The sequence below is a fragment of the Gadus macrocephalus genome, chromosome 19, assembly GCF_031168955.1.
Source record: "Gadus macrocephalus chromosome 19, ASM3116895v1".
NCBI lineage: Eukaryota > Metazoa > Chordata > Actinopteri > Gadiformes > Gadidae > Gadus > Gadus macrocephalus.
The window spans coordinates 2,008,539-2,122,616 of NC_082400.1; the positions used below are offsets into that span (position 1 = coordinate 2,008,539).

A 114,078-nucleotide genomic window follows, 5' to 3' on the forward strand; every position below is an offset into this window, starting at 1 on the left:
GGAGGACAGCAGCTGTCCCGTGATTTAAATCAATAACATAAATGATGAGACAGTTGGTGTGAAAAACAACAGGTTTGTAGAAGAGGATTTGAAAAGCTTCCAAGAAGATAGGAAGACACAATGTTAACCATATTCTATGTAAACGGTTCTCCAGAAAACACTTCATCCTGGGTGACGGATTGAGGTGCCCTTAGGCACTACTAGCTAACAGCTGTCCAAAAGCTAGTTCTGGGTGGACTGAGTGGAGCATGGTTAGTATCCTCTCGAACCCAACAGGCTGTTAACTGTTAGAATGAGTTGGGGCTCAGCCTGCTCGTCTTGTTAGAATGCGTTCCTCTGCTACATGTCATTCCCCCTCTCCAATACTATCCTATCGCTCTCACTGATACACGTTTCAAAAACCATGTCTGTCTGTGCTTTAGTCTGAGTAAATCCAAAATAAGAGACCATATGGTCAACTCAATATTCGTCCCATACGTGTTTCAATCACAGCTAACGGTGCAAAGATGTGAATATCCGAATTTACATCTAAATCATCAAAGCCATCTGTCTGTCTTGAAGTCTTCGGCCACGCCCTCTCACATGGGGGAGACACTCAGAGTTGAGCCTAGTCATGTCAACATCACAAGGATGTTGACATGCAGAGAGCAGCTCTATGTTGGTACGTCGTCTGGCAGGAGAGGGAAGCGTAGGTCAACCGAGTGTTGTTCTATGGAAAGAGGATCAGTCTCCTGGCGTATGTGTTCAATGTGTGTGTGCGCAATAGTGTGTGCTTTTTGTCTGTTTTTGGTCAGACAAATGAGAGCTAAACAGTGCCTCCTACATATTTGTGCGTTCTACATACGTATGCAATGGTGCACATAGATGCACACACACACACACACACACACACACACACACACACACACACACACACACACACACACACACACACACACACACACACACACACACACACACACACACACATTCAAACATGCATCATCATATCTGCGTGTGTCATGTGTTATTTGTGTGTGCATGCATGTGTGTGTGTGTGTGTGTGTGTGCAACCCAGTCGCCAAGAAAAAACGTCGACGGTGTACGTTTCCATGAACACTGGAGACGTAGCCTACTATTACAACGTAAAAACAGCGTGTTATACCTACAGTATCCACGCGTGCCGCTGTGGAGGCGGGTTTCGGGGTTTGGGTTTCACGGCTTTCGCGGCAAATTGTGGACACGATTGTTTAGGGGGGGGGGGGGGGGAGGTAGACTGTTGTTGACCGGGGAGGGGGGGGGGAGACACGTTTGTTGAGGGGACGACGACGACACGATTGTAGGGGGGGGGGGGGAACACGTTAGTTGAAGGGGGACGATGACGACGACACGTTTGTTGTGAGGGGGGAGGAGACACGTTTGTAGGGGGGGGGGGGGGGGCACGCTCGACAACGAGAGTTGGTTTTTATTGAACGCTCGACAACGAGAGTTGGTTTTTATTGAACGAGACTGCAACACGGAACAGCTGCACGAAACGATGGTCACGTCACTCTCGGTGACGGTGTCGACAACAATGAACACACGAACAATGTTAATAGAACAACACACAACCACATAACATCCCGAACCCATCAACCCCACTTAATCCTAACAACAAAACAAGTTAACAAAAGCCCCATTTGTCAACTGACAACCCCAATTCCCAGAATCCCCCGCGGCTCCGGAACACGGCGTAGTTTATATTAATCTTTATTATCCGAATGGGAAATGCAATATTTTAGGACAGATACACCATTAAACGCGTTTCTAATGACATTTCTAGCGAGAAATGTACATTTTCCTTACATAATCTTCAGTCAGTGAATGTGTATGATCTTTATTAATCTTTATTATCTGAATGGGAAATGCAATATTTTAGGACCGATTCACCGTTAAACGTGTTTCTAATAACATTTCTAGCGAGAAATATACTTTTTACTTGCATAATCTTCAGTCAGTGATTGTGTCTGATCTTTAGTTTTATAGTTATTAGGATTTGATCGGATCGCTCGCATGTTTCAACGTCAGGTTGTTAGGCTGCTTTCGCTAAACTAGCAGCTCACGTGCTTCCTGCGTTTGTGTTATTAAACTGTTACTTTATGTAACTTTTAATGATATCATCTTGTTAGAAACACGTATATCTGAGAGGCAACCCAGTCGCCAAAAGCATTCGTTGACAGTGTACGTTTCGTGAACACTGGATTACGTCGCATTTCAACATAAAATAGCGTGTTATACACACACACACACGCACACGCACGCACACACACACACACACACACACACACACACACACACGCACGCACAGACACACACACACACACACACACACACACACACACACACACACACACACACACACACACACACGCACACGGTGCATTTCGCTGCTAAAACAACAACAACAAAATATTCCCTCAAATATTATTACTAAAGAACCGTTTTCCAAAGAACGAAATGTAAACCAATGCATTCTGAATGGGAGTGTTTCTCAGATTTTTCCATGCTACACAGAACGAAATGTAAACCCATGCAAATAAAGACTTCATGGTCATAATAATTTAAATATCATTAATCTCCGTGTGTTGGGTGGTATTCTATTTTTTTCAACGGGGCTGCATCCAGTCACTTGACCGTCATGCTGCTATGGTGGTTGCTATCGACCGCCCCCTCTAATCCTTACATGGCTCTAAAAACCACGCGGCAAAGGAGCTGCCGTAAATTGTGTTGTTTTTGTCGTAAACTGGGGTCCGACGGTTAAAAAATAGACAGATATTCCGAGGTATCCTTAAAAGGCAGCTTGGATGTTTTTATTTTCTGCAGTTTAGACTTCTTCTATAACCTATTTTTGAAAGCAAAACACCAAGTTCATTGATTTAACGAGGCAGGGTTATTTGAAACAATTTATTCAATAAATATTTGTGAGAGGTCATTCCTTCTCCTGAGTTTGCTTCCTATTTATGTCTAGTGTACACCCCTACTGTCCAAAAGCATCCCCCCCCCCTCCCCATATGGATTTGGAGAGTTGTTGCCACGTCCCAGTGGTGGAAGTATCATATAATATGAAAGAGGGCATTCAATTATACTACAATGATCAATTAGGAGGCCGAAGCCCTAAAGGAAGTGATACAATAGGTGACTGAGGCGAGAACATTTCAGTAAACTGTACCTTGGGGTCTCTTATATATCAAAGGGGGTTTCAAAGGATGCATACACTTCAACCTGTGGCTCCAGCCCTACAGGAAATGACTCAGCAAGTGCTCCATCTCGTTGCACCTGCACCCAGCGGCTCGCTTGCAAGATTTTGGCCTGAAGTTCTTCCCAGACCTATACCCTAACAGTCCAACATGCATATCTGAGAATCAGGCCTCTCTTCAATAATGACAAAATGTTATGAGAGAAATACAGATTCACTTTTTGTTATCTCATAAGCGGCGTGGTGCCGGCTCCTTTTTACCTTTTGACCCCAGACTTCAAAGACGTGGCCACAGGCCAGCTGTGTCTACACACATTAAGCCACAAATGTACACCTCCATCTCGCAAAAAATGGGGCCTAGAAACTAACCTCTGTCTTATATACATTGACTGTACTGTTGGAGGTCACGCCCCTTTTCCGGCCTTTTCGAGATAGCTAGGGATGCTAAAATGTTTACACACATTTCCCGGGGCCCCGAGAACGACATATCCAAGATTTGTAGTTCTAGCCCATAGAGAAAAAAAGTTTTCCCAAATGGACTGTCATTTGGACAAAGCCCCTTCAGAAGTGTTGCCTGCGAGACCTAATGGTTCAGAATGTGGTGGAAAAACAGTTTTTGAGATAGGTAGGTCCTACTGCCCTGAAATTTGAAAACCATATTCTAGGGCCTAACTGGGACCCCCGCACCGAAACTTGGCCCGGTCGGACCCCGAGTGCAGGAAGGGGGGGCCTGGACTTTCATAATCTTCGCTCGGTGAATGTAAAGGATGTTTGGTCGGATGTTATGACGAAGAATCATAATGTGAATGGGAATATTCTATTAATGTCTTGATATCATCTTTCGTCTCAACACTTCTGCTGCAGCCGCTTAAAGTCTCACTCCGAGAACCTTAAAATATGAATCAATCCATTAGAAGTATGAAAATATCTTCCCGGTCGTGCAACAGGGCAAACAAGGTGTCCTTTGACATCTACGTTTCGAGACGATTGCAACAGTGCCACACATGATCCTATTTGAATATGTTTCGGGGTAGTAATTAGCTGTCGATTTTGGAGGCCTTTATCAATAATGACCAGCTATAGATTTGCTTCCCGATGGAGATTTTTGACAAATTACATGTTAATTAGCATCTACACATTAAGCTGAGTCCAATGAGATCAAGCTCGCCCTCTTGCTACACCGAGATCATGTCCTAGACCTAGGTGTACCATGTAAAATACATGTTACCATTAGCTAGAGTGTCATGCTTGGTGTCATTGGACTCAGCTCAACGTGTAGATGCTAAATAACATGTCATTTGTCACAATTTATTATCGGGAAGCAAATCAATAGCTGCTCATTATTGATTAAGGCCTCCAATTTCGACAGCTAATTACTACCATTAAACATGTTCGAATATGCTCATGTGTGGCACCGTTGCAATCGCCTGGAAGTGTAGATGTTGAAGGACACCTTGTTCGTTCTCCTACGCCACCGGGAAGATATTTACATGCTTCTGATTGACTAATGAATTGATTCAGCTATTCCCCCAGAAGTCTGGGGTCAAAAGGTCAAAAGGAGACGGCACCAGCCCCGTTGAAAAAAATAGAATACCACCCAACACACGGAGATTAATGATATTTAAATGATTATGACAATGAAGTCTTTATTTGCATGGGTTTACATTTCGTTCTGTGTAGCATGGAAAAATCGGAGAAACACTCCCATTCAGAATGCATTGGTTTACATTTCGTTCTTTGGAAAACGGTTCTTTAGTAGGGGAGAGCCGGGTCGATTGAAACACTTTTCAGTTAAACGTCTTTTTCAAAGATGACGTTACGTATACAAATAATTTCAACATGTGATCAACAACTCACATGTGTGTTATCTTAGTTTCAAGTGTAATTTAATACATATGTTGGATGATCGAGCTGTTTTTTAACTTTGAAAGTAAGTTGACATCTGTTTCAAACGCCCCGCCTAGTCGGGACGTTTGAAACACACATGCGGGACGAATGAAACAGCATATTTTAAAAAGAAACTATTGAACTTACTCTTGTTTTTATGCAATATACCGGACAACATAGTAGTGTATTCGTCATTGCTAAAATTTCACATAATTCCGCATAATATAAATAGGTTAAAATATATTTTTGGCCCGTGCGTAATTGTGCGTAATTGTCAATATGCACATTTCGATTAAAACTCACCTTTCTTCTTTTGGACGACTAAATTTGCATTAAATTTACTTATTACCCTGTCCTAAGTCATGTTTAAGGATACACAGTTGAACATCCTTTTATTTATTGAAACAAAAACTACCACGTCAACCGGATAACATGACTCCTGTTGCGTTTGAAACAAGTGTTTCAATCGTCCCGACAGCGACTACTGACACTTAAACCTTTTTTACCTCTAAACTTCAAAACTCTGACATCGCACACTTTAACACAGGTTTAAGTACTAATTCATCTGTTGTATAGTCATATTATTATGGCATGAGACAAAAAACACAACTATTTATTACAAAAAAACTACCGCAGGAAGGATTTTAGTTAGCGGTCTCTAAAACAGGTTTGGGGGATAACATTTGAACGGTGGGACGTCATTACATGAAATTGCGTGGGGTTGGTCAGTCTTGCGTGCTGAACGTAGTGACGAAATTTGACGTGAAAGCCTTGCGTGGTTCTCGAGGAAATCGCTGTGTTTCAATCGTCCCGTGTTTCAATCGACCCGGCTCTCCCCTAATAATATTTGAGGGAATATTTTGTTGTTGTTGTTTTAGCAGCGAAATGCACCGTGTGCGTGTGTGTGTGTGTGTGTGTGTGTGTGTGTGTGTGTGTGTGTGTGTGTGTGTGTGTGTGTGTGTGTGTGTGTGTGTCGGTGTGTGTCTGTGCGTGCGTGCGTGTGTGTGCGTGTGTGTGTGTGTGTGTGTGTGTGTGTGTGTGTGTGTGTGTGTGTGTGTGTGTGTGTGTGTGTGTGTGTGTGTGTGCGTGCGTGTGTGTGTGTATAACACGCTATTTTATGTTGAAATGCGACGTAATCCAGTGTTCACGAAACGTACACTGTCAACGAATGCTTTTGGCGACTGGGTTGCCTCTCAGATATACGTGTTTCTAACAAGATGATATCATTAAAAGTTACATAAAGTAACAGTTTAATAACACAAACGCAGGAAGCACGTGAGCTGCTAGTTTAGCGAAAGCAGCCTAACAACCTGACGTTGAAACATGCGAGCGATCCGATCAAATCCTAATAACTATAAAAGATCATACACATTCACTGACTGAAGATTATGTAAGGAAAATGTACATTTCTCGCTAGAAATGTCATTAGAAACGCGTTTAATGGTGTATCTGTCCTAAAATATTGCATTTCCCATTCGGATAATAAAGATTAATATAAGCTACGCCGTGTTCCGGAGCCGCGGGGGATTCTGGGAATTGGGGTTGTCAGTTGACAAATGGGGCTTTTGTTAACTTGTTTTGTTGTTAGGATTAAGTGGGGTTGATGGGTTCGGGATGTTATGTGGTTGTGTGTTGTTCTATTAACATTGTTCGTGCGTTCATTGTTGTCGACACCGTCACCGAGAGTGACGTGACCATCGTTTCGTGCAGCTGTTCCGTGTTGAAGTCTCGTTCAATAAAAACCAACTCTCGTTGTCGAGCGTTCAATAAAAACCAACTCTCGTTGTCGATCGTGCCCCCCCCCCCCCCCCCTACAAACGTGTCTCCCCCCCCTCAACAAACGTGTCGTCGTCGTCGTCCCCCTTCAACTAACGTGTCCCCCCCCCCCCCCCCCCCTACAATCGTGTCGTCGTCCCCCCCTCAACAAACGTGTCTCCCCCCCCCTCCCCGGTCAACAACAGTCTACCTCCCCCCCCCCTAAACAATCGTGTCCACAATTTGCCTCGAAAGCCGTGAAACCCAAACCCCGAAACCCGCCTCCACTGCGGCACGCGTGGATACTGTAGGTATAACACGCTGTTTTTGCGTTGTAATAGTACGTCTCCAGTGTTCATGGAAACGTACACCGTCGACGTTTTTTCTTGGCGACTGGGTTGGTGTGTGTGTGTGTGTGTGTGTGTGTGTGTGTGTGTGTGTGTGTGTGTGTGTGTGTGTGTGTGTGTGTGTGTGCGTTTGCATGCATGTGTCGGTGCGTGCGTATGTATGTGTGTGTGCGTGCGTGTGTGTGTGTGTGTGTGTGTGTGTGTGTGTGTGTGTGTGTGTGTGAGAGGGTGAACCACCCCTCCACAAAGAGGAAACCTGCATGTGTGACCTGGAAGTGATCGGGGGACATCCAGGATGTGACCTCTCCAGCTACTTCCTTCCGTCTGCTGCCCCTCATCCATCCATCATGGGACCGTGGGTCGATGTCAGGATAGAATCAGACTTTATCCCATATTTAGTGGACTGGTTTATTTGAATCTAAATCCTCTTACGATACCATATGGGCCTTTTTAACCTAGCGGCCATGTTAGTTATATCTGGGCTCCATCTTGGTTATCTTCTTCTAGCATTCAGACCAGAGATGGTAGAGAAGTGAATCTGGCCAGTTGTGGCAGGACAGCCTGGGGGTTATGGTGTTCGACTCCCAGCCTAAAGGTTCTGTGTTATACCTTAATGTTTGCAGTTCGACCTATAGGCCTGTATCAGAATTCCCTCTAGTTTGCTTTTGATGAAAGGATGTGCTAAATAATAAATATTAAGTTAAGGCCGAGTAAGTTAAGACCGAGTCATCCAATTGGAAAGAGGCATTCAATGAGCGCTGGTATTGAGCATAACCAGACTGGGCCTTTGAACTAACCAGTAACCTTCCACTTTACAGGTGTTTCTAAAAGACATTAGCCTGACATAACGATTGTAAGCTGTTTACTCGTGAAAGACCAACATGCCACCATAGCGACCGTCAACAGACTCTTATGGTTGCATGTTGAAGTAGCAAGCTAGTGCAGGAACATAATAAGCGCCACTTGTAGAACTGTTGATGAAACCATCCCTCCTTCGGATACAGTGCAGCAGCAGGACATGGAGGGTGATTCCACCTGAGGAGACCAAGTGCGATCATCTGTTCCTAACATGTGGGTCCGATGATCCGTGACAGTAGTTCAGTAGGGAGGAGGAGAGGCTCAAGGGCAAGGTCAGAGGTTAACGGTGAAGGTTGGAGTCAGTCCCAACAAACTGAGTAAAAACAATATGCTCCGTGTTTATCAGGTTCCTGTGAGTGTTTGTAGTCAGAATGGATGGAGCTGTCAAACTGGAGCGGGTTATCCAGTGGGACAAGCGGCTATCTAGGGTTAACTGAACATGGATTTGTGCAGTCGTAGATGATTTACTTTCTAAGCTCCTTAAAATATTACTGTTGTCCCTGCTAAACCATACACCCACATCTTTTACATAACCGTGCTCGCTCTATCATGTCCCTACAGTCTTCCTTTAAAATCACAGCTCATCTTTTGTTTGTTCATAAACGATTTACACTTTTGTTTGTTTGTTTTGTTCGTACGATTGTTCGTACAATTTTATTTTGGTTAGTTTAGTATAGTTAATTGTGTATTCCCCTGCCCCCACTTTTTTTAAAATCTTTATCTGTGATTGTTCAGCGTTTGTCATGGTTTGTTCTGTCACGCATGGATATATGATCTTGTTTGAAGAGGTGCTATTTTATCACTCCTTCCTTGTTCGTCTTGCGTCATATCTCGCTGCTTTGCATAGAGCCACTTGTCACTTTATATCACTGGTCGTTGGTTAATCCTTTCATCCAAATCACTTTTGGAAATGGCTGCTTATCTTGGACATTTGAATGTGAATGAGATGTGAAGTCACGCCGACACTTGACACACAACAACAGTAAAGACCAACAAACAGGCAGAAAGGTTTAACACCGTTAGCGAGGGGTCAATCACTGATAACCCGCCCCCAACGGTGACCACCCGTCCCGCCCATCCTTCTGTCACCATGGCTACGGGCGGAATCGTGTGAGGTCACAGGGTTGAGGGGAACGATATATGACTTCAAAGGGAGGAAAAGACGACGTGAGAAAGAGAGTTTGGGATGGACTGAATTGATGTTTAGATGAGGTGTGTGTGTGTGTGTGTGTGTGTGTGTGTGTGTGTGTGTGTGTGTGTGTGTGTGTGTGTGTGTGTGTGTGTGTGTGTGTGTGTGTGTGTGTGTGTGTGTGTGCACGCGTGCATGTGCGTGTGGGCTTGTGAGTGGTGCGTGCGTGCGTGTGTTTGTGTGTGTGTGTGTTTGTGGGGGGGTGTCACTGGGCCACTCTTGGCTTTTTTCTGGATAGCCTGAAACGTGATCTAGTCTGCATTCCTCCGTGAGAACCATCTGCCTCGTGGACGAGGGCTAACTCAAAGCATCGCTGTACTGTACTTATTGAGCTCCTTCTAATGCTTTCCCAGGTCATATATTATTATCTGCGGTGTACGGTTCAAGTCGTAGGACACAAGCCGCCCCACACCACAGTGTTCCCCCTGGTTCCACTTCTTGGTTCCTTCCAGGGTAGCAGGCCGCTGTTTTTTTTTGTGTTTGGTTTTGTGAGCCACCAGATTGTCCCTGTGTGTCCCAGCTGGAGGGGCGGGGGTCCGGGGGAGGGGCAGGGGGGCTTCCAGGAGCTGACTCACACCCTCCTTACTGGAAGCCTGTGACTCACTCGCCTCCCCCTCCCGCCCCGTTCCACACAGCCCTACCCCTCCCCAGCTGGCCGTGACCTGGACCCTTTCTCTCTTATGACGGGTTCCAGATGCCTCGGACACCAGCCTTCCGAGTTGCATTGTGACTTCATTTCCTTTCTCGTAGCACTTCCCATTCGTCTTTGTGATTGTGTCATGTCATTGGCTAGTCGTTGTTTTTTGTTAACTACATAGCCTCTTTAGCAAACAAAAACCCAACTTTACACTGTATTGCACGCACAGCAAGACCGTGCAATGCATAAATTGATGACTGGATTAAAGTAGCATTGTAATGAAGTGTGTAAGAGCATTTAAAATCGACATTAAATTAAAAACGTGGTACAAATACAAAGAAAATAAATCTCTTTACGTGGTGCAGCTATTTTTGTTATGTTTGCCTCACTGAACTCGGTATACTCTCAGATTTCCGAGAGGGGCCGACCAAAAGTGTGCGTGCCTCCGTGAAATGCCGCAAGAAAGCTATAGGAGAATTCCCCACTTGAAACTCGGAAGGCTGGTGACCAAGGCATCTGAAACACACCATTATTCCCACCTATATCAAGTATTACCCCTCTCCCCCTCCACTCTGATCCCCTTCCTCTAGTCAAAGGAATCCGGGACCCCCCCCCCCCCCCCCATCTTTAACCCTCTCCCCCCACTAACCAGCAGCTCGGACCCTCCCCCCAGACACCCTGCTGCCCATCCCACGGGCCACCATGGCTGATGACAAAACTCATTCACCAGAATATTCTCCAGTGGGCGGTAAAATGTGTTTCACTCTGAAACAGAAAGTAGAAAAATAAAAAGCCTACTGACACTGCTCCTCCCCTTTCAGCCTCTCCCTTCCAATCCACTCCCATCCTCCCCCTAATGCCCCTTAATCCCGCCTTCTGAAATGTTACCAAATACAGACCCACTGCTGCCGTTCTCGGATTGGCTGAGGCGGTGACGTCTTGACATCACTCCACAGAACAACAAACAAGATTCACATTTGGAATGTTGGCGCAGAACTGGAATTCAATGAACAAAAAGAAAACAACAAACGCGTTTTAAATAGAGCTGGAAGAGGGCTGGTTCATAGAATCCTACAAAACTTGTTTACTCCTTAACTAAGCATATGCTCTTAACAAAACTCTCCAAATTAACAAACCACTAGGTACTCTGGACCAAACCCTTAACCCTTAAACCAACCCTGAGGTACTCTGAACCAAACTATGTAACGCTTAAACTAACCCTGATGTACTCTGAACCAAACTCTGTAACCCTTAAACTAACCCTGAGCAAGGTAGAAGACATGCACCTCGGTTTCTTCATCTCTTCCTGGCTCTGGGAACCCCTAAGGACTATTTATAACCCCCTGACGTCTTAGCACTGCACTGTGTCTCCTCCAGACACTGAAGAGACAAAAGATGAGCACCTTGTGATTATCTCTACCTGTTCCACCTGAATCCTCCCCTAGGACCTATAAATAACACTGCTGTCGTCACTTCAAACAGCACCTCATATATCATCTAAATGACAGTCAATAGGGACTTGGGAATCCCTAAAGATGTTTTATCATTGTTTGCTTTCATCTATTTAAGAGTGACAGCTCACCTTTAATAGCAAAGAACAAAAAACACAAAGAACAAACAGAAATGTTGTGGATTTCATTCCAAAAAATTGGGATTCCCTTAATAAAACAGTATGACCTCCTTCCCAAAGTTGGACCTTGTCTTTATCCAGACGACCCAGTCGGGACAGGATGCGAACGACAGGAAGTGGTGCAGTGAGCACTCCAGCATCGTGGGTGATACGCTGCCAACCACAGCGCCCGTCCCACGAGAGCTCTCAGCGCACACTACGGTCAAGGAGCTTAAGAGGGAGGAGAGAGTAGGTGTGTGTTTGTGTGTGTGTGTGGCTGTGTGTTTGCCTTTACGTGAACTGGCCTCTGTTATCCACAACAACACAGATCCAGGCGGAAGTGCGTGCACCTGAGCGTGCGTGCAGCCGCCTAGCGTGGGATAGGGGAGGATAACGGTTAGCATCAGCATCAGCGGCCTGCGGCGGTGGGACTGATAGACCGAGCGGTCTATTTCGGCCTCGCCAGCGATGTGTCAGACGGGCAGAGGTGGCTGAGATCAGAACCCTCGCCCACACGCCTCCCGCCCCGCGTCGCCGAAGCCCTGCCGCTCTTGCATAACGCTGTTTATGTAACAGACAGTTCTGGAGCCAGGCTATAGTGGGATGACTCCCCCTCATTAGCATAGCACACTTGGGCAGTGTGTGAGATTAGAGATTTAAACAGAGAGCGTGCCCTGCTGTGTGCTCTACACATCTGTAAACCTATCAGGGGTCAGGTGGCCAAGGCTTTATGCATAATGCCAAAGGTTAAACGCTGCTGAGATTAAATGTTCAACGCATTTATTATTGTGTAATTCTTCTTAATAACTTTTATTTAGAATTTCTCATGAATTTTCAAATGTGAGCAATATATGTAAATCACAGATGGAGATAGATAGATAGATAGATAGATAGATAGATAGATAGATAGATAGATAGATAGATAGATAGATAGATAGATAGATAGATAGATAGATAGATAGATAGATAGATAGATAGATAGATAGATAGATAGATAGATAGATAGATAGATAGATAGAGAGTGTAATTGATCAATAGAGAGAGATTTGGTAATAGAATGATAGATAGATAGTCCACTGATCCCAAAGGAAATTCAAATTCTTAAATAGAGATGACAATAGAGCATAAATAGAGAGGTGATGAGTAATCATAGAGAAGAATCAAAGTAAAACTAGCATCTGGATGCTCTTTGTGTTTGAAGGTACTGCCTAAATACAGGGGTCTTGTGAGTCCAATACTAAGAGGGGATCTAGAAGGAGGAGGTTTGAGTTGTTAAACTCATGGGCATTGGACATTGAGTTGAACAAAACCCAATATCCCTATGCACAGATGAGCACTATATGTATGAGTGTGATTAAGAATAATGGTGCACACCTATAGCGATATATTTATATTGTGCATCTGTTAGTTGCTGCAACGGCTTGAACCTAACATGAGAAGAAGAAAACAGTAACAAATATGTATTACAATGCATTAGAGTTTTCAAACTGTATGGCGTTTGCAACAAAATACAATTTCAGTATTTAATGATTGCACGGATATATAGGTGTACAAGGTTATATAAAGGTTTTAGTTTTCAGACTTCTGGGCCAGATCAGAGCTGTAATAGCAGCACACACACACACACACACACACACACACACACACACACACACACACACACACACACACACACACACACACACACACACACACACACACACACACACACACACACACACACACACACACACACACACACACACACACACACACACACACACACACACACCCTGTTTTCAGAAACCATACTACTTGCATATTTCACATCTCCAACAAAACACCGCTCTGCCCGCTGCGCTCCGAAATAACCAGACTGACGTTCGGGCGACCAATCACACAGTTCGATTTTTCCACAACACGTTCCCCATTGGTCAACGGCCCCAGAGGGACGCCCGCCCACTGAACTCCTATTGGCTGGTTTTCCCGGCTCTCCGGAGGTCATTTGAATACGCCTCGTTTGAAGTAGAAAGGACTTAAATATCAGGACCGCTGAGCACAATGGACCAGGGGCACTGAGTGCGCTAATCTGACGCCGAACACCCCAGACTACTCTCACTTCTGATGTTTTCCTCTGAAGTATCGGATGATCTTGAAGGATATTGAAGAGGACTAGGGGGAAAGAAAGTTTGGATAGTTTCCCTTCCAGAGAAAGCTTTTATTGTGGATACTCTCCGGCTGCATTGAGGTAGGCTTTGCTGCACACATTGTTAACCCTCGGTGGGTCGATCTGAAACAGATAAACTGAGAATGATACAAGTCTGGTTTATGGACTCAACTGCGATCGCGTCTGTGTTACAATGTAATCCACTTAGGGAGAAAGTTGAAATTGTTGAAAGAGCAAATAGCCAATGTTCGACCGTGTTTGACAGCCATCGTTTATTTAGGTTTCCTGGTGCTTTTGTTGTTGTTTACCTCTCCCCTGGTTTATAGCCGGGCTGGCACACAGACCCACATTACTCACCACCGCCTGTGGTCGGATCTCTCCCAGCGTGGTTCGTGTTGTGCTGAGCGTGAGTCAGGAGCTGAGAACTGAGCCAAGACCAGATATCTGCTCTGTGTGCGTTCAGGGGGATAATGAGAGAGGGACGGGGGGCTTTCATGTGTGATTTCGAGAGCTGTGGGTCCGTGAATGAGGAGGGAGCGGAAAGTGAGAGCTGCCCACTGCCTGAAGATGATATAAGCCTGTGTTCTCCATTATCTCTGAGATAAGGGTCTTCATCCCTCACTTGTACACACAGCAAGTTGGTGTGTGTGTGTGTGTGTGTGTGTGTGTGTGTGTGTGTGTGTGTGTGTGTGTGTGTGTGTGTGTGTGTGTGTGTGTGTGTGTGTGTGTGTGTGTGTGTGTGTGTGTGTGTGTGTGTGTGTGTGTGTGTGTGTGTTCACGACTGGTTCAACAGCAGGTGACCTAGTCTAGATGTAATATTCCTCTTGGTCTCTTAGTTCCTCAAAAAGCCTTCTGGAACCTTGAACAATTGTGTTTACAAGGTTAGGGCAAATTTGTGTTATTTTAAAATATATATTATTGCCATCAATGTATAGCCTGATAAAACGGCAAACGACAGCTTAATTATGATAATTAAAATAATCTAAGATAATTTGACGAACAGGATCTGAGTTTCAGTGTGGGGTGTGTGTGTGTGCCAAATGTATTGATTAAAGTAATAGGCTACTATAAAATCATAGTCCAGAACAGACTCAAGTTAATACGTGAAGGAGCCTATAAGCCTGTGAGTGCATGAGAGGGAGTGGTCCTTTACGCTCATGTGATTGTGTTTGACCTCGCCGTATCTCTACGACTGTGATTGTTCCGGACAGTTTCAGGTTAGATTAGTTTTCCTCTGTGCAGTTTGCGTTCCAGTGCCCCCAGTGGTGTGTGGGGAGCAGTGACTGCTGCGCGTCCCAGGCCAGTTTATACCATAGGAGACTGTACAGGTTTATACCATTCTTGTATTCTGGGTTTATACCTGTCTATTAGAGCCAGGGTTCAAACCAATTGTTTCATTGACGATCTGTGATAGTTTCACATGGTTCTCTCTAAAATATACCTATTTCCATCTTATGTTCTAAGTAGAGACATGGATTCGTACTTCCTAAACCGTATTTAAATTTATTTTTCAGTATTGTATTAATCCAACGTTATTCTAGTCTTTCAGTGTTCTTGTGCATACGTCAATGCTTCTTTTCATTCAACTCCTTCCCTACTATCACACACACACACACACACACACACACACACACACACACACACACACACACACACACACACACACACACACACACACACACACACACACACACACACACACACACACACACACACACACACACACACACACACACACACGATACAAGATCGTTTATTGTAATATACACAATGGAAACATAGTTTGCACTGGGCAATGAAATTCTTAATTTGCAAGTTCCCTTCACACAAAATATGCTTAAAATAAAGTAGATAAATAAACTAAACTGCTAAAAAATATCTGTACAAAGAGCAGAATTTAGTTTACCAAAAACAGTTAAATATAAGGTGCAACACACACACACACACACACCTGATAGACGCTTACATCTTGTTCCAAAGTACAATGAAAGCGTTTCTTTATTGGTGTTATTAGGGGTGTAAGGTTAGGAAAGGCCTGACTCAGTGGCTTGCCTTATACCAATAAGTTCTCCCCTTATCTCTCTGTGCAAACAGCTGATCCCTGATTACATTGGAATGCACCCATGCTCCATTGGCTTCAGATGAGGTCAATAAAACCGTGTCCTTCTGCTTAGTGTAGGAAGTCTATTATCAGGTCTGCTCTCGTACTGATATATATACCGGTCTTAACTTTGTCTGATGTCCCTGCGTTGTGTTCCTCATGGACTGCTAAACACAGTTTGTGAATGAGGCTGTTTGCTTAGCGCTGTGTTTCCTCTGGTGTCTGACCGGTCTCCGTCGGGTGGCGGTATGTGGGACGTGTTGTCGTGAGCTGGGCTCCTCCACCCAGTTGTCTCCACCCTGTGGTGGAAGCCTTCCTATGTGTTTGTGTTCCTTGGCCCTGCAGAGTTTTTCAGGAGTGGAACTGTAATCACCAGCACCACAATATTTAGTCTGGGAACTCATGGTTTACCTCCGGTCTGAACGTGATATTCAATCAAGGGTGGTTTTACGGGAACATTTTCAGGATTCATAAGGTCTGGCATGAAGTAATCCATAAACCACAGGTCACGGCGTAGAATTATATTATCGACGTTATGCAACCAAAGAACTTCGACGAGCAAACACACACACTCACAGATTTAACCCTTTCGAGGTCAGAACCTCATCATATCCATCTCCATATTTCATGTCCTTCCCTGCCATGTGGGAGTTACAGCAGTCCAATGTAAACATGCTGTCCCAAGTGGTTTAACACATAACAGAATCAGGTACAGAATAAAGTTAAACTGGATACAAAATGATATGTCTGCTTGCACATGACACCATTGGGCCGATAAACTTTTATTAAACATATTGGCAACTTTAAATGAAATAAGCATTCTTCCTTCAAAAAGTAATACGATTACAATTTGATAATCAAACTCCACCAACTATCTACGTGTGTGTTTTGTGTTGTGTGTGTGTGTGTGTTGTGTGTTGTGTGTGTTTCCAGACAAAGTTGAAAATTACAAATGAAAACTAATCAAGCTGTTTTGGCACACCCACCATCGTCCAGAATGACGTTTATTTTCTCAGGTACATTGGGGATTTCATCAGAGTTGTCAGACTACAGACTTATGTTAGGGAGCCTGGTTTCTCCCTAGGCCACTTAAAGCCAAGCTGCTAAGCTTCAAATCATAGTGTGGACCTCCCAAAATACATCAACAGAGAATTATGAGATTCACTGCATTTAGTTCATAAGGAATATAACTGTTAGCAGCTGACACACAAAGTGTTTGACTGATGAAACAGTGTTAGTAAAGGGTGTACACAGACCCAAAATAGTGTTTACAGGCGCTTTGTTTAATTAAAGCTTTAACTGAATTGTTGACGTTGTTGTGTTGTTACTTTGACAGCCCGTTCTGGGAGTGGGGAAATGCCCATGTTTAGTATACTTTCAAAATTACAGACCATTCAGTTCAGTCAGTTCTTGTATAGGATTTGGTCGTTTGACGGTTATTTGTCCAACTTTAAATGATGATCAAGGTGTACAATCCTTTTAAATCCAAAAGTCAAAGACTTTGAAAAATTATACTTCCAAAAAAAGAAATCTACCCACTTGAGACGTTCCCCGCGCGCGCGCGTGTGTGTGTGTGTGTGTGTGTGTGTGTGTGTGTGTGTGTGTGTGTGTGTGTGTGTGTGTGTGTGTGTGTGTGTGTGTGTGTGTGTGTGTGTGTGTGTGTGTGTGTGTGTGTGTGTGTGTGTGTGTGTGTGTGTGTGGTGGTCTCTGCTGCCATATGGTTCCCAGAATAGCAGATAGGACGGATAACGATGGCTCGGGAGGTGAAGTGGTTCTTAGTGGTGGCTTAGGATCAACAGAGCCACCGCTGATCCTGTTATCTCCATCATCACCGCTGAAGGAGGCCCTGCTGGTGTGGTGTGTAGAGCAAGGCCAGGAGGGCCAGAGCAGACCATCCTGACCGCACAGTGGGTGATCTGAAGGGTTTTACTTGCTGAGCTCTCTGTAACGGGCCCTGGGGTCCAGCCCACAATGGTGCTGATCCACTGTCAGAAACAACCTGATTAGTTCAATGATAGAGTTCACATCAACCACCACAGTCAAGTTAGTTTTTTATACGGCTTTCTTTTCTTTTATATCCAACATACATAATCCAACATACATGTCTGTTATGTAAGGGCATATTAGCCTCCTCACACTCAATGGAAGAAAGTGTGTCCCTCTAAGGCCCATCTTTCAGACCACATGACGTTCACACCTCCTGTCTGCCTTATCCAGGTCAGGATGCCCCCCACCACACCTTACGCCGGTAAGTTCGGCCCCTGCAGCGCCTACAACAGCAACAACAACCACCCCCCTCCACCCCGCAGCCCCTACCGCCAGAACAACAACCACAACAACATCACCTCCAGCACCCGGCCCTGCAAGGACGGTCTCTATGACAACCAGGCCCCCGCCCGGCCCTGCAAGGACGGTCTCTATGACAACGCCCCCGCCAGGCCCTGCAAGGACAGTCTCTATGACAACGCCCCCGCCAGGCCCTGCAAGGACGGTCTCTATGACAACCAGGCCCCCACCAGGTCCTGCAAGGATGGTCTCTATGACAACGCTCCCCCCAGGCCCTGCAAGGACGGTCTCTATGACAACGCCTACACCGCCACCGAAAACCCCTACGACATCCCCCAGCCCTGCAGCCCCCACCGGACCACCGCCACCACCACCAAACACCACGTCTACAACCCCGCCCCCGCCAGCCCCGTCACGGAGAACCCCTACAGCACGCCGCACCCTGCGCCCGGTGCGCGATACCACCACCACCACAGCAGCAGCAGCACTTCCTGTAGCGGGCGGCTGTACCGCAACGCTAGCAGCAGTAGCAGTAGTGGCGCCGGCGAGCGTGACCGCTATCGGAACGCGTCAAACAGCAGCGCAGGCAGCGACCAGTCCTACAGGAGCAACAGCGGGGGGCCCGCCGACCCCAAGGAGGGCCGCTTCGGCAACGGCATCACCGCCAGCTACGGGGAGATGTGTTACCACGACAACAGCCTGGTGTCGGGTTCCCTTGAGGCTCTGATTCAGCACCTGGTGCCCACGGTCGACTACTACCCCGATGTGAGTACTACGGGCGATACTCGCTAGTATATGAGTTCTGTACTTCTATGTAACACTATGTGGTGGGTCCTGGGAACAAAGTACACCGAGTTCCCCAGGATAACGACCGGGCATTCCTGAGGGATGTGACCTGGTCACTGACGTTTCACTTGGCAGCTTACTCATGAAATTACTTTTTATTGAAGTTGTATATCATCCAATAAAAACACCACCTTTTGTAGTCCTTTGGGAAGTGCAAAAGAAAAAAGTACAGGAGTCAGTTTTTGGCTAGTTGGCTGAGCCCCTTCCTGAGCCACTTAGCCTGCTCCGTGAGGAAGCTAAACGCCATGCTAACGGCCGGTTCCTTCCTGTTCTTTCAGCGGTCATATGTGTTCACCTTCCTGCTCAGCTCCCGCCTCTTTCTCCACCCCTACGAGCTGATGAGCAGGGTGTGCCACCTGTGTGTGGAGCAGCAGAGGTCTGGGGACCCCCTGCTTGACAAGGTAGGCTCAACTCTCTGACCTGGAGCAACTGGCTCAGTCCCTCCACCACGGCCTCTCCTGGTGGTTCGGCCTTCGTATAGAGGTCTTAGGGTCAGCTGTGAAAATGAATGCTGGGATTTAATTGATAAATATGTTAGTTTTTTGAAGACGCTATGTAAAACTTGAGAGAAATGGAAGTTAGGCACTTCAATTTGAACAAATTTAGGCTTATGAAAGTTACATTTTCTGACTCTTACGATTTGAAGAATTGAAACTAGGCGCTGAAATATGATGACACACAGACACACAGACACACAGACACACAGACACAGCCCCTCCTCACCCCTGCTGTGGGTTCAGATCCGTGTCTGCGAGGTGGCCCCCAAGCTGGTCCAGCTGCTGACGGAGTGGACCGAGACCTTCCCCTACGACTTCAGGGACGAGAGGATGATGCGCTGCCTCAAGGACATGACGCACCACGTTGCTAGGGGCGACGAGGTTAGTAGGAGCTCTGACACATGTGTGTTGTAGTCCTCAATATAAATACACGTGTTGCAGTTCTCAGTATTCATAGATGTGAATTGTATTCCCTAATATTAATACATATACTGTGTGTATAGCGGCCCCCTGTATTATTAATTCAAGTGTGTGTATGACGGCCCCCAGTATTAACATATTGTTTGTGTCTATGGCGGTCCCCAGTATTAATGCAAAGTGTGTGTATGGCGGTCCCCAGTACTAACATAGTGTGTGTATGGTGGTCCTCTCCCCAGTATTAACATAGTCTGGGTGTATGGCGGTCCCCAGTATTAACAAAGTGTGTGTATGGCGGGCCCCAGTATTAACGCAAAATGTGTGTATGGCGGTTCACAGTACTAACGTAGTGTGTGTATGGTGGTCCCCAGTATTAACATAGTGTGTGTATGGTGGTCCCCAGTATTAACATAGTGTGTGTATGGTGGTCCCCAGTATTAACATAGTGTGTGTATGGTGGTCCCCAGTATTAACATAGTGTGTGCATGGCGGTCCCCAGTACTAACATAGTGTGTGTATGGTGGTCCCCAGTATTAACATAGTGTGTGTATGGCGTCCCCAGTATTCGTGGCGGGCCATGCAGCAGATGACTCAGCGGCTGATCAAGCGCCTGTCGGCCCTGGGTCAGTACGAGGAGGCAGTGGCCGCGCTGAGCGCAGTGGCATTGGAGCGCCCCGCCTCGCTAAAGAACAAGCTGACCTCCGCCCAGCGCGCGGATGCAATGAGCGTGTGTGACGACCCCTTCGTCCTCGCCCAGCAGCTCACCCACATCGAACTGGTGAGCGGACAGAGGTTCATACGTTGTTTGGTTTGGGGCTCTTTTCCCTTTATGGACGGTGCAGCGGGTTGAGGAAGAGGGTAAATGACATGTAGCATAGGACCAAAGGGGGAATCAAACCTGCGGTCGATTCAAGGCATGTCACCAAGCTACCGATCGGTCCGACTAAGAAATATATTTTACATCCAAGTCACACTCACTGTTGTGTCTCTGTCGTGTTCAGGAAGTATCTGGCACATAGGAGACATGGGCGTTTTAGTCATTAGGTAGTGAGTTGGTCCTACACTGATGGCCAAGTTTTTGTGGCCCATCATTTAATAATCTGAAAAGCCTGAAACAATCAATCGTAATAAGCAGTGCCTGGTTGTAGTATCAACACCATGAGCTTCATGTCATGAAGTATCTGTTGATATAGGGTTCACCGGGAATATTCCCTCTGCTTTTCTTTGTGTTGGATCCGCCGTTTCAAAGCGCTCGTTATTTCATTTGGAGATGATTTGAATCGATAAGAATCCATCTGCAGTCCCTCTGTATCCTCAAACTGGGACAGTTGAGCTTGTGGTTCTAAAGTAATCCTGTCTCCCCATCCCCCGTACCCTCCTGATTCTCCTCGCCCCCCCTCCAGGACAGACTGAGTTTCATCGGCCCAGAGGAGTTCATCCAGACGTTTGCGCTGAAGGACCCTCTGGAGAACCACAAGGTACATACCATTCTACTCACTGAGGTCGTACACTGGTTCATTAAATCACACCTGCCTGAGGCTCTTTTCACAGACAAAGGGAATAGATCACAGAAGTGGGAGAGTGCACTGTACTAGTGTCAGGTATAGGTCTCATTGTAAAGACCATCAAGGCAGAGACCGCACACTCTGAAGTAGTCTAGTTTTCCAATCCTTTAACTTAAGTATGTATCAATGGAGGGACTTTTACCAACAGTTGCACCCCGCCACACACGCATCAGTGGGGCCATCCATCTGTGTGCTAGCACTGAAGCAGCCATTGCATAACTGTTGAATGTGTTGAGTGAGTCATGCTCAAGGGGATGTGTGGGGATGTTTGTGTGTGTGTGTGTGTGTGTGTGTGTGTGTGTGTGTGTGTGTGTGTGTGTGTGTGTGTGTGTGTGTGTGTGTGTGTGTGTGTGTGTGTGTGTGTGTGTGTGTGTGTGTGTGTGTGTGTGTAGTGGGGCTGTACACGTTACATCACCTCAAGGGGTCAACTTTATTTATAAAGGGCTTTTAACAGACATGTACGTCACCGAGGTCTTCAGAAGGAACAAACAGCACTGGAAACATTATTTTAGAAGTGTGGTGGTGCTTTTTAATTAGCCAAGAGAAAAGGTGAACAATAATCAATCATCTATGAATATTCCTGATGTATTTACTGAGAAAGGCTTTTATTTGTATAGTAAGATATTACATGGATTTTAGTAAAAATAACACAGAACTCTGCGTTCTAATGCATCTACATAGAAACGGCAGATAGTTTATGTGTTGTGGTTCACAATGTTTGTCCCTCCTGTACTGGGGTTCAGTATAGTGAGTATGTATTAACTCTGTGTACTGTGTTTATAATGGGGTTGAGTATAGTGAGTATGTATTAACTCTGTGTACTGTGTTATAATGGGGTTGAGTATAGTGAGTATGTATTAACTCTGTGTACTGTGTTATAATGGGGTTGAGTATAGTGAGTATGTATTAACTCTGTGTACTGTGTTGTAATGGGGTTAGGTGAGTATTAACACTGTGTTTACAGTGTTATAATGGGGTTGAGTATAGTGAGTATGTATTAACTCTGTCTTATTAACTGTTCCTCCTGCTGCAGGGATTCTTCCGGAAGAGGAAGACCAGTAACCTGGAGGCGTACGTCAACTGGTTCAACAGACTGAGCTACCTGGTGGCCACAGAGATCTGTCTGGTGAGACTGGTGTCTGTCTGTTTGTCTCACCCCTCTATCCTTCTGTCTGGGATCTGCATGAAACTGATATATCTCTTTGTGAACCTCACTTTGCTTCCTACCATCTCTTCTTACTTTAAGTTTTGTACATAAATAAGCCCAGGCCCCTTTTTGTCTATCGGTTGTCCCTTGCCCTCTCTTCTCACCATTCCCTTAACCTTTTTCTGTTGTATTTATCTCTGTTGACCTCTGACCTCTGTGACCCTCAAGCCGGTGAAGAAGAAGCACAGAGCACGTGCGATCGAGTTCTTCATCGACGTGGCCCAGGAGTGCTTCAACATCGGGAACTTCAACTCCCTCATGGCCATCATCAGTACGTACTGTGATCCATGACATCATCATCACCCATTTCCCTCATGATGTTGTACTGTTGAACTCTCATGACATCGTCATGGAGAGCAGCATAGTGTAGAGGGGTTTTAAATCTCCAATGTTGTCAGTATAACCTGTAGGCCTCCTAGAGCAGCCTGCCCTAGCCTGCCCTAGCCTGCCCTAGCCTGCCCTAGCCTGCCCTAACCTGTTACCTAATGACGTATCTAAATTTGCTTCGGATAAACGGTTCACAAAAAAAAGAGAGACAACTCATTGATGCATGTCGACATTTTACTTTTGTTTAAAAACGATGCATCTATTTATTGATTATTATGTTGTTATTATTATTTACTACCTCTCTAGCTCTCATGCCGATGTTCTCATAAGGCCAGCCAATCATAAACCAGCTGAGCCTCTAGTCACGTTTGTCATCTCCTGTGATTATGTCCATCATGTGACCCAGCAGTAAACAGAGTGGGCAGCAGCTGTGATGGAGACCCAGCCCTCCTAAATGATGGATTCAATTCCACACAGCGCTAACTGAATCAGACGAGGCTGGCGCTTCTGGTGCTTCAGTCGTAGCTCAGCGCTAGGTGTAGCTCAATGCAGTAGTATTACTAGTTGTAGCTCACTGGTAGCTGTAGCTGGTTCTCATCAGCAGCCCACCACTCTAGTCTGTTCTTAACTAACGATATACAATATTTTTTCTCTTCTATCTTTCTATCAATCTTTCTTCTATTTTTTTTTATCCTCTATCTTTCTCTGCTCTGTCTGTCTCTCTCTTCTCTCTGTCTCTGGTCTCTCTCCTCTGTCTGTCTCTCTCTCCTCTGTCTGTCTCTCTCTTCTCTCTGTCTCTGTCTCTCGTCTCTCTCCTCTGTCTGTCTCTCTCTCCTCTGCCTGTCTCTCTCCTCTCTCTCTCTCACAGCTGGTATGAACATGAGTCCTGTGTCTCGTCTGAAGAAGACGTGGAGTAAAGTCAACACGGACAAGTTTGACATTCTGGAGGTCAGTGTGTGTGTGTTGGTGTGCAATCTGGCGGTTATCCATAAACCTACATAAACTAATTTGTGTGCGTGTGTGTGTGTATAGCATCAGATGGATCCCTCCAGCAACTTCAGTAACTACCGGACCGCTCTGCGCGGGGCCACCCAGAGGTCAGAGACCGCCCACAGCAGTCAGGAGAGGGTGAGACACACACGCCCGCACGCACGCACATAAGGAAACTTGCCAGGGTTTAAAGGTTATGGAGTTGAGTATTTTAACATAGAACATTCTTTGTTAAAACGATATTTGCAGTACTAAATAATTTGTGATAACAATTGAAATTATCTAACATAATAATAAAATACGTTTTATTGTTTATTATTCAGCTACATTTCCTTGTGTCGATCTTTCTGCTGGTTGATTATTCTAGAAACAGCGTGAAGGTTAACCAACCCTGTTGTGTTTCCAGATTGTGATCCCGTTCTTCAGTCTTCTCATTAAAGATATCTACTTCCTCAATGAGGGCTGCGCTAGCCGACTAACCACCGGACACATCAACTTTGAGGTCAGTCCAGGAGTTAAAGTTAAGACATTTCTATTTCAACAAATTGTGAGGCTGAATGTACAATCAACCGTTTTATATTCTACAATTCATTACAATGGTTCCATTTTTATCATAGAATGTCTTTTATAATTGCTCCCCCTTGTGGAAAAAAATATGCATTACTTTATTTACACTTTCACCCTAACTACACACCTCTTTTGTTTATCTAATTATCATGTTCTTCTTCGACAAGTGTTTACCAGAATATGGTCATAGGATAGTGATACATGATGGTTACATTTTTGGAATGCATGTAAGTCTAGGTTAAATTATGAATAAACTCCTTTCTAACTCCTGCTAAATTGAATGAATTCAACCGACAAAGATACTGGGTTAAATTCCCTAATGTCCACAATCTACCTGTAGTCATCCTTGAGATTGATAAGATAACCCCTACCTGCTCCTTAATGCCATGCTTCTCAAACTCACTGTCCCCGGTCCCTCTCGCGTGGGCAAATTCGTACATCTGAAAATAGTACAGATGGGTAAACTGCGCTGTGGTCTGTCTGCGTAGAAACTGTGGGAGCTGGCGAAGCAGGTCAGTGAGTTCCTGGTGTGGCGCCAGGTGGTCTGCCCCTTCCAGCGGGACCGCCGCATCCTCCAGTTCCTCGTCACCTCGCCGGTCTTCAACGAGGACGGTGAGTGTCGACTGCCATGACATCACGACCGCCATGACATCACAACCGCCATGACATCACGACCGTCATGACATCACGACCCCAATGAAATCACAACCGCCATGACATCATGACCGCAATGACATCACGACTGCTAGATTCACCCTCAATGCTGCCTTGTATGTTTGATGTTTCTTTATTATTTATTGTCTATTACCCATTTCTAATGGTTATAGTAATATTAGTTGCGTCATTGAAACATTTAGAGACCATAAAGTTATTCTTACAGCTAATGCTGAAAGAAAGGTTTTGTTTTATTAGTACATCAAGCACTTGATACAAATACGCATTTCATCCAGTGTTACCGAGGTGATATATATGTATACCATTGGTGTGGCTAATGTGAATGCTACATGGTTGCAGAGCTGTATGGGGTCAGAACAGTCGCATTAATAATGAATGCACAGAGAAGGATTCACAAATGTATTTTGTGATTTATAAATTACTCTCTTCTCACAAATACATTTCAATGCACACACAAATGGATATCGGTATGTATAAATGTAAAATAAATCCATAAACAAAAATAAGTTTCACAAACACATTTCTGATCCACACACAAATGTGTCTTGTTTTAAATAAATGTAATATAAATCCATAAATATATTAATTTAAAAAATATTTGCAATTTTCATAAAAAATGTATTTGGATGTTGTTACATTTATATACAAACTGTTAAACTTGAATTAACAAGACGCTTTTAATTTGTGAACTTGTTTTGTGTGTGACCTGGACTGTATTTATATTTTTGAGACTCCTGACGTGGATGGATTCACAAATTGATTTTTTTCAACAAGGAACTCTCTGTAGCCAATCAGATGCCTCCCTCGTTTTCAGCCAATCACATGACTGCCTCCGAGCCTCTCGGTTCCCTCGGTCAAAATGTCTATGGGAAATAACATGTTTTTTTTTAATGATCGTACATAACAATCTCTAGGTGACGAAGAAGTAATAGCTGCGTCACGTTTTGATCTACACCCCTTTTCTATCTAGTTTCGACTGGGTTTTGGGATTGTCGGTGCCGTTAATGTAGTAAACGGCACGAGATGTAAAAATCCAGTCACTGCAGTCATGTGATTGGCTGAAAACGAGGGAGGCATCTGATTGGCTACAGAGAGTTCCTTGTTGAAAAGACTGCATTTGTGAATCCAGCCACGTCAGGAGTCTCAAAAATCCACATATAAATACAGACCAGTTCATACACCAGCTTAACAGTTTGTATATAAATGTAACAACATCCAAATACATTTTGATGAAAAAAAAAATCATACATTTATGGATTTATATTACATTTATTTAAAACAAGACACATTTGTGAGTGGATCAGAAATGTGTTTGTGAAACTTATTTTTGTTTATGGATTTATTTTACATTTATGCATACCAATATTTTGTATTATTGGTATTTGTGAGAAGAGAGTAATTTAAATATAAATCACAAAATACATTTGTGAATCCTTCTCTGTGCATTCATTATTAATGAGACTGTTCTGATCCCATAGAGCTGCAGCTAGCTTAGCATGAAGCATAGCTTCATAGATAGTTTAATGTAATGTTTACTAGTTGTAGGGCTATCATGCTGACCTGGAATCTTCCTCTCTCTGCAGAGCTGCACCTGGCCTCCTATGAGAGCGAGGGGCCAGAAAACCACATGGAGAAGGACAGTCGCAGGTCCCTCAGGTAGAGGCACGCACGCACGCACGCACAGACGCACGCACAATCACACCGTCTCAGTGTTAATAAAGATCTGCTTGTTTTCTGCTGCAGGTCCTCTCTGCTTCATCGGGAGAATCGGTCCTAGAGTAAACGTAGATGTACACATCAAACACCCCTCTGAAGGGGGGAGGGGCCAATGAATCAACCCATCTTACAGTCAGATGAAAAGTGTTCAGTACTGCCATTGGTTAACATAAATGGGACAGTAGGCCTATGTGTGTAGTACGTATCATCACAGCTTGATAAAATATAATTTTTTTATATTTCATGTCAGTAAGGTGGCAAAATGTTTATCAGGAACCATTCAATTAGTTTTCCTTTTTAAATTCAAAATCCTTAAATGGTAATACTTATAGTAACCGGTGTTATGATACACACTACTTTACTAAAACTGCCTGCAGTACCTAATGATGTCTTTTTTAAGCTAAAGAAGTGTTACAACTCTAATCGGGAAGTCAAACTTGTGACAACGATGTGCTTTGAACAACCTTTCTGTGAGGTTTAGTAAAGTAGAACCAAAATGGCCGCCAGCTGCCTTGTCATGGAGTGCTTGATATTTTTTCTGCCTTATTCGGAGCAGTTTGTTGCGCTCAGGTCGCGTCACTGATTAATAGGACGCAAACGTATTATCACGTTCTGGTAATACTCTTGCGTCACCTGGAGGAAATGGTTTAGTATTCAGGATCTTGACACTATTTGTTAGTCAGGGTATCTTGTTTTGAGTGGGGCTGGCAGAGTAGAAGGAAACAATGTCACAAACGTTTTATAAATTGTTGTGGTGTTATTCATGATTTCCTTTATTTCTCTACAACCTGGATAGTTAGGGTTCGGTCGAGTCTTTGCGAATCAGTGGTTATTTGTGATTAGATGTCCTCTGTGGGAAATGAACCCAGTCGGCACCAGAGCACTTCAGTACAGACGTGGTGTGTGTGGTTATTTCAGGTTGTGAGGCCCCTCTCTGAAGGCGCCGTGCAGTATTAACATTGTATGGTGTAACCATGGCTTTGTTTTGTATATTAATATCTGGTGGTTAGGAGCTTGTTGCTGGTTAGCTTGCTCTGGTTCACCAACTCTAACGTCTGTGCTGCTTTATTACGAAACCTCAAACTTCTCATCATCTCATCTGCGACGGTCGCTGACCTCGCCGGCTCACCCCCTTCGGAATAAGCCTGTACAAAATGTTTTATTTTGTCATGTTGAAGTGATCTAAGTTTTCTTCTATCAGACTTTCAAATGTATGTGTTTTTTGTATGTTTTTTGTGTATCGTGGCCCGATCTGGGTTTTCTCACTAAAGCTCTCTGTGAAAATGAAATTCTATATATTTTTTCTTTCAAATAAACGGACTGAAAATGTAGTTGTTGTTTTTGTGCTTCGTTGAGATTCAGGTTCACCAATGTGTTGCATTTCTTGCATTTTCCAAAAGGTCTGAACTCTATCTTTAGATGGAGGACATTGACATGCAGGACTTTCCATTATTTCCACAGTACAGTGTATTAATAAAAAAAAACATTTGAGATAATCTGAATCCGAAACCTTTTTTCAAGTAATAAGTATACCTATTAAAGGCATTGCTAACAACTAAACAACTTTTTGAATACGAACACATAAAATGAATATGAGGACCGGGAAGAGAGCGGCCAGTTGTTCTTGTTGCTGAGCGATAGTGTCCACACTGAACAAACCCTTCAGACGAGCCTAGCCTCATATCGAACCCTTTGTTTTTTCCTTTAACAGGAATGGGATTCAGTGCATTGCAACATTCGTCTAAATTGCAACCGATTACAAGAGCAATGCAATCAAATGCTTTGGTTCGTCTTTTTACTTACTTAGTTATACTAAGCCTATGGCCTCTACTCCTTTAAATGTTGAAATTATTTTCAATGAAAAGGGAAGATCTCCCAGCCGCTCCTCTGCTGCTCTGGTTAAGCTCACTGAACACGTGCCTTCACTCCCCTCATCCAAATCCTCCTCTTCCTCGTTTCCAGCTCTAATCCTTCTTGTGCCTCATCTGTCCTACTCAGTTTCTCTTTCCTCCTCTCCTTTTTGTTTCTCTCTCCTCTCATCTCCTCCTTCTCATCTTCTCTCCTCCTATCCTCTCTTCAGCTGAGGATATATTATTAATACAATATCCACAGTTATGAACACAGACCAACAGATAGTCAGTTTGATGGTACTAAATGCAGATAATATCCATAACTACTTTACTCAGACAAGAAGGATGTGTCCCAAGAAAGTGTCACAAAAAATGGAATTTATTAGTCAATATCTTGGATCCAGTTTCAGAAGTATACTGTGAAAAGTTCAACAAATGTAACTTTTCTGCCATTCTTTGCTTTCTCCAACATCATAACCCCACCCGACTCCTATCCACACATACGACAGCGGGATCATCCAACTCCATGGCGTTGTTATTATAACAGTTCTTCACATCTACGTGATCCCTCAAATATTCAGAGTAGGTCACCTTCAGCCGAGAGAGAGAGAGAGAGAGAGAGAGAGAGAGAGAGAGAGAGAGAGAGAGAGAGAGAGAGAGAGAGAGAGAGAGAGAGAGAGAGAGAGAGAGAGAGAGAGAGAGAGGTGGGGAAGAGATAGAGAGAGAGTGAGAGAAGTGTGTGTGTGTGTGTGGGGGGGGGGGGGTCACACGTAGCTCTCTGCGCATGCCCACACCACTCCAAATCCACACCCTCATTGGCAGCTGACTCTCCAGCGCCCTGCCCATGGACTCCCTGCCCCGACCGCGGTGGATCTCCGTGGACCGAACAAGTGCTTCCCGCCGGACGTCCTGCAACACTCCGCGTCCCCCGTCCTGCCCTGTGATTGACGCTAAGCCTCTGGACCGAGGAGGAGGGGGTCAGGGTTCATAGCCCGGTCTGCCTTTAAAACCGTTATTTATTATCTCCGTTGGATATGATGAATCGCTGTCAGTATTCGCGGGTAGCTCTCTTGTGGGGTAGAACAGCATAGTTCATATATTATCTCCGTGTTATTCCTACGCTATGGACGGGATACTGTGCAAAGCGTTGTTTCTACTGTTGGTGATCCTGTTATGTGGAGCGCAGGAGAAGTCCTGCGACGAACCGCTGGATCTGTACTTTGTCCTCGACAGGTGAGTTAGAGGTCCTCACCACTGTTCAATCCTACTGCGTGCGTGTTGGACTGTGTGTGAGTGGGAGAGCGTGGGTGCGTGTGTGTTTGTTTGTGAGAGAGTGCGCGTGCGTTGCAGAATATCCTAATATCCAGCGTTCCAACCTCTGCACGTTTGAAGTTCTCCATAGAGAAAGCGAGTCCTTGTATGGCTGTGTTCAGCTCTGTTTAGATCTCCCCTTTTTCGTTCCCCGTACAGCTTTCACCCACCCTATGTTAATGTAGGCGTCCCTGTCCAGGGGGAGATTGAGGGATGTCTGTGTCTTGAAGGCTGTATCACCTATTTCGTCGTGGCTTTTAATCTGTTTCGTCATAAAGGACCAAGAATCAGTGACAACATTGATTTCTTGACGGTTTCCCCCCTCGGTTCTTATCTAGTGTGAAAGAATGTGTAAGAGTGAAAGATGTGTAATTGTGTCAGTGTGTGTAGTGTCACTAAGTGTGTAGTCTGAGTGTAATAGTGTAAGTGTGTGTAGTGTGTGTGGTTGACCCTGGTTGTAGTGATGTGTTGTGTTGTGTTCTGTCAGGTCTGGCAGTGTGTCTGGACACTGGGATGAGATTTATGGCTTCGTTAAGAACTTGACCGACCGATTCACCAGGTAGACCTCTCTCCTCTCCTCTCTCCTCTCACTTCCCCTCTCCTCTCCTCTCTCCTCCTCTCTTCTCTCCTCCTCTCCTCTCTTCTCTCCTCCTATCCTCTCTCCTCCCCTCTCCTCTCCTCTCCTCTCCACTCCTCCCCTCCCCTCTCCTCTCCTCTTCTCTCCTCTCCTCTCCTCTCCTATCCTCTCTCCTCCCCTCTCCTCTCCTCTCCTCTCCTCTTCTCTCCTCTTCTCTTCTCTTCTCTTCTCTTCTCTTCTCTTCTCTTCTCTTCTCTTCTCTTCTCTTCTCTTCTCCTCTCCTCTCCTCTCGGCTCCCCTATCCTTTCTCCTCTCCATTCTATCACTTTGTGTTCTGGTTCCTATAGCAACCCTCTCTCGGTCCAGGTGTTGTTTACAGACTTTTTTGTAGCTCCTTGATGTCAACTGTATACTGTGCTTGCTCTCAGAGGTTCCTTTTTCGTCAGAGCTTTACTTATTTATCCTTTATCAAACTATTTATTCACACAGTCCCGTTCCGGTTATCGTCGATAATTTCTTTATTCAGTAACTAACAGTCAAGGTCTGCATCGCTCACGAAATGCATTGCAAAGAATTCAACTGAAGGACAGACTCTTTGTTCAGCTGAAATAACCAGTGTCTGTGTGTGTGTGCGTGTGTGCTTATGTGTGTGTGTGCCTGCATGCGTGTTTGTGTGTGTGTGTGTGTGTGTGTGTATGTGTGTGTGTGTGTGTGTGTGTTAGTCCCAGGCTGAGGCTGTCCTTCATCGTGTTCTCATCCAGTGCGCGTGTAGTGCTTCCTCTGACTGAAGACAGGTATCCCCATCCTCCTCTTCATAACACTCAAAGTTCTCACCGTCTCTCCTTACACATGTTCCTGCTAAAATGGTGCTCCTCATCATCATCATCAATATCATCATCATCATCATCATGTTTAAACACCTCTCCATAAGGCGTTACGACCACCATTCAGTGTACTATGTACGTGTAGTTAATGCTAGTGATCACTGCTGGTTTACTGTCATATTCAGAGGTTGGGCCATAGCCGTGTTATTATGTTCTGCCTGGCAGGTCTCAGATCGAGGAGGGTCTGAAGGTTCTGAGTGAGATCAAACCAGCTGGAGAGACCTTCATGCATGTCGGGCTGGAACAAGTATGAGGACATGTACCTTGATACTGACCATTTAAGTTACTACTAATATAGTATTGGCTGTTTGGCACATGAATTATTCTATTCGTCTTTGTGTAGATTTGTTCCTTACCCTAAATGTCCTCATCTACATCTGGCATAAGCATGGCCAGTGTGTTGATGGCACTGATTGATTCATTGATTGATCGATCAGGTGCAAGAGCAGATAAAAGGAAAAACAGACGTCTCGTCCTCTGTGGTCATCGCCCTGACCGACGGGAAACTGGAACCTTACATCAACGAGCTCTCTATCAAAGAGGTACACACACACACACACACACACACACACACACACACACACACACACACACACACACACACACACACACACACACACAGTTGTATAAGCTCTATCAGAGAGATACACACACACATACAGACACACACACACAAACACACACACACACACACACACACACACTCCTCTCCTACAAGCTCTATAAGAGAGAGGTACACACACACACACACACACACAAACACCCCTACAAGGTCTATCAGAGAGGTACACACCTAAACACACACACACACACACACACACACACACACACACACACACACACACACACACACACACACACACACACACACACACACACACACACACACACATACACACTCCTACAAGCTCTATCAGAGAGGTACACACACACACACACACACACACACACACACACACACACACACACACGCGCGTACACACCTCTACAAGCTCACTATTACAGAGGTACCCTCACAGGCCCCCTCACTCCCACGTAGGTCATCATGGAGGGAGTATGACTTTGTGTATGTGGTTGTTGTAGGCTGACAAGGTCAGACGTCACGGGGCCATGGTCTACTGTGTGGGGGTCATGAACTTTGACCAAAGTCAGGTACTCAATTTCATTGTTTGGAATGTGTGTGACTGTGTTGCCCCCTGTTTGGGTGAATATCATTATATTCTTTTGTCCTCTACTTTTCTAGAAAGCAGTATAGTAAGGCTAATATTCGCGCCACTTAGCGGGAGGATGCTAAAGTATTAGCTGCAACTGATCTCTCCTCAATCTCAACTTTAATAGACCTTAACGCTGCTGGGAGTTCCCCATAATTGCCTCAAAATCCCATTAGTTGCTGTGGTTACGGCCTGCTGCTGCAGCAAGTACAGGAAGTACAGCCAGGGAAATACATTCGGGCAGGCACAGGATCGTCAGTGAATTCATTCGGAGCTGATGCTTTGGTGTCAAACGATGTCCTGGAGCCATTCTATCACCGACGGCGTTTGGATATACTGAGACTCCCCTCCTAGCTGACCAATAGGGTTCAGCGCTCCGTGGAGGAAATGATCCCATCGTGTTCTGATTAGACGTGCGCTCCTACTTCCTGCTTCCTGTCACCAGGCAGCAGATCAAGGTTCTGGGCGGGAGCCACGAGCCGGAGCAGATCTGCCCCAAACGATTAATTCTCTCTCTGGCTAAGCAAGGACGCCACGAAAAACAGCACCACAAACTAAACACCACCAAGCACTCATGTTATACTATGTCTTTCTAAATGGGATCTACATGCTATGCAGTTATCTATAGTGTAGAATCCTAGATGTTACAGAGACAGCAGGAAAATATACATTTTGTTAGTTAGTTTGTTTCATTCATTCTTTTGTAGGTTCTTTCATTTTTCGTTATTCCTCTCTCAATCCCTCCACTCGTGAGTTCAATCCCATTTACAACAAAAAATATTTATTTGAGAACGACAACATGCATTGGTTCATTGACTGTCTGAGGTCTAGCGTGTCGTTCATGTTGGTCCCAGCTGGTGGAGATCGCCGACGGACCCAATCACGTGTTTCCTGTTCTCAACGGCTTCCACGGCCTCGGAGACGTCGTTTCCACGGTGAGCAGCGATTACATCACAGGATATGTCTTCCAGCCAATATATACATATAAAACATATTTATAGTGTTGTGCGTTGCATGCGTGTGATGTCACATGGTAGTGGGATGTGATGTGTAGTGGGATGTGATAGTTGGATGTGATGTGGTAGTTGGATGTGATGTGGCAGTGGGATCTGATGGGGTAGTGGGATGTGATGTGTAGTGGGATGTGATGTGGTACTGGGATATATTGTGGTAGTGGGATGTGATGTGTAGTGGGATGTGATGTGATGTGGTAGTAGGATGTGATGTGTAGCGGGATGTGATGTGGTAGTGGGATGTGATGTGGTACTGGGATATATTGTGGTAGTGGGATGTGATGTGTAGTGGGATGTGATGTGATGTGGTAGTAGGATGTGATGTGTAGCGGGATGTGATGTGGTAGTGGGATGTGATGTGTAGCGGGATGTGATGTAGTGGGATGTGATGTTGTAGTGGGATGTGATGTAATGTAGTAGTGAGATGTGATGTGTAGTGGGATGTGATTTGGTACTGGGATGTTATATGGTAGTGGGATGTGATATGTCAGTGGGATGTGATGTGGTAGAGGAATGTTATATGGTAGTGGAATGTGATGTTGTAGTGGGATGTGAGGTGGTAGTGGGATGTGATGTATAGTGGGATCTGATGTGGTATTGGGATGTGATGTGGTAGTGGGATTTGATGTGGTAGTGGGATGTGATGTGTAGTGAGATGTGATTTGGTAGTGGGATGTGATGTGGCAGTGGGATGTGATTTGGAAGTGGGATGTGATGTGATGACTCTAGTATATGACCAGGTTCTGGACCAGTCGTGCAGACAGATCTTCCGGATAGAGCCAACCAGTGTGTGTATTAATGGTGAGACACTGTACACTGTTCCGATACCCATACTTCCATGAGTACACTTAAACGTAGTATACTATCCACACTCACTAAGTGCGCTGATTTTCAGATGTCAGTGTCGTTCCGAATCGAATACTCTGTGGTGCACGAACCGGAAATCATGATCGCGACTGCCGCCGCGGCTCCTCCCCCGCAATAAACATCCCGCTTTGAACGATGAACTCTTTATGCATAGTAGCTATAAAAAGCTATAAAAGCTATACAATTACAAAATTAATCCATTAATGCAGGCTATGTGGAAAATGCGCCGACGTTCGCTCAACCTGGCGCCGCCTCTTACGCTACGTAGCTAAGATGGCTGCCGTTGAGTACGAAAAGTGTGCATCGATCCGCACTCCGCGGTTTGACCGTTTAGAGTACACCATCCGGGTCTTTTCAGTACACTTCTTTTTGCCCCGATCTTAATTGGAACTCCCTATGTCCTCAAACTAAATATAGTGATTATGGATAATATGGATATTGGAACACAGCACATGTTAATAAGATGTTGTTAAGGACGCAGTCTAATCCACTTGTAGAAACAGGTGGATGAGAACAGGAAATTGCATTAACGTTGAGTAAACATAGTCTCTCTGTTTGGTTTTCTCTCTTTCTGTCTCTCTCCCTCCCCCTCCCTCTCTCCCTCCCTCTACCAGAGTCCTTCCACATTGTGCTCGGAGGGAGTGTTGTTAGTGGAGCCAAGAGAACTGAGGCAGCTGGTCGCTTCTGCCTTCTAACCATCAACAAGCTCCCCCCTCGTAAGTACCGACACCATGAGGTCATACATCACCAGTAAGTACAGACACTGTGATGTCATTCACCACCCGTAAGTACAGACACTATGATGTCATACACCACCAGTGAGTACAGACACTGATGTCATACACCATCCATAAGTACAGACACCATGAGGTCATACACCACCAGTAAGTACAGACACCGTGAGGTCATACACCAACAACGCCGTGATGTCATATACCACCAGTAAGTACAGACACTTTGAGGTCATTCACCACCAGTAAGTACAGACACAATGTCATACACCACCATTAAGTGCAGACACTACAATATCATACACAACCCTAGTATGATGTCATACACCACTTTGTGCAATGTATATGCTACCAGAACTGTGATGTCAAACAACAATAATATATGATACATACATTCCCCAAGTTTGATGTCGTACACCAACAGGACTGGAATGACACAACTCAATGACTGCACATCTTAAAGCCAGTAGCTGTTCTGGAGCCTTGCACTACTAATTATGTGTAGTAATGTTACGGTCATGTGTACAGTAGGTCTCTCTGATCCGACTGTAATCAAATGGTCATGTGTACAGTAGGTCTCTCTGGTCTAACTGTAATGTTACGTTCAAGTGTACAGTACATTTCTCTGGTCTCTACTGTAATGTTACGTTCAAGTGTGCAGTAGGTCTCTCTGGTCTCTAATCTAATGTTACGGTAATGTGTACAATAGGTCTCTCTGGTCTAACTGTTATGTTACGGTAATGTGTACAATAGGTCTCTCTGGTCTCTAGTCTAATGTTACGGTAATGTGTACAATAGGTCTCTCTGGTCTCTAATCTAATGTTACGGTAATGTGTACAATAGGTCTCTCTGGTCTAACTGTAGTGTTACGGTCATGTGTACAGTAAGTCTCTCTGGTCTAACTGTAATGTTACGGTCATGTGTACAGTACATTTCTCTTGTCTCTACTGTAATGTTACGGTCATGTGTACAGTACATTTCTCTTGTCTCTACTGTAATGTTACGGTCATGTGTACAATAGGTCTCTCTGGTCTCTACTGTAATGTTACGTCGTGTGTACAGTAGGTATCTCTGGTCCAGTGGAAAATTAGGCTCATTTTAGACCAAAATAAACTGCAGCCAGCCGCCAGACAGCAGCTTGTGTTCTGAGAGAGAACAAAGTAGTCATTATGAGGCGGGGTGCGGCTGCTGGAGGGCCGGCGATGTGATTGGTCTAATTTGGCGGGAGAGGACCGGAAGTCCCGGTCACTCAGTCGAATGTTTCTTGTTTACAAAATATGTTATTAATCTGCTTTCCTCAGATGCACCATCTGAATGTCAAACATTCAAGTCGAAACTATTCAGCAAACACAGAACCTACTAGAAGAATCAGTAGGAGAATCAGAATGTCAAAGTCAAAGTCAAAGTCAGCTTTATTGTCAACACTTCGAGAAAACGTTTCCCCCTATCCCGCGAATGTGTTCCTAATGCTCAATCTCATCCATGTTTAAGACATGTTGTTTTCTCTCTCTCTCTCTCTCTCTCTCTCTCCCTCTCTCTGTATCTCTCTCTCCGTCTATTTGTCTCTCTCTCCCTCTCTCTCTGTGTCCCTCTATGTCTCTCTCGCTGCCTCTGTCTCTCTCTCTGTATCGCCCTGTCTTTTCTCTCTCTCTCTCTCTCTCTCTCTCTCTCTCTCTCTCTCTCTCTCTCTCTCTCTCTCAAAGAGAGGGTAAATATGATTGCCAATGGTGACCATTTACTGTGTGAAGCTCCCGGACTGCAGGAGCTTAGCGAGTACGTACGCACACACACACACACACACACACACACACACACACACACACACACACACACACACACACACACACACACACACACACACACACACACACACACACATAATGGGGGGGAGTGTGATAAGGGCTGTGTATAAACAGCCTGGGTGGTCTGCGGGGGTCTATTAGCAGATCAGTTGTTGTTCTGGGCTGGCTTTGTACCCAGTACTTCAAAAAACCTTCATCTTGCATCATTTACTGATGTATTGATCAGCCTAATGTATTTACCTACTATAAACAGATCTTTAGATGTATTGATCAGCCTGATTTATAAATATTAACATATTTATAGATGTATTGATCAGCCTAATGTATTCATATTAACAGATCTATGGAAGTATTGATCAGCCTAAACAACGGAGAATCCTACATCACCAGTCCCTTCATCATCCACGCAACCGCATGTGTAAGTAACGCAAAACTAGTAACAACATATTCTAATTTATTTATATCAAAGTAAGAATACCAAGCAAGACACTTAATTATCGAACTGATTGCATTTCTGCATCAAACTTAGCTTTGTAGACCCAGACTTCAACGATAGGTCAATTCTCTATGTATATGCGTTTGTATTCTGTACTAGTGCTTTGCTGAAACTAACTACAAATTTTCTAACAACTGATCTTTCACCAAATTTTTTGATTAGTCGATTAATCAAGTGTTTGTTATTTCATTCTGTCCATTTCATTTTTATTTTTCACTAAACTGAAGGGCCGAAACATAAAATAACTTAAATGTGTCGATAATGAATCGCGCTGAAAGCAGGCAGGCACGCAGCTATGCTGCTTGCGTTTACACTTGCGTGCATGGCGGAACATTACTTCCAAAGTCTAAGTGGCCTGTTTTACATCCAAAGACAGTCATTGTACTTCTCAAGAGTTAATAGTACAGACTAGCTCACCGATAAGTAAACATAGTATATGAGTTCCAGAAAACACGTTTTTGAAGCTGTTTGCTGGAAATAGTTTTAGGAAAAAAAAAATTGCCTACTGCTATTCCCCTCTGTTTCAGTCCCTTTCAGAATGTGCTATTTCTGGTGTCTGTAGCTTTAAATGCAATTGAGCTACAGCCCATTGCCATCTGAACAAAAATAAATAGGCGGTCAATAGTAAAACAACTAGTTGGCTATAAAATTGCCGTTGACATATTTTCATGGTCGATTACGTAGACTAAAGGTGCGAACACACCAAGCGCGTACCTCGCGTACCATGTACGCGCGATACGCAGCTAAAATGTTGCTTGACCATTTTGTGTCAAAAATGGTCCTACATACGCAGCTACGCGCCTGTGGCTGTGCTGGATTTAGGAGTCCGAGGAAGGAAACCCAAACGCCGCCGTGTTTGGGTGCATGATAGAGCTTGGATCGGGTTAGATTAAATAAATCTCGGATATAAATAACAATAATCGGGTTAAATAACTTCACATGGTGTGTCTGGTGTGTTTCCAGCATTCGTAGTGTTGATCGGCAGAGAAATAGTCTGCCAAGACGTTGAGGTTGCTTAGCAACCAGAGACTCTGTCCATGCAAGTGAACGGAGCGTTCACTCTTCGTCATAACTATCAAACCAAACATCCTTCACCAGGGGCGGAGTGGGGCACTAATAGCCACCGGGAGAATCCTCCCCGGTCCGGCCCCACCCCCCTGCAACACCGTTTATTTATATATTTTTTCAGTAATACATTTTTTTTTTGGTAAAAATGAATGATATAATTATAATTAATAAATTAAAAATGGGTAAAATAGGCGCTCCGAGAATTGGCGCACTTCCTTACAAGACCAGTAACCATAGCAACGCCGGTAAACAAAAGCACTCCGGATGGCCGTAGTGCTCCCCGCACTACAGCCATCCGGAGGCGCAGAGCTTTTGGCCGTGATATTATCTATAAAATTATATTATACTATTATATAATATAGAACGTTATAAGACGCTGTCACCTAGTGTGAGAGGAGAGTTGACGGAGTGACCTAGTTTCAAAGTTTATACCATTTATGCTCGGTAATACCGGTGTAACGTGTTGACACGACTAGACGACTACTACTACATGTTCCAAATCTGTTAACGTATTCTCCATCCATTAAAAGAGAAAGATCAGTTAAGTCATTAATTCGTCTGAAATATACCAGCCTGCACATACACATTTGACTAGCAGCTTGTGCTAGCTCCCGCCTAGCAATAACGTCAATGGTGGAGCTCTGGCTAATTCACCTGCACAACTCTTTAATGCCTGATTTCAGCACTTAGATGCATCCCCCTCCAGCATCCGCTTCTTCTTTATTCTGGCCTTTTCAGCCCCTCCTTTCTCTTTTCTCTTCTTGCCTTCCATGAGTGCCACAACAAGCAAAAGCAAGCAACCACGAACTTGCTCGCCTTCTCTGTCTGACGCGTCTTTAGGGCTATCCCCCTACATTTCCGAAAATGGACTTGACCTGCAAGCTGTTTATTGGATAAACGCATTTCCCAATCCCAGGAGTCTTTGCTCCATTACGTCAATTCAAGAACAAACATATTAAAGTAAACTGTAGTTCGTATTATTTATTCATGGCCATGAAAGTTCTGTAACGCCTGAATAATGAAGAATTAAATGAAGTAAAAAAAAATAATATAAAAAAAAAACCATGAATGAGACATAGAGAGTAAGCAAGTGGTATAAATATTGGTTGGATGTTCTTGAGACATATATTGTTTATTTCGGGGATTTTCACTGTGTCTTGGCGGGGAATAAATTATGCTCAGGGCCGGCTTGCAGACGCCTCGCGGCCGCTCACAACTGTGGGCCGGTCCAACTGACTTCGCAGGCTGCTACACAATTGTGGGCCGGTCCACCTGAACTCGCTGGCCGGCCGGCCGACCGGGAAATCTCCCGATCGTCCCGACGGCCACTCCGCCTCTGTCCTTCACATTCACCGAGTGAACATTATGAAAGTAAAATGCACATTTCTCGCTAAAAATGTTTCCATAAACGCATTTAATGGCGTAACTATGTTACTATTTCCACCCAGAATAAAGAAAGATGTCGGCCGTATGCTTCTGTGCAAGGGTCACTACTCTCTGCCAGTGACGTCGGGTCAAGCTCCACGCTGATTGGCTATTGCGGCTAAGTATCACGCGTATGAGTGTAAAAAGTTAAATTTTTTGAACTCCTCGCGTACGCGCGTATATGTACGCGCCTCATACGCCCCTAACGCGAGTAAAATGTTGCTTGGTACGCATGATACGCGTGTACGCACCTCATACGCGTGTAAACCAATGGTTCCCTATGGAAAAATTGCCGATTTTATACGCGTCTATACGCGAGGTACGCGCTTGGTGTGTTCGCACCTTAAGTCGACTAATCGTGGCAGCACTATAAGGTACATTTATTATTTTTACATTACATTAACTTGACAAAACTGTTTTCCATTTACTGGAAAGCCTCTATTTTCACCTCCATTTTCTGTGAACCCCTCTTCTTCTATTTTGTCTTCCTCTAAACAACCACCAACCCCAAAGCACCACCACACACTCCTCCACCTCCTCCACCAGCATGTCGTTGCTGTTCAAGGCTGTGAAGTTCTTTATGTGTTCATAAACAGGTTATGTGGGCCAGCTCTATACACTGTATATATGCTGCCAGGCTTGACTGATTCATTTGTAGAATATTTGGATTCCTCTTGCATTGGGACCTGGGAGGTCATTTGAAAACATAGCAGACACCACACAAATTCCATGTCATATATACGTTTGGAATATACTTGTATGACTGACAGATTGAGGTCATTGAATGGATAATTTTGACTAGTGTACTTGCACTCATGCAAAAAAACATGTGCAATTTGCTGAAGTGAAAAAACAAGTAACTCCTTGTTCGGAGATTTAAAATTATTGTTTTGAAAAGAAACATTCTCATTGGAGAATCGAGCCAAAGTGATTCAAACTGTGATCCAACAAGGGGAATCAGGGACACATCTTCTTAGGGACATGCAGCTCTGTAGGGGTAAACTGTTTGTAATCGTACGTGTGAGAGAGGTGTCCCATTAAGCTATCATTTACGCATCACATATACAAATGAACACATATGAGAACAGAGGGATGAGGTAGCTCTACCCCGTGTAGTCTGAACCAGCCTTAAGGGGATAGTTGAGAATTCTTCTGGCTGATCTTTCTTGTTACTGTAAAGAAACACAAAGAACATTGACCACAATAGACAGTTAGCAGACAGGTTACAATAAGCATTAAGCCATTTAGACATGGATTCATGACACAACAGTTAGAATTAGATACGTTTGGTTACCAAGTTTCATATGATAGCATAAGCTAAGCGTTAGCTCAAATGGAGAACGCCAAAGCCTCTGAAAGAAAGTAATGTAAGCCAAAAAAGTTCGCTAGCAAACAGCTAGCTAGCTAGAACCAGCTACCGTTACCATAGCATCACATTCTTAAACTTACCAGAGAGTCATCCTCCAGTTCGGACCTCTTCCTCTTATCCATGTTTTCTTGGTCTGGGGTGCTCGTGCCCATAGATATGTGTTCTATATATATCTATGCTCGTGCCAACGATTCCGACATGTTCTCCAAACGTTCGTCAAACGATTCAAGCACCATATGTGTTGATAATTGTAGGATTTAATGTTATCTGAGATAAGGGTGGATTGCTCGATCCACAGCGGGACTCTTGTAAGGAGTAGCGTAGGAAGAGATTGGTTTCAGGGTCTTTATATAGATTCAGGTGCATACAGGATTAGGGATGTCAAATGTGTGTGGTATCTGCAATGTAACCAAAATGCAACCAAATATAAGTACATAAATGAACTGGCTACAACAATGAAATAATAAATGATTTACAATGCTCTGAATGAGCACATGTGTGATGACCGTGATCTGAATGCAAACGTGGCTGCGACGTGAAAGTTGCGCAACACTTGAACAGGTGTAACTTATTGACACAACATTAACATATAAGTGAACTGTACTGTTCTTACTTTTTGTATCTACAAAATATCAATATAAATATCAAAGAATGACTCACTTGGTCAAGAACGCACATGCACACTTGCTCCATGTTACGTGGTGGAACGAAGTAGCATAATGCGTGACTGCGCGTCAATGTTTACTAGGGCTGTAACGATACACCAACTCACGATTCGGTTTGTATCACAATTTTCGACCCACGGTTCGATACATCCCACGATTTTTTTTAAATTTCAAAAGCATTTTATTTAAACAACACTTGTATAACAATTAACTTAATGTAACATTTAATAAGAAATAATTTGGAACACTGAACAGATTTGAACAGAAAGAATACTATTAAAGTATAGCTAAATAAATAAATAAATAACCAAAGATTGCAGTTGGAGGATGCTTGCAGGTAGGCAAAAACCCTCAACTAGTTTGGTTGGTTTAGTCAAATATCCTATTAGCGCTTCTTATTAGGCTATGTAGCTTAAATAATGACATAATCAGGCCGTATAGAATGCAACATGTTTAATAGCCTAACATTCAATAGATGGAAAAATTTAACGCCTAACATGAACGTCGCAATAACGAGGCATGTGTTACGAGTAGCGTATGTGTGTGCGCGAGAATGGCAGTGTGCGTATGTGTGTGTGTGAGTGACGTCAGCGAGTGAGTGGACGAGCGAGGAGAGCGAGCGGTAGCGTGTATGTCTAGTGAAGAAGCGAACGAGTCCGGTAGAATAAAGTATCCATCCTGTCAATAATCGGTGGCCGCTTCATTCCGACCTATAGGCAGGTCAAATCACACAAAACTAAGGCTGGGGGTAAACGATTATTTATTAAACGATTAATCGGGCGATTATATTATCGATTAGTCGACTAATCGAATTACTAATTGGACGATTATTTATTTTTCTGTTGCTCGATTAATAAAAAACATAATGTATCTCAAATAAAAACCAAAACATTCTTAATAATATACTTTATTATAACAACAGTTTTGCACAGCAAAAAACCTTCTCCTTTACACAAATTAAAATAAATAAAATAGTTTGCTATTTTCCAAACATTAATCTCTCCTGAACAAAAGATCCAAAAAATGCAGTGCAAAAACCAACACAAAACCTGATGCACAATCAAACTGACTCTTAACTGCTATTCTACTAGCTTACATGCTAATGAAGTTTTTGCAATATAGCACTGTCCACTTTCCTCCACTTCTCTCCTCCCTCACCACTCTTTAGCTACCTACTCTGAATTACTGTGGAGGAATGTGAGCATGTCCACGTGCTCTTTGGTGAGGCTTGCTCTTTTTTTGCTCACGATGGACCCTGCTGCTGAGAACAGACGTTCCGAAGGTGTGGATGTTGCAGGGGCAGCCAGATAGGATTTCGCCACAACAGCCAGGGCAGGGAACTTTGTTTCATTTTCCTTCCACCACTGGAGTGGGTTTTTGTCCTTTGGAATCTGTTTCTCCCTAAAGTATGCAAGCAGCTCATTCCTGACACCATCATCCCTTCCGTCTTGGCCTGGGTCTTCATCTTCCAGCTCCTCATCATCATCTGTGCCAAGCAACATGTCCAGAACAGTCTTTGGCTTCTGTCTGGAATGATCTGGCTGGTCACTGTCATCTTCTTCAGGCTCTTCCCTCACTTGCACTCGTCTGGCTTCAAGTGCAAGGGTCTGAAGTTTGAGTTTCACCTTCAGGATGTCTTCTGTGGATAGGAACTTGAGTTTTCGGAATCTCGGATCAAGGGCCGCGGCGAAGATGCACACATTTTTCCCGTCTTCATTATATATAGCCTCAATCTTCCATCTGAAAAATATTGGATTTGATTTGCACACTTTCAAGAAATTCAAGGTGCTTAGAGAGAAAGATAACTGTAGAATCAATAGCTCTACATGATAGAATGCCAATGGGAAAACATTGAAAAATGCAAACTGGGAAAGCTTAATTAAAATATTAGTTAGTTCAGTTAGTTCACTACAAGAGATTTAAAGAGCTGGATAATCAAACTAACCTTGAAGCAATCTCTGCTGCGGCTGCTGTTTGGAAGGTGGTGACGGAAGCGGACTCAAAGACTGTCTGCGTGGACTTCTGTAGGGCTTTCACTAGCGGAGGCAGGACAGAGACTGTGACGTATGCTTCTCCACTCAGGAAGACGGTGGCTTGCTCAAAGGGCTCAAGTGCTTGCTGTAGCTCCTCCAGGAGGCTCCACTGGTCAGGTTTCATATCCAGGTAGTGCTTTGCTACCACCGCTGCTCAAGGAGGCGTTTGATCATATAGTAAGAACTATTCCATCTAACAGCTACATCCTGGGTCAACTTGTGAGGAGCTGTGCCCATTTGCTCTTGTTTGAGTTTCAACTTCAGGGTGGCAACATCGCTGCTATGGAAGTACCCGGCGAGGCTCCTTGCTGCCCCAAGTGCCTTGTTGATGCGGGGCTCTTTCAGAGCATGGTTGACGATCAACTGGGTGGTATGGCCAGCACATCGAAGTGAGGCAACGCCCTGCCTCTCTTCAAGGATTCTAAGGGCGTTGACCACATTAGCTGCATTATCGTGGACAATCGCCAGGACATCATCAAGGAGAGAGAAGTCAAACTTCTCGGCAACCTCTTCAATCCAGCGAGCAATGTTTTCTGCAGTGTGTCGGTCCTCAAGGGGCTTTGTGCACAAAACAAATGAGACCATCTCCCAGTTGTCGTTTATGTAGTGGCAGGTCACTCCGAGGTATGCCTCTGTGGCAATACTTGTCCAGGCATCTGTGGTGAGTGTGATTTTTGAGGACCTCTTCTTTAGGTCTTTCTTCAGATCTTCAAGAGTATGTTGATATGCCTTCTCCAACTGCTTTGTGAACCACCACCTAGAGGGACATTTGAAGCCTGGGCAGGCATATTCAATCATGTCTATGAAGGCTTCACCCTCAACAAGAGACAAAGGCCTCATGTCTTTGACGATCACCTGTAAGACAAAGAAAATGATTATTAATAACAACTTGAACATAGCACCTTTCATAGAGCCATATGTTGCTTACAATGTAAGAAGATTAATTATTAGACAATCTAAACAAGGACACAAAGAAAAGTTAACTGAAGAAACACCCATAACCTAGCTAATAAATATAGGACACAAAAAATGGACACAGCCTTTCCATCCTAAAAGATGCTCAAAGCAAACAACAGTGAGCTAATAATTACTTACTCTCAAGATCTTTTTGCTCAGTTCAGCTGCCTTCTGTGGAGTGCATTGTGTCTCTTTCCCAAGGTAGGACGGCAAGGTTCTTTGCTTTGTCCAAGAAAACACAAAAGTAATGCATATTAGAATAACAGCTATGACAGTGGGGCATTTTAAATCTACTCTTAACCTCATTGCAGTGCTTTGCTATGATTAGTTTATTTGAATGCTATCGTGGCTACTTTTAAAAGTAATGTTATGTCTAACAATGCATTTGATCATCATGGCTAGCCTAACGCAGCAGCTGTGTCTCTGTCTGTGTTGTTTTGTAACATGGAAATGGCCAGGGGTGCACATAACAATTTTGATCTGGTTACAATGCAAAATACAATGCAATACAATACAAATATAAAGTTAGGAACGCTAATAAATGTAATTTGTAAAATAAGTGTTATCTTTCTTGTCGTGCTCAATGAACGAGTTCGCGAATGTTGAAGAACCTTCCACGTCATTCGACGCGATCGCCCGACGCGATCGTCTGTTGCCAGGCAGGTTTGGAATGGATTACTATGGATGACGTAGGCCGGTACAATTTTCGCCCCCGGTACAATTTTAACGTGACACCACCAACCCAGCACGAACAAACCGCACCGCGCAGAGCCCAAGCCACACAACACACCACACAAACATGAAATTAATTTAACCAACGTTGGTACTTACTTGCAATCGTCTCTATCATGAGTGACAATGGGGTGCCTCCGTTTGAGATGCTCCAACATAGCCGTCGTGCTCTTGTGATATGCCATATCCATTTGGCAAAGAGTGCAAATCACAACACCTTTCCGTTTAGGACTCATCTTGAAGTATTTCCATACTTTTGAGGATTTCGCGCGCGGACATTTTCCTTTATTTTGACTTTCGTCCATTTTTCAAATTTTTTTTCTCGTATGGCGAAAATCGTTGACGGAGAAATTTGACGTTGACGAATTTTTGACGTCGACATCAATCGATGCGTCGCTACAGCGTCGCTACAGCTCTACACAAAACAATAGAGACAGGGATCACACAGGCAATTTTTTTCGCGCTTGGCCCACTCTAGATAAATGTCGTTCATATCACATATGAGGACTTCGACGGCTGTGGAGAAATGCAATCCTCCGTAGCCACGGAGAGCTGTCATCACAGAGAGGGCATCTCGTCGCATACTTACGGCATCGATAAGAGGGGGCGGTGTCAGCAGACTATTATTTAGACAAATATTAGCAAATTTCAATCGGACAATTTGACCGGAGAGTTAGAAAGGGCGTATCGCGCTTCTGCCTTCTCACACCGCGAGACAGGTTTGTGGCTTTGAGTGTCGCGATTTCGGTTTCGATACGCGTATCGTTACAGCCCTAATGTTTACCAAAGGAAAAGGACCCCACCTAGTGGTAAGGGCGCATTACCATCTGCCTGACAGGATTACCAAATCAGACAAATACATACGGGAATTCAGAACAGCCGCCCCCAGAATTGTGCAACTATTATGCAGAGAACCTGTTGAATTCCCGACGTCGTCACCGTTGCTTCTTGCACCTTGTCATCTGGAATACCTGGTCGTTGGACCAGACGGGCGAGAGGGCGTAGGTAGATCCCGTCCTTCACTTTGACCTCTGTCTATCTGATACAGCCATCTGCACTGGCTATCAGCTTGACCACCCTCCCGACTGGCCAATGAGCGTGCGGCAGTTGAGGGTCAGCTGTCATCACCAACGTGTCCTTGGCCAGGTTTTCGGTAGGTTTCTTGCACTTCTGGCACACTTGAAGGGCTGGCATGTAATGGCGAACGAACAGTGACAAGAAGTGGTCAGCCACCATTTGGTTGTGGCGCCAGCGTCGCTCGGTAAGGAGATTGGAATCATAGGTTTCTTGCGGCAGGGAGGCATCCCGTCGCCCCATGAGCAACGTGCTTGGTGTTACTGGGCCAGGGTCCGCTATGTCCAATGAAACGTACCCCAATGGTTTCACATTGAGAATACCCTCAACTTCAACTGGTCCAGGTAAGGTGGAATCACCTTACCTGGTGCCGCCCCCCCGTGCAAGGACTGCTTTGACCAAATCTCTCCAGGATGTAATCTGGGCAGTGTCAGGTGTGGTCGGTACTGGACTTGTTGTGGTGAGGCTACAGAAGATGCTGCTCCTCAACTCCCCTGGCTCCTCTGGGTTTAGCTTGACAATGCACCCTGCCTCAATGAGCTGCTGGATTTCAGCTTGTAGAGCTGAGCATTGACTGGGTCCTTCGCCAATATTTCCTTTCCGTACTACGGAGGTTTGCCATGACTGCTTCTTCGCTGGTTCTCAGCAATGGAGCTTCCTTGATGCCTAGCAGTGGTGAAGCATGTCGAAGAGTGTCCCCAACTTGGACCCTTTTGGTCCGGGATTCCAAGATGTTCACGGCTTCTTGGTTGTGCCGTGATCGTGTGATCGGCTTCTCACGTTTTAATGGGAGGACATCGAGCTGCCAGCGATGTTCCACATGTTGGTAGAGATCCTCTGTGATTGGCCCAAAGGATGTTAACAGACATTGTTGAGTCGGTACTGGACGGGGTGTGAGACCATCTGGTCCCTGGAGAGCCTGGCCGAGCTGTGTATGGACTGCTGCAGGTCCACCGCTGGGGCCCAACCTGACATGTTCCTTGCTTGCAATAAGGCGGGTATAATTAGGGAGTGGAATTCCCCTAAGATGGCGGTAGCACTTCTGCAGGGCGGTCACAGGGTACGAATGTTCAGCCAGGGCTAGGCGGCTAGCTGTAAAAGCACCTCTGATGAGGTGTCTCTCTCCCGGTTGGGCCAATGATGACATGTGGAAGTCAACAGATGAGCTAGTAAGGTGAGCGACGTCGTGGCAGATGGTCCTGAAGGCCTGAGATTTAGATGCTGAGCAGCAGCAGTTAAGATAATTGTACACTCTGCACCGTCATCAAGGATGGCGTACGTATTAAGTGATCTTCTTCCTTTCCTGACTAGGACAGGCACTACTTTCAGGTGGACTTGTCTCCCTTGGTGGGAGTGGTTGAGTGTCGCTCTGTTCAGAGGGCTGACCAGGAAAAGGCTTGGACCTGGTTTTGCGACGCGATGCAGAACCCCAAGATGTAGCTCGTTGCATTCCCCACAGGGCTTCTTCAAGGTGCATGCTTCTGGCCCATGGTTAGTGCGACCGCACCTCCTGCAACGTTTATCATCCGTCAGCCATTTCTCCACTTGATCAGGAGTGTGATTAATGATTTCAGGGCATTGTCAAAAGGTAATGGTCAGCGTTTTGACAGAAGATGCAGAGCCGCATAAACGTAATTTGAGCTGTCTTACCGGGCTGGCTGCTGGTTCTTGGCTTGTCAGAGCCATGATAAATGGATACCTGCTGGTTGTTCGGCCTCTGGGCAGGCAGTCTGTCATTTCGGGGGGGCTGATGGCTTCTCAGAGTGGATGACATTTTGGATGACAGCCGTTGGGCTTCGGCTTTTACCTTAAGCCACTCTGAAATGTCACATAGGTTGTAGGCGTTAAGGTTGTTGGTTTGGATCCTACCCCACACCTGCAGGTGTTCGATGAAGCTGTCCCTGGAGTACTTCGGGAGCTTAATCAGAAGCCGATCTGCATGAGCTGTGGACCGTTGGGGCCTACGAGAGACATCTGCATACCTACTAGGAGGTTCACGCTGAGGGCAAAGGTCTGAAACGGCTTTGAATCGCCAGCCCTGAAATCTGGGGTGTTCAGGATAGCCGCAATTTCGCTCTGCGCCAGCTGGTGTGGTTGCCCATATTACCGCTGCAGGGCCAGCATTGCTGCAATATAAGGCTGGGGGTAATGACAACATCACTATGCTATCAGTATAGCCTCGTCTAGCTTCAAGTGGTCCATTAGTACCCTATATTTATAGTGCTCGGACAATTCAGCATGGGAATTTAAGAGATAGTCCAGAGCCATTTTCAGATCTGGGAACTCTCTCTCGCTGTCGTTTACCAGGTTAGGGAGGGCTGGCACAGGCACTGGTTGCCATCGAGGGAGTTCATGATAGGCTGCAGGTGGCTGGGACATCCCAGGCATTAGCTGAAAAACTGATGGCATCGTGGGTAGTAGCTGATGGGCAGGCAGTATAGACGAGACTGGAGGGGGTAATGCCTGTGCTGGACAGGTTCCGCTGGTGGTGTAGTAGGTTGGCTGAGCCACTGACGTGGAAGCTGATACATATGCGGTGCGGTCACAGCAGCAAAATACGGATACCCTGGCTGTGGAAGCACCACTGGAGCGTGTTGGTATATATTCTGTGCCGGCACCGCAGGAGGAGGCTGTTGCAGGTGCTGATGTGAAGGCTGCTGCAGGTGCTGAGGGAGTGCAGTAGGGCCATACTGGTACACTTGCAGCGCCTGTTGCTGGATCACCGTCTGTGGAGTTAAATGTAAAGGGACTGCATTTATATAGCGCTTTTCTAACCATTGGCCACCCAAAGCGCTTTACAATATTGCCTCACATTCACCATTCACGCACACACTCACACACCAACGGCGGAGTCAACCATGCAAGGCGACAGCCAGCTCGTCGGGAGCTAACAGTCAGGGTTAGGTGCCTTGCTCAAGGACACCTCGACACTCAGCTAGGAGGAGCCGGGGATCGAACCAACAACCTTCAGGTTACCAGCCAACCCGCTCTACCTCCTGAGCTACTGCCGCCCCCAGAGATCTGGGCTGTTACACCGGCAGTGGAGTCTGGGGCTGGTACACCGGCTGTTGCGCCTGGGTCTGGTAGACCAGCAGTGGAGCCTGGGTCTGGTAGACCGGCTGTGGAGCCTGGGTCTGTTAGACCGGCTCTGGAGCCCGAGTCTGGTAGACCGGCTCTGGAGCCCGCGTCTGGAAGACCGGCTCTGAAGCCCGGGTCTGGTAGACTGGCTCTGGAGCCCGGTTGTGGTAGACCGGCTGTGGAGCCCGGGTCTGGTAGAACGGCTCTGGAGCCCGGGTCTGGTAGATCAGATGGAGTCTGATGGGCTAGTGGATGCTGCATTGCCTGAGCTGGGATCCGTATTTGCTGATGGACAAAACCAGATTGATGGGAGCTATTATAGAGTGGAAAGATGCGTGATGCAATGCGGCTGAGCAGCTGCCAATAACTACTGAGCTGCACTCTGAATGGTTGTAGTCATAATTCCCTGATTATTATCAGCTTACTGCTGATTTGGAGCAGTTGTCTAGCTGGTCTCTAGATGTGGCAGGTTCGACCTGACTGCTGTAAGACAGCAGCTGATATGTGTCGGTGCTCAGTATGTTCCCCTGCGCTCTATCGACAGTGCCGAGGGGAATTGTAAATGCTAGCAATGATTTAGGGAGAGTCACTTCATATGCTTGAAGGTGTAGTGTCTTCTCCTTTCTTGTCCTGCCTTGACCCCATCTGGGGCTGCTTCTCCCTCCGTTTCTGCCATTTTGTCGCTGTGGGTGAAGCTTTTCGGTTCGAAGGACCAATGTTGGTAATTGAAGGATTTAATGTTATCTGAGATAAGGGTGGAATGCTCGCTCCACAGCGGGACCCTTGCAGGGGTTGACACTAAGGTTTCAAAAGCACTTGCCCATCGGGCAAGTACAGGTCAGGTTCAACTTGCCCGAATGTAATGTTCACTTGCCCAAATTATAATCAGAATCGTGAACGGGCCACTTTTTGCCAGGCACCCGGCCTGGTTTTGGGGGGGCTCAGAAAAATCATCCTAGCTCAGACTGAAGCTGAATGTTAGCTTCCACACATGTTGTGTTTAAAAAATAACAAACTTCTCTTTGTTTACTTATTTATCGAGCGGTCACATCGTGCCATGAAGTGATTTCAGTCCACAGTTGCAACCTATTAAAGCTATCGCCAAGTTATATGTAGACCTGCATGATTTGATGCAAATGTACATAACTAAATGTCAGAGGTAGTAGCAAAGATATGTCTTTTTTAACTTTCAAGTTTCTTGTAGCTCTAACTGAATAATCACAATCGCGTTTCTAGTAGGGTTGTCAGTCACGATACTGGATTTTCTAACTTTAACACTATTCCTGGAAAAATATCGATATTCTATACCATTTTCGATATCAGGGGAAAAGTTTTTTTCAGGAAAGAACATACCCAAAGTAAATAGATTATATCCCCACAACTGCAAGGGCGATAATGTCATCTTTGGGCCAAAAGAAAGATTGTTGTGCAAGTGAAATATTCAATGGGGATAATACTTGGTTAAAGTGAATAAAGCCATGGAACACAGCATAAGTGGAAGATAACATTTTCACCTGAAATAATTATCAGTATCAGTTGGTCGTTATCAGTTGGGAGCGCTGTCTTACTATGAGACACAAATAAAGGTAGATATCTTACAATTTTGACACTTGACACCTCTATTTAAAGTTCAGGGCAATCGAATGCACCAAGCCAAACACTCGCAAACAAATATATGGCCACTAGATTGCGCTGAAGAATATGTTTTCTGATTAAAGGCAATTTACCTATTTCCTAAGAAACCTTCTCTTATTCATTGATTGAAAACACCATGTTAAGTTGCAAAATTTGGCCCAGATACTGGATAATCTGTTTATGGTGGTTTTATTTGATCAGAATCAACTTTGTGGACAAAAATCACAAAGGTAATACTTCATTTTTGGTTGTTAAAAGAAAAGGGGACGTTTCTTCTTAAGATGTTATTTGCGAGTTTTAGTCACAGAATGATATGGTTTGGACTGTTGGAATAAGTGGAGGCTCAGCTTTCATGTAATATATACAGTAGTTTGTGAGGGTCCAATTTCGTGAAAAAAAATCGCTATTGCTGTGTGCATGTGCACAGTTATGAAACCCAAAACCGTGTTCTTGACTTTCCTTGATAATTTGCCTCAATCCAAAGTACTTCCAAACTGCACTCCTCCATCACTACTCCATTTAACTTCTACCTAAACCGTTCGCGGAGGTGCTGCACTTGAGATTCTAGCTGTGTTGGCTAACCTTTAGCGAATCACTGCCAGAGACCGCACTGCGAGTGAGTGACAGAAGGCGGGGCTATATTCGCACTGAAGCGATGCGTGTCTGTTAACTCGCTTTCCGAAAGAAGAGAAGACAGCGCGCTGATCAATTGCAAATACTTATATTTTGTGTGGTTTTGCGGAACAAAAGGTTGTTCTGCAGTTTCTAAAAACATTTGAATAAATAGCTTTTATATTAACATCCACCCAAAATCCACTTGCGCGTTCGGGCACTCGACTCGACTCGACTCGACTCGACTCGACTCGACTCGACTCGACTCGACTCGACTCGACTCGACACGACACGACTCGACACGGTAGCAGCACGGATCGTTTTCCACCGCAAATAGTACCTCCTGGACGTGGGCGGGGTCGGCTGCACGAAAGGGCCGTGACATATTTTTGTACGCGACGCAAACAACACCTACGCAACCCACACATGGACAGAACCCACATCACAACAATGGAGGACATCGATGCGATGCACACACGGTAGCACAAATCACCAGACAGCTAAACACTTTTCCCAACAAAACTTGAAGACAGGATCAATGACGAAAGTCCGTAAAGGATGTTGTCGACATCCACTTGTATGTCCATTTATTGATAGTTGTTGAACAAGTTGTTGCAGGTTTAGAAGTGTGAAACTGAAAATGAACCAATATGCAAATTGGTTATAAAACCGTACTTATAAAGTAGTGAAATACAATGAAATACGAACGTAAATAATTACATAAGACATAGATGAATTAAGTTACTTACAAACAAAGCTTCTCCAAGGCTTACACGGATGAATGACGTGAGATAAAAAAGATGTTTCACCGTGTGGATCTCTGGCTCAAATGACAGATCAAAATGGCTGCCGAAATACTGACCGATCACGTGACTAACAGAACGTGACTCTTATCAGCCAATGAGAATGAACACAATATTAAGAAACTACGGCCGTTTCTCAATTCCTAGCACGCGTACTACGGACTCGATGACTTGCAAGCACGTACTTGGCAAGTCCGTACTTCAAGCACAGACTTGCGAGCACGCGAGTACGTACCTGCAATTGGAACAGCAGCGGACTCGATGACGTCACCACCTCTGCTCGTCCGTTAACTGTGCTACGGCCTCATTTAGGCATATACTACTGAACAATATAAACAAATGATATAAAACAAAATCCCAGCCTCTTTCATTGTCAAATAGTATGTAAATATTCTGAATGAATAAAAATTGAAAAGATATGCGTGTCCTGTCATGTGTATGAGCAATACACACACGACTTTATATATATATATTTATATATTATCTTATATTATTATTATTATTATTATTATATTATATAAATATATATATAAATTAAGAGTAATTAAGCTACAGCGTCTTCTCCATATTGTCCGCCATCGTACTGCTGCGAGTGCGAAATGCATCCTGGGATTTATAGCGATTGCAAGCACACACGAGCCACCTCCGATGCATGCTCGGTGAAACGGCGAGATCGAGCACGCATCAAGAACACTTCCGGGTTTTACGACAGTACTCGCTTGATGCGTGCTTCGAATTGGAACAGTGCTCGGGCAACGACTGATGACGTTTCACGAGTCCACGAGCACACGAGCACGCACAAGTACGCGAATTGAGAAACGGCCTACGAAAGGACTGAATACAAGTAATGGCCTGCAGGGGGCTCTAAAGTGCCTAATACAAACTCAAAACGTGTAACGTAACACTCCCCGCCTGGTATTGAAAACAATAACACCTTAAATGACCAAACATCTGGGGGTCAATCAAGAGTCTGTTTGACCCTAAGGGGTCATCAACACCACAACTTCAGTGATAGGGCGAAGAAAGGTCTTGGAAGTGCCTCCTCTAGTTACCTTGAGCTCCAACTTCCTGATCTTTCCGTCACTTCCAGGGAAGGTTTTAGTCACCAATGCCATGGGCCACTGGTTTCTCTTCAGCTGAGTATCGCGAAGAAGCACTTGGTCTCCCTCCTTGATGTTGGGCTGGCTCTTCTGCCACTTAGAACGACTCTGGAGGGTTGAGACATACTCACGCCGCCACCTTTCCCAAAATGTGTTGGCCAAGTGCTCTTCTCCATTGCTGACGGTGTAAGTCTGCGTCGACGAAGCAGCCTGGAGGAGGATATGGACAGCAAACCTTCTGGGTAAGAATCGTGTTGGGAGTCAGAAGTAACGGAGCGTCTGCATCGGTCGAGATGGTTGTCAGAGGTCTGGCGTTGATAATGGCGGACACCTCTGCCATCGTAGTAGACAGAACGTCGTGGGTGAGTAGGGAAGGTGGAGTCTGACTTAGCATGGAATCCAGAATCCTTCTTGAGATGCCAATCATCCTCTCCCACACACACCGCCCATGTGTGATGAATGAAGCGGGTTGAAGATCCATGTACAACCCTCTGCACTGAGGAACTTAGAGATGTTGGGCTCCTGGTCGTTTTGCAAGAGTACTTGCAGCTCTTTACAGGCTCCCTTGAAATTTGTGCCACAGTCTGAACGAATAAGCTTCACAGGACCCCGGATGGTAAGAAATCTACGCAGAGCGTTGATGAAGCTTGATGTGTCCATGGCTTCAATGAGCTCTATGTGAACAGCACGTACACTGAGACAGGTGAAGATAACTGCCCACCTTTTGCTGTTGGCAGCGCCTCCACGGGTGCGTCGAGTAGAGATACTCCAAGGACCAAATACATCGATGCCTACGTCAGTGAAAGGAGGCTCTGTACTTAGGCGATCTGGAGGGAGGTCGGCCATCTTTTGCTCTGCTGTTTTACCTCTGAGCTTGTTACACATGACACATTTGTGTAGAAGCTTTGCGATGCACGTCTTGGCTCCGACCATCCAAATGCCATCTGCACGTATAGCTCCCTCCGTGAAGATCCGGCCCTGGTGTTCGACTCTCCTGTGGTAGTAGCTGGTAAGTAGAGCGCCGACGTGGCTGTGACCAGGGACAATGAGAGGGTGTTTCTCCTCCGCGGTAAGACTTGAGCGTTGAAGCCGGCCACCGATTCTCAAGAGTCCGTCACAATCGAGAACAGGATCCAACTTCCTCAGTGGTCGTTAGGAATGCTTATCCCTTGCTGCAGACAGGACATCTCAGTGGGATAGGTTTCTTTTTGAACACATCGAATGATGACCTGTTTTGCCTTCAACAGATTGTCGGATGTGTGTGCTTTTGAACAATGATGCCAGCCTTTACATTCTTTGTTTCCAGTTGTAGTGCTGGATCTGATGACCTTTGTGATGTGGATGAGTGTGGCTATGGCTCTGATTAGAGACTGCCATGTTGAAAACCGTTCAAACCGCTGAGAGCCTAGGTTTGGACTGGTGCATGTGGTGAGGTGAGATCGCACTTCTGCGTCAGAGTCTGGGTCCACAAGGCTGAAAGGTGTTTCCAGTGGGATGTCTTCTTTAGACGGTAGCAGCAGAAAGTCAAGTCAGTTGCTACGTCTGCTGGGTTCTGGCCGGTGGGTACGTAGTGCCACTGGTTAGAGCTTGAGAACTTCCTGATGCGTTCTACCCTGTTACTGACATATACGTAGAACCGGCGGGTTGCGTTATAAATGTACCCAAGCACAACCTTGCTGTCTGTATAGAACCGTACATCATCAAACTTCAGATCCAACTCTCTAGAAGCCAATTCTGCTATCTCAACCGCCAAGACTGCTGCTCCCAGTTCAAGCCGCGGGACTGTATGGACTGACATCGGAGCTAACTTTGCCTTTCCAATGACGAATCCTACATGGACTTCGCCGCTGTAGTCTAGCACCTTGAGGTAAACTACTGCAGTAATGGCCTTCACAGAAGCATCTGAAAAGATGTGGGTAACCCTTCCTTTTACAGTCCCCTAATTACTAGGTATTTACCCGGTACATACATGGTAAATCATAGTGTATTACTGGGTAATTGCCACTGGTAATAAGAAGGTAAATACAGAGGTAGTTACCCGGTAAATACATGGTAAATCATAGTTTATTACTGGGTAATTACCACTGGTAATAAGAAGGTAAATACAGAGGAATTATCCCGTAAATTATAGTGTATTACTGTGTAATTACCACTGGTAATAAGAAGGTAAATACAGAGGAATTACAGCTGAAGTACTAAGTAAAACCTCCACTATTACCCATCAACTCAACTAAGTAGCGTGTAGTTGCAACTGTTTTAGGTTGGTAATAACTCCGATATTGTGTACTTCCTAGGAAATTAGGCAACCAATTCTTATAAACACCTATTATCCAAGGTTTATGTTGGTAACAGCCCAAATTTAATGATGTACTATCTAGAAATTAGCATAGTGCTTTCCAATAAAATACTTTTTCTTAGTTATTATTCATAGCCACACCCATTTAGAAAGGGTTTATTCGATTTACCACTATGGAATTACTTACCTGGTAACAACCTCTGCAGGAACGGTTTTCCTCTAGTGTCATGGTACATCTTCTTAAATACTGGGTACAAAGCCGTTTGTTTCCATGGTATTACCAGGTTCTTACCATGTAATTTATAATAGATTCCATTATCCATGCAGTCAACACAAACATGTACCATGTACGTTCTGCAACGTTACCAAGTAAAACACGACAACTTACCCAGTAATTAAGCTGAAACTCTACTGTAAAAGGAAGCCTTGTTTGTTTCCATGGTATTACCAGGTTCTTGCCATATAATTTATAATACATTTCATTGTCCATGCAGTCAACACAAACTTGTACCAAGTACGTTCTGCGACGTTACCAAGTAAAACACGACAATTTACCCAGTAAGTAAGCTGAAACTGTACTGTAAAAGGAAGCCTCGTTTGTTTCCATGGTATTACCAGGTTCTTACCATATAATTTGTAATACATTATTCCCTTTTCCATGCAGTCAACACAAATTTGTACCATATACGTTCTGTGACGTTACCAAGTAAAACACGACAATTTACCCAGTAATTAAGCTGAAACTGTACTGTAAAAGGAAGCCTCGTTTGTTTCCATGGTATTACCAGGTTCTTACCATATAATTTGTAATACATTATTCCCTTTTCCATGCAGTCAACACAAACTTGTACCATGTACGTTCTGCGACGTTACCAAGTAAAACACGACAATTTACCCAGTAATTAAGCTGAAACTGTACTGTAAAAGGAAGCCTCGTTTATTTCCATGGTATTACCAGGTTCTTACCATATAATTTGCAATACATTATTCCCTTTTCCATGCAGTCAACACAAACTTGTACCATGTACGTTCTGCAACGTTACCAAGTAAAACACGACAATTTACCCAGTAAGTAAGCTGAAACTGTACTGTAAAAGGAAGCCTAGTTTGTTTCCATGGTATTACCAGGCTCTTACCATATAAGTTGTAACTGGTTATTCCCTTTTCCATGCAATCAATACAAACCATATATGTTCTGCAACATCGTTCACCAGTAGTTAAGCACTTTAATTGTTGTTATAAAACCCCAAACCACTGTTGATGAAAGGCATATTAGAATTAAACAAAATCAAAGGCTTATCTTTCAAACAATGCATATCTCACAAACAGGCACTGAACACTGAAGAAATCGGACAAAAAAAAGAGCCGTCCACATCAACTCAATTTAAATGTTACTGATGGTGTTTTCATAAAACACATGACATTGTTATGGCAAGTGACCACAAGGAAGACTGCTTCAACCTCTTCAGTTTGAATAAGCGGTGAATGCCATGCAGCAATCTGCCTATGGGAGCATCTTTGTGGTCATTCGCAAACCAATGAGTCCACTCGATGAATGAGAGATGACTCTTTAGTGTCTTCTCTGTGAGGTATCCCTGCAGTCTCCACATCTGGGATTTGAAGGCTGACCAAGACCTGACCAGGTACCTCCAAATCTCCCCTTCCATACTGTAATAAAGAATCAGAAGACAAGAAAATAAACATTAGGACTATCAATTAATGAACATTTCTAGAACATGGAGAACTCAAAGATTATTTTGTTTATTAGTTAAAAAAGGATGCTGATCCTCTGGCCATTGTGTTTGGTCATATTGAAAAGAGAAAAAGGCATAGCCATAAATACAGTTAATAGGACGGGAGGGGACAGGCTGTTAGCTCCGGTTAGCACTTTAGCATCGAGCTAGCGGAGCTTCTGTCATTCAAATAACTCGGACATGTTGTTTGAAACCTATAACACCCAATTTATTAAAATATCCGGATTTAATCGGGCTCTCTCCCATAAGTACAGTTAATAGGACGGGAAGAGACAGGCTCTGTTAGCCCCGGTTAGCGCGATGCTAAAGAGCAGCTCTACCGGAGCATGCCACCTCAACAGGTGCAAGTTAGCCTCCGGTTTGATATTCGCCGGATATTCGGTTTACCACCCAATCGGATTCATCAACATAAGTGCAATACATTACGGGCTTAGTATGTTGAGGACGGTTTAGGACACCGTATCGCGAAAAATCACAAACACATGTTGGCGCCATCGATGTCTGTGCAACAACGTCATTTACGTTCTGGCTGCTACCTGTTTTAGGGACCGTCAGCAAATTACACTTACCATGGAATTGTTTCAGGAAATGAATCACACAAATATATTGCAATATAGTTAATCATAATGCAGTTAATAGTTTAATATTCGACTAAAATCGACTAAACTATATTTGAAATTATTAATTGCATCCCGTTTAACAATAATGCAATATATTAGCAAAGTTACCTGCAGTAAGTAGCAGCCCACCATTGGCAACTACTACTACAATCAGGTGACAAAATGTATTTTTTTAGTGATTTTTATGTTATTTTATATGATTTATTTCCAGAAACAATTCCATGGTAACGTCTCTGCCACCAGTCGGTGAGTGTAACTTGTTGACGGTCCCTAAAACAGGTAGCAACCAGAACGTAAATGACGTTGTTGCACAGACATCGATGGCGACAACATGTGTTTGTGATTTTCGCGATACGCCGTCCTAAACCGTCCTCAACATACTAAGCCCGTAATGTATTGCACTTATGTTGATGAATCCGATTGGGTGGTAAACCGAATATCCGGCGAATATCAAACCGGAGGCTAACTTGCACCTGTTGAGGTGGCATGCTCCGGTAGAGCTGCTCTTTAGCATCGCGCTAACCGGGGCTAACGGAGCCTGTCTCTTCCCGTCCTATTAACTGTACTTATGGGAGAGAGCCCGATTAAATCTGGATATTTTAATGAATTGGGTGTTATAGGTTTTAAACAACATGTCCGAGTTATTTGAATGACAGAAGCTCCGCTAGCTCGATGCTAAAGTGCTAACCGGAGCTAACAGCCTGTCCCCTCCCGTCCTATTAACTGTATTTATGGCTATGCCTTTTTCTCTTTTCAATATGACCAAACACAATGGCCAGAGGACCAGCATCCTTTTTTAAACTAATAAACAAAATAATCTTTGAGTTCTACATGTTCTAGAAATGTTAATTAATTGTTTATTAATGTTTATTTTCTTGTCCTCTGATTCTTTATTACAGTATGGAAGGGGAGATTTGGAGGTACCTGGTCAGGTCTTGGTCAGCCTTCGAATCCCAGATGTGGAGACTGCAGGGATACCTCACAGAGAAGACACTAAAGAGTCATCTCTCATTCATCGAGTGGACTCATTGGTTTGCGAATGACCACAAAGATGCTCCCATAGGCAGATTGCTGCATGGCATTCACCGCTTATTCAAATGGAAGAGGTTGAAGCAGTCTTCCTTGTGGTCACTTGCCATAACAATGTCATGTGTTTTATGAAAACACCACCAGTAACATTTAAATTGAGTTGATGTGGACGGCTCTTTTTTTTGTCAGATTTCTTCAGTGTTCAGTGCCTGTTTGTGAGATATGCATTTTTTGAAAGACAAGCCTTTGAATTTGTTTAATTTTAATATGCCTTTCATCAACAGTGGTTTGGGGTTTTATAACAACAATTAAAGTGCTTAACTACTGGTGAACGATGTTGCAGAACATATATGGTTTGTGTTGATTGCATGGAAAGGGAATAACCAGTTACAACTTATATGGTAAGAGCCTGGTAATACCATGGAAACAAACTAGGCTTCCTTTTACAGTACAGTTTCAGCTTACTTACTGGGTAAATTGTCGTGTTTTACTTGGTAACGTCGCAGAACGTACATGGTACAAGTTTGTGTTGACTGCATGGAAAAGGGAATAATGTATTACAAATTATATGGTAAGAACCTGGTAATACCATGGAAACAAACGAGGCTTCCTTTTACAGCACAGTTTCAGCTTAATTACTGGGTAAATTGTCGTGTTTTACTTGGTAACGTCGCAGAACGTACATGGTACAAGTTTGTGTTGACTGCATGGAAAAGGGAATAATGTATTACATATTATATGGTAAGAACCTGGTAATACCATGGAAACAAACGAGGCTCCCTTTTACAGTACAGTTTCAGCTTAATTACTGGGTAAATTGTCGTGTTTTACTTGGTAACGTTGCAGAACGTACATGGTACAAGTTTGTGTTGACTGCATGGAAAAGGGAATAATGTATTACAAATTATATGGTAAGAACCTGGTAATACCATGGAAACAAACGAGGCTTCCTTTTACAGTACAGTTTCAGCTTAATTACTGGGTAAATTGTCGTGTTTTACTTGGTAACGTCGCAGAACGTACATTGTACAAGTTTGTGTTGACTGCATGGAAAAGGGAATAATGTATTACAAATTATATGGTAAGAACCTGGTAATACCATGGAAATAAACGAGGCTTCCTTTTACAGTACAGTTTCAGCTTAATTACTGGGTAAATTGGTGTGTTTTACTTGGTAATGTCGCAGAACGTACATGGTACAAGTTTGTCTTGACTGCATGGATAATGGAATGTATCTATTATAAATTATATGGTAAGAACCTGGTAATACCATGGAAACAAACGGCTTTGTACCCAGTATTTAAGAAGATGTACCATAACACTAGAGGAAAACTGTTCCTGCAGAGGTTACCAGGTAAGTAATTCCATAGTGGTAATCGAATAAACCCTTTCTAAATGGGTGCAGCTACTGTCGAAGATAAATCGAGATTTAAAACACTTAGACTAATTTAAGAGAGAGAGTGTAAAAGAATTTGAGGGGTCCGGAGCAAGAATTGAAAAAAGACTTTATCGTGAAGAAAAACAACAACGACAACAGCCTGAGTGGGTCTATAGAGTCACTGCTCGTCAACAGATTCGAGCCTCTTCTTAAACACACAATAGCACAGTCCTCAGCAGTTTCTTGTTTTTTAGGTGTCCACACATAATCAAACACAAATACTTCTAAACAGATGGTCCCCGTGACAGTCTGGGGCCCAGGAAGTGGAGTCAGCATGCATTGTGTCAGTAGCTTCCTGCTCCTGGGGGTTTGCGCCCCAACCCCTGCTCTGACCCAAGACTCCCAGGCCTCGTGACCAGCCCTGGATCAAAATCCAAGACGCTTTACATGTTTTCTACCATTAGATATACAGGCCTAATAATAATCATAGTTTACCATAGAATATAATCATTAATTTCTACCACACATCGTCCCTTTTGTGACTGCTAAGATCACAACAAAAACATAACAGTCGTTTAGGTCAGATTTTGCACTACATTTGATCATCGTTAAAAACCTTTAAGCATGTTCAGGGATCTCAACCTGGATAATTCCCAGGAATTTCAACCTGTTTAAGGCAAAAAAGATCTATCAAATGTCTAATCATAACATAGTATTTTCAGAAATATGTAACATAAAAATATGAAACTCAAAAAAATATATTGCAAAAAATAGGTACAAATAATAAAAATTAAAGATTAAGATTGTCTGCAAGCTTGCATGGATTTGAATAACTCTTATTATCTTTATGTATCGGTTTGCTGTATAAATGTGGGGGGTTTGGGTTGTCCTATTTTATCAATTCTTATGTTCTCGTCTGGTCCGTATTCTCTCATATTTAATTTATACTTTCTGTTATAGTCCCATGTTTTTCCTGACGTTACTGTTAAACACCATTTCATTGGATTAAATTGGATATGTACTTCACACCGATTTTTCCTATGCGCATGTTCATAATTCTGGCGGAAGGTTAATGCACATAACGGTTGGTTATCCGACATAACAGCAAACACAAATTCATTAACTTGGTTCTGCGGTGGTATCTGAGCATATAAGACTATTTTCCCTTTCTTGTTAACTAGTCCTGAATGAGTTGGGGCCGGATTGTCCTGTGTTCCTCTCTGGCTTCCTTCAGTACCAGCCCCTGATTCTTGGCTCTTCCAGGTCTGTGTTGTCTCCGTGGTTTCATCCTTCCTCGGGGTCTGTCCTTGTGCCAGCAGAATCTGGCACAACCCGTAAAGGATCAGGAACAGGCTCCCCGTTTTCAGCATCATTATGTGGCTGTATCTCTTGGCTCGACTGGATCTGGTCCTGGGGCAGCTGGTCAGCCCCAGGTGTGTCTGCGTCTGGCTCCTCCTCCTCACGCTCATCCCTGGATTTGGTTTGAGCGGCTTTTGTGCAGTGGTTGAGATGATACCACGTGGCACTTCCTTCCACTTGGATGACTGTTGGTGTTGCGTTGGTGACTTTGTATGGTCCTTCTCTCCTGGGCTCGTTCCACTTTCTCCTGAACACTCTGAGATACACGTGGTCACCCGGCTCCACCCCCCTTGGTGGCTCCTCCTCCAACTCTGGAACTCTGTCTTTCTCCTGTTGAAAAATAAGCCTGTGTATGTTAGTTGTCCCATATAGCGTCTTAACTCAGTTTCCAATTGTTCCAATGGAGGTCCTTTGTGAGGCCCTCGAATGACAGGTGAAGGCATGGGTCGACCCGTAAGCATTTCATGCGGGGTTAGATGCGTCGTTCTGTTAGTTTTCATGCGATAACTCATTAGTGTCAGTCGTAGTGCATTAGTCCTTTAATTTAGTATTCTAATTTAATTTTGTTAATCTTTGTCTTAAGCGTCCGATTCCTCTCTCCACCATACCTTGTGGTTTGAGGAATGTAGACACAGCCTAATCTTTGTTTGACATGCAGATGTTAACTCACTTGTTTGAGTGTTTTCTGAATAAACGCTGCCCTATCGCCTGAGCTAATTAGTGACGGAATTTCAAACCTTGGCATGACTTCTCTAGTCAGAAACTTGATTACCGTAGCCGCACTTTGGTCTTCTGATGGGACTGCTTCTACCCATCTGTTGAACACTGTTTTTTCAAATATTTCACACTCATTTAGCTGGATGTCAATCATTGTTTGCAAGTATGGTGAAGAAAAACCTTGTTTTCAAAAAAAATTCTAATTCTCCTTAATACCTCCCCCCTTGCGCAATGGTCAAAACCATGTGCATTAAATGATAAGCAAATCTAAGAACGCCGTTGGTACAACCAACGTCGAAACGTCTAACCTTAAGCATCAGCAAACTGAAACCAATCTTTTGGGAAGGGAAATCGAAACCAGTATGTCCAAATCCAAAGCCCAATATGGGTGGGTTTACCATCAGCCGCCTGAAACCACACTGTTCCAAAGTCATGCACTAAACCGAAAAAACGTACATGCGTTAGTGGCCTTCTATACCACAAAGGTAAAATAAAAATAAAATAAAACGCGACATGCCCCGTTCCAAGACCACCTCTGCTGCCATAGCTGACATATCTGACTCCTGTTCCCCCTCCACCTTTCACCAGCCGGCTTTTCCTATGATGGTTGCAGTTCGTCACTTCATGATCAAGTGAGCCAGTGCTCACAGTGACTCTGTCAAGTAATCGTGACTTTTCCTGTTTTAGGTTGTCCCGGGCTTCAAGGTGGGATCTTACCCGTCGTTGGCTAACCAGCCTTCCATACTGGCTTATTGCAGGATGCCGTACCTGGGATACGATCAATCCCCACCTATATAGTGGTATAGATCGCAAAGTGGAGGGATGGAGACAGAGTCTTCAGCCGCATCTGCCTTATGCAGCCATATGTGTGCGTAATGAATACACATCAGGGCAACTATAAAACAAAAGATAATTTATCAGAGTTAAAATTATTAAAATGTTGCAGCAGCATTAGTGGCATTTGAAGGTAAACCCACTACTTCCAAATCCAATTTGACAACATAGCATGTATGACTCCTTCCCAGCAGATGTGGCGTCAATCCACCTATTGTCCTTAACTAGGGAGATGTGAAAGAAAACAAAAATCACAATATTAAAACTTGCATTTTCAATATTGGGCGACTCACTTTTGTCTTAACCGTTACTCAAAATCACAATTCTCTTCATAATCCTACCCGATTGCCCTTCACTATCTATTTAAATTGGACGACCTAATTAAACCTTTTATTCTACCTATTGCTTGCATTTAGTGTTTTCCATATTTTGATTCACTACTATACCAAACCCAAACCCTCTATGTTGTTCTTAACTAGTTTATTCAACACTGAATTGATACATTGTTTCTATTTACTAATTAACCATATTGTTTTATCTGAAGTGTGCTTGTGTATCCCCTTGTGTACTCCATCACTCGGAGTAGGAGAGGATTCTCCCCTACCTCGGCAGCCCTGACACACACACGAGAACAGGCTCACACACACATCCTTTCTTATTTTATTTTACTTATTTATTTTAAATGACATGTCATTGTGGATAACCTAAATTTGATATTTGGATAACGTTTTATCATACTTATTTGGTCTAATTTTTTAAGTATTGCCGATTGTTTTTTTCAAAATTATAAGATCACTTTTCATAAATTTGTCTATTACTAAACATAATTTCTAAAGGAAATATTTTATTTGTGTTGTTGTACTGGCACCTAGACCTCGTCAGGTCCAAGCACCAAAATAACATCCACCTATCCACGCAGAATCCATGGGTTGGGTCCGCTCCTCTTTTGATGAGTCACTTTACCCTGGCGCCATTGAACCCATTGACTCCTGTGGAGTGTGGTGTGCAGACAATTTTTTAACCCTAATTGCTCATGTTTTGGAGTCTAAATAATTATTCCTAAATCCTGTAATCACCATGTAACTTGCTCAGGGACACATCAACACTCAGCTAGGAGAGATGGGGATCGAACCAGCAACCCTTCGGTTACGAGAAAACTTCTCTACATCCTGAGCTAAACCGACCCCAGCCACCTCTCCGCAGATTTATTACCTCCGGGTCGGTCCGCATCCGCCCTTTTTGCTTTCTATACATTCCTCTCCCTTCTCCAAACACCTTCTCTCTCTGATCCAACCCGTTGTCTCACCAGTGCTCTGTGTACCAAGATGTAATGATATATACCACATGATGATCCGACGCGATGGAGAGTCTCCAAGAACCACAGAATCACCAATCCCAGTGGTGGTTCTAGGTTTTTTCTAAAACAGTGGACATGGGTTACATACAGGAACCAATTACAGAGTACATCCAAACGCACAAATAATCTATTCAGCACAATGCAAATTCAATCTCTTTCTCTCTGTTGTCTCTCTGTCCAGCCCCCACCTGCGGGTTTTTCCTTACTTACATTCCTTCTCTCTAACTCTCTTTACCTCTCTTTATCTACTTCCTTTGCTTTCACAAATCTCCATAACCATTTTCACTTTCAGTAATCCTTTCCTTTCCTTTCTGGTTTATTCGTTTTTGGACACACTCCAAAACTAGATTATTAATCTTAAAAGGCCATCGAAAGATATGAATGTCCCCAAAGAAAATTCTAACCGGAAAGCCTTCTCCAAATCTCATCGCCACTTCTCGTTGCCAATCCACACACTCTTCCTCTTCTCTGTCCCACTCTTCACAAATCACTTCATCTGTCCCCTCTAACTCAACTCAATGCTAACTCTTTCTCACTCACTCACTCACTCACTCACTCACTCACTCACTCACTCACTCACTCACTCACTCACTCACTCACTCACTCACTCACTCACTCACTCACTCACTCACTCACTCACTCACATATACAACTTAAAATAAGAATTCACCGATTGTCATCCTTGGAGCTGTCATAGGTATCAACTGCGTGTGTTCCGAGAATCCTAAAGTTTTGGTGAATTTTCCTGCCATGGGGAGGTGAGAGGCATAATTTGGACCTACGCAAGTGTAAGTGGCTCCAGTGTGGGCCATCATTGGCGTGCCTCTATAATTTATCAGAACCTGCAGTATTGGTTCCTCATCAGCTTGTTTTGTGATTGCTACAAGCTGACCCTCCCCCTGTGGATTCTCTGGGCACCCCTAGTATCCCTGACCCATGAAGGGACCCTGCTGTCCCTGGTTGTAGTTCCCTTGATCTTGCCTCCCCTGATAACCGTTGCCCTGTCCTTGCTGGGATGAAAAAGGGTTAGTAAAACAATTTCTCTTAGTATGTCCTTCCTGGTTGCACCCAAAACATATTAAAGGACCTCTGCGTTGTCCTTGGGATCCTGGTTGTTGATTGTTTCTAAACTGTCCTTGGGGCCCTTTGTACTGATTCTGTCTATTTTTATTTGTGGGGTTCCCATAATTATGGATGTGTACATGTGTAACAGTTGGAGTATGTGACTGTTGGCTCTGAGGCTGTTGTACTGGGGGAGAGAATGCCTGCTGTCCATCAACTAGAGTAGGATAACTTCCTGATGACGTGTGGGGTACTCTTTGTAATGCTTTACTGCAGACAGGCCCCTCTGTCTCTGGGTTGTATTTCTTATCTTCTTCATTTAGTGTGACTTCCCCTTTAATTTTTACCGTGCCTATTAGCAATGGGTACAATGATGCTGGTTTGTACAGCGGTGGCTCAACCTTCAGAGGCAATGGTTGAGCCTTGTTGTTATTAGCTATTATTTCTCCCGCCACTCTCTGTAATGTTCGCCATCTCTCTCCTTCCTCTAGGAACAAAGCTAGTACTAACTTTTCCCTGTCCCTCTTTGCTGAGGCCGTTTTTCCACTTCTGTTATCTATGTAATTCCTTATTACTACCTCCATGTCCCTATACATTATTGGATCAAAAGTCCCTCCCATGGGCCATATAGTGCCTGATCCTTCTGTCCTTTCTTCCCATTTCTCAGAGATCTTTTTCATCTCACCTTTGAGCAATAGACGGTCTCTACTCAAAATCTCTACCGCTGTTGGTGCCATTTTTAATTATTACTTTATTACTTTATTTATTTTATTTATCTATTCTGAAGTACACTATTTATTAATAACATTTATTTGAGTTTATTCTACTAGTTATTTTCTATACTTTACTATCTCTAAGCTACAAATGTGAACTCTTCCCCGGCGCTCTTCTCCCTCCCGAAGATTGGAACGTGGCCCCAACCCTTCACTGTTACCTATTTTTAACCCTGCTCTGCAGGCTCCTGCTTCTCTGCTCGTCCCCGCTGTTTGCTCGTGCACATGCAGTTATAGTCAGCGCGTTAATGTTTAAGTCAAAGAAGATTTACACATTTATTCAGTACTAACTATTATTAGTTAGTACTAACAAATTAACTATTCTCTATCCGTCTAATTTATTTATGATTATCAACTACTTCAAACAAATTAACTATTCTCTGTCCGCCTAATTTATTTATGACAGAATCAACATAAAATAAACCGGGTCGTAAAAATCTCCGAGGTAACTTAATCCTAACACGACTTAAATACAGACAATAAACCGATTCATAATTTTTTTTATATTATATTGAAAAACTTCCGAATTGTTTGTAATTAATTACAAATAAAAGGTTGACCAAGCGTAAACTGGTCTTTTGGTTAACATGAACGGTCGGATGGATAATCAACCAACCAGAATTTCAAACAAGTACTTATCGCTTCGTAGTGCCAAGATCAGAATTACAAATTAACTATTTCAGTTTATCCAAGAGCTGCATCTCAATCGGTCCACGATCAGCACATTAAACTCATTCAGATGGCACTCCAAACAACAAGCCTATTCTTCCAAAACAATGGCTGGATACATAAACACTCGACCAGATCAAAAACAGACAAGAAACTTCTCAAAATACCAACTCAAACGGTACCCCAACCAAGAACCTTATCTATTCAAAACTGCGAGAAGTCTGCTTTCTCAAAAAATGCCAAAATCGGAACTAGAAATTCACCATCAATTGGTGCAGGATTTACAGTTCAACCGCTCCAAGATTAGAATTGAAAATTCACCAGTCGGCATCCCAAGGAAACCTCTCTAAAATAAAAATGAATTCATCGACGGCAATGAATTCCAACCCAGCTCTCTGGGATACTCTCAAACATCCAACAGGCACTTTTATCGACCTGCGGACCTGTACTGTCCTATTGGATCTTTCCCACTAATTCGATCCTCTAGAATACAGCCACAGGACTTTATAATAGGTCTATTTGACCAAAAACCTCAAAACTCCAAATAACAACAACTCGTATCAAAATAGGGAGCCACAAAGCGTCTTGGTCATTTAGAACCACAGAGCGCGAATGGCCTATGTGCGCACGCACGTCAATCTCTCCCGGAGCCCCCGTATCTCTCACTCGCTCATTTATCTATAATTTTGGTTCGTTTGATCGAAGAGACACTTTACCTGCTGCTCGGCGTTCAGACGGGGCAAGAACAGATCAAACGACTCTATCCTATATATGGCAAGACAACTTACCCTTGAGCTCTGGTCGTATGATCCGTTCGCGTCCCGTCCTCTGGCCCGGCAGCTGGCGAGTCCCTATTTCCTCCTGGTCGCGACGCCAATATGTCGACGATAAATCGAGATTTAAAACACTTAGACTAATTTAAGAGAGAGAGTGTAAAAGAATTCGAGGGGTCCGGAGCAAGAATTGAAAAAAGACTTTATCGTGAAGATAAACAACAGTGCCAACAAGCCTTCAACTCCCTCCAGAAGGCCCTGACGGAGGCCACCATCCTCACCCCCCCCCCCGGACCCCAGGTTGCAGTTTACTCTGGACTCGGATGCCAGCGCCGTAGGCATGGGTGCAGTGTTGGCTCAGGCGGGGCCAGAGGGAGAGAGAGTGGTGGCGTATGGCATGCGGCTACACAGGGGCACACGAGCCCTATCGATGCCCCATTTCCCCTGCACATACTTCCCCAGAGACAGTGACTAACCCCCCTGTTCACATCCCTCCTTCCCCCTTTCCACCACAGACACCTTTCAGTGCAAAGGGGCGTTGTGCTTCCCACCAGGCAGAAGTGCCTGCGTCCCCCACGCAGTCGCGGAGACAGGGACGTCGGATGGCCCGTTTCAGAGACTATGTGTAGACCCTCGGGACGAGGGACTTTGTTGGGGGGGAGCTGTGTAACGAGCTGGGTTAATGTGGTTCTGTTATTATGCGTTCAGCAGCTATGCAAATGTTCACATGTGTTTTGGGTTATGCGCTAATGTTATTAGTAGAGGTTAATGGGGGATTGTCTCGCGAGAGGGGGGGGGGAACAACGTGAGGGTCAGGGTCCGGAAGTGACGTGTTTGTTGGGGTTCAGCTGTGTTACGGCTGGAGGTACGGCGTGGTCACGGCCAACAGTGACTGGAGATAACCGTTGTATTTGCCAAATAAAGAGCAGGATTGAAAGCCAGACATCACCTCCTTATTCAACACTGCACCACCGTTGGGTGATCGTTACAATATTATATGAGGCACAAAACAGATCACACTCGCTCAACATGTGCTGACTTATTAACCTTAATAAGCATTGTTCATGCTTTAGATCCCGTACGTGCAAAATGCATGATTAGCAGTTTAATAAAGGATTTATTAACCTTAATAAGCATAAAAAATTGCTTAGTAAAGTTTTAACAATGACATAATAGGTAAGTTAGTAAGACTGAATAAATGGGTTTTTAATGCTTTTTATTAACAACTATAAATAACTCAGAGTTGTTGAACGGGTTATCATTGTGAATGACCCCCATTAAGCTATCAATGAAGTACACATCAAACCACATCAACCCCCCCCCCCCCCCCCAACAGCACTTCCTGTTAGCAGAATTTCCTGTCCACCCGACTTTATATTCATCATGGATAGTTGGTAACCGCGAGGTTGCTAGTTCGATTCCCGGCTCCTCCTAGCTGAGTGTAAAGGTGTTCCTGAGCAAGGCACCTCACCCCAACTGCTCCAAACGAGCTGGCTGTCGCCTTGCATGGTTGACACCGCTGTCGTCGGTGTGTGAATGTGTGCATGATTGGGTGAATGTTATGCAACATTGTAAAGTGCTTTGGGTAGAAGTGCTATGTAATTGCAGTCCATTTACCAAATAAATTAAATCATGTACCTTGGACACATCCTGTAATCTCTTCTCTAATCTACAATGATGACATGAAGCAAATGTATCTACAATCACAGGCTTTTCCAAAACAAGTGTTGTGTAGTTTACTGCTTTATTTAAAGGTCCCATGACATGAAAATCTCAATTTATGAGGTTTTCTAACATAAATATGAGTTTCCCTAGCCTGCCTATGGTCCCCCAGTGGCTAAAACTTGCGTTTGGTGTAAAACGAGCACTAGCTGTTCTGCTCGCCTTTGAAAAAACGGAGGCTCAAGCGCGCTGATTTGGAAGTCTGTGCTCATGACGTCATGAGGAATCTCAGCTCCTCCCCTTACTCTGCCTGGCCCGCCCAGAGACGTTGGCCCGCCAATGAGACTCGACCGTGCGAGCGCCACATGTGTGTGTGTGTGTGTATGTGTGTGTGTGTGAATACACACACTGTAACGCAAGTGTTTCTTGTCGGTTCTTTGACGTGTCTTGTATTTCCACAACGAGACTGTCGCGGGGGTTATCTAAGCCATGGTTGAGAAGGAATTGGGGGAAAGGAACTTTGGTTTGACTCGCTGAAGTACATGAACTGCGACATGCCGCCGGTTGCCGCGAGGCACCATCGCCCGGCAGCAGGCAGCCGGCCGCAGGCAGCGCGCGGTTCAGTCGACTTCAGGTTGATGTGGAAGAACCAGAGACGTCGCAGAACCCGACAAAGTCGTTTGTGATTCCTAATATCGTCTGGAGGCGCACACAATATGTTATATGATATAGATATCTATGTATCATATGATATTATTTAGATATAGAGCTCCAGGACTGTAACGCAAGTGTTGTACACTTCCTTGTTATTTGGATAACCGTTCTGCTGTTGGTGTGATGGCGCATAACACGTCTGGTATTTCTACAACGAGACTCGTATTGGGGGTTATCTCAGCCAAGGTTGAGAATGAATTGGGGGGAAGGAACTTTGGCTTTGACTCCCTCAAGAACATGAACCACGACATGGAGGAGAAAGGGATTGTTGGCGGCGAATGTCTCCCGCTTGAGCCCCGCTGAGGGACCACCGGCGGAGGTGCATAAGCGCTGCCCGGCAAAGATCCCTTTCTCCTCCTTGTCGTGGTTCATGTTCTTGAGGGAGTCAAAGCCAAAGTTCCTTCCCCCAATTCATTCTCAACCTTGGCTGAGATAACCCCCAATACGAGTCTCGTTGTAGAAATACCAGATACGAGAGTCCGACGTCACACCAACAGCAGAACGGTTATCCAAATAACAAGGAAGTGTACAACACTTGCGTTACAGTCCTGGAGCTCTATATCTAAATAATATCATATACATAGATATCTATATCATATAACATATTGTGTGCGCCTCCAGACGATATTATGAATCACAAACGACTTTGTCGGGTTCTGCGACGTCTCTGGTTCTTCCACTTTCACATCAACCTGAAGTCGACTGAACCGCGCGCTGCCTGCTGCCGGCTGCCCGCTGCCGGGCGATGGTGCCTCGCGGCAACCGGCGGCATGTCGCAGTTCATGTAGGCTACTTCAGCGAGTCAAATCAAAGTTCCTTTCCCCCAATTCCTTCTCAACCATGGCTCAGATAACCCCCACGACAGTCTCGTTGTGGAAATACAAGACACGTCAAAGAACCGACAAGAAACACTTGCGTTACAGTGTGTGTATTCACATTGATGTGGACGTTGAAGAACCAGGAACGTCAAAGAACCCAACGCGGTCGTTTGAGATTCATAATATCGGCTCACACAGCTTTTGGCCGTGATAATATATATTATATGATATAGATATCTGTGTAGGCTATATGATCATATTTAGATATAGAGCTCCAGGACTCCCGTGTGTTCTAGAATATTTACAGAACACGGCTAAAGGCTGTGTGCGGCTCGCCATTGCGATACATCCACTGTAAACAGAGCGCATGGTGGCTGCAAGCTGCTCAGGGCCACACCCCCACCCTCCTCCTTGACACGCCCACCGAAACAGCGCATTTGGGGGAAGCTCAATGTGCGACTGGCTCGGAGTGGCTGTAACTCTGCACCACGGCTGAATTTAGGGAACGTCTTTGAATACTGTGTTAGTTGCCCACTAATACCTATATTAAAGAATACATAAAATAGCATGTCATGGGACCTTTAAGACTCTTTCCACTCCTCATCTGTATGTATCTAAACGTGTGCGTTTGCATGGTTTCATAACCTGACTAAACATGGTACCCTACCGATTTTCTGTCTGTAAATGTAGATATAATGTTTTATATTTAATGTTGTTAATTGTGTTTGTTTGTTTGTGTCTGTGTGCTAACCGTGTGCTTGTGTGTGTGTGTGTGTGTGTGTGTGTGTGTGTGTGTGTGTGTGTGTGTGTGTGTGTGTGTGTGTGTGTGTGTGTGTGTGTGTGTGTGTGTGTGTGTTCTCCAGTCCAAAGGGATTTGGGTTCTATGGCTGATCTTGGCTCTGTTGGCTCTGTCGGCACTGGCTGTCTTCTGGTGGTTCTGGCCGCTCTGCTGCACCGTGGTGAGTGTTTGTGTGCGTGTGTGCGTGCGTGCTTGTGTGAGTGCGTGTGCATGCGTGTGCGTGTCATTGTGAAAAGCCACTCAGAAAGCTCAGATGGACTACAAGTCTACATGAACATGTGTCAGTTTACTTTAAGGAGTTACAGACCAAAATTTAAATAATATCACTAATGTATAATTTAGTTATATTTGCCTAGAAACTGTGATAAAAAACACAAGCTGCTGCAAAGTGCCATGACATACGACAGCATTTAGCATTTAAGTAGTCCAACATGAAGACTTTGATATGCACATCCATGCAATTCTAGATCAGCAAAATTGAAAAAAACTTCATTCATTTAGCACTTCTCCTGCAAAACTGCGATACATTTCTGAGTTTGGAGTGAGAGAGAAAGATAAGAGATAGATCAGAGAGGCAGATAGAGCAACCTTGAGACACTGCTTTAGCTCAGCTCAGTGCTTGTATCAGTATGACCATGGAGTCATGTGATCATGTGTCAGGTGATCCGAGACCCTCCTCCGGCCCGCCCCCCTCCTCCTCCTCCCCCTCCACCCGTGAGTACCCTACTCATAATAATACTATGTTACCTATTAATAATATATTCTTACTTGGGGGTACTTGAATAATCTATTCAAGTACCCCCCTGAATAGATTATTCAAGTACCCCCTTACATCTGCTTGGCATACCCTAGGGTACATATTCCCCCAAGGTAACAGGTACCCGCTAAGGTACAGGTAAGTTTACCCCAGGGGGTACCTGTACCCCTAGGGTACACATACTGGATAGGGTACACATACTGGATAGGGTACACGTACCGCCTAGGGTACGCATACCGCCTAGGGTACCCGTACCTACTGGGGTACAGGTAAACCCTGGGGTAAACGTACCCCCTGGGGTAAAAACACCCCCTGGGGTATATCCCTAGGGGTCTGTCACCCTAGGGTACAGGTACCCCCTAGGCTGCGCTCCCTGTGGTGACTGTACCGGGTCAGGAGTGGTGTCAACAGTCTGGTTGTGTGTAGGAGCCGGAGGACGACGCCCTGCCGAGACACAGGTGGCCCCAAGTGGACGCCTCGTACTACGGCGGCCGCGGCGCCGGGGGCATCAAGCGCATGGAGGTCAGTCCACACCTGACCTCACTGATAACGACACGTCTCAGAAAAACAAATGGGACAAAATGTAATTTATAGGCTGATTTTATTTAAATCGGCATATTGGTGAGGGCTTAAAGGGAAGGTGAGTACATAAGAAAACATAACTGATGGAGAGATGTAATATGTGGTATTAAAATTGGAATTTCAAGATGAGCTTGGATAAGATAAGATGTAAGGTAAGGTAAATAAGTATTAGTTATTAGTATTAGTAACCATGGTACCTCCTGACATAAATCGATGTGTTTGTGTCCGAGAGGGCTCTGGGTGTGTCTGTGGAGGTGAGTGTGTCCTAAATTGAGGCCTCTGGGTGTGTCTGTGGAGGTGAGTGCATCCTAACATTAGGGCTCTGGGTGTGTCTGTGTGAAGGTTAGTGCATCCTAACAAGAGGGCTCTGGGTGTCTCTTGGTGAAGGTGCGCTGGGGCGACAAGGGTTCCACGGAGGAGGGCGCCCGCCTGGAGAAGGCTAAGAACGCTGTGGTGACCATGCCTGACCAAGTGGACGAGCCCATCTTACCCAAACCCCCGCCCAGACCACCTCCCGAATACATCCCCCCGGTAGCGTCCCGATGGTACACTCCCATCAAGGTGGGTGCCGATGACAACGTGGAGGCTGGGATGGGTCTGAATGATGACTTGTTCGATGTTGGCCCAGGTCATGGTCACACAAACCTCCCCTTCTCTGTCCCAGGGCCATATGGACGCGCTGGGGGCATTGTTACGGCGACAGTATGATAGAGTGGCCATCATGAGACCCTCATCCCAGGACCAGGTAAGACTGACCGTGACCTATGACCCCCCCCCCCCCCCCGGTCAAACCGTGCCCTACAACCTCTGGACTAGCCCTGTCCTAGCCGAACCATAACCCTTATCCAACCTACTGTAGAATAAAGTGTTATCCTTTCACCGACGGCGGTCGTACCAAGGATAATTTGTGGTTATAGTTTTGACTCTCGGTGCAAAGGTTCTTGGTTCAAGCCCCAATGCTATGACCTACTTGCAGGCATCATAGAGGAAGAAAACCCTGACCCATCAGAACCTTCTGTCAATGCTTGGGATACAAATGCCTACTAAATGAATGAATGAATGGCAACCAAACCAGTTCCTTAAAACTTGGAGTCACCCCCATAACTCCCTCCCTGACCCACTAGCTAACCCCTTACCACGTCACAGTATGATGACTGTGAATCTGAATATTAATATAGTTAGAAACACATAGTAAACACATAGTAATCATAAAACATGTCCACATTATGTTATGACCTATATCTGTTTTATGAATTAATCCAATTGTTTGTTGTTACAGGGACGCTGCATCAACTTCACCAGAGTGCAGCATCAATAGAGAGACCAAACAGGACAGTAGGAGAAAGAGACTGCTACAGGGCAATAGGAGAGAGAGGCTAAGATAACCTGTTAGTGGAAAATACTGAGAGTGGACAGACGGAACGGTTAAATTATGGCATGGTTACACTCTCTCGCACACACACACACACACACACACACACACACACACACACACACACACACACACACACACACACACACACACACACACACACACACACACACACACACACACACACACACACACACACACACACACACACATCCAAAAACACACACATCCAAAAACACACAGCTTCATAGAAAGGGTTTTAAAGGCTATGTTCAAAATGAACATTTGCCTCCTCAAACAGATATCGACGATGGTTGTGTGTAAATATCTGTTGGTAAAAGTGTTACTTTTATCTGTTCAGAGACGCTATTGATCTTGAGTTTCAAGCATGAAGTTCAACATGCAGCTACCAATAACAGTGGTAGCAATCTGAAGTTACATACTGATATGAAGAAAACTGATTGACAAAGGGTTTCAGGGTTTTATTTGCGTAAAAGTCTATATTGCTGACTGGTCCTGGTTAAAATCATGTGTCCCAAATAATTCTTTTTTTAGAGTTTACCTTTTGAAAGGTAATATAAATTCAAATAAAAATGTATAAAATAATAAATATAATTCTTATTTTTTTATCTGATAATGTCAATGAGGAATGTTTTTTTCTGAAATCTGGTGTGCTCACTTGAGGTGCTGTTGTTAAATGACTTTAAAGGTTATACACAGGGTGCTTCATTTGTATGTAACTCTCTGCTACTTTCTGTTTTGTGGTTCTGTGGTTTGTTCCTGGTTTCACATTTTTCCTCAACCGCTTTGGATGAATTCTGGAATGAGAGTATTTTTTTCCAAACAATACATTTTAATCTCTAAACAATTATTTTCTTGTACGCACCACAATAAGAACCACCACTGGTGGTGCTGGTGGTGATGTTATTGTTGGTGGTTGTGGTAGGGATGTTTGGTGGTGGTGGTGTTGTTTAGTTATTCATTCACATATTTTTATTCACAACAAATTGCTAGAGAAATACATTTACTGTAGAGACACATACATTAATATCATTTTTTGTGTACTACAGTATTGACCTTTCCAAGTAAACTTTTACCTCCTGCTGAAAACAGCATCTATAAAGCTCAGTGTGGTACACATTAGCGTTCAGTTAGACAATACTGACATTATTGTATAGCAGTAAGCAGTCAGTGTCAACTAATTAGCTTTGTTATTAGGGGTCCGAGCAGAAAGGCTGCTTGGCCCCTATTGTTTCTGTAGCATTTTTTTTTTCCTCAAATTCTGTAAAAGTCATACTTTCATACATACGTACATTCAGCCTGTACCATAAGTCAAAAACTCTTGAAATTCTCAGGTATGGTTACCTAGGGGTGTAACGGTACACAAAAGTCACGGTTCGGTACGTACCTCGGTTTTTAAGTCACGGTACGGTACGATACGGTACGGTTAATAGTTAAAAAAACAAAAAGCAGCAATGAAAACACCATTAAACCTTGTTATGGCATTTGCATTTCTGAATTCCCAGTGAGCTGGGTTTGTACAGCTCGCTTTTTTTTCACAGCAACGGTGACCTGGATGGCGCCTTTTCAAATGCGTGTGCATGTTAAAGTGCTGTAAGTAGACACAGGGAGCCCTATCCATAGCTGGACAGCCTGTCGGAGACCCTCTCCGTAGCTTACGTTCACATCCAATATTTTTAACTATGCGTCGAAACCATGGACCTATTGGTCGACGCAGCGGAGACGGCAAGGGCTGTGATTGGTCCTCTAACAAAATCATTTCCTGAATCACTTCTTCGGTTTGACTTTGTACCTTAATTACTTTGTACATTGTTTACTTTGCTTACTTTTCAGGACCAATAAAACACCAAATAAGATTTGAAAAGCTTTGGAAGTGTATTTACAACACTGCTTAAATGGTTTGTAACATACATACTGTATAAGATAGATCGGGCGGCCAATTGCATTGCGTATCCGACATCCTGACGGAGAGCTGCTGAAGGGATTACGGAGTCGGAATAGCATACTTTGGCTAAACGGTCCGGGTGGAACTCCGACTTCAAGTTTTAAATTCCGTATTGCAAAACAAGCCTCAAATTCACCATATTAACGCTATGTACGCCACATTTACGAACCGCGGTACACCTCTGTAACCGCACCGAAGTGCCTGTACCGTGACGGTTCGGTACAAATACGTGTACCGTGACACCCCTATGGTTACCAATAACCCCCTATGGTACATAGGGGGTTATTCAGCCTGTACTGAATAACCCCCTATGTACCCAAATGAACCCAAATCTGTGGTACTGCACCCAAAGGTGGCGCTATTGTAAAAAAATCATGAATTAGGCTTATTTCTCCTCACCAGATTGACCTGGACTAAAAATTCTTTCAGAATATTAATCTCTAGAATCAGACGCATTTATAAAACCTTTTCCCGCAATTTCATATTAAAGCTAAACATGATAAAAAGATTCACAGGCTACAAAAATAATAAAAAATTCACCAAAATGGCCACTTGAAATCTTTAGACCAAGCCTCACAAAAATCACCGAACAGAATTTGTTTTACTTAGTTCCATTTGAGAAATATTGGCCAATAAAGTTGGAGCAGTTAGCCAATTTTTCTTATATGACCATTTTGTTATTGTATAAAAAAACATAAGACTATTATTAGGTGGATATCAATACCCACCACTACTAATAAACCCAAATTGTGGTACTGCACCCAAAGGTGGAGCTATTTAAAAAAAATATGAACCAGCCTTATTTCTCCTTACGAGATTTACCTGGACTCAAAATTCTTTCATCATATTAATCTCTAAAATCAGATGCATCTTTTTCACCCTGGTCTTCTGCTCTAAAAATGTTTACTTTTCTCACAGTTTCATAGAAAAGCAAAACGTCCAAAGTCTCAACCCAATATCATTGGGTGGATAACATTAACAGTGCAAATTTTCAGATCTGTACTCTCTTAAGAAAGCCCTTAATTCTCTTGTGGTTTTCTTGGTGTTGTGTGCTTATCAATAGACATTTTCACCATGTGAATGAGGCTTCATGCAGTTCAGGAATGTAGGCCGTGTTGCAGGGTTTATTTTCCAACGAATTTGTGCAATTTGCTTGTTGGTAATAAAGACTTAAACTGTTATTTATTGTATTTAATGTTGTTAGGTATCACAAAACGGAATGTAATACGAAAAAGTATTTTAGCGGTTTACTATTGATTCTCATTTCCCCAAGAATACATTGCATGACGTCATGTTGGGGAGACACGGACCAAAGGCCGCATTGAGACCATCTAGAGTAGAGACTAGTAAGAGAGTGTTCAGCATATTATACAGATACATAGATAAATACATCTATATTATCTATAGTTAGTATATGCTACACGTAAACCTCCTAAGATGGCGCAATTTGATTGGTTTGCTATCTCGGGATATTGGGCAATATCCCATGATTGACAATATTGTTTTCATCGCAAAATGTCTGCTAATAACAACGAATTAACCTTCGGTCTCAGGGGCTATTCCCCACTATTCACTTCGACTTCGGCGAATAGTTGTTGATTAATAGCCTAGATAGATAGATAGCCTAGTCAAGTCTTTGTTAATACCAAACTACACAAATCGTCGGGAATTCATTTAGGTGATTCGGCTCACACAGTATCAATCACATACTTTGGGTCCATTCTAATTTATGGTAAGAGGCTTGTCTTTAAATCTTTGCAGTGACTGAATGTTGATGATAAATTGGATTGTTTTGCATAAGATGAGTGCGTGTGTCCTTCCCGGCTTCGGCATACTGCATGGTTATGAAGGCCTTGTGGTTAGTTGTGGTCTTAGTGAAGCAGCCTAGGCTTAAGGTAAGGCCACACTGCACATGCGTTGGCGTTGAAAATCGGCATTTTTGCATAGGGAACCATTGGTCTAGGCGTGTAGACGCGTTACACGCGTTAAAGCGGCGCCTTAAAGGCCCATTCACACCCTACGTTAAATACGGATACGGACAGTTTCGTCCAGTCCCGGAGGTGTTTCGTCCGTAAATGGGTCCGTCGCCTCTGAGCTAACGAATCCGGAGTGCTCCGGGAGAACCGGAGCAATGCCACCGGAAATCGAGGCGGCGGTATAGAGTCAAAAGTCAGACCATTCGCGAAAATAGATAGAGTAGTATAATATCTGATATGTATATTATATATATATATATAGTATTTGACGTTTTGTACTTATATTATACTATATACCTGACATTTTTATTTTATTGTTTATTGTTATTGTTCCCCTGCTTTGGCAATGAGTTGTAACTGGTCATTTAACAACATTTTGAGGAGATAATCTGCTGGTTGGTGAGGGGTGTCACATGCCACCGCACACTTTTTGCACTTTTTTTTGCCGATTTCGGATGACGCAAAGCAAAATCATCTCTACAGATGTCGGTAAATACGGAACCGGATCGTTTCGTCCGGATCCGGAGGTATGGATCGGCCTTAAGGCCGAGGTATGGATCGGCCTTAAGGCCGATCCATACCTCCGGATCCGGACGAAATTCGTCCGTCGCCCCAAACGTTGCCCCCGGATCTACCCTTCATACCTCCGTCTGGTTTCAGCGTTGTTATGGATGTTACACAATAAATCCTCTAGAGGGCAGTGACTGTCGTTTCACAAATTAACGGCATCGACAATCGCAAACATGACATCTGTAGAGATGATTTTGCTTTGCGTCATCCGAAATTGGCAAAAAAAAGTGCAAAAAGTGTGCGGTGGCATGTGACACCCATTATTATTGTCTGACTTTTGACTCTATACTGCCGCCTCGATTTCACACATTACGTAAGCCGAGGAACACCATCACACGCCAAGCCCTGCAGTGGAATCCGCAGGGCTTGGCGTGTGATGGTGTTCCTCGGCTTACGTAATGTGTGCCCAATCCATCCCCATCTTCGTCTCATTATGTCCACTTCTATGGCAGGTTGGTGTCTTCCTTCCCACAGCTCTTTGTTCCTTATTTTGTCAGGCCATCTGATGTTGAGGATGCGTCTTAGGCAGTGATTTGTGAAAACCTGTAGCTTCTTTAGTAGTTTCTTTGTTGTTTTCCACGTTTCCGATCTGTACAGGAGAATGGTTTTAATGCTTGAATTGAATAGCCGTATTTTGGTCCTGAGGGTGATGTTGCGTGCTCTCCAAATGGCCCCCATCATTCCAAATGCCGCTCTTGCCTTGCCTATTCTCCTCTTAACGTCCCCTTCTGATCCACCATCACTCGCTACCTCGCTTCCCAGGTAAATGAAGGAGTCAACTTCCTCTAGTGGTTGTTGGTTTACTGTCAAGCTTGCTAGTGTCTTGGTATTGGCCTTGAGAACTTTGGTCTTCTGTGTACTAATGCGGAGGCCTGTTTCAGCTGCTCTCTGTTCTACCACTCTCAGTTTGTCCTTCATTTGTTGGTGGTTATGGGACAGGAGCGCAATATCATCTGCGAAGTCTAGGTCATCCAATTGTGTAAACGGGGTCCATTGGATACCATTTTGTCTATTATAAGTCGCTTGCCTCATGATCCAGTCTACCGCTAAAAGGAATAGTAATGGTGACAGTAAACAGCCTTGTCTTACTCCTGTTGTGATGTTAAATGCCTCCGTCAGCTGGCCTTCATGTATGATCCTACACTGCGTTCCAGAATAGATGTTCTTGATGATGTTGATGAACTTCTCGGGTATGGCGTAGTGTCTCATGAGTTGCCAGAGCACTTCCCTATCCAGACAGTCAAATGCTTTCTCAAAGTCCAGAAATCCTGCGTAAAGCGGGGACCTAAACTCTTGGGATTGTTCAAGGATGATTCGCAGGGTTGCTATTTGGTCGGCACATGATCTATTTGGCCTGAAACCAGCTTGGTTGTCTCGAAGCTCTGCATCCACTGCTGCCTTGAGGCGTTGTAAAATTACTCCATTTAACACTTTGCCCGGGACGGATAGAAGCATTATTCCCCTGTAATTGCCACAGAGGCTTAGGTTGCCTTTCTTGGGAATTTTAACTAGGTGGCCTCCCTTCCATTCTCCAGGCACGTCTTCTTCCTCCCAGATCTTACCAAACAGGTCATATAGGATTTGTGTGGACGCTTCAACATCTGCTTTAAGAGCTTCTGCAGGTATGTTGTCAGGACCTGGTGCCTTGTTGTTCTTGCAGTGCATGATGGCATTTCTTATCTCCTTTTTTGATGGCCGCTTGCAGTCAACTGACAGGGGAACTTCTGCAGGTTGCATATTCGCCTTTATTGACGGAGGTGGTTGGTTCAGTATCTCTGAAAAGTGCTCAACCCACCTTTTCATTTGCTCTTCTTGTGTTTTCAGTGTCCTCCCTTCCTTATCCTTGACTGGGTGATTCCCTTTCTGGTATTTTTTGGTCAGCAGTCGGATGTTGTTGTATATCCCTTTGATGTTATTCTGCCTTGCAGCTTCCTCTGCTTTGTTTGTAAGCTCTTCTACAAAGTTCCTCTTGTCTCTCCGTGCACTCTTTTTGACCTCTCTATCTGCCTTACTGTACGCCTCCCCCGCTGTTTTCTTAACTGATCTTGTTTTACTATTGTTTAGTACGTTCTTTAGCTTCTTCCTTTCCTCTATTTTGCTAAGGGTCTCTGGTGAGAGCCACTCCTGGTGCGTCCTCTTCTTGAGCCCGACTGCTGCTTCACAGGCTCCTGTAAATGCCTCCTTTACTTGCTGCCAGTGGTGTTCTATCATCCTGTGTTCCTCTTCTGTTACTTCCTTGGCTTGCAGTACTGTGTAGTGGTTTCTGAGTTATATTCTGAAGTTGGTTTGTTTCTCTTTGGTGGCCAGTAGTGACACATTGTAGCGTTTGCCTGTTGACGTGCTGTTTTGATGTTTTTCAGCTTAAGTTGCAGGTTAGCAACCAGTAGGTGGTCTTTCGCATCGGCCCCCCTCTTCACCCGGACATCTTGGAGGCTTCTCCTGAATCTCTTGGAGATGCAAATATGGTCTATCTGGTTCTCCGTCTTCCTGTCAGGGGAGACCCAAGTTACCCGGTGGCATGGTTTGTGAGGGAAGAGGGTTCCACCAATGACGAGACTGTGGTTGGCACAGTGGTTGGCAAAGAGTTCTCCGTTCTCATTCATCACTCCAAGGCCATGCTTTCCCATCGCTTGCTCAAAGCCGGTGTTGTCACTGCCAACCTTAGCATTCATTTCTCCCATTAAAATGGTGAGATCCTTCTCCTTACATTTCCTGATGGTTTCCTCTAGCCTTTGGTAGAAGTCCTCTTTTGCTTCATCCTCTGCTTCATTGGTGGGGGCGTAGCACTGGATGATGTCCTAAAATTCCTAAAAATTGTCCAGGATGATCCTCGCGCTTACTGGTTCCCACCCTAGAAGTGTTTTCCCTGCTTCCTTTGATAGCATGATTGCCACCCCGTCCGAATGAGCAGCATGATCTCCTGTGTGTCCAGAGTATATGATTGATTCACCTGATGCGAGCCGTGTTTGTCCTGCTTCCTTCCACCTAGCCTCGGCAATTCCAAGTATATGGATGCCAAATGCCTTCATTTCATTCGCGATGGTCTGCGCTTTTCCTGTGATATGCATTGAGCGTACATTCCATGTACCGATTTTTTTTGATAGATTTAGGATTCAGAAACTTCCACCCTCTGGCTTCCTTTCGGCTTTCACCACAGGGCTTCATACATCTTCTAGTTGAAGGTCCTTCTCCTCCCAATTCTAAGGTGGTAGTTATATTTTTCAGTGTTTCTGTAATCAGTTTTGCTAACCTCTAAGCTGGGGATTGGCCTACCTAGAGGATGCTTTTTCTGTTGGGGTGTTGCTCCCTTAGCCTTTTTCCCTCCCAGGCCACAAGGCAGTGGTTGAACCATTCTTAGTCTGTTCCCTCCCCCCGAGACCAAGCTGCCATGGGTGACCCTACCAGGAGCACAAGGCTCCAGACAGCATAGCTCTCAAGGTTCTTCAGGACACGCAAACCTCTCCACCGCGTTAAGGTGATGGTTCGAGGAGAGGAACCTCAACGTCTTGGCGGACTATATCTCTGCTGATCAACACTACGAATGCTGGAAGCACACCAGACACACCATGTGAGGTTATTTAACCAGATTATTGTTATTTATATCCGAGATTATTTAATCTAACCCGATCTAAACTCTATCATGCACCCAAACACGGCGGCGTTTGGGATTCCTACCTCGGACTCCTAAATCCATCGCAGCCACAGGCGTGTTAGGCGCGTTGAACAATTTTTGTGACACACAATGATCAAGCGTCAAGTTAGGCGTGTTATGCACGTTTTTTAACCCGAGTAACGCGTGCAGTGTGGCCTTAGCTTTAGGGCCGTTAGCTAGCATTAAGCCTTCTATTTCTAGATCTTCTGACTAAGTTTACCGTTACTTACGACATATTATTATAACTTTATTCAAGACAGAGGAAGGTCCACATAGACAGCACACTACATATATATATATATATATACACACACACACATATAAATACATATATATACCAACCCGGTCTCACGAAAAGACGTGACACTGTCACGTTATTTAATCTATTGAAACGTGATCAGGATCACGTATTTTCAAATTTTTCGTGTTAAAAAGCACAAATTTCAAACCCATGTATTTCAATTGGAAGTATTTGTCGTGTCACCAGCACGACTTCCAAACTAAGGTTCTGTGCGGGAGCGTTCTCCCTAATGTCCCTTAAGGAGCTCCGTACAGTAGCCTGCATTTATTGTTAAAATTGTGAACAATATGACAGCTTTAGGCCACCCCTTTCTACTTTCACCTTTGATTCTGAGAAATTGTGACAATTCACGGATATAGGCTATTAAATGCAGGTGCGCTGCTCAGGCAAACCGCGAAAGAAAAAAGGGTAGCTGCTTAATCTGTTCTTTTTAGAATTGTATGTCTTGATGTTTTGATCTAGCCATAGATCTATTGTCTTGTTTTTGGCTATGTGAATGGAAGTCCGCGTCGATGCCTCGCAAGTCCAGTGTCGCGAGCGGACGTGACATCTAGAAGTCATACCGTATAATAATGGGTTATCATTAATATTGATGCGTAGGGGTTGATTATAACTCTTGTTTATTGTTTATACCACAGTCTGGGGGAATACTCGTATTCTGATTGGCTGCAGGGTCTGTATTATCTCCTGATATAGGCCTACAGACACCTGCTAAGTAGTTCCAGTCAGTGTTTAGATTCTCTGCCCGAGCCCGAGCCCGACCCGACCCGACCCGCGGGCCGGGTCGGGTCGATATTTCCCATCACTATCCTCGGACCGGGCCTTTGATCGAGCGTTTTTACTTTTATTTTATCATTATCATAAATTAGCCTAATCTGAGGAGAAATCTATGCCATAAACAGAAATATTATGGGTCTTTATTACACGGGTCTTCTCAATGCCGTGGAACGCTCCGTTCACTTGCATGGGTCCGGGGATATCTCGGGATTGGTTTCTTTATTAATCGAATGGGAAATGCAATAGGCCTATTTTAGGACCGAATCACCGTTGAACTTGTTTCTAATAACATTTCTAGCGAGAAATATACTTTTTACTTGCATAATCTTTAGTCAGTGATTACGTCTGATCTTTAGTTTTATAGTTATTAGGAAGATTTTATCGGCTCGCTCGCATGTTTCAATGACTTCAGGTTGCTAAGGACGCTGCTTTCGCTAAACTAGCAGCTCACACACACACACACACACACACACACACACACACACACACACACACACACACACACACACACACACACAATGCATTTCGCTGCAGATATTCCCTCAATTATTATTACCAAGGTGGAATATCCTTTTTATTTGGGCTGCTTCTAGGACATTTTGGGTGGATTTTGAACGGTATGTGGGCGGGACGTTTTTTGCAGGACCTGGCAACCCTGCGCTGTTGCCCGGGGTGCTGAAATGCTCCGGAACAGATCTGGATCCACTATGGCCAAAAGACTTGTATGCCCCCCCCCCCCCTTAAATAAATTCTATGGCAGAATAAAGAATAAATTCATGCATTATCATTCAACTTGAACATGTGCTTTTACAGTATAGCGTGGTGGAGGGCTGACGTATGTTGCCCAACCCGGAAGTGAGCATCGCCCTGGTTTCCCTTGACAAAAAGCCAACGGGTTTTTCCATTGGATTTTGGATTATTGCAGAAAAATTAGCATCTTTGAAGCACCTCCTCAAAAACTGAAAATAAATAAATAAATAAATAAAAATATCTGTGCTCCAAAGAACGAAATGTAAACCAATGCATTCTGAATAATAATAATAATAATAATAATACATTTAATTTAGAGGCGCCTTTCAAGACACCCAAGGTCACTTTACAGAGCATATAGTCATCATTCAAAACTATGTAAAACAGACTAGGAATAAAAGAAAAACAGAGGTTAAACATGAAGAAGAATAATAATTAATAACACTCAAAGACGCCTACAGTGAAGGGGGGACCTCACTAACCACCACCAATGAGTAGCACCCACTTGGGTGATGAATGGGAGTGTTTCTCCGATTTTTCGGAGCATCACCCCCCCCCCCCCCCCCCCCCCTCCCCATATGGATTTGGAGAATTGCTGCCACGTCCCGGTGGTGGAGGTATCATATATATGAAAGAGGGCATTCAATTATACTACAATGATCAATTAGGAGGCCGAAGCCCTAAAGGAAGTGATGCAATAGGTGACTGAGTCGACAACATTTAAGTAAGCCTTGGGGTCTCTTATATATCAAAGGGGGTCTCAAAGGACGCATACACGCTTCAACCTGTGGCTTACAGGAAATGACTCAGCAAGTGCTCCATCTTGTTGCACCCACCCAGCGGCTCGCTTGCAAGATTTTGGCCTGAAGTTCTTCCCAGACCTACACCGTAGCCATCCAACCTGCATATCGGAGAATCAGGCCTCTCTTTAATAATGACAAAAAGTTATGAGAGGAATACACATAAACTTTTGTTGTCTCATAAGCGGCGTGGTGCCGGCTCCTTTTGACCTTTTGACCCCAGACTTCTGAGGGAATAGCTGAATCAATTCATTAGTCAATCAGAAGTATGAAAATATCTTCCCGGAGGCGTAAGGGGGCAAACAAGGTGTCCTTTGACATCTACGTTTCGAGGCGATTGCAATAGTGCCACACATGATCATATTTGAATATGTTTCGGGGTAGTAATTAGCTGTCGATTTTGGGGGCCTTTATCAATAATGACCAGCTATAGATTTGCTTCCCGATGGAGATTCTTGACAAATTACATCTTATTTAGCATCTACACGTTAAGCTGAGTCCAATGAGATCAAGCTTGCCCTCTTGCCACACCGAGATCATGTCCTAGACCATATGTACCATGTAAAATACATTTGCTAGAGTGTCATGCTTGGTGTCATTGGACTCAGCTCAACGTGTAGATGCTAAATAATATGTCATTTGTCACAAATTTCTATCGGAAAGTAAATCAATAGCTGCTCATTATTGATTAAGGCCTCCAATTTCGACAGCTAATTACTACCATTAAACATGTTCGAATATGCTCATGTGTGGCACCATTGCAATCGCCTGGAAGCGTAGATGTTGAAGGACACCTTGTTCGCCCTCTTACGACACCGGGAAGATATTTACATACTTCTGATTGACTAATGAATTGATTCAGCTATTCCCTCAGAAGTCTGGGGTCAAAAGGTCAAAAGGAGCCGGCACCACACCGCTTATGAGACAACAAAAGTTTATGTGTATTCCTCTCATAACTTTTTGTCATTATTAAAGAGAGGCCTGATTCTCCGATATGCAGGTTGGATGGCTACGGTGTAGGTCTGGGAAGAACTTCAGGCCAAAATCTTGCAAGCGAGCCGCTGGGTGAGGTGCAACGAGATGGAGCACTTGCTGAGTCATTTCCTGTAAGCCACAGGTTGAAGCGTATATGCGTCCTTTGAGACCCCCTTTGATATATAAGAGACCCCAAGGCTTACTTAAATGTTGTCGACTCAGTCACCTATTGCATCACTTCCTTTAGGGCTTCGGCCTCCTAATTGATCATTGTAGTATAATTGAATGCCCTCTTTCATATATATGATACCTCCACCACCGGGACGTGGCAGCAATTCTCCAAATCCAAATGGGGAGGGGGGGGGGGAGGGATGCTTGTTGACAGTAGGGGTGTACACTAGACATAAATAGGAAGCAAACTCAGGAGAAGGAATGGCTTCTCATAAATATTTATTTAATAAATTGTTTCAAATAACCCTGCCTCGTTAAATCAATGAGCTTGGTGTTTTGCTTTCAAAAATAGGTTATAGAAGAAGTCTAAACTGCACAAAATAAAAACATCCAAGCTGCCTTTTATGGATACCTTGGAATATCTGTCTATTTTTTAACCATCTGACCCTAGTTTACGACAAAAACAACACAATGGACGGCAGCTCCTTTGCCGCGTGGTTTTTAGAACCATGTAAGGATTAGAGGGGGCGGTCGATAGCAACCACCATAGCAACCATGACGGTCAAGTGACTGGATGCAGCCCCGTTGAAAAAAATAGAATACCACTCGACACACTCAGGAGATTAATGATATTCAAATGATTATGAACATGAAGTCTTTATTTGCATGGGTTTACATTTCGTTCTGTGTAGCATGGAAAAATCGGAGAAACACTCCCATTCATCACCCAAGTGGGTGCTACTCATTGGTGGTGGTTAGTGAGGTCCCCCCTTCACTGTAGGCGTCTTTGAGTGTTATTAATTATTATTATTCTTCATGTTTAACCTCTGTTTTTCTTTTATTCCTAGTCTGTTTTACATAGTTTTGAATGATGACTATATGCTCTGTAAAGTGACCTTGGGTGTCTTGAAAGGCGCCTCTAAATTAAATGTATTATTATTATTATTATTATTCAGAATGCATTGGTTTACATTTCGTTCTTTGGAGCACAGATATTTTTATTTATTTATTTATTTTCAGTTTTTGAGGAGGTGCTTCAAAGATGCAAATTTTTCTGCAATAATCCAAAATCCAATGGAAAAACCCGTTGGCTTTTTGTCAAGGGAAACCAGGGCGACGCTCACTTCCGGGTTGGGCAACATACGTCAGCCCTCCACCACGCTATACTGTAAAAACACATGTTCAAGTTGAATGATAATGCATGAATTTATTTTTTATTCTGCCATAGAATTTATTTAAGGGGGGGGGGGCATACAAGTCTTTTGGCCATAGTGGATCCAGATCTGTTCCGGAGCATTTCAGCACCCCGGGCAACAGCGCAGGGTTGCCAGGTCCTGCAAAAAACGTCCCGCCCACATACCGTTCAAAATCCACCCAAAATGTCCTAGAAGCAGCCCAAATAAAAAGGATATTCCACCTTGGCCAACGTTTTGAAAGTAATAATAATTGAGGGAATATCTGCAGCGAAATGCATTGTGTGTGTGTGTGTGTGTGTGTGTGTGTGTGTGTGTGTGTGTGTGTGTGTGTGTGTGTGTGTGTGTGTGTGTGTGTGTGTGTGTGTGTGTGTGTGTGTGTGTGTGTGTGTGCGTGTGTGTGTGTGAGCTGCTAGTATAGCGAAAGCAGCGTCCTTAGCAACCTGACGTCATTGAAACATGCGAGCGAGCCGATAAAATCTTCCTAATAACTATAAAACTAAAGATCAGACGTAATCACTGACTAAAGATTATGCAAGTAAAAAGTATATTTCTCGCTAGAAATGTTATTAGAAACAAGTTCAACGGTGATTCGGTCCTAAAATAGGCCTATTGCATTTCCCATTCGACTAATAAAGAAACCAATCCCGAGATATCCCCGGACCCACGCAAGTGAACGGAGCGTTCCACGGCATTGAGAAGACCCGTGTAATAAAGAAGACCCATAATATTTCTGTTTATGGCATAGATTTCTCCTCAGATTAGGCTAATTTATGATAATGATAAAATAAAAGTAAAAACGCTCGATCAAAGGCCCGGCCCGAGGATAGTGGTGGGAAATATCGACCCGACCCGGCCCGCGGGTCGGGTCGGTTCGGGTCGGGCTCGGGCTCGGGCAGAGAATCTAAACACTGACTGGAACTACTTAGCAGGTGTCTGTAGGCCTATATCAGGAGATAATACACACCCTGCAGCCAATCAGAATACGAGTATTTCCCCAGACTGTGGTATAAACAATAAACAAGAGTTATAATCAACCCCTACGCATCAATATTAATGATAACCCATTATTATACGGTATGACTTCTAGATGTCACGTCCGCTCGCGACACTGGACTTGCGAGGCATCGACGCGAACTTCCATTCACATAGCCAAAAACAAGACAATAGATCTATGGCTAGATCAAAACATCAAGACATACAATTCTAAAAAGAACAGATTAAGCAGCTACCCTTTTTTCTTTCGCGGTTTGCCTGAGCAGCGCACCTGCATTTAATAACCTATATCCGTGAATTGTCACAATTTCTCAGAATCAAAGGTGAAAGTAGAAAGGGGTGGCCTAAAGCTGTCATATTGTTCACAATTTTTAACAATAAATGTAGGCTACTGTACGGAGCTCCTTAAGGGACATTAGGGAGAACGCTCCCGCACAGAACCTTAGTTTGGAAGTCGTGCTGGTGACACGACAAATACTTCCAATTGAAATACATGGGTTTGAAATTTGTGCTTTTTGACACGAAAATTTTGAAAATACGTGATCCTGATCACGTTTCAATAGATTAAATAACGTGACAGTGTCACGTCTTTTCGTGAGACCGGGTTGTATATACACACACACACACACACACACACATATATATATTTACACACATACATATACACATATATATACATATATATATATATATATATATATATATATATATATATATATATATATATATATATATATATATATATATATATATATATATATATGTATACACCAGTGGAGGCTTCTCCATTGAGGAGAGGGAGGAAGATCCTCCCTAACATTGTTGAGAATGAAAAATGTAGATTGCCCAGACTATTGTAATGAATTAATGCCCTTAAATATGACTACTTTATTGCCTTTGAATATATAATGTTCGTTTCCCTGGGTAAAGGGACATTAGCACCCCCTATCGCCTTTTGACAATTACTTCAGGGAGGAACGTCCTCCCTCCGCCTCCGTTGACTCCCATTCATTTTCCCGAAAGTACTGGCGGCCGGTGGATAACTATGGCGACACATTAGTGCCATAATTCACTAATGTGATAAAAGATGCATTCGGGCGTATTATATTATTCCACACGCGTAGATATTAACTGCGAGCGCGCAAATGATCTCTGCTCGCGCAAAACAGCCTCTCGCGCGCGCAAATTACCTTAGCGCACGCAAAACAGCCTCTCGCGCGCGCAAATTACCTCAGCCCACGCAAAACCTCTCGCGAAAGATGTTTTTACGCTCTCGCTCGAATTTAATTTTGGCACTATGGGGGAGGGAACCAAGGCAGGGCGAGCTTTCCTATGATTGGCCGTTTCTGAAGCGCGATATTTGATTGACAGCCCTCCTCAGCCCTCCTCTCATTCAATTCTGAATTGTTCAGTAAATGGCTGAAAAACGATAGTTACGTATTGTAACTCCAGATTCTATGAGTATAGGCGCAGCCTTTTAAGTGTCGGCCTCATTGTCCTTTAAATAGCTGAAGAAAAGCTGTTTATTGGGAGCAGAACGTCCGCCGGCGCCCGACTATATCTGCGTCGTTGAGGCACGCCGCACGCGGACGTAATTGAGGCCCACGCTGTTGGTGGTCGGGGATTACAAATTTTTCAGTGCTACGGCTCACGCCTAGGGATAACCCAATAGCAATAGCCTTAAAAGGCTGCGCCTATACTCATAGAATCTAGAGTTACAATAAGTAACTATCGTTTCAGCCATTTACTGTACAATTCAGAATTGAATGTGAGGAGGGCTGTCAATCAAATATCGCGCTTCAGAAACGGCCAATCATAGGAAAGCCCGCCCTGCCTTGGTTCCCTCCCCCATAGTGCCAAAATTAAATTCGAGCGAGAGCGTAAAAACATCTTTCGCGAGAGGTTTTGCGTGCGCTGAGGTAATTTGCGCGTGCGAGAGGCTGTTTTGCGCGTGCTGAGGTAATTTGCGCGGGCGAGAGGCTGTTTTGCGCGCGCAGAGATCATTGCGCGCTCGCAGTTAATATCTACGTGTGTGGAATAATATAATACGCCCGAATGCATCTTTTATCACATTAGTGAATTATGGCACTAATGTGTCGCCATAGATAACATGGGTTTCAATGGGAGAGAGGAGGAAAGTCCTCCTCTGAGTGGGTGGGACCTTAAGGGGTCTGATTCGCGCAAAAATCTATACGGCTGCGCTATGAACCAATAAGTAGGATCCCTGGATGTTGAGCAGTGTTGCCAGATTGGTCCGATTTCCCACCCAATTGGGCTACTTTTAACCATGTTAGGCTGGAAGAATTATCTGCCCAATCTGGCAACGCTGTCGATAACAAACCCGGTCTGCGTTGCCGCGGTGCTCAGTCTGAGAGACGCAGAGCAAGTGAAATCTGCGATAGCGAGATCCTAAATGCACAATGGAAATATTGGAAACGGAGGACATTGTTAACGTCTTATTACAAAAAGCATTCCATTCATTCAGTTACAGTGCTGAGTTAGCGACCAAAGAAAGAGGTAGACCACTTCCCAAAATCAAGGTCTCCAGAAGTAATGGCAACGTCAGTGTTGTGAGTGCTACATGGTTTGCTAGGTACGCAATGACTTACTGGTAGCATTACAAGCAATTGTAACGGAAAATAAACATAGCTAAATAACTTCAGTCAGTGAGGGCAAAAATAGGCCCAATGATAGGCCCAGATTTTTTTATTTACTTTTACAAATCAATAGTAGGCCTGATTTGACTAATATACTTTGCATCCTTTCCTTCTCAAATTACAGTGATGCCACTGGTGGCTTTGTATACATTTTGTTCACATAACTCCCTCCCTTCTATTTTGTAGTTCACCAAAACACCCTGAAACAACTTGAGTCTCACATTCTTATGCCACCATACACCAACAGTGCAAGCAGGCCAATGGCAACCAAGCGCGCATTCCTTCCTCCCTCACTTTAAAAACGACCAGCCGCCACTGGTATACACATATATACACACATACACACACACACACACACACACACACACACACGCATATATAAAACAATATAAAACATTTAAGAAGGAATGCAAATGAGGCATTATCAATTATAATGCAAACATATTTAAAACACATAGGCCTACAAGCTTCGGGTCCAATGTTTCCAGAAGCAAGATGAGTACCTTGTGTCACTCTGAGAGATATCAATTAGAGACACAATAATCGTGTTCAAAGACCCATCTGTCCATGAATCTATACATAAAATTTCTCAGAACATCATTCAAAGTGGGCACATTGTTTGTCACAAACATTTTACTGGCACTACCACCCCTGGGAGTTTTTAGCAAAATTCTGAGCATCATTATATATACATAATCGCTGTCACTAGATATAAAGAAAACGTTGACTTTCACTCGGTGCTATTCACTGACAGTTAAAATAAATAAAAGTGTCGTGATTGTATGCACTGCTGTTCATTGACTAGCTCCAGCGCTCGTTGCTGCGTTGCTAAATGATAGCAACTCTCCACTCATTCTCCTCTGACCATGCATTTAATTGGCTTCGACCGCCATCAGTTCTCGGCAATTCCCCATTTGCCCTCTCACGTCTGACAGGTTCGAAATTATACTGCTGTAGGCCATCATACATGTTATTTGTGGTTCTTGCCACCTCTTAGACGCCATAGTTCTAGTACTAGGCTGAGGCTACCTTCCACCACGTCTCCCCTACGTTACGTCGTCGCCGAATGGCATTAGAAAACACCCGTTACTGCCAAAAACGATAACAACTGGACTTTAACACTATTTTGGAGACATTTTATGAATGATACACATATTTTGAGTGCTTTATGTACCCATTAATCAAAACATCCGGTTAACCTGCACGTAGGCCTTTAACGGGATAATGCCGTGTGGTGATCTTTAGGTTGAGAGTTCGAATCCTGATTAGAGCATTATGAACAAGCTGAACATGACATTCTGTGATTGCCCATTTAGGAAACACAACATTGAACAGCACCTGAAATTCATCAGGCAATCAACATTCTGGCTCATTAGTTTCCAAGAATCGGTCTGCCAAGACACAGTATGACATTAAGGGGAACTTCTTCATGAACCATTTTTCCTTCATAATGAACTCTGTCATATTAATATTTCTTCCGTTAGTGTTCTTGACAACAAATGTTTAATTTCCCAAGAATTTCAACGATTTTTTTTTACGTCTTCCATTAGTGTGTTCTTGACTTTTCATTTTGCTCGGACCCCGTTAATCACCGCTTGCGGTTATATTTTTATTAGGGGGTCATACGAAATCCGTAGGAACCCTATTGTAATCGTTGGTATTATTATAAATTTTTTCCTGACAAAATCGGCCATATCTCAAAAACTACACGGTCAAAAGTTTGGTGGCGCTATAACAAGCCTTTGAAGTGCAACATACTCAACAGGATGCCCTTTCCACTAGGAAAGTGCAATATGTATGAAACTTGTTATACATGCTGTGTTGTGAGTTGATATGGCTATTTCTATGTTAGCCACTAGAGGGCGCTACAGCCTCGTGGATGGGAGTTCAAAGGTTAGTGACCTACGTGTTGGAGTCACATGATGTAGCTCAGTATGCAATGTCCGTGTATTACTTTGAACCGAAATATTAAACAGTCAACTCTTCAGCATGAGTTCATGAGTTAATCATAACCACAGAGTTAGGACTCATGACATGGTGACCCAAGTGACCATTTCGGCTGAGTGAGAGAAGAAACATGTGTGGAGTGGCAAAATTTCATGCGCCGGTGTAAGTACCATATCGGCTCGGCTTCCAGATCGGCTCGGGGTCCGGCGTCTGCTGATTACGTTATTGGCTGTACGCTTGAATGGGCGTACATTGTGATTGGCTGTACGTCGGACAGTTGTGATGGCTGTTTTGTGCTGTAGCTCTGGCTGTAGTCATAGCAACCACGAGGCAACAGCGAGCACATGTGTGAGCTCGAGTAGGTCTATGTCTAGTTTCGGTTTGTGTTGCCAGATTGGGCATATGTCCCGTTTTTCCAGCCTAACGTGATTCAAAGTGGCCAAATCAGGCTGAAAATGTGCCCAATCTGCTCAAAGCCACTGGTCGTCGACTGGAGCGACTCTACAAAAAGACTCAACTCACTGTACACCGCCAAATGTATTCGGACCACCTCCATCACTACAAGAATGCCCTCACTACTGCCAAAACCTCATACTACTCCAACCTCATCAACACTGGTACAGGCAACAGCAGAGTCCTCTTCTCAACAGTCAGCCACTTACTTCAGCCTCCTAAATCTCTCCCTCCAGACTTTTCCACCACCCAATGCACTGCGTTCCTTGACTTCTTCAGCTCTAAAATCAACACCATTCACCAACAACTGGCCTCATCTCGCACCCCCTCTGATGACCCACCCTGGATGATCACCTCTGGCCAACCTCTCATCAGCTCCCTCTCTGACTTCACCCTAGTAACGGAACAGACCGTTTCAGAACTCATCCGCAAAGCCAAAACCACCACCTGTCAGCTCGATCCTCTTCCCACCTCCCTTGTCAAAGCATGTCTTCCGTCCATCTCCCCCATGATCACCAACATAATTAACTCCTCCCTCACTACTGGTACTGTACCCCCCACTCTCAAGCTGGCTGCCATCACTCCCATCCTGAAAAAACCTGGTGCTGACCCAACTGACCTTAACCATTACCGGCCCATCTCCAATCTCCCTTTCATCTCCAAAACACTTGAAAGGGTGGTTGCCGCACAACTACAGTCCCACCTCGACACTAACAATCTCCACGAACCGTTCCAATCTGGCTTCCGTCCAAAACACAGCACTGAAACAGCCCTAGTCAAAATCACCAACGACCTCCTCCTTGCAGCCGACTCTGGTTTACTCACCATTCTCATCCTCCTCGATCTCAGCGCAGCATTCGACACCATCTCCCACCCTCTGCTCCTGGACCGCCTAGCTGGTATTGGGATCACTGGTGCTGCACTCTCCTGGTTTACATCCTACCTCACCGGCCGTCAACAATTTGTTCAACTAAGCAACCACAAGTCCGGGTGTTCAGGTGTCTCACTGGGTGTCCCCCAGGGGTCAGTCTTGGGTCCACTCCTCTTCACCACTTACCTCCTCCCGCTGGGCACACTCCTCCGTCACCATGGGGTCCATTTTCACTGCTACGCTGACGACACACAGGTCTACATCTCCACCAAACCCACCGCTGCCATCCCCCCCACTTCCCTCATCACGTGCCTGGAAGAGATCCGGAGCTGGTTGAGCAGGAACTTCCTGAAACTCAATGGAAACAAGACCGAGGCCCTGCTCATCGGATCCAAATCCACCCTCACTAAATCACAACACACCCCAGCTCCACTCATAATTATCGATGGATTCCCAGTACCCTTCTCCTCCAAAGTCAAGAGCCTCGGCGTCATCCTGGACAACACCCTCTCATTCGCACCCCATATTCACAACATCACCCGGACTGCATTCTTCCACCTCCGCAACATTGCCAGACTCCGCCCATCACTGACCCAATCCAGCACTGAAATCCTAGTTCACTCATTTGTCACATCACGCATAGACTACTGCAACGCCCTCCTCACCGGACTCCCCACCAAACTCATCAACAGACTGCAGATCATTCAGAACTCAGCCGCCCGGATCATCACCCGCACCAAATCATCTGACCACATCACCCCTGTCCTCATTCAACTTCACTGGCTCCCAGTACACTACCGCATCCAATACAAAACCCTACTCCTCACCTACAAAGCTCTCCACAACCTAGCCCCCAGTTATCTCTGCGACCTCCTCCAAGAATACACTCCCTCCCGCTCCCTCCGCTCAACCTCTGCTGGACTACTATGTATCCCCACATCACGACTCACTTCAATGGGTGCCCGGTCATTCAGCTGTTCAGCACCCAGGCTCTGGAACTCCCTCCCCCCACACATAAAACAGTCAGACACCATTACAACCTTCAAGTCACAACTCAAAACTCACCTGTTCAAACTCGCACACAACGTCTAACTGATCACTGTTTTGATAGTTTTTTAGTTTTGTCCTGTTTTTGTTTTGTTTATTTCTTATTGCTTATGTTTATTTATTTATTTATTTATCTTTTTCCACAATGCCTTGTTTTTTTTAAAAAATTGTATGATGACTATATGCTCTGTAAGGTGACCTTGGGTGTTTTGAAAGGCGCCTCTAAATTAAATGTATTATTATTATTATTATTATTATTATTATAACACGGACGGCTTATCTTAACAGCCAAGATGATTCCGAGGGATGTTTTGTTTTTAGAAGAAAACTATCCATACAGATAGGTTGGGAATGGTCTATGTTCAAAATGAAAGATCATTACAGGCTCTTTAATTTAAGCCATAAAAAACCTTATTGCTGCAGATAGCTATCGTGTAACGTAATCAGCAGACGACGGACGCCGAGCCGATCTGGAAGCCGAGCCGATATGGTACTTACACCGGACCCGTTCGACTTCAACCAGGCCGGCCTGGTGACAGCGTTTCTCTCGTTATCGGATTTTATCAAAACTCAACCTAGAAGACGACAATGTGCAAGTAAATGCTCTACTGTATGCTATTGGCAAAGATGCAGAGCCGATATTCAGCACGTTCACGTTCGGAGACGATGAGGATGATTACTACAATGAGGTAATTAACAAATTCGACGTGCATTTTGTGCCGAAGCGGAACACCATCCACGAACGTGCGTGTTTCCACAGACGTTCCCAGCCACAGTGGGAGAGTGTGGAGGCGTTCGTGAGCCATCTTTATGAAATTGCTGAATACTGTGATTTTGGAATAGCAAAGGATGAACACATAAGAGATTGCATCGTCATTGGAATACTGGATAGAAAAGTGTCGCAGAAGCTCCAACTAGAATCGGATTTAACTCTGGAAAAAGCAATCAGCATGACTCATCAGTTTAATTACAACGCAAAATGCCGGCGCCACCTCCATGGAACATGAAGTAAGTGCAGTCACACGCAAATTCAAGCAATTTAAGCCATTTGAGAAGAGGCATGCTACAGGTGGCTATCAACAATTTAAAGGAGCACCAAACGCAACGCGTAGCAACAGCTGTTCTAGGTGTGCGAGGACGCATGAGGCCGGGGAATGTCCTGCAACAGAAAAAAGCTGCCGCAAGTGTGATAAGATTGGTCACTTTGAAATAGTGTGCAAGACTAAGTTTGTTCAGGCTGTAAGAACCACAACTGATGTAAGTGAAGACGAGGGCTGTGCATGGTTCCTTGTTTCTGTGTCGGAGGATAGGGATCAAGAGGACAAATGGTTCACAGATCTGCTAATTAATGGTGTTACTGTTCATTAGCGAGTCGACACTGGTGCAGATACAACAGTAGTAACAGAGCACACATACCAAAGCCTGCCCCAGCGTCCACTTTTGTGTAAGACTAAAGCAGCATTTTCAAGTCCTGGCGGAGAGCTTGTGTGCAAAGGCAAGTTTCTGACTAATTGTGCAAGAAATGGAAAGAAATACACATTCTGGATATATTTGTAATGTCGGGCCCATTCCTATCCAACCTGCTTGGAGGAGACACAGCAACCAAAATGGGGCTAATGCACAGAGTGAGTGGGGTTGAAACATTTGAGGATGGTTTTGGAGACATTGGTCTTTTGGACTGTGACCCATTAAAAATAGAGCTGCAGCCAGATGCTAGACCTTAGAGTATCGCCACACCGCGCCGTATACCTTTTCCCATCCTGCCCCAAGTGGAAGAGGAACTGAAATGCATGCAGTTCTTAGGCATCATTGAAGAGGTTAAGGAGGCTACAGACTGGTGTGCGCCGATGGTGCCGGTGATGAAAAAGAACAAGAAACCGAGAATCTGTGTGGACCTAACTAAGCTTAACAAGGCTGTGAAAAGAGAGAGGTTCATGTTGCCCACACTGGAGGACGTCGCACCAAACCTCTCAGGTGCAACGGTCTTCTCAACTGTTGATGCCTCAAGTGGATTTTGGCAGATACCACTTGATGCCAGCTCCAGGAGGCTCACGACTTTCATTTCACCAGTGGGTCGGTTCTGTTTCTGGAGGCTTCCCTTTGGCATTACGTCAGCCCCGGAAATATTCCAGCAAAAGATGAGTACCCTGAAGGAGGGATCATTCTGGCACCGTTGTGGTAATGGATGACATCCTGTTTTTTGGTAAGGACAGAGAAGAACACGACCGTAACCTCAGAGCAGTTATGCAGACGGTCAGGGCTTCAGGGCTCAAACTGAATAGAGAAAAGTGCCAGTTTGGAAAATCAGAGATCAAATACTTTGGACACATCGTTGGAAAAGATGGCATCAAACCCAGCACTGAAAAAGTCAGAGCGATCTCAGATCTGCCCTGTCCAACCAACGTCACAGAGCTACGCCAGTGCACTGGGATGATCAACTACCTGGGTCGGTTTCTCCCAGATCTATCTTCCATCATGCACCCCATTAACAGCTTATTGAAAAAAGAGACTGCGTGGTTATGGGGAGAAGCACAGGAAGAAGCTTTCAAACAGGTAAAGACTATGCTAACCACTGCACCGGTCGTGGCATATTACAACCCCTCCAAGCCAACAGTGGTTAGTGCAGATGCCAGCAGCTTCGGTCTGGGAGCCGCGCTGTATCAGGAGCAGAGGGACGGCCTCAAGCCGGTCGCCTTTTGTTCAAGATCACTGACTGAGACAGAGCGGCGGTATTCTCAGATCGAAAAGGAATGCCTTGCTGTTGTTTGGGCGTGTGAGCGGTTTGTGAGGTATCTACAGGGCATTGAAAAGTTCTGTTTGCAAACAGACCATAAGCCGCTCGTCCCCCTGATAAACTCATACGACCTCGACATAGCATCTGTAAGTCAGCGGTTATTATAGCTATATAGTTTTAGCGTTGCTATGGCGGCGGGTCTAGACGCAGCGGCTTTGAGCTCTCCTTTTCGGTGCTTTTTCTTAGTGTTTTTGTACATAATTTTTCAAATTATGAAAAATTTCTCTCAAATGCCAGATCAATCGCAAATAAAATGGATGAACTAAAACTACAGATTGCAGCAAACAAAATAATCCAGGACTGTTGCATTCTGCTGATAATGGAGACCTGGCTTCACTCATCCATACCGGACACGGCTATCGAAATAACAGGTCGTACAGCCCACCGCTACGACAGAAATAGCGACTCCGGTAAGAACAGAGGAGGGGGTTTATGCATTTATGTGAACAACGATTGGTGCACCAACGTTACTACCATCGATAGCCATTGCTCCCCTGACTTGGAGTATATGACCATCAAATGCAGGCCCCAGGGGTTAAAATGAACTTTTTTTCACCACCGTCCCGGAAACGTCCCGAAAAACATTTTTTAACCGTCCCGAATCGTCCCGAATTGTTCCCATAAATATTTTTTACATTTTGAGTCGTTACTTAGGCCTACTGATAATATAATAAAAACACAAAACATTATGTTGATGAAATAATATATTTATTTCCAGATGACAAGCAACACCCTCGCAGAACTGTGGTCTTTCTACGTGACCACAGCTTTGCGCCTGTGATCGCAGAGCAGCAGGCTCTCGCACTGCTTGCCTCTCGAGCAGCTCGAGACTGCCTAATATGCAGAGGCGGAGTGGCCGTCGGGACGATCGGGAGATTTCCCGGTCGGCCGGCCGGCCAGCGAGTTCAGGTGGACCGGCCCACAATTGTGTAGCAGCCTGCGAAGTCAGTTGGACCGGCCCACAGTAGTGAGCGGCCGCGAGGCGTCTGCAAGCCGGCCCTGAGCAGAATTTATTCCCCGCCAAGACGCCGTGAAAATCCCTGAAATAAACAATATATGTCTCAAGAACATCCAACCAATATTTATACCACTTGCTTACTCTCTATGTCTCATTCATGTTTTTTTTTTTATATTATTTTTTTTTACTTCATTTAATTCTTCATTATTCAGGCGTTACAGAACTTTCATGGCCATGAATAAATAATACGAACTACAGTTTACTTTAATATGTTTGTTCTTGAATTGACGTAATGGAGCAAAGACTCCTGGGATTGGGAAATGCGTTTATCCAATAAACAGCTTGCAGGTCAAGTCCATTTTCGGAAATGTAGGGGGATAGCCCTAAAGACGCGTCAGACAGAGAAGGCGAGCAAGTTCGTGGTTGCTTGCTTTTGCTTGTTGTGGCACTCGGAAGGCAAGAAGAGAAAAGAGAAAGGAGGGGCTGAAAAGGCCAGAATAAAGAAGAAGCGGATGCTGGAGGGGGATGCATCTAAGTGCTGAAATCAGGCATTAAAGAGTTGTGCAGGTGAATTAGCCAGAGCTCCACCATTGACGTTATTGCTAGGCGGGAGCTAGCACAAGCTGCTAGTCAAATGTGTATGTGCAGGCTGGTATATTTCAGACGAATTAATGACTTAACTGATCTTTCTCTTTTAATGGATGGAGAATACGTTAACAGATTTGGAACATGTAGTAGTAGTCGTCTAGTCGTGTCAACACGTTACACCGGTATTACCGAGCATAAATGGTATAAACTTTGAAACTAGGTCACTCCGTCAACTCTCCTCTCACACTAGGTGACAGCGTCTTATAACGTTCTATATTATATAATAGTATAATATAATTTTATAGATAATATCACGGCCAAAAGCTCTGCGCCTCCGGATGGCTGTAGTGCGGGGAGCACTACGGCCATCCGGAGTGCTTTTGTTTACCGGCGTTGCTATGGTTACTGGTCTTGTAAGGAAGTGCGCCAATTCTCGGAGCGCCAATTCTCTTCCGCACAGAGCAGAACTGTGACCTATTTTACCCATTTTTAATTTCTTAATTATAATTATATCATTCATTTTTACCAATTTTTTTTTTATTACTGAAAAAATATATAAATAAACGGTGTTGCAGGGGGGTGGGGCCGGACCGGGGAGGATTCTCCCGGTGGCTATTAGTGCCCCACTCCGCCCCTGCTAATATGCCATCTTATGCACGCCTTTTTTGCGGCACGGTCCGCACGTTTACAATGCCCGAGGTAAATTGCCTGCTTGGGCTAGAACCCCAATTTACCCTCCCGGACCCTACACACATTGGCGGTTTATTGGGTTTCATTCTGATGTAAATGCGACGGCTCCACAGTTCAAGGGGGGGGGGCTTGGGTAGAGGGGTTGCGCTGTCTGCAAAGAGACAACGCAGCATATCATCATGAGCAGTTCTAACTGAAAAGAAAGGAATCTGCGAGCTGCTGACCATGTAAGAGAAGGTGATACAGTCGCATTAAACAAAGAAAGATGGTGCGATCTACGAGAGAGACCAGAGGAACTGTCCTTACGAGGCTTTTGTCGGGATAAAAAGCAAGTGGTCAGCAAAATAAATAATATGTTGCGTTTTTGCACTTGTAAATAGTTAATCGCGCTTGTAGCCTACACTCAGACTTTAACTCATTCTTGCATGCGGGTGTCTTCATTCATAAAAACATTCGGGAGCGAGCAGAGTCTCCCATACATAGAACAATGTGTGACGCAGCGCCACAGAATCAACACCGAGCGCCACAAATTGATTCTGCTTTTTTTTTTAAAAAACGTTTTAGCGATTTTGAAACATAAATATTGTTCCGTTCGTACATCTCCGCGTAGCAATCTTTCTCCCTGTCATTCTCGTTCACAGACGTACACAGAGACAAGCGCGCATACATGCCAACGGTGCGCGGGTACACGACCACTTATTGGATAAACCCACGTATCATGCACACGCACTGAGAGCGGATTCGCCCGCTCATCCTCTCAATGCACCTACAAAGGCAAACCCGAAGCAGCAGGAATATAAAAAGGGATAGTGTATAGAACGCCGGTAATTATCGGGAAAATAAGGGTTAGGGTTCGATCATGACCGGCGATGTTCTCTACATATCCCGCTTATTACACGGCTACTTGCCAAAACGAAACAATAACTTCACATGGTGTGTCTTTTTACAATTTATTTGATACCACCAGCATTCGTAGTGTTGATCAGCAGAGAAATAGTCCGCCAAAGACGTTGACGTCGCTTAGCAACCGAAGACGCTGGGGTTGACAAGTTACCGGTACTTGCGGAGTGACAGACTTCATTAGAGGCGAAAAATCTGTTGTTTTCCTTGACAGCGGTCAATTATACTCATGATTATACTTGGCAACGGTGAATTATCAAATATTATTCTACTTCATTTAAGAATGCTCGATTCTGATTGGCTGGGAGGGGTGCATTAATCCGGCATATTGCCCGCTGATTTGTCGGTTCTACTTGCTGCTGACAGTAGATCAATACGCCGCTTGCATCGTTTTCTATCACATACATTTCCAAGATGAGGTCCATAGTAAAAATAAACCAAGGAGTGCATGTTTGATCGATCGTCATTAAAGCTGACTTGATACGAATGTAGCAGCTACGTTATTAAACTAGTGATCAGATCCAGCCTTGTGTGGCACTGGTTGCTATAGAAACGAGTTACCTACAGCTGAGCTAACGTTATTCACCGTAGTTCTAAAGGGAACTACTTTTCGAGGGAGATGAACTTAAACAGAGTGTACATTTAATAAGCATGCAATACGAATGCAATACGAATTTATTATGTTGGCCGGCGCGAAGTAGAATAAACGGAATAATCACCTCAAGGCAGGGCAATAAACAGTTTGATATGCCCGGCCTCTCAGTGATTATTCCTTACTAATTCACTGCCGGAAGTTGTGAAGGTCCCATGCAAGTGAACGGAGCGTTCCATGGCATTGAGAAGACCCATGTAATAATTGCGATTAATGTGAAATGCTATGTATATATATGAAATTTAGATAAATTTAATTTAGATAAATGACCCCCAGGCCGTTCTGCCGGCGATTTAAATTCGCTCTGCAGCATAGGCTGGAGATCGGGAAGTCTCCCGGTGGGCCAATTGAACGAAGCCCTTTCCATTAAATAAGTATTTTCCACCGATCGCGAACATCGCAGAAAGTGTTGAAAACTTAAACAGAAAAATGAAGTCAGTGCCTGCAAAATTCTCTTCGTCCCGAAGTCGACCCGAGAGAGAATAAAAATCCTCCCGATGACAATTAATTACGTCCCCGGGACGACGGGACGTCGTTGATTTTAATCCCTGGCAGGCCCAAGTATCTTCCACGGGAGTTTACTGTTGTCATGGTTACGGTTGTTTACATAGCACCGAATGCAAATGCTAACTCCGCCCTCAGTCAGCTGTACAACGCCATTAGCCTTCAGCAAAACACTCATCCAGAGGCAGTGCATCTCATAGCAGGCGACTTTAATCATGCTGATCTGAAAGTAGTGCTTCCCAAATTCCATCAGCACATAAACGGTGCTACCAGGGGAGGAAACACTTTGGACAAAGCATACTCAAATATCAAGCATGGTTACAAGACTAAACAGCTACCTCACCTGGGAACATCTGATCACATGTCCCTGCTTCTGATTCCAGCATACACCACAATTAGGAAAAGACCCCCCCCCAGTAACTCAGACTGTTAAAACCTGGCCTGATGATGCCGCACAGCAGCTGCAGGACTGTTTTGGAAATACCACCTGGGGCCATTTTCAAAAATCAGGACTTGGAAGAGTACACCTCCACCGTTCTCTACTACATCAAGCATTGTGTTGACACTGTCACTGTGGACAGGCGCATCCGGGTGTATCAAAACCAAAAACCCTGGATGACAAAAGACGTCCAGACCCTGCTGAAGGAGAGGGACACTGCCTTCAGGTCTGGAGATGTGGTACATTACAGCGCTGCCAGAACCTGCCTGAAGAGAGGCATCAGGGAGGCCAAGACAGCATATAAGAGGAAGATTGAGGACTACTTCAGCAGCAACAACTCACGGCAGGTGTGGCAGGGGGTCCAACACATCACAAACTACAAGTCGAGCAACCTCACAGTAACCAACGGTGATGCCTCGCTATCTGAGAAACCAAACTGCTTCTTTGCCCGCTTCGAGGCTGAGACACTGGAGGTGGCTCCATCACATCCACCAGCCTCCAGCAACGACATCTTCACAGTGCAGGCACATGAGGTGAGGCGCACACTACGGGGAGTGAATCCTAGGAAAGCTGCTGGACCGGATGCTGTGACAGGGAGAGTGCTGAGAGACTGCGCTGACCAACTGTCTGATGTCTTCACTGATATATTCAACCAGTCCCTGTCCCAGTGCAAGATCCCACCCTGCCTGAAGTCCTCCACAATCGTTCCTCTACCAAAAAAGACTACTGTCAGCAGCCTCAACGACTACCGGCCGGTGGCCCTTACACCAGTCATCATGAAGTGTTTCGAGAAACTAGTCCGGAGCCACATCACAACAAGCCTGCCAACCACTTCTGACCCCCACCAGTTCGCATGCAGAGCAAACAGGTCTACAGAGGATGCTATAGCCACCGCGCTCCACACCATGCTGCATCACGTGGAACATCAGGGGAGCTACGCCAGGCTGCTCTTCATAGACTTCAGCTCTGCTTTCAATGCCATCATACCAAATAGACTTCTCACTAAACTAATGGCCTTGGGTCTTTCACAACCAATCTGTTATTGGATCAAAGACTTTCTGACAGAGCGCTCCCAGAGAGTTAGAGTAGGTGCCCATCTTTCCTCTGCACTCAGCATCAGCACCGGCTCCCCACAGGGCTGCGTGCTGAGCCCCCTACTCTACACTCTCTACACCAATGACTGCATCCCCAGCCACCCCAGCAATACCATCATTAAGTTTGCGGATGATACAACAGTGGTGGGGCTCATCTCAGGTGGGGATGAGACTGCATATAGGGAGGAGGTCCAAAGACTGTCTACATGGTGTGCGGAGAACAACCTCATCCTCAACACCTCAAAGACCAATTGATTATAGGAGGAATAAGCCGGACATTCAGCCCATCTATATGAACAGGGAGAGCGTGGAGAGTCTCGGACTTCTGGTTCCTGGGCATGCACATTCAGCAGGACCTGACCTGGACAATAAACACCAAGGCACTTATGAAAAAGGCCCAACAGAGATTGTATTTCCTAAGGATCCTCAGGAAGAACAATCTTCAGGAGAAAATGCTGATGACCTTTTATCGCTGCACCATTGAGACTGGGGGGGGGGGGTGGGGGTTTGTATCGTGGACCTACGGACTTCAGTGAGGGTTTCGTCATTTTTATACTGCTTGGGACATTCATAGTCAAGTATGTTGTTTGAGTTATGTAAATAAAATGACAATAGTATAATAATAGTCTGATATATTTATGTATTTATTTCCACGGGGGTTTTTACATTTCACATTCAGCCTCTCGCCACCAGGGGGGGCTGCAGCCCCCCTACTTCCAGCGTCCATGCCAGTTGCACTGCAGCTGAGAGGAAATCGCTCCAGAGGGTCATAAAAACGGCACAAAAAGTCATTGGATGTCCTCTTCTCTCTCTTGAGGATGTCTACAATAGACACTGCCTCAGGAGAGCTCATAGCATCCTGAGAGACTCATCCCACCCAGGCCATAACCTGTTTGAACTGTTGCCCTCTGGGAGGCTCTACAGGGCAATCAGATCAAGAACAAATAGGCTTAAAAACAGTTTCTACCCCAGAGCTGTTATTTCTCTAAATAATGCAGAATTATAAATTATTGCATTATCATACCAATATGACCTTTAAAATTGGCTGACATTTTAAAATTTATATATTTGTTTGTTTGAGTTCTTTAACATTCTATATTTATTTTCAAAAAATAACCATTTTCTCATTTAGTTATTGTTTTAAAAGCACTTATTTTGAGAGCCTCTACCCCAATTTCGTTGCACTTTGTGCAATGACAATAAAGAGATTCTGATTCTGATTCTGATTAATGCGCCCGATGAAGTTTCATGTTGAAGCTGTTCATGTTCCAGGGAAGCAGCTCATCGTGGCCGACACCTTGTCCCGCAACCCTCTGCGAGAATCTGGTGAGTCCGACACAGAACATAAGGTCAAAGCCTATGCACAGGGGGTGATATCAACAAGACCAATAATATGGCGACACATTAGTGCCATAATTCACTAATGTGATAAAAGATGCATTCGGGCGTATTATATTATTCCACACGCGTAGATATTAACTGCGAGCGCGCAAATGATCTCTGCGTGCGCGCAAATTACCTCTGCGCGCGCAAAACAGCCTCTCGCGAGCGCAAATGACCTCAGCGCGCGCAAAACAGCCTCTCGCACGTAACAGCCTCTTGCGAAAGATGTTTTTACGCTCGCTCGAATTTAATTTTGGCACTATGGGGGAGGAAACCAAGGCAGGGCAGGCTTTCCTATGATTGGCCGTTTCTGAAGCGCGATATTTGATTGACAGCCCTCCTCAGCCTTCCTCTCATTCAATTCTGAATTGTACAGTAAATGGCTGAAACGATAGTTACGTATTGTAACTCTAGATTCTATGAGTATAGGCACAGCCTTTTAAGGCTATCGCTATTGGGTTATCCCTAGGCGTGAGCCGTAGCACTGAAAAATGTGTAATCCCCGACCACCAACAGCGTGGGCCTCAATTACGTCCGCGTGCGGCGTGCCTCAACGACGTCTGCCTTTCGCAGATATAGTCGGGCGCCGGCAGACGTTCTGCTCCCAATAAACAGCTTTTCTTCAGCTATTTAAAGGACAATGAGGCCGACACTTAAAAGGCTGCGCCTATACTCATAGAATCTGGAGTTACAATACGTAACTATCGTTTCAGCCATTTACTGTACAATTCAGAATTGAATGAGAGGAGGGCTGTCAATCAAATATCGCGCTTCAGAAACGGCCAATCATAGGAAAGCCCGCCCTGCCTTGGTTCCCTCCCCCATAGTGCCAAAATTAAATTCGAGCGAGCGTAAAAACATCTTTCGCGAGAGGCTGTTACGCGCGAGAGGCTGTTTTGCGCGCGCTGAGGTAATTTGCGCGCGCGAGAGGCTGTTTTGCGCGCGCAGAGGTAATTTGCGCGCGCGCAGAGATCATATGCGCGCTCGCAGTTAATATCTACGCGTGGGGAATAATATAATACGCCCGAATGCATCTTTTATCACATTAGTGAATTATGGCACTAATGTGTCGCCATACAATAACAGATTGGACAGATTGGATAATATCAGAGAGGCTACTAGCCAGGATGTAACTCTGCAGACAGTCGACCGCTACACAAACGAAGGCTGGCCTGTAGAGCTGACTCATATTCCACATGCGTTGCATAAGTTCCATGCAGCCAGAGCCCATCTTTCCGAAGTTCAGGGACTCCTTCTGCACGACGACAGGATTGTTGTTCCCTCATCACAGCAAAATAATGTACTGTCTCAGATACACCACGGTCACCAGGGCCTCACTAAAGGTACGGCCACACCAAACGCGTCACCTGCGTACCACGCGTATAAAATCGGCAATTTTTCCATAGGGAAGCATTGGTGTACGCGCGTATGAGGTGCATACAGCGTATCATGCGTACCAAGCAACATTTTACTCGCTGTAGGGGCGTATGAGGCGCGTACATATACGCGCGTATATATACGCGCGCACATATACGCGCGTACATATACGCGCGTACATGTACGCGAGGAGTTCAAAAAATTTAACTTTTTATGCTCATACGCGCCGCAATAGCCAATCAGCGTTGAGCTTGACCCGACGTCACTGGCAGAGAGTAGTGAGCTTGGACAGAAGCATACGGCCGACATCTTTCTTTATTCTGTGTGGAAATAGTAACATAGTTACGCCATTAAATGCTTTTATGGAAACATTTCTAGCGAGAAATGTGCATTTTACTTTCATAATGTTCGCTCGGTGAATGTGAAGGATGTTTGGTTTGATAGTTATGACGAAGAGGGAACGCTCCGTTCACTTGCATGGACAGAGTCTCTGGTTACTAAAGCAACCTCAACGTCTTGGCGGACTATATATCTGCTGATCAACACTACGAATGCTGGAAACACACCAGACACACCATGTGAAGTTATTTAACCCGATTATTGTTATTTATATCCGAGATTACTTAATCTAACCCGATCTAAACTCTATCACCCAAACACGGCGACGTTTGGGTTTCCTACCTCGGACTCCAGAGCAGCCATGTCCATGGCAGCCACGGCCGGCAACTTTCTTTATTCTGAGTGGAAATAGTAACATAGTTACGCCATTAAATGCGTTTATGGAAACATTTCTAGCGAGAAATGTGCATTTTACTCTCATAATGTTCGCTCGGTGAATGAGAAGGATGTTTGGTTTGATAGTTATGACGAAGAGTGAACGCTCCGTTCACTTGCATGGACAGAGTCTCTGATTGCTAAGCAACCTCAACGTCTTGGCGGACTATTTCTCTGCTGATCAACACTACGAATGCTGGAAACACACCAGACACACCATGTGAAGTTATTTAACCCGATTATTGTTATTTATATCCGAGATTATTTAATCTAACCCGATCCAAGCTCTATCATCCATCCAAACACGGCGGCGTTTGGGTTTCCTTCCTCGGACTCCTTAATCCTCGGACTCCTTAAATGGTCAGATACGCGCGTATCTGACCATTTTTGACACAAAATGGTCAAGCAACATTTTCGCTGCGTTACGCACGTACATGGTACGCGAGGTACGCGCTTGGTGTGTTCGCACCTTAAGTGTCGACAGAGAGCAAACATGACTGTCTGGTGGCCAGGAATTGGACGAGATGTAACTGAAATGGTCAAAACATGTGAGTTCTGCCTGAGAAACAAACCTACTCAGAGGAAAGAGCCGTTAATGACCACGCCGCTGCCACACGGACCGTGGCAGAAAATAGCAGCAGATATTTGCGAACAAGCTGGTAAACAATATCTTGTAGTGGTGGATTATTATTTACGGGACATTGAAATTGCACATCTGCCTACCATGAGTAGCCAGCAAGTTATTTCTCGCTTAAAGAGCATGTTTGTCAGGTGGGGGATCCCGCTCGAGCTGGTATCAGATAACGGTACCCACTTCACTTCGGCAGAGTTCAGGCAATTCAGCGAAACGTATAACTTTGGACATGTAACATCCAGCCCCCACTATCCAAAGGCTAATGGGGCGGCGGAAAGGGCTGTTGCCACTAGGGTTGGGTATCGTTTGGGTTTTATCCGATACCGGTGCCTACTCGGTACTTTTCAAACGGTTCCGTTGCTAAAACGGTTCTCGAAATGGTACTTAAAAAAACGAAACCGCACACACTTGCATACATGCACGACTTGTTATGAGTTTCACATTAAGCAGAAAGTCAGCGGACACTGAGTTGAATGGCAATGGTGTTTGCTAGCCTACGCAAGATTTACGGTTGGCATTAAATCACTCGACTTACCCGAAGAGGCTGCTGTGAGTGCTGTGACTGATAAATATCTTTTAAAAAAATAATTACAAATAATATTAATTACTCGCTGAAAGCAGGCAGGCACGCATGGCGCAACATTACTGCCAAAGTCATATTAAGTAATATAACTCAGGTGCGCAAGGCAGCCACAGGAGAGTCCAACATTGTTTTCAACCGCTCGGTACCGCGCTGTACCGAGCGGTACAGCGCTGTACCGCGCTGTTTTGAAAAGAAAAAGTATTTGAAGCGAATAACGACTCTGTTTTTGATTTGTTTATTTGGTTTTGAAAAGAAAGTTTAGGATGCATGCATCGGCTTTGAGTTTGTTTGTTATTTAAAAATGACATTCGCTCGCCACACACACACACACACACACACACACACACACACACACACACACACACACACACACACACACACACACACACACACACACACACACACACACACACACACACACACACACGTTCATTCACGTTCACCCACTACAACCTGCCGATCTTCAATCAAAACAACATCAAGTAAGCGATGCCGCAGCGCGTTGACAAGTCTGTCCCGAGTCTCGAGGCGCCCATAGGCTTTATGGTTTATATGTTTGAAAGCCGTGACACACTCTTTTACCAGTTGGCCTGAAATACCACGCCTCGCAGTCATGGATCTATAAAGAAAGTCGTACCATGCGTGTTTAGCGCAACATTGAAAAGGGTCCCGTCTGAAACAGTGTCGCGCAGCGCTGCGTTCCGAACGTTGTGTAATCAAATACACCGGTATGGCGGTACATAAAAAAATCATATCCTAACGAAAATACACACCGTTATTCAGTGTGAACCGGTATAGGGCCCTGCACTAACGCAAGTTGACGCCGCAACACCATGGGGGCGTGGCAGGGGCGTTAAAAAACGCCAGGCACCGTTATGAGGAACCGAAATGTGCGTTCTTATTCGATCTCATTACAACCGTTTACGTCGGAACCGGTTCCCTACTGGAACCGAGTTTCAGTGCTCAACCCTAGTTGCCACAGCTAAAAGAATCCTGCGTCAGCCTGATCCTCACCTGGCTCTGATGAGCTACCGAGCCGGCCCGATAACTGCAACAGGTCTGAGCCCTGCCCAACTTATGACCAGTCGACAGATCAGGATGACAGTCCCCATGCTGCCTAAGCAGTTGCATCCAAGTCCTATTGACCACAAAGCTGTTGAACTCAGAGACGAGCAGACAAAGAATGCCTATCGCTTCTTCTACAACAGGCGTCACTCAGCACGACCTTTGCCTACTCTCCAGCCGGGTCAGAGTGTCAACGTCAAACTGGATGGAGAAAAAGCCTGGAAGACTCCGGCTAGAGTCATTGGAAAAGCACCGGAGCCCAGGTCCTACTACGTGCGAACTGAGCAGGGCACGGTCGCCCGCAGGAACAGGAGACATATCCAGGAGGTGCCACAGTCATCAGTGCCAGTTACAGCACAAGGGACTAGTGACCTAAACCATGACTCTTCTTGTGACACGGGTTCCTCTCCCACGTCTCCTGTTGCCCCTGACACTCCAGCTACAGTAGTACCCATCAGCCCGCGGTTTTCTCCAAGGAGAACCTTGGCAGGGAGAGAGGTTAAGGAACCTGTCCGGTTCAAGGACTATGTTTCAAAGTAGAGACGTTTATCTCCTTAGTTGTGAATGTGCAGCATGTTGATATTTGTATTTTCCGGTGAAATGCAACACCCTCTTAAAAAAAAAATAAGTGAGGGGTGTGAGCAGGGATGGAAATTAACACCCGCCACGCTAGATGAGATAACAAACTCAATCCTGTTTAGACTCAAGCAGCGTACCCTCCCATGGCGCTTTGATATTGTGTACCTGCCTGGCAAGAGCAACCATGCCGCTGATGCGACGTCGAGGCATCCTTCCCTCTCAGGCTCTGCAAACGGCCTCTCATTGGGATCGCCAAGCGTAACTGACGCCGTAGAATGAGGCACTTATGGCTTCCATCCATGACGATGCACAAGAACTAGGAGCCATCTCATGGTCCTTTCTCGCACGAGAGACGGCAGCTGACGCATGCCTCGGCCACCTTCTGTACCTGATCGAGCATGAGGATAGGGTTGATGTTAATATTCCTGTCCTATCGAGTCTGTCGCCAGTCTGTGGGTCAATCTACACGCAGGATGGTGTCCTCCTATATTACGACCATGTCGTGGTTCCACGTCCCTCCGTGAACGAGTCCTTCGGCACCTCCATGCCGCCCACCAAGGAGCTTCTCCGATGGAGCAGCACGCCCGTGCCATAGTCTTCTCGCCCGGGATGTCGAGGGACATCCGATCCACCAGGTATGGATGTTCGGACTGTAACCGCAATGCTCCGTCACAGGCAGCCGCGCCCCCCCTAGCATCCTCACCACCTTCCACCCCATTCGAGGCGGTGTTTGCTGACTTCTTTGATTATGGAGGCCGCCACTACCTGGTTGTCGATGATCGACTCTCGGGCTGGGTGGAGGTACTATGCTCCACAGCAGGTACTGCTGTGGCGGCAACAGGGCAGTACCACAACAGGTACTGCCCTGTTGCCGCCACCCGCAACCCTGGACCACCAGCCCCTGCCTGTCCACCCCGGGCCAGTGATGCCCCAGGGTGTTGTTCCACAGGCAGCAGCTGGACCCCATGACACAGCTTTGGACACCTCCCCACCGGAGCCCCCTGGTGGGGCAAACCACTGGTCTCGGGGCCCCGGGATGTCCCCGTTCCTACAGGTGTCGGCCCGGATGCATCGCTTCCAGCGTCGCAGTTGCCCCATCTTGGACAGCCGTGCCGCGCAAGGAGGCCACCCAGACGCTACGAGCCCGAGACGGGCCATTGGATACAGGACTGAGACCGTTAACCTATTCCTATTCATAGCTTTCCGGACTGGGGGCGATGCACAGATTACCACCGGCCACTAGGGGATAGTATTGGATTACAGACCGCTAACCGGCTCAGTTAGGCGTCAACCTTATTGTGTTTTCCAGCATTACAGACGTTCCTGTTATAGAGGATATTAAGCTGTTTAAGATTATTCGTGTAGGTCCAATATAATTCTTGATTACTATAGTATTTGTTATTGTCAAGGTGGGTTAAGTTCCTGAAGATATTTATGTTAGACATGTGCATCTAGGAATTATTGTAGCTTATGTTGTTATTTTGTTTATTGCTGCAGGGCTTCTTCATCGTTGTCATTAAATAAGAAGTTTGACAATGAGGAGTGTGTTTCCTCAGGTCAGGGTTAAACCAGGCATTAAAACAGCCTTAAACCAGTTTTTAAGGCATACCAATGCCATGTGACCATACCGACCAAGCTCACCATACCTCCACGCAAGTCAAGCAGCGAAGCTGCGAGACAACCTATTGTTTTCGTATGAATTCCTATTATTATTATGCTGCCATGGGAGTCTATGGCAGCCCATAGAACGCCTTCGTGAAAGTTGTGAAGTTTGGCACACTGGTTCAGGATAGGCCCATTAGGCCATGAAGCAAATTTGAGGTCGCTGGCCCATCAGCTCTAGCGCCACCAACAGGTCAAAGTTGGACATGCATTCATGTTTATAACTTTCGACCCGTTCATCCAATATTCACAAACATGGTATCATTGCATTCCTTGATCCAAGTCGAGTTCAACGCACCCTATATTATCGTTTTGCGCCATGATGGATTTTCCGCCATCTTGGTGTATGTCAAAAACCTCATCACAAATGTTGTGTAATCATCGTGAATCTTAGCAGACATGATCATCAGGCCATGCTTGATAAAACTTATCTGACCGATTTATCAAATTCAAAACCGTTTAGCCGGGACAGTCAATCAAATTTGACCGCAAGGCCGCCAAATAGGAAGTTAGCCAATATCTCAGCAGCCCTTTGACATATCATAACCAAACTTAGTACATAGACCCATGATGTCATCATGGAGAAACTCTCAATTTGGTGACCATAGACCTCTAGGGGGCGCTATAATTAATGAAGAGGTGTTTTAACTTCTCTCTCTTCACATGAGTATGTTTCAAACTTATTTTCAATATCTGGTGATACTGTCGGAACTCTTCATATAGCTAATAAATTATTTCCCATGGCAACATGATCATTTGGCCGCCATGTTGAAAGTTGTCAAATTCAATATCGGACTGTCGTGTGAAGATATAGATGGACGACTACGGCGAGGGGGCGTGTGGAGT

The 114,078-nt window shown here is 44.6% G+C and overlaps 3 protein-coding genes across 8 annotated transcripts; 2 read left to right on the forward strand and 1 right to left on the reverse strand.

Moving 5' to 3' along the window:
* The first annotated feature begins 13,500 nt into the window (after positions 1 to 13,500).
* LOC132447338 (ras-GEF domain-containing family member 1B-B-like) lies at positions 13,501 to 28,167 on the forward strand. 3 transcript variants are annotated; one of them, XM_060037952.1, is made up of 15 exons: positions 13,501 to 13,723; positions 17,472 to 17,600; positions 17,961 to 18,794; positions 19,154 to 19,276; positions 19,616 to 19,753; positions 20,352 to 20,567; positions 21,193 to 21,267; positions 22,388 to 22,480; positions 22,730 to 22,832; positions 23,757 to 23,836; positions 23,921 to 24,016; positions 24,285 to 24,380; positions 24,934 to 25,057; positions 26,704 to 26,776; positions 26,864 to 28,167. In XM_060037952.1, exons 3-15 carry the CDS (start codon positions 17,967 to 17,969, stop codon positions 26,895 to 26,897), a joined length of 2,079 nt encoding a protein of 692 aa, XP_059893935.1. In that variant the 5' UTR covers positions 13,501 to 13,723; positions 17,472 to 17,600; positions 17,961 to 17,966; the 3' UTR covers positions 26,898 to 28,167. The 3 variants fall into 3 exon arrangements, with proteins under 3 accessions (XP_059893935.1, XP_059893936.1, XP_059893934.1); XM_060037953.1 differs by having other exon boundaries at positions 17,477 to 17,600; XM_060037951.1 differs by lacking the exon at positions 17,472 to 17,600.
* Positions 28,168 to 29,499: 1,332 nt separating this feature from the next.
* LOC132447358 (anthrax toxin receptor 2-like) lies at positions 29,500 to 75,660 on the forward strand. 3 transcript variants are annotated; one of them, XM_060037989.1, is made up of 17 exons: positions 29,502 to 29,919; positions 30,485 to 30,556; positions 31,297 to 31,368; positions 31,624 to 31,705; positions 31,896 to 32,000; positions 32,542 to 32,610; positions 33,524 to 33,604; positions 34,423 to 34,483; positions 35,164 to 35,265; positions 36,984 to 37,053; positions 37,422 to 37,500; positions 72,808 to 72,903; positions 73,404 to 73,457; positions 73,927 to 74,022; positions 74,470 to 74,643; positions 74,747 to 74,827; positions 75,362 to 75,660. In XM_060037989.1, the coding sequence occupies exons 1-17, from the start codon at positions 29,810 to 29,812 to the stop codon at positions 75,398 to 75,400; spliced, it is 1,443 nt and encodes a 480-aa protein (XP_059893972.1). In that variant the 5' UTR covers positions 29,502 to 29,809; the 3' UTR covers positions 75,401 to 75,660. The 3 variants fall into 3 exon arrangements, with proteins under 3 accessions (XP_059893973.1, XP_059893974.1, XP_059893972.1); XM_060037990.1 differs by lacking the exon at positions 30,485 to 30,556 and having other exon boundaries at positions 29,500 to 29,919; XM_060037991.1 differs by lacking the exons at positions 30,485 to 30,556; positions 31,297 to 31,368 and having other exon boundaries at positions 29,500 to 29,919.
* On the reverse strand, positions 43,040 to 46,228 carry LOC132447687 (E3 SUMO-protein ligase ZBED1-like). 2 transcript variants are annotated; one of them, XR_009523177.1, is made up of 3 exons: positions 45,234 to 46,228; positions 44,051 to 44,993; positions 43,040 to 43,845 (listed from the first exon to the last, which is right to left on the reverse strand). XR_009523177.1 is itself a non-coding variant. In XM_060038603.1 (2 exons), the coding sequence occupies exons 1-2, from the start codon at positions 44,260 to 44,262 to the stop codon at positions 43,278 to 43,280; spliced, it is 780 nt and encodes a 259-aa protein (XP_059894586.1). In that variant the 5' UTR covers positions 44,263 to 45,093; the 3' UTR covers positions 43,040 to 43,277. The 2 variants fall into 2 exon arrangements, 1 of the variants encoding a protein (XP_059894586.1); XM_060038603.1 differs by lacking the exon at positions 45,234 to 46,228 and having other exon boundaries at positions 44,051 to 45,093.
* Positions 75,661 to 114,078: the final 38,418 nt, after the last annotated feature.

Coding starts and splice junctions, on each gene's coding strand:
- LOC132447338 (XM_060037952.1), top strand. CDS start 17,967: ATGCCCCCCACCACACCTTACGCCGGTAAGTTCGGCCCCTGCAGCGCC. Junction 21,268..22,387: donor ACCCTCTGGAGAACCACAAG/GTACATACCATT, acceptor CTCCTGCTGCAG/GGATTCTTCCGGAAGAGGAA. Junction 22,833..23,756: donor CTCCCTCATGGCCATCATCA/GTACGTACTGTG, acceptor TCTCTCTCACAG/CTGGTATGAACATGAGTCCT.
- LOC132447358 (XM_060037989.1), top strand. CDS start 29,810: ATGGACGGGATACTGTGCAAAGCGTTGTTTCTACTGTTGGTGATCCTG. Junction 33,605..34,422: donor TCGGAGACGTCGTTTCCACG/GTGAGCAGCGAT, acceptor GTATATGACCAG/GTTCTGGACCAGTCGTGCAG. Junction 34,484..35,163: donor AACCAGTGTGTGTATTAATG/GTGAGACACTGT, acceptor TCCCTCTACCAG/AGTCCTTCCACATTGTGCTC.
- LOC132447687 (XM_060038603.1), bottom strand. CDS start 44,262: ATGAAACCTGACCAGTGGAGCCTCCTGGAGGAGCTACAGCAAGCACTT. Junction 43,846..44,050: donor GCAGCAGAGATTGCTTCAAG/GTTAGTTTGATT, acceptor AATATTTTTCAG/ATGGAAGATTGAGGCTATAT.